This window comes from Ranitomeya imitator, chromosome 1, assembly GCF_032444005.1.
Source record: "Ranitomeya imitator isolate aRanImi1 chromosome 1, aRanImi1.pri, whole genome shotgun sequence".
NCBI lineage: Eukaryota > Metazoa > Chordata > Amphibia > Anura > Dendrobatidae > Ranitomeya > Ranitomeya imitator.
Genome location: NC_091282.1, coordinates 665424872 through 665569050, shown reverse-complemented (window position 1 = coordinate 665569050; position 144179 = coordinate 665424872). Strand labels below are relative to the sequence as shown.

The following is a 144179-nucleotide window of genomic DNA, read 5'->3' as shown; positions in this document are numbered from 1 at the left end:
GGTGCTACAACCTTAAGGGACGTTTGGTAGTGAGTCCAGGCTTGCAAATGCATGGTGGTTTAATATCTACGCATGCAACTTGTATTTAGACTTTTAAGATTCTGACCTCTGCTTAAGGTAGTTGAACATTTTTGACAGATGACTTTGCACTGATCATTTGGATGTTGTTTAAAAAAATGCCAGACTGCACTCTTTCTACTATCGGATACCTTTTCAGGCATTGCAGACTGAGCTTCTTTAACCGGATGTCCACGCTGTCCTACAACTGGTTTTGGTTTTGCCACGCATTTTTGGCCAGATACGGGCCTGGCAGATGGAACCTGTTGCGATGTTGATGCCTTCTGCAGCTCCTCCTCCTCCGCTTCAGAGCTACTGCCGCCTGCACCCTGATCCCCCAATGGCTGCCAATCGGGGTCAACAACTGGGTCATCTATGACTTCCTCTTCTATCTCGTGTGCAACTTCGTCTGTGTCACTGTGTAAGCCGGTGGTATAGCGTTCGTGACGGGGCACCATAGTCTCATCAGGGTCTGATTCTGGATCAGTACACTGCGAGGGCAATGTTCTGGTCAAAGGAACAGCATAGTAATCTGGCTGTGCATCTGTGCACTCCATGTCCGATTCAACTTGTAATGGGCATGGCCTGTTAACTGTTTCACTTTCTAACCCAGGAACGGTATGTGTAAAGAGCTCCATGGAGTAACACGTTGTGTCGCCTGACGCATCCTTCTCTGTTGTTCTTGGTGAAGAAGACAAGGAAGCGACTTGTCCCTGACCGTGAACATCCACTAACGACGCGCTGCTTTTACATTTAGCAGTTTCAGAAGAGGAGACGAAAGAGCTAGAGGCTGAGTCAGCAAGGAAAGCCAAAACTTGTTCTTGCTGCTCCGGCTTTAAAAGCGGTTTTCCTACTCCCAGAAAAGGGAGCGTTCGAGGCCTTGTGTAGCCAGACGACGAACCTGGCTCAACAACTCAAGACTTAGGTGCTATATTGCTTTTCCCACGACCACCTGATGCTCCACCACCACTACCATCATTACCAGCTGGCAATGACCGCCCACGACCACGACCTCTTCCACCAGACTTCCTCATTGTTTGAAAAACGTAACCAAACTAACGGTATTTGTTACTGTAAAACCAGTTACAAGGCGAACTCAAACTTCTGTTGGATTTATATAGCCCTTTATAGGTAGGTGAGACTGCAGGGAAAATCAGGCCCAATGTATAACAGTACACAGCTTCAGTGGCAGACAGATATGCCACTAACAGGACTGACGCTGATGCAGACACTAACAATTAAAATCTCCCCCTTTTTATTTTTTCTGGGAGAATATTGAAGAAATGTGGCCCACTCTTATACAGTATATGTTCTGTGGCACAAAATTAGAGACAGATGCCACACACAGCACTGGCACTGAGGCAGAATTGCCAATCTTAATCTCCCACTATTTGTTTTTTTTTTTCCAGGGAGAATTTAAAAGAAATCTGGCCCAGTGTTACACACTAGGTTTTCTGTGGCATAAAATTAGAGACAGGTGGCACACACGGGACTGGCACCGAAGCAGAAATGCCAATCTTAATCTCCCACTATTTTTTTTTTCAGGGAGAATTTAAAAGAAATCTGGCCCAGTGTTACACACTAGGTTTAATGTGGCACAAAATTAGAGGCAGGTGGCACACACAGGACTGGCACCGAAACAGAAATGCCAATCTTAATCTCCCACTATTTTTTTTCCAGGGAGAATTTGAAAAAAATCTGGCCCAGTGTTACACACTAGGTTTAATGTGGCACAAAATTAGAGACAGGTGGCACACACAGGACTGGCACCGAAGCAGAAATGCCAATCTTAATTTCCCACTATTTTTTTTTTCAGGGAGAATTTAAAAGAAATCTGGCCTAGTGTTACACACTAGGTTTAATGTGGCACAAAATTTGAGACAGGTGGCACACACAGGACTGGCACCGAAGCAGAAAAGCCAATCTTAATCTCCCACTATTTTTTTTTTTCAGGGAGAATTTAAAAGAAATCTGGCCCAGTGTTACACACTAGGTTTAATGTGGCACAAAATTAGAGACAGGTGGCATACACAGGACTGGCACCGAAGCAGAAATGCCAATCTTAGTCTCCCACTATTTTTTTTTTCAGGGAGAATTTAAAAGAAATCTGGCCCAGTGTTACACACTAGGCTTAATGTGGCACAAAATTAGAGACCGGTGGCACACACAGGACTGGCACTGAAGCAGAAATGCCAATCTTAATCTACCACTATTATTTTTTTCAGGGAGAATTAAAAAAAAATCTGGCCCAGTATTACACACTAGGGTTTCTGTGGCACAAAATTAGAGACAGATGCCACACACAGCACTGGCACCGAAGCAGAAATGCCAATCTTAATCTCCCACTATTTTTTTTTTCCTGGGAGAATTAAAAAAAAATCTGGCCCAGTATTACACACTAGGGTTTCTGTGGCACAAAATTAGAGACAGATGCCACACACTGCACTGGCACCGAAGCAGAAATGCCAATCTTAATCTCCCACTAATTTTTTTTTTATTTATGTGAGAATTGGCAAGAAATCAGGCCCACTGTTAGACTGTATGTTTTCTGTGCCAGAAAATGAGACACAGATGCCACACACAGGACTGCCACTGATGCAGATTTGTCAATTTTAATCTGCACCCTTTATTTTTATTTTTTCCTTCAGGGAGACTAGTGAATAAATCTGGGCCACTGTATTAGAGTATATTTTCTGTGGCAGAAAGTGGCTTGAAGAGATATAACGAAAAAAAAAAAAAGGGACTGTCCTTCAATTACTATCTCCCTGCAGTAATCTCAGCAAAGTATGGCAGGCAGCAATAACAAGGAGTGGACTGCTGCACAAAAAAGTCAAAAGTGTGGACAAACAAACAAGAAAGCTGTGCAGAAAGGAAGGAGCAACAGGATTTGTGCTTTGAAAAAAGCAGTTGGTTTGCACAGCGGCGTACAAACAGCAATGCAGCTATCAGGGAGCCTTCTAGGGCAGCCCAATGAGCTACAGCGCTGAGGAAAAAAAAAATTAGCCTCCACTGTCCCTGCAAACAAAAGGTGGTGTTGGACAGTGGAAATCGCTACAGCACAAGCGGTTTGGGGGTTAATGTACCCTGCCTAACGCTATCCCTGCTTCTGACGAAGCGGCAGCAACCTCTCCCTATGCTCAGATCAGCAGCAGTAAGATGGCGGTCGGCGGGAACGCCCCTTTATAGCCCCTGTGACGCCGCAGAAAGCAAGCCAATCACTGTAATGCCCTTCTCTAAGAAGGTGGGGACTGAGACCTATGTCATCACGCTGCCCACACTCTGCGTCCACCTTCATTGGCTGAGAAATGGCGCTTTTCGTGTCATTGAAACGCGAGTTTGGCGCGAAAGTCGCATACCGCATGGCCGACCCCACACAGGGATCGGGTCGGGTTTCATGAAACCCGACTTTGCCAAAAGTCGGCGACTTATGAAAATGAACGATCCGTTTCGCTCAACCCTACTGGCAGGTTTAATGGTGCGGGATTGAGCGTTGGCTAACAAGTTCTTTTGCTCCATGACCTCCTATTTAATTTGGCGTTGTCTTTCTTCAGATGCTAACTTAAGGATCTGCTGTTTACAATAGTCCTCCTTGTCAGTTAGTTGTACACCATTAGCTGCTGATAGGGTCTCCATTGGGAATCCCAATGCTGGGATGGGATGGGATGGGATGCTGGGATGTTTCCGGTGTACTGTCTCTTTACCTCTGTTACAACTCACACTATATCCAACTCTGCAGCCCCAATTATTGATAGGAAGTTTAAATATAACTCCGGATATACAGTACAGACCAAGTTTGGACACACCTTCTCATTTAAAGATTTTTCTGTATTTTCATGACCATGAAAAGTGTACATTCACACTGAAGCCATCAAAACTATGAATTAACACATGTGGAATTATATACTTAACAAAAAAGTGTGAAACAACTGAAATTATGTCTTATATTCTAGGTTCTTCAAAGTAGCCACCTTTTGCTTTGATGACTGCTTTGCACACTCTTGGCATTCTCTTGATGAGCTTCAAGAGGTAGTCACCAGGAATGGTCTTCCAACAATCTTGAAGGAGTTCCCAGAGATGCTTAGCACTTGTTGGCCCTTTTGCCTTCACTCTGCGGTCCAGCTCACCCCAAACCATCTCGATTGGGTTCAGGTCTGGTGACTGTGGAGGCAAGGTCATCTGGCGTAGCACCCCATCACTCTTCTTCTTGGTCAAATAGCCATTACACAGCCTGGAGGTGTGTTTGGGGTCATTGCCCTGTTGAAAAATAAATGATGGTCCAACTAAACGCAAACCGGATGGAATAGCATGCCGCTGCAAGATGCTGTGGTAGCCATGCTGGTTCAGTATTCCTTCAATTTTGAATAAATCCCCAACAGTGTCACCAGCAGAGCACTCCCACACCATCACACCTTCTCCTCCATGCTTCACAGTGGGAACCAGGCATGTAGAGTCCATCCGTTCACCTTTTCTGCATCGCACAAAGACATGGTGGTTGGAACCAAAGATCTCAAATTTGTACTCATCAGACCAAAGCACAGATTTCCACGGGTCTAATGTCCAGCCCTTGTGTTCTTTAGCTCAAACCAGTCTCTTCTGCTTGTTGCCTGTCCTTAGCAGTGGTTTCCTAGCAGCTATTTTACCATGAAGGCCTGCTGCACCCATTCATTCACCCGGAAAGTCCTGCATTTCCTTTGCTCGAGGACCTCGATCATCATGTTCTGGACTAATTACTTAGGTTTCTGGTGTACCAGCCCCATCGTGGATCTTAAGGACTTCACCAATATATCTGTCTTATCTAATGGGAAAAAATGATGACCCTTTGAGTCACTGTCTGATGAGGTGGAACTTGGATCAGACTCACACAGGCCCTCCTCCTCTGATTTTGAGGAATCATCTGACGACGGAGTGGACATCCTAGATTTCTTTCTAATGGCTATGAGAAATAAGTGTGTAAAGCACCCCCAGCGTTGGAAATTCTCCGGGGTCTCGTCTACAGGGTGTAGCCAAGACCCCAGAGAACATGATTCGGGTTGGTTGTTACCGTCCCCAGTCACGTGATCACTGTTATTCACTGAATAACAGCGATCACAAAAAAGTCAGAGTTTACATTAATTTCTCTCTCCTTTGATATGATCTAGCAAACCAGATGAGAAATGGGGTCCCCCGAGCCCCCCTGTATCTCCGCCATCCCAGGACCCTCCTGCTCTGTCCCTTGGCCCTCCGCATCTTCGTTCTGGAAGAAAATGGCAGATGCATGCGCAGTGCGCCTGCCGAGTTCTGCCGGCTGGTACCCGGCAACAATAGTAGATTTTTCCTATTGGTTAATTTTGATCATTGTGATAGGGTCTATCACAGTGACCAAATAAAAAAATAGTATATCAAACCACCTTGTCACCCCTTTAGTTAGATAAAAATAATAATTTTTAAAAAATATTTTTCCATTCTTTGCGGTTAGGGTTGGTGATGGGGTTAGGGTTATGTTAGGGGTTGGGGTTAGGATTGTGTTGGGGATAGGGCTGTGGTGTTGGGGTTATGGCTGTGTTATGGTTAGGGTTGGGGTTAGGGCTGTGTTAGGACTGGAGTTAGAATTGGGTGGTTTCCACTGTTTAGGCACATTAGGAGGTCTGCAAACGTGCCATGGTGCCCGCCATTGATTCCAGCCAATTTTGCGCTCACATAGTCAAACGTGCCATCTCCCTTCTAAGCCCTGCTATGCCCCCAAACAGTGGCTTTCCCACACACATGGGGTATCAGCGTACTCAGAAGAAATTGCACAAATGTTGTGGTCCATTTTCTGCTGATACCCTTGTGAAAATAAAAAAAGTTTGGGTCTAAAGTACATTTTTTTGCATGTAGAGGAGCTGCGGAGACACCATCACGTGTTTCTCAACGCAGTCAGTGAATAGCCAGGCCTTTCCCCGGGAAGGAACAACCAAGGGAAGGGCAGCATCCAATAAAGGAAAACATCCAATAAAGGAAAACCACCTATGCCAAGCATGGTATCCATCCACAGACAGCTGTTTCGGGGTTTTTGCCCCTCATCAGTGTGAAGTAGGAAACTGGCTATCAGGAGCAGTACCTAGTAGAAAGTCTATAAAGGCACGGATGATTCACCTCGTGGAGAACAAAACACCCAACACCGCAGAGACACCATTACGTGTTTCTCAACTCAGTGATCCAGAACATTGCCCCCAAATATGCAAATGCATGTAGAGGAGCTGCGGAGACACCATCACGTGTTTCTCAACGCAGGCAGTGAATAGCCAGGCCTTTCCCCGGGAAGGAACAACCAAGGGAAGGGAGCATCCAATAGCCATCCACAGACAGCTGTTTCCTACTCCACACTGATGAGGGGCAAATACCCCGAAACAGCTGTCAGGAGTGAGGTCTTCTGGAGGAATCCAGACTCTTTTGCAGAGAATTCTGTTTTTTTTCTGTGGTAGTTTGTACCGACAGCTTTAAAGATGAGTTACGTGAAGAACACCATCCGAGTGACGTTGGAGCCATCTATCCGGGCAAGGAACAGCGTGGTCTTTATTGTTCGTGACCTTATTGAGGAAAAGGCTGGAGGAAAACGGGAGAACATCTATAGTATCAATGAGTTCCCTAATCAAGGTAACTACAACGTTACTTTTATGTCGGAGCATTATTGCCTGAATGCCTATGAGTGGTTTCGGAATCATGCCGGAGATCCCTGTTTGAAGGGAGTCAAATGTGAACCACTGTTTGGTCTTCAGGAAAGACAGGTGACTATTACTGTCAATAACCCCTTTACTGAGCCTGCATTGTTGGAGAGCTTCCTCTCACAGTACTGTGACTTTGTTTCAAAGGGAGAGAAGCAAGTGAACTGCTTAGGAATCTTCAATTGTCGATACAAGTGTCGTGTAAGGTTCAGAAGAGATCCTGGCAGTGTGGGTGGGTACAGACACCCTCCGGCGAACTTTTTTGTGGCAGGGCATAGGGGTTTCCTCACGTACCCTGGGCAGCCTCTGTTTTGCAGATGTTTCTCTTTTGGACATGTCCAGGCAGACTGCCAGAAGGGGCAGTGTTGCCGAAACTGCAAGAAGGAGGGGCATATGGCTGGTGATTGCCCGATGGCTAAGACCTGTGACGTGTGTGGTAGTGGTGACCACATGTATAAGGATTGTCCGAGGAGGGCGCCTAGACGCTCAGAGAGTGAATGGAGAGAGGAGGAGGAGAGAAGGAGGAGGTTGGCGACTATCAGGAAGGAATCTGAAAGAATGGAGAGAGAGGAAAGGAGGGAGAGGGAGAGGGAAAGACGCTCTGTGGCTCCAGAGGACATTGTATTAGCACCCCGTGGTTCTATGAGTGATGTCCAAAAACAACAGAAGGAAGATGAGGAGTTTTGGTTGGCGGCAAAAAAAGGAGAGAAGGGGTTTAATAAGGAAGAAGATCAGGAAGAAGATGAGGAAGAAGATGATGACTCTACTGTGCCTGAAATGTTTTCTATTGAGGACGCAAGGGATGCAACGGAGGAAGACGTGCGCATTTCTGAAGCTGAGAGCCCTGTGCACCCCTCAGATCCTCAGAATATTGGAGGGTTTTCTTCAGATGAGGACAGGGGTGGGAATAAGTGTCAGAGGGAGGAGGATGGGGAAAGTGATGAGGCATGCAGTAGTATGCCTCAGAGGAAAATTGGGCCAGCTAAAAAAAAATGGAGTGTGCACGAAGGGGTTAGTGGTTCAGAGACTAGTTGTTCAGTCCGAATGGCGGAGGAGGACAATGGTGATACTGGGTAAAATGAAAGCTCAGTGGATATGTTGTTTTTTTTTTTCTCTCTCCTTTCTGTGAGTCTTGACCTTTGTCAAGGGCTTTTTGCGTAATGTGTGTGTTTTTGTGGTAATTTTTGCATTGTGTTTTTTGTTTTTACAGTATGGGTTTTTCTATACTTTCTCAAAATGTGAGAGTTTTAAGAAAGCGAGGAGGAGAGCAGCAATTTTGGATTTTTTATCTATGCAGAGTGCATCTATTTTTTGTTTGCAAGAATGTGGGATTGTGAATGGTGTGAAAGGGGATGAGTGGTCTAAGGCCATGTTCACACGTTCCTGATTTCCCTGCTGTTTTTTCTGCACTAAAAACCGCAGCTCTTTGCAGAAAACGCAGGTGCGTTTTTTGGTGCTTTTTGGTGCATTTTTTTATGCGGTTTTTAGTGCAGTTTTATCTGCAGAGTCTGTGTGTTTTCTAGGAAGTTTTTTTAGGGTTAAAATGGCTGAAAATACCCTAACCCTACCCCTAACCCTACCCCTAACCCTAGTTCTAACTGTAGTGGGGAAAAAAAAAATTCTTTATTTTATTATTGTTACTACCTATGGGGGTGATAAAGGAAGGGGGGGGGTGGCATTTACCTTTTTTTTATTTTGATCACTGTGAGGTTATCACAGTGATCAAAATGTGCCTGGAACGAATCTGCCGGCCGGCAGATTCGGCGGGCGCAGTGCGCATGCGCCCGCCATTTTGGAAGATGGCGGCACCCAGGGAGAAGACGGCCGGACGGACACCGGGAGGCCCGGTAAGTATAAGGGGGGTAGATTAGGGCACGGGGGGGGGGGTCGTCGGAGCACGGGGGGTGGCATCGGAGCATGGGGGGGTGGGATTGGGGCACGGGGGGGCAGCCACACTCCGCCAACGCACTTCCTGCTGCAGCGGTTCTGCACCACAAACCGCAGAAAACCCGCAGATATTTTTTTCGTCTGCGGGTTTTACTGCGGGTTTGACCTCACAATGGAGGTAAATGGGTGCAGAACCGCTGCAGTTCCGCAAAAAGAAGTGACATGGTACTTCTTTTTTACCGCAGCTATTCAGCGCGGCTTTTTTCGGGATTTTCCGCAATGTGGGCACAGCAGTTCCTGTTTTCCATTGTAATGTACCCTGCATGGAAAACAGCTGCGGACCCGCAGCGGCAAAATCGCGGTGGTTCCGCATTAAAAAAAGGATTGTGTGAACATGGCCTTATGGTGCGTCTGTATGGTCTGGTAGTGCAAATATAATAGAAATGATGGTGTGGGTATTTTAGTTAAGGGGCAGGAAGTTGTTTTGAATAATTATTTGGTGGTGGAGGTGTATCTTAGCAAATTTTGAATATAAAAATGTTAAGTTTTGTGTTACCAATATTTATGCGCCAGTAGAAAAAAATGAGCGTAATTTATTATTTGAAAAAGTGAAGCTTTTTGTTCCAGGAAGAGTGCCTGTGGTGATTGTGGGTGATATGAATTGTGATGTGGGGGGAGTGAATGTGGATGTGTCTGGAAAAGTTCTGCTGGACTAATGGTACCTTCACACATAACGATATTGTTAACGATATCGTTGCTTTTTGTGATGTAGCAACGATATCGTTAATAAAATCGTTATGTGTGACAGCGACCAACGATCAGGCCCCTGCTGGGAGATCGTTGGTCGCTGAAGAAAGTCCAGAACTTTATTTCGTCGCTGGATCTCCCGTGGAAATCGCTGTATCGGCGTGTGTGACACCGATCCAGCGATGTCTTCACTGGTAACCAGGGTAAACATCGGGTAACTAAGCGCAGGGCCGCGCTTAGTAACCCGATGTTTACCCTGGTTACCATCCTAAAAGTAAAAAAAACAAACAGTACATACTTACCTACCGCTGTCTGTCCTCCAGCGCTGTGCTCTGCACTCCTCCTGCACTGGCTGTGAGCGTCGGTCAGCCGGAAAGCAGAGCGGTGACGTCACCGCTCTGCTTTCCGGCCGCTGTGCTCACACAGACAGTACAGGAGGAGTGCAGAGCACAGCGCTGGAGGACAGACAGCGGTAGGTAAGTATGTACTGTTTGTTTTTTTTACTTTTAGGATGGTAACCAGGGTAAACATCGGGTTACTAAGCGCGGCCCTGCGCTTAGTTACCCGATGTTTACCCTGGTTACCGGCATCGTTGGTCGCTGGAGAGCTGTCTGTGTGACAGCTCTCCAGCGACCAAACAGCGACGCTGCAGCGATCCGGATCGTTGTCGGTATCGCTGCAGCGTCGCTTAATGTGAAGGGGCCTTTAGTTACTGACTTTGATTTGAGTGATATGCAGCGTGTGTGTAAGGTTAACCCTTTGTTAGATACCTTTTTTTCTGATAGTGGAAGAGCACAGTCCAGGTTGGATTATTGTTTTATTTCTAAAAATATTATTCCTGTTGGATATAAGCAGGATAGGGTCATTTTTTCGGACCATGTTTGTGTGTTGTGCGAGTTAGATATTAATGTTAGTGGTGTGTTTGGAAAGGGTTTGTGGAAATTAAATGTGAAATTGTAGGAAAATGAAGCTGTGAGGAAGGAGTATGTGAGAAAGTATGAACAGTGGTGTAAAAGTAAGGAAAATGTTGGGAATGTTTGTGAGTGGTGGGATTGGGATAAGAGGCAGACAAAAAAGTTTTTTAAAAGTGTGGGGTATGAATTTGCGGCAATTAAGAGGGAAAAGTTTGTTAAGTTGAATGCCCGTTTATGTTTATTGTATAAATTGAGGGAAGGAGGAATGGAGGTGGAGGAGGGGATAGAAAAGGTTAAAAAAGAAATTAATGAGTTTTTGGAGGAGAAAGGGAAGAGTATTATTTTTAGGGCAAAAATTGATAGAATGGAGCAAGATGAAAGGTGTTCAAGGTTTTTCTTTAAAAAGGTTTTTGGGAAAAAGCAGAGTATGGGTGTTTTGAATGCAGTGGGTGGAAGAGAGTTAAGTGGGGAGGATATGTGTGAACATGTGGCTAAGTTTTATGAGGAGCTGTATGCAGTGAAGTGGAGGGATGAGGCTTTGGAGGAGGATGTACTAAGTGTATTAGAAAATAAATTGAGTGAGATGGAGAGAGAGAGAGAGTGATGGGTGAGGTGACAGGTGATGAGGTATGGAAGGTAATGAATAGCATGGCATTAAATAAGACTCCAGGAGAGGATGGTCTTCCTATAGAGTTTTATAGGGTGATGTGTCATGTGATTGGTAAGGATTTTGTGCATGTGTTTAAGTATATGTGGTCTAGTATGGAGGTGGCTGAGAGTATGCGTGCAGGGATGGTTGTGTAAATACCTAAAAAAGGAGATTTGAAGAGTTTAAAAAATTGGAGACCGATAACGTTGTTGAATTGCGATTATAAGATCTATGCGAAAGTAATGGCGAATAGGATGCGTGATGTGATAGAGAGTGTGATTGTGGATGAACAGTGTTGTGCGGTGCCTGGGAGATGTATACATGAGTGTTTGTGTATGTTGAGAGATTGTTTGTGGGACTGTATGAGTCGGAAGAAGAGTGTATTTGTTTTCAGTTTGGACTTTGAAAAGGCGTATGATCGGTTAGCACATAGTTTTTTGTTCCGGTTATTATTGAGAATGGGGTTTCCGCCTGATTTTGTTTGGAGGGTGAGGAGCTTATATAAAGACATTTATAGTTGTGTTTTGATGAATGGTTATGTGGGTAGAAGAGTGAATGTTTTTTCAGGTGTGCGACAAGGTTGTCCTTTGTCTCCTGTGGTTTTTATTTGTGAGATTGAACCATTGCTTTGTATGTTGAGGAAAGATAAAGTGATTAGAGGTGTACAAGTGCCAGGAGGTGGGGGGAGTGTTATGACCTGGTGGTTAAGAGGCCACACTGAAATTACCTGGTGGCTAAAACGCAACATGGAACGAGCTCTGAGAAGGTGGTATCTCTACTGACCGCAGTCCCTAATCCTAACAACACAACTAGAAATAGCCGTGGGATGTTCCTGACACTCCCTAGACACCTCGTCACAGCCTAAGATATAACTACCCCTAAAGAAGGAAATAGAAAGCTATCTTGCCTCAGAGAAACCCCCAAAAGGAAAGACACCCCCCCACAAATATTGACTGTGAAAGGAGAGGGAAATGACAAACACAGAAATTAAATTAGAATTCAGCAAAGGGGAGGCCAATACTAAACTAGATAGACAGAGAGCAAAGGATACTGTGCGGTCAGTATTAAAAACTACAAAATCCACGCAGAGTTTACAAAAATGAACTCCACACCGACTCACGGTGTGGAGGGGCAAATCTGCTTTCCCAGAGCTTCCAGCTAGCCTAAATAAGTCATAGTGACAAGCTGGACAAAGAGACAAAATGCAAGCAATAGAGTCCAAACAAATGGACAAACAAACTAGCAAAACTTATCTTTTGCAGACAAGGACTGGCCATATGAGAAATCCAAGGGAAGAATCAAATCCAACCAAGAACATTGACAGCAGGCATGGACTAAAGCCCAGAGCAGGTTTAAATAACAAACCCAGGCAAGGCGATTAGTGAAGGCAGCTGCTACAGCTACCTAACGGAGCAGCAGTTCCACTCGAAACCACCAGAGGGAGCCCAAGGGCAGAACTCGCAAACATACCATTAGCAACCACAGGAGGGAGCTCCAGAACGGAACTCACAACAGGGGAGGGAATGGAAGGTTAGTGGTAATATGGATGACATGTGTGTGTTGTGTGATTCAGAGTATTCTGTGAGGCGGGTGAAGTTATTAGTGTCTATTTTTTGTGGTGCGTCAGCATTTAAGGTGAATTGGGAGAAGAGTGAGTGTAAGGTTTTTGGGGGAGGGGCTTTAAGTAAGGATGTAGGAGTCAATGAGGTGACTGGGTCTATTAAGGTTTTGGGGGTGAAATTTTCAGAGAGTTTGGATGGGAAAGAAAGTTGGGATGATGCGAAAGGAAAGGTTGAGTGGAAGTTATATTTTTGGAAGATGAGAAGTCTTTAGTTTTTTGGAAAAATCTTAGTTATTAAAAGTGTGATTTTGCCTATTTTCTTATATATTGCAGTAGTCTTTCCGCTGGGGTATATGTGTATGAGGGGGTTAAATAGGATTCTGTTTGTGTTTTTGTGGAATTCTAGAATGGAGAGGGCTAGGAGGGAGGTTTTGGTGAAACGTTTAGAAAAAGGTGGGTTGGGTTTTCCAAACCTTGAGGTGTTTTTTGGTGTAAATATTGTGTTTTTTGTGTTGAGGGTAATTAGGATGGATGGGAAGTTTTCTTGTCTGTGTAGGTTTTTGTTTGGGGCATATTTATTTCATTTGAGGTGGCGAGAGAGGGATCTGAGGTATCTGGTTGCTTTTAACGTGCCTAGATGGTATGTGTGGGTTTATAAATTTTTGGTGAAGTATGAGTTGTGTAATGTGGATGTTAGGTTGTTGAGTAATAAGAAGGCTGTGTATAGGATGATTGAATGTAGAGAGACAGAGTGTGGAATAAACATGGTTAGAGGGAATGATATAGAAAAAGTAGGGAAGAAACTGCGGTTGGACGGTATGACGAATAGGCAGAGTGAGATTGTGTGGCAGTCTTTGCATGGAGTGTTACCAGTTAGAGAATTTCAGAAGAATCGTGGGTTGGGGAGAAGTGATATGTGTCCAAGAGGTGGGTGTGGTGGAAGGGAGAGTGTAATACATGTGTTTTGGAATTGTCATTATGCTAGGGAGGTGATTGGAAGAATGGGACCGTTGTGTAAAGAATTGTGTGGTGTGAGCTTATCATTATTCGAGTTGTTCATGTTTGGCTTGGGAATGTGTGATGGAGTGAAGGAGAGAGTGTTGTGGTTAATAGGTGCATGTATAAAGGAAGTATTATGGGATGTGACAGCTCTTCCCTCTCCTAGTGTATCCTCACCCACCCCCTGCAGACTGTGAGCCCTCGCGGGCAGGGTCCTCCCTCCTTATGTACTCGTGTGCCTTATCTGCTCATGTTTAATGTAATTGTCTATATTTGCCCCGTATTCACATGTAAAGCGCCATGGAATAAATGGCGCTATAAAAATGTATAATAATAATAATAATGTGAGGAATGTGTATGTTTTTAAGAGAAAGGAAATTCTAGTAAAGAATAGTTTAAAAGTGATTTTGGGGAAGATGTATGTGTGTTTTCTATGGGATAAAAGGAAGGGAGGAGGAAGGTGGATGCCGAAGGGATTTGGAAGGTGAAGAAGTGGAGATACCTTGTAAATATGTCTTGATTTGTTTTTTCTGATGTTGTATAAAACTGAAATTTTCCGATGATGATGGGAACAGCTTTTGTGTTTTGGATTTGACGTAGCTGTTCGGGATTTTTCTTTGGTCTTGGATTTCTGGACGGTGGATTTTCCCATCTGAGGGAAAAAAATAAAAAATTCACTGCCTGCGTTGAGAAACACGTGATGGTGTCTCCGCAGCTCCTCTACATGCATTTGCATATTTGGGGGCAGTGTTCTGGATCACTGCGTTGAGAAACACGTGATGGTGTCTCCGCGGTGTTGAATGTTTTGGTCTCCACGAGGTCAATCATCCATGCCTTTATAAAGTAAATTTTTTGTGAAAAAAGTTAAATGTTAATTTTGTTCTTCCTTTAGTTCTTGTGAAGCACCTGATGAGTTAGCAAACTTATTGAATGTGGTTTTGTGCACCTTGAGGGGTTTAGTTTTTAGAATGTTGTCACTTATGGGTATTTTCTGCCATATTGACCCCACAAGGTCACTTCAATTGTGAGGTGGTCCCTAAAAAAATGGTTTTGTAAATTTTGTTGGAAAAATGAGAAATTGATGGTCAACTTTTAACCCTTATAACGTCCTAACAAAAAAATAATTATGTTTCCAAAATTGTGCTGATGTAACGTAGACATGTGGGAAATGTTATTTATCAACTATTTTGTGTGACATGACTCTCTACTTTAAAAGCAAAAAAATAATTAAAAAAAAATAATATATCAAAGAAATTTTACCAAATACATGAATCACAATATGTCACGAATAAACAATCTGCTATAGGAATTTTGGTAGGTAATCAGATTGGATGCAGGTGGTGAGTTGCAGTGGAACATCTAGAGTGCGACGGTGGGTTATGTCCAGGGGAATTGCATTTAATTAAGAACGTTTTAATATGTATTTAAGCTAGTCTGGAACTAGTAGACTCACGTAACTTAGCCTATGCTAATATGTGAATATATATGTATATGAAAAAGAGGAGCCAAAGAGGAAAACAAGAGGAGCCAAAGGGTCAGATTGACATGTTAGAAATCCGGTCAATTTTTTAGACTGGAAAAAGTATAAGTGGGTGCTATGCTGTATTTCACTTGTACACCTGATGAAGGCTGGAAAGCCAAAACGTGTATTTTTTATCAACTATTTTTAACTGAATAAACCATAGGTATTGTTGAAGTTAAACACATCACTATTTTATCTATGATTCCTTGAATTTTTTTTCATATTTAGATCATTGAAATCCTCATCATACATAGAAATTGCCTAGATCTTGTTTTTTCTCTATGTATCTACCATACGCTGGAACCTTGTGAAGGAATTATCCATGTCCCACCATTGAGGTTTTCCATTAGACTTTCATGAATCTAGAGTTGAGCCTAAATGCACAACTCCGTCAGGTGAGCACCATTTCTTTCTTACCTAAACATTTTTTCCAATACATCTAATATTACACTTAGATAGCACTCCCTGATTTCTCCTCCATTCCAGGTAACACTCATTAGCTATTTCATGCAGGAGTTATCCATTTCCTACCATAGTTCTTTGTACAGCATCTTTGTTACAAGTGAGCACCTTTTTGAAGTAGGCGTAGTCCATCAATGCCCAATAGTGTCCTGGTTCTGAGGCAAGGCTATTGCCAAATTTGTATGCATGTGCCAATTTTCCAATGGGCAAGTGCCAATAGGTACGGCATCTACCAGGCAGTTTCTTGGTTTCATGCCAATGTCTTTATCTAGCTGTGCGTATACGCAGACTTTTCCATACACATGCATCTATTTCTGCTACTATGGAATTATGCAGCTATTTCTGATACTATACTGCTCAAAAAAATAAAGGGAACACTATAATCCCACATCCTAGATATCACTGAATGAAATATTCCAGTTGTAAATCTTTAATTACATAGTGGAATGTGTTGAGAGCAATAAAACCTTAAAATGATCAACGTAAAACACAACTAATATCCCAAGGAGGTCTGGAGTTGGAATGATGCTCAAAATCAAAGTGGAAAATGAAGTTGCATGCTGATCCAACTTCAGTGGAAATGCCGCAAGACAAGGAAATGATGCTCAGTAGTGTGTGTGGCCTCCACATGCCTGTATGATCTCCCTACAATGCCTGGGTGTGCTCCAGATGAGGCGGCAGATGGCCTCCTGTGGGATCTCCTCCCAGACCTGGACAGTCTGTGGTGCAACGTGACGTTGGTGGATAGTGCGAGACATGATGTCCCAGATGTGTTCAATCGGATTCAGGTCTGGGGAACGGGTGGGCCAGTCCATAGCTTCAATGCCTTCATCTTGCAGGAACTGCTGACACACTCCAGCCACATGAGGTCTGGCATTGTCCGAGGAACCCAGGGCCAACCACACCAGCATATGGTCTCACAAGGGGTCTGAGGATCTCATCTCAGTACCTAATGGCAATCAGGCTACCTCTGGCGAGCACATGGAGGACTGTGCGGCCCACCAAAGAAATGCCACCCCACACCATTACTGACCCACTGCCAAACCGGTCATGCTGAAGGATGTTGCAGGCAGATCGCTCTCCACGATGTCCCCAGACTGTCACATGTGCTCAGTGTGCTCCTGCTTTCATCTGTGAAGAGCACAGGGCGCCAGTGGCGAATTTGCCAATTCTGGTGTTCTGTGGCTAATGCCAAGCATCCTGCACGGTGTTGGGCTGTGAGCACAACCCCCATCTGTGGACGTCGGGCACTTAGACCATCCGCATGGAGTCTGTTTCTAACTGTTTGTGCAGACACATGCACATTTGTGGCCTGCTGGAGGTCATTTTGCAGGGCTCTGGCAGAGCTCCTCCTGTTCCTCCTTGCACAAAGGCTGAGGTTGCGGTCCTGCTGCTGGGTTGTTGCCCTCCTACGGCCCCCTCCATGTGCTGGTGTACTTGCCTGTCTCCTGGTAGTGCCTCCAGCCTCTGGACACTACGCTGACACACAGTAAACCTTCTTGCTACAGCTCACATTGATGTGCCATCCTGGATGAGCTGCACTACCTGAGCCACTTGTGTGGGTTGTAGAGTCCGTCTCATGCTACCACGAGTGTGAAAACACAACCAACATTCAAAAGAGACCAAAACATCAGCCAGAAAGCATTGGTATGTGATGTGGTCTGTGGTCCCCACCTGCAGAACCAATCCTTTATTGAGTGTGTCTTGATAATTGCCAATCATTTCCATCTGTTGTCTATTCCATTTGCACAACATGTGAAATTGATTGTCAAACAGTATAGCTTCCTAAGTGGACAGTTTGATTTCACAGGAGTTTGATTTACTTGGAGTTATATTCTGTTGTTTAAGTATTCCCTTTATTTTTTTGAGCAGTGTATAAAGCGCTCGATTACGGCACGAACTGTCCTAGGACTATGAGAACGCAGCTTGTAACCTAACTGAAACGATTTACATATTCTTTCTGATTATTGTCTTGTTCTTTTTATTATTGTTTAAATACAGTAGTGTGCAGAAGTATTAGGTAGGTGTGGAAAAATGCTACAGTAAGAAGGCTTTCATACAGTGGGTATGGAAAGTATTCAAACCACTTTTAATTTTTCACTGTTTCATTGCAGCCATTTGGCAAATTCAAAAAAGTTCATTTTTTTCTCATTAATGTACACTCTGCACCCCATCTTGACTGAAAAAAACAGAAATGTAGATTTTTTGCATATTTATTAAAAAAGAAAAACTGAAATATCACATGGTCATAAGTATTCAGACCCTTTGCTCAGACACTTATATTTAAGTCACATGCTGTCCATTTCCTTGTGATCCTCCTTGAGATGGTTCTACTCCTTCATTGGAGTCCAGCTGTGTTTAATTAAAGTGATAGGACTTGATTTGGAAAGGCACACACCTGTCTATATAAGCCCTCACGGCGCATGTCAGACCAAATGAGAATCAAGAGGTCAAAGGAACTGGCCAAGGAGCTCAAAGACAGAATTGTGGCAAGGCACAGATCTGGTCAAGGTTAAAAATGAATTTCTGCAGTACTCAAGGTTCCGAAGAACACAGTGGCCTCCATAATCCTTAAATGGAAGAAGTTTGGGACCACCAGAAGTCTTCTTAGACCTGGCAGTCCAGCCAAACTGAGCAATCTCGGGAGAAGAGCCTTGGTGAGATAGGTAAAGAAGAACCCCGAGATCACTGTGGCTGAGATTCAGAGATGCAGTAGGGAGATGGGAAAAAGTTCCACAAAATCAACTATCTCTGCAGCCCTCCACCAGTCGGGCCTTTATGGCAGAGTGGCCCGATGGAAGCCTCTCCTCAGTGCAAGACATATGAAAGCCCACATAGAGTTTGCTAAAAAAAAAACACATAAAGGGCTCCCAGACTTTGAGAAATAAGATTCTCTGGTCTGATGAGACGAAGATAGACCTTTTTGGTGATAATTCTAAGCGGTATGTGTGGATAAAACCAAATCCAGGTGTGAAAAACTTGTTGCATCATTCCCAAGACTCAAGGCTTTAACACTCTACTGAAACTGCCCCCACTAAAGTCTCTAATGATCTACTAACAGCTAAATCTAATGGTCACTACTCCATGCTGATTCTCTTGGATCTCTCCAGAGCATTCGATACTGTGGATCATCAGCTCCTCCTCACTATGCTACACTCCATCGGCCTCAAGAACACTGTTCTCTCCTGGTTCTCCTCTTATCTCTCTGACCGCCTTTTCACTGTATCTTTTGCTGGTTCCTCTTCCTCTCACCTTCCCCTTACTGTTGGGGTTCCTCAAGGATCAGTCCTAGGCCCCCTCCTCTTCTCTTTGTATACTGCCCCTATTGGACAAACAATCAGTAGATTTGGTTTCCAGTACCATCTCTATGCTGACAACACCCAATTATACACTTCTTCTCCTGTTATCACGCCTGCCTTTTTAGAAAACACTAGTGATTGTCTTACCACTGTCTCTAACATCACGTCCTCCCTCTACCTTAAACTGAACCTGTCAAAAACTGAACTCCTCTTGTTCTCTCCCTCTACTAACCTACCTTTGCCTGACATTGCCATCTCCGTGTGTGGTTCCACTATTACTCCCAAGCAACATGCCCGCTGCCTTGGGGTTATACTTGATTCCGAGCTTTCATTCTTTCATTCACCCCCCACATCCGATCACTGGCTCGCTCTTCTTATCTGCATCTCAAAAACATTTGTAGAATTTGCCCTTTTCTTACTTTCGACTCTGCAAAAACTCTGTTTCATTTATTCATTCTCGTCTGGACTACTGTAACTCCCCACTAATCGGCCTCCCTCTTACCAAACTCTCCCCTCTCCAATCTGTCCTGAATGCTGCAGCCAGTATCATATTCCTCACTAAATTGTTATACCGATGCCTCTACCTTGTGCCAGTCATTACACTGGTTTACCCATCCACTCCATTATCCTCATCCACAAAGCACTCCATGGCTCAGCACCACCCTACATCTCCTCCCTGGTCTCAGTCTACCACCCTACCCGTGCTCTCCGTTCTAATGACCTGAGGTTAGCATCCTCAATAATCAGAACCTCCCACTCCCGTCTCCAAGACTTCTCACGTGCTGCGCCAATTCTTTGGAATGCACTACCCAGGTTAATACGATTAATCCCCAGTTTTACGCATGCCCTAAAAACGCATTTGTTCAGACTGGCCTACGCCTCAATGCATTAACCTAACTATCCCAGGGTGGCCCATTCAAAAAACTGAAACCCTAATCAGATTTCTCGCATCATGTTCTCATACACTTTATGCAGTTAATTAGTCCTCTATGTCTGTACGGTTACATATTTAGGCTGTTAACTGGTTCATGCAGCTTTACATGAACACCCGATCCTTACACTATGACTGGTCCGAACAACGAAAGCATTTGTTACCATCCACCTCTTGTGTCTCCCCTTTTTCCTCATAGTGTGTAAGCTTGCGAGCTGGGCTCTCATTCCTCTTAGTATCTGTTTTGAACTGTGATTATTGTTATGCTGTAATGTCTATTGTCTGTACAAATCCCCTCTATAATTATAAAGCGCTGCGGAATATGTTGGCGCTATATAAATAAAACTATGATTAAGGCTGTACTAGCTCAAAAGGGTGCTTCTAATCAATACTGAGCAAAGGGTCTGAATACTTATGACCATGTGATATTTCAGTTTTTCTTTTTTAATACATTTGCAAAAATTTCTACATTTCTGTTTTTTTTTCAGTCAAGATGGGGTGCAGAATGTACAAGATGGGGTGCAGAATGTACATTAATGAGAAAAAAGAATTAAAGGGACACTGTCACCTGAATTTGGAGGGAACAATCTTCAGCCATGGAGGCGGGGTTTGGGGTTTTTTGATTCACCCTTTCCTTACCCGCTGGCTGCATGCTGGCTGCAATATTAGATTGAAGTTCATTCTCTATCCTCCGTAGTACATGTCTGCACAAGGCAATCTTGCCTTGCGCAGGCGTGTACTATGGAGGACAGAGAATGAACTTCAATCCAATATTGCAGCCAGCATGCAGCCAGCGGGTAAGGAAAGGGTGAATCAAAAACCCCCCAAACCCCGCCTCCATGGCTGAAGAATGTTCCCTTCAAATTCAGGTGACAGTGTCCCTTTAACTTTTTTGAATTTACCAAATGGCTGCCATGAAACAAAGAGTGACTGCTGCCATTTTTGACAGTTCCTATGTTTTCGTACATAGTTTAGTCACTTGCCTTTGTTTCCATGTAGAAGGTATGGCTTTTTGGGTGCAATTCCATCATAAAGACCTCTTCTAGCCATACTTCTTTGCACAGTAGCTATGTCCCACTGGGCGCTTGCAGTTCTAAGCTGATGGCACTGATGGACATCTTCTGATTTTGAAGGGAAGTAAACACAATTATTCGTTATTCTTCGGCTGCACTAAGTTTCTTGTCGGGCTACTGCGTCTACAGTCCTCAATGTTTTTTTTTTTTAAAGAGCTTGAACATCAGATCTTGAAACCTGTCTGCCCTGAAATCTTTGCCTGAGACAGACCTTGCTGATGCAGTATAACTACCTTGTATCTGGTTGTGCTCAGGCTTGACATGGTGAATGACCTGTGACAGGAAACGGTCCTCCACAACTTCTCCTTTGTACTAAATTTTGCCTGTTCCTCACAGTTGTAATCCTCCTAGACAGCTGTTTCTGGTAATGACAGTTTCAAACCTACATATGAAAAGAATGATCGCTTTCACCTGTTTGGTATAACTGGTTACTCATACACCTGACTATACTATAATCCTTCAAAATCCCTGACTTTGTTCACCTGTACATAAAAAAATAGTTTCTGTTTTGAAGGTAAAGGGTCATCACACCAAATATTGGTGCAATTTAGATTTCTCTTTTTTTCCCACTCAGGTGCAATTTAGATTTCTCTTTTTTTTTTCATTCACTTTGCATTTTGGTAACTGATAAAAATAGACTATTAACATGACTTTTTAAAAGGTATTCTTACTTTGCAGCATTTTTTTTTACATCTGCATAAAATGTGTTCACAGTACTGTATATGTCAGTTATGTATGATTTTTGTATACATTATATATTTTATAATGTCAATATTTTCTAGGCAGTTTTGTATCTCTCTTTGGCGCTCTTTAGGGAGTATTTAAGCTCATTTTTTTTCTGTTCATATATTTGTTACTGGAAAAAGGGGACTCAAACGTGTTATCTATGGAGATTTATGAAACAAAGGATGTTCATTTCCCATGAACCTTGCATTTTTGTACTGGATATCTGAATACGTGTGCTTAAATTTTGGGGTGTATAATTCTACTTTCCCAAACGTTCTCTTTCTTCTTTTCACACACAGCTGAGGAACAAAGACAATGGCAGCATTTACATCCACAGTCTCACGCCAACATTGGAGTTGTGCCCAACCAGATTAGGTGAGCATCTCTAACCTGGATTTGGTTTATGCTCAATTGCCCTTATGTATTAACCCTTTGTGCACCATTTTATTCTATACTTTACATGTTGTCTCAACCTTGTCACTCATGGCTGATGCATAGATAGAGAGGGAAAAGGGTTAGCTAATGAGCAGAACCAAATAACCTTAGGTGCCAACATACATAGATGGAGTGAGACCTCTGAATGAGTTGATTCAAACTATTTTTCAATTACAAAAATACACTAAGAGTATGTGCACATAACACCTTTAAGACATTACAGTAACCACTGAGTTTTTCAAGGCAAAACAGGCACATTTCGGAGATCTTTTTCCTGAAGCATTTTCTCTGGCATCTCTTCAGTCACTTTTGAAGCGGTTTTCCAAAAGAAGCTGCCTAAATAATAAACAGGTTAATTGAGTTAACTCAACTGCTGTCTGGCTTTCAAAGCCGTTTTTACATTGCTGTGCATTTTGTTTATTCTTTTTATTTTTTTCAAAGCTTTTTCAGACGGGTTCCAGGCGAAACCCACCTGAAAAACAAAAAACGACTTGTTCACTTAAACTTAGTGTTTTCATTTTTTTTTTACACATTTTTCTGGTTGTAAAATCCATGTCCAAAAAGCACAAGTTTTTTCTTTACTATTTTTGAGCCTTTTTTTGTCTGCTTCTACTGAAGCAGAAATGCCTCAAAAATTGACATGCACCATTGGGCAAGAGAACCATGGAAGAGCCAGGGGGAGGTGAATAAAGTGTTTTGACTTTAATTTTACAGAGTACAAGTTATCAGGGGAGAAGCGCCTGCCACTGTTCAGTTATCATATTAATGCTGCCCATAAATCAGACACTAGCTGTGAGATCACAGGTTTGTTTTATGTTTAAAGCTATGGCTTTTCAGGGAAAACATACTGTAAAAAGAGAACTGTGTGCCTCAGCTGATAAGTGGGAAGAAGCTGGCTGGGAACCACATCGGAATAGTCAGCCGGGACACATTGAGAAGTTGGCAGGGGTCTATATGTCAAGGTTAACTGGTCCGATTTGATCCCAGACAGCTTCTCCCAACATCCATGGTTTGGGCAGCATAAATCTGATTACAGGTTCCTTTTAAATTTGGTGGAAGTGTTTTTCTTAGGACTTGTTGCGAACTCCACAGTAATAGGGGCTTCTCCACTTGAGTCCAGCCATGATGGTCGTTTGTATGAAGTGCTGGTCTCTATTTGCTGCTCGTCATCCTAGCTTCAGCAACATTTTCCTCTGATAGTTCTAAAATGTTGTTCGTCTTGGCCATCGTTTTGTGAGTTGAGCCATATGGATATGTTTGACATATTTACGCTGGGACCTTCCTTGGATAATTCGGCAACCAAAGGGCTGAAATCCAATGTGAACAGAGCCTGGATCAGTTTGTGTGTATTCTTATGATAGCCGCTTCCTTGGAAGATGGCATCCGTCCATATTTATATAAGGCTTTTATTATTTGGCTATACTCCTCATGACTGTGTGCGAGACAAGTCAGGAAAGCGACAAAAAAATAAGCTTTAAAGCAAGTGTTTTGCATACTAAAATCGACCTCATCACTAAATGTGAATCTTCTGCAACAAATCAAAATGGTCTTCGTTTTGCCAAATGAAAATCAAACCAAAGCAGAATGGCACGTTCAGAAAAGTCCAAGTGGCAGCTTTTAAAATATGCATTATCCATAATTCTTCTTAATGGTCTACACAAGATCTAATGAACGTTATAAAGTTCTTAAAGCCTGTGGATTTTTTCTTATTTCTTCATCAATGCTCATTAGTATCCCGAGTAAATATGGCTTTGTCTTATTGAGTAGGATCCTATTCCAGTAAGTTTCCGAATACATCCTAATGCTACAATAACAAGTCAGTATTTCACATCCGTGTTCCTAATGAATTAACCCATTATATTCTGATCAAAATTTTCTAATAGAACAGACTTGCACAAGTCGATTGCATGCCTCATGCAGAAATGTGAGCACTCGATGAAGTTGTCATAGCCAGAATTAGCATGGAATCAGGTCATCAAATGGCCCTTACAGAGTTTTGCTGGGTAGAGGGTCATGAATTTGAGGTACAGATGGGTACTACACTGTGTTGTAGAAGTTACAGGGATTCTCTGGCACCAAAACTCGTGATAGTCATTAGAATAACATGCATACGATACCTGCCAGTGGTGCACACATCCTGCCAGGCACTTCGCTATTAGTGGGGATAAGCCCTTACTATTAAGGTGCACAACTCTAGGGCTTAGAAAGAGCCATAGAGGAGCAAGAAAGCCCCAGCATGAGAAGCTATGGTGTGATGTTTGTACCAGTTGATAGAGACCAAATCAAAGCAGTGGTGACCAAAGAGACTTACTGCTGTGTTTTCAGAGTGCACTTGTAAGGGGGTGGAGAACAGAGGACATGGTTCATTAACGTTCCATGGCGTTCACTACCGAATGTTGCCATCTGCTGAGCGAACTGAGTAGGCAACTAAATGATGGGCTAAGTATTTCCGGAGGGTAGAATTTGAAGGGAAAACCAGGTCAGGTGATAACTGTGGCACAGTTGTCAAATATAAAAGGCCAGAGTGGTGAGGCGGGAACTCAGTAAGCGACAGCATGTAAAAGAGAGAGCATAACGCTCTAGTGTAACACACTAGTATCCAACCCAGAAGCAGAGCAAAAGAACAGCGGCTTAATACCGGTGCAAACGAGACGTAGCTGGACAAGCACTGAGGCTCAGACTTTGCTGGTCAAGATCCAAAGCCCAGACTTCACCAGCCAAGATCTGACATCCAGAATCTGAAGGTCAAGCCCCAAAGGTTGGACTCTGGTCTTTGGATGATACAGGACGTTTGCCCTGCAGACGAAGAGATTACTTCCAGTGTAGACTTACAGCACTAAGTGTGGGCCGTGGCCATGCTTCAGGGAACGAAGGCGGCCAGTACGATGAACACACTGGATACTAAGTGACCCACATATGATGGACTTGTGGCCTAGCGGAAAGTACTGGTAACTACCGTTAGGGCCAGTATAACAATCAAAGGTGCTTGAAGAGCATACGTCAGCGACAGGCCTATTGTTAAGCCAGAGGCACATTGAGCTAAGACAAAACAACAATATTTGTTAAACTGTTAAATGACCAGACAGTGAATGCAAATAGAACCTAGAATAAGATACTGCATCAACTCCTTAACGACCGCTGATACGCATTAAAACGGCAGCTGCTAAGGGGCTTTATTCCCTCATCACTGTTTTATAACAGCAATCGGGACTAAGGGTAAAGCATCCCCAGAGTCTGAAAATCACCGGGGTCTCGGCTACCAATGAATAACGGCGATCAAGTGAAAAAAAAATGTGCGTCCGCTATAAAAATAACCTCTCTTCTGATATGATATACACATCAGATGAGAAGGAAACTATGTCCTGAAGTCCCCCCATTAACTCCGCCATCCCCTGACTCTCCATCTCCTTTCTGAAAAAAAAAAAAAAAAATTGCAGGCGCCTGCCAGCTTTTTCCTATTGGTTCCCTTTGATCACTGTGATAATGTCTATCACAGTGATCAAGAGCCAATAATTAGTAAATCATCCCCCCCCCCCGTGTCATTCTCTTAGATTTTTTATTTTTTTATTTTATCATTTTTATTTCTTTCATTCTTTGCCTTTAGGGTTATAGTTGGGTTAAGGGTTAGGGTTGTTTTTTATTCTCCAAAAAAAAAAAAAAAGAGTAAAAAACAAACAAAAAAAAGGGATGACGATGTGACAACTAGTGTTAAGCGCAAGTGCTCGCCACTTGAGTTTGCATCGGGTGCACTGATATGCACAGAGTATCGTCTGCCATACACGGGCAATCCCAGAATGTTTCTTGGCTGTCTAACAACGGCAAAACATGCGTGGTGTGGACTCGAGCACCCACGATACTAGGTGCAAACTCGAGTAGTGAGCACTTGCACTCAACACTAATGACGACATAATGTTATCAAATTCTGTATAGTACCTGTGGGTTCAAAATTGTTACTATGCCCCTGGATAAAATCCATGAGTGGGTGTAGTTTCCAAAATGGAGGGGGTTCCAGTTGTGGGGGGGGGGGGGGGGGAATTTTCTGCTGTTTGGGCACCTTAGGGGCCCTGCAGCAAACGTGACATGTCGCCCGCAATCTACTTCAGCAAATTTGTGTTCCAAAATTCAAATATTGCTCCTTCTGCTCTGAGCCCTGCTGTTTGTCCAAACAGAATTTTTAACTGCATGTAGCGTATCGCCGTGCTTGTAAGAAATTGGGTAATAAACTGCAGTGTCCACTTTTTGATGTTACCGCTTACAAAAGTAAGAAACTTGGGGTTAAAGCAAGATTTTAGAGGTACAATTATTTTTTTTCATTCTACTTTGCATTAATTACTGTGTTGCAACTGAAGGGTTAACAAAAATAACCCGAAAACAGTTTTTAAGTATTTGAGAGGTGTGTGTTTTTTTTTTTTTTAAATAGTATCACTTTTGGGGCATTTCCAGTATATAGGCCTCTCAAAGTCCACTTTCCCAGTGGATCATGGCATCCGCAAACCATAACAGTAAAATCTGCACTAAATTTTGGCATACCTTCCCTTCTGAGTCTTGCACTGTGCCTCAAAAGTAGATTACATGTGTGGTATTGGCACACTCAGGAGAAATTGCACAACAAATTGAGAGGTCCTTTTTGTCCTATTAGCCCTTACAAAAAAAAAAAGATGAGGTTAAAACAACATTTTAGCCGTAGAAATGTAATTATTCTTTCTTTACCGCCCAATGGTAAAAAATTCTGTGAAGCACACGTGGTGTCAACATGCTCATTACACCCCTCGATGAATTCATTGAGAGTAGTTTGTAAAATGACACCACTTATGGGGACTTTCTGCTATTCTGGCACTTTAGGGGCTCTGCAATGTCACATGGCACCTTCAAACCATTCCAGCAAAATCTGAACTCCAATATGACCCTTCCACTCTTCTGAGCTCTGAACTGTGCATGAAAAGTAGTTTTCGACAACATATGGAGTATCGGTGTACTCTGGAGAAATTGCACAATGAATTGTATGGTCCATTTTGCTCTGTTACCCTTGTAAAAATGTAAACAATTTGGGGCAAAACCAACATTTGAGGAAAAAAAATAATTTTTTCATCTTTACAGTTCAACATTATAAACTTCTGTGAAGCATCTGTGGGTTCAAGGTGCTCACCACACATCTAGATACATTACTTGAGGGATCTAGTTTGCAAAATGGGGTCACTTGTGGAGTTTCAACTGTTTAGGCACATCTGGGGCTCTCCAAAAGCGACATGGCGTCTGCTCTCTATTCCAGACATTTTTGAGTTTAAAAAGTCAAATGGTGTTGCTTGCCTTCTGAGCCCAGCCGTGTGGTCAAATAGTAGTTTTCTCCCACATATGGGGGGTATCGACGTACTCAGAAGAAATTGCACAACAAATGTTAGTGTTCATTTTCTCCTGCTACCCTTCTGAAAGTAAAAAAATTGGGGCTAAAGTAAACTTTTTGTGAAAAAAAGTAAAATGTTCATTTTTTCCTTCCACATTCCATTAATTCCTTGAAGCACCTGAAGGGTTAGTAAACTTCTTGAATGTGGTTTTTGAGGGGTGCAGTTTTTAGAATGGTGTCACTTTTGGGTATTTTCTGTCATATAAGCCCCCAAAGTCACTTTGTATGTGATGTGGTCCCTAAAAAAACGGCTTTGTAAATTTTGTAGGAAAAATTTGAAATTGCTGATCATCTCTGAACCCTTCTTAACGTCCTAACAAAAAAAAAATCTGCTTAAAAAGTTATGCAGATGTAAAGCAGACATATGGGAAATATTTATTTTTATTAATTATTTTGTGCAGTATAACTATCTGATTTAGGGGCATGCAAATTTGTAGTTTAAAAACAGCAACATTTTTGAATTTGTCAATTTTTTTCCATATTTTCATAAATATATGGAAAGCATATTGACTGACCATAATTTATCACCAACTAAAGGGTAAATGATGATCACTCTGCTTAAATGTAAGTGCAGGCTGAACATGGCCTAAGTCCAGTGACCATAACCAGGAGGAGAAATATCCGCACTCAAAAAATCTTATGGGTGGCAAAAAGGGATTTTTTTGTTTATTAAATATACAAGAAATGTTTACCACAGAGGGAAAAAAAAATATCACTAACATGAAGTACAATATGTCAGGAAAAAAACTCTCTCAGAATCACTGGGATCTGTTGTAGTGTCCCAGAGTTATCACAAAAATTGATGCTGGTCAGATTTCAAAAAGGTTGGCCTGGTCACTAAGGTCAAAATTAGCTCAGTCACTAAGGGTTTAAGTGTCAAAAAGTACTATACAGTTTTCATTATCATTACTTTTAAGATTGTGTTTACTAGTTTCCATATATCTGCATAATCATATGTTCTTATAGTTAGACTTTCTTTCTGTAGTAGCCAAATAAATAGCTTTGGTTAAATAACTCCGCATCCTCATCATCTTGGTTGTTGCATCCTAGTTAGGCCGGGATCAAACATGCGAGAAACACGTCCGTGTCTCGCATGTGAAATTAAAGCTCTGGCGCCGGCACTCCAGGGTGGAGCGTGCGGCAGCATAGCAACACATGGAGCCGCACGCTCCGCTCCCAAGTGCCGGCGCCAGAGCTTGGATTTCTCATGTGAGACACGGACGTGTTTCTCGCATGTGTGATCCCGGCCTAACTCACCAAATAGGGTTAGGAGAGCAACATGCGAGGGGGCTGACAACTGATGCTAAAGTGTGAAGAGAGTCTACTCAAGACCCTCTGCCTTTTCATGTAAGGCTGTTGGAACCTCCAATCGAATTAGCTCATGCAAGATTGTGAAACCATCAAGCTTGTTGCCTCTCGTGAAAAAAGTTCTTCATGTGACCTCTGTGTCTATTATATTTTTGCTCTCATTCATCAATAGGCAAATATTATTATTGGAGTAGCTATCAGAAGTACAGGGTTATTTAATAATAATTTTATAATAAATGTTATTATTTAATCCTTAAAAGGTTTATTCCAGCCTCAACAAAAAACTAAAAAAAAAACAAACAAACAAGCAAAACAAACATGTATAATCACCTGGTTTCACTCCATTGGATCCAGCAGGCCATTCTCGCGTTCATACCCCAGGCCATTTGGAAGCTATTCAAATTTGAGTATACCCCTTAAAGTGCATGGTGCAATCCAAAGAAAGAAAAAAAAACAAAAAAAAACACAAAAACACTAACTTGACAATCCCATTTCTTTGAGAAAAATCATACTTTATCTTAACATCCTGACCTTTATGCATGACAATAAGTTGCCTCACCAAGGAAAATTGGAAGAGTAAATTAGGATGATTGTACTTGATTGCATTTTCTGCCAAGGGGTGGTGGGGGCACGGTGCTATGTTCATGCCACTTTCTTCATAATTTGTTGTCTGCTCATTTCTCAGAAGGAAATCTTGATGCCTTTGACCATCGTAATCATACGCTGAATTTTAATATACATAAAAAAACAGCTCTGCGTTGTAAGTACCCAATTGAAAGGATTTTTTTTCCATCCAAATCACAATTACATTGCAAAATTAACACTTAAGCAAGTTACTAGAGGGCAGAAAGAATACACGTTCTGCAAAAAACAAATACATTGCATATATGTTGCAGATACTTATTAATTATTCATACATGCTAATTTCAAAGCTGAATATTTATGCAATGCGGGGTTGCTGTAGTCTTTTCAGTTTATTTTTTTTTTTTACTTCTTTTGTAAGATCAAAGCCATTCATCGTAAATTATGTAAGACCAGCAGCAATTTATAAAGTCAGAAAACGCTGTTCCCACCGGACACTGTTTTTGAAAACAAGTCTTTTTTCCTTTTGCTAAAATTCTTTATACTCCATAGTTTGGAAAATTCTAAATGCAGCTGAGAATTTGTACAAATTTGCAATAGGTATTAGGCTCCATTTCTCTGTGCAGCATGGATTCTCTAGTGTAAGCTTGAGGAGAAATAAAAGCAGTTTGCTACCACTTCTGGGTAGTAGCATTATATTAATTTTCTAAAATTTCTCTAGTTAGGGTATCCAAGAAGTATAGTTTCTCCTTGCGGAGATTGACATGCTAAGCATACCAAGATGAGGAGACTTAAGGCTGCACTGCTCCTCTGGGAAATATGCTAATTATGCAAATTGTCTCTTCAGGGAGGGAGAGAACTAGAACTCTAGTGCCACTTATTGGAAGGTAGCAATCCTACAAGTCAATGTCGACCCTTTAACGAGCCTTGTCTAGTTAGGGTAAAAAGACATCATAGGTAAATCTAAAACATGCCACCTAGAGGAGGAAGTTGCTTCCATAGTTCTAAAACAACAAAAAAATACAGACCCATGGGTTCTAAAGTTAGAAGCTGTACAGTCCCAGTTTCATGATAGATGCGCACATGCGCCGGAGCCGCTCTGAGTCAGTAGCCACATGACATGCAAGCGCACACACTATGTGCGCCACTGTGTCCCCTTTGACTCTGCATCTGACACAAAGCTGGAGTTGTACAACCAGAGTCAGTGTGCATGCCCGGAGTGAGGATGGACAGTGCGCATGCACGGGATACGTGCTTACCCTAACTTTGGGCCAGTCACCGCAATCAAATGCAATGCTGAGAGCGTGCCTAATTTCAGAAGTACACTGAATGAACCTTGACTGAAAAGATAAAGTCATCACCCCTATGACTGAAAGAAAAGGTCTGTGAGGGAATCCTCTAATGATATAAAGTCTTTTTTTAAACTTAATACTTGGAGCTTTTCTTTGACAAAAACATGTTAGTGATGCACATTGTATCACTAACACCACACTAACAGCTAAAAACGAGGTGACAGGTTTCCTTTAATGTCAGCGGCAATAAAACAGATGACATCAACCCCATAACTATTACTCCACTTGCCACCGCGCCAGAATTGGCGCATCTAATAGATCCTCCTTTTCTGGGGAGGCTGCTATTTTTAGGCTGGGGAAAAACCAATATCCATGGCCCCTTCCCAGTCTGAGAATACCAGCCCCCAACTTTCTGCTTTACCATCGCTGTTTGTTAAACCCCATGCCATTTTTGCAGCTTGAGGACCCCTCTATTATTGATAGCCAGCCAAAATAAACATGACATCTGGGGGTTGCAGCCCACAGCTGTCAGCTTTCATGCGCTGGATATTGAAAATAGAAGGGAACCCACACCATTTAAAAAAAATAAAATTATTATTTATTGCACAGGCGGTGGCTGATGAATACTCTCATCAGCCTCGTCTGCTCTCCCTGCCATCAGTGAGAGCAGGTGTAGTACTCTCATCAGACGATGCCTGTGATTGGCGGTAACCTTTTTACCACGTCACAGCAGCGCACTGACAAGTTGTGACGATCTTACCGCCAATCCGGGAAACAACAGATGTCCGGGCACCCCATCTGAATAGAGTTTGGGTACCGTTCTGGTACCCAAAGCAAATTTTTTTTATTAAATATTCGGACAAAACCCGTCAAGCCCAAACATTCACAGGTTCGCCCATCTCTAGTAGCCATCTTTTTTTTATACCATGAACAGTGCCCAAATGACAAAAAACAAATACAAACACCTAGCGATAAAATAATTCAACATTATTAAATTACATAGAAAAATATCTTTATTCTTATAGTAAAAATAGATCAAACCAGACATTAAAATCATGTTGAAGATTAAATTTTTTTTCTCTTGTGCAAAAAAAAATTAAAAATTGCGCCTTTCTTATATTTTCTTGCTATTTTAACAAAATGGGTTTAATATGCACGTGGGAGGATATGTCAATAACACTAAAGACTTAAAATGTTACAATCTCACTCCAGTAAATTTGCATTTTCTGAGGCTGGTAACTCTGATGAGCTTATCCTCTGCAGCAGAGGTAATTCTTCTTCTTCCATTCCTGGGGTGATAATCATGAGAGCCAGTTTGAGCATATCGATTGATGGTTTTCATGACTTTACTTGAATATATCTTAAAGTTACTAGCATTTTCAGGCTTAATCTTCCTAACTCCAAAAACGTACTGATAGAGAATTTAGATTGTGAGGCCCAATGGGGACAGCGATGCTGATATCTGTAAAGCACTGTGAAATATGATTGCACTGTATAAGTGACTAACATAAATACATCTTAAAGTAATGATGGATTGTCATTCTCTTTACTTAGTTAAGTGGTTCTTGTCATATTCCGGCTTAGAACATTTGTGGAATAGGGTTCAGTACTGTATGGAACTGTGTACCAATCATGCCTGTGAAAAACACACCTGATGGTCACAAACATTCTCTGATCGGGAGACACCTCTACATTGGAAGCCATTCGAGGTGACTACCTGATTAAATTGCTTGAGAGAATGCGTGTAAAGAGGTCAGAGTAAAAGAGGGTTACTTTGAGAAATTTAAGGCACAACACATATGGTTTGCTTCAAATGTGTTGCTTTACTTCTTGTTTCCATATGTGTTCTTTTGTGGCTTTGCTACCTTAAGACTGAATCTACAATGGACACTTTTCTAACATAAACAGGTTTGTCTAAACTTTTGATCAGTAGTGTACTATCTGTAACACTGAATGCGTCCATCAGTCCGAAGCCGGTATAGACTGTGTCTGCGCAGTGTGGACGGAGTCAGAAGGATGCATCCAGAGTTAATAGAGGTGACAGGTAAGAGGATGGAAGAGGTATGTGGTGCCAGAGATCGCGATATGCGTAGACGCTGACTGCATACCGCAAGCTCCAGTGCCATGAGGACATACCGCGATCTCCGGTGAGGCAGGAGGAGTGTGGCGCCGAAATCAGCACCTGTGCACAGTGTGATCTCCAGCGTCATTTTATTGAAGACAAATTTGCACAGTGTCTTCAACAAGATGGCGCCTGATAGCGCGATATGCGCATGCACTGCCTTCGGCGCAATTTTATTTAAATGTTTAATGCAGACAACGTGCTGTTTATTGTTCTGTTTTTTTTCTTGTTAGTATGTATTAAAAAAGAGCAGTGCAGGCAAGATGGAGGAGCAAATAATAGGATGGGATACCAGGCTGAGTGGCGCATACACCAGGACCAGCTATTGAGCCCGTTCTACACCCAGGGGATGGGGGAGGAGCATTTTATTGGTACATTTTTGTGCTACGTTAAAGGGAACCTGTCACCAGAAATAACGCTATTAATCTGCAGATACAGGGTTAATCTCCATGTTAAGAGCCTTATTACGCTTCATGGCGCCGTACGCAACTGAATGCAGAAGGGAGAAAATTAACTTTATTCTCCCCGCCAGCATTCGGCTTGGGTTTAGTCATTGGTCTGAGAATATAGAACTGCGGCTGTTACTGCGCTCCCGACCCTGACTAACAGGGATTGTCAGTCAGGGTTGGGGTTGCGGTAACAGCCGTCACTCTGTATACCCCCGACCATATGACTGAAGCCATATGCTAGTGGGGAAAATAAAGTTAATTTTCTCCCCGCTGCATTCAGTTGCATGCAGACAGCATAATAACCCTGTTAACCTGCAGATTAACCTCATATCAGCAGGGTAACAGTGTTATTTCTGGTGACAGGTTACCTTTAATTTTGCAGTACAATACTTCACTAAGTCAGCGCATACCTTGCTATCTGGCTCCATTTTATTAAAGACACTGTACATGTGAAGGCGCAGAAGTTGTCTTAAAAAAATTTGGTGCCGGAAATGTATCAATAAAACTGCTCGCCAGGCTCACATAGAACGCGTTCAATAGCTAGTTTATTTATATTCACTCCAGATGGGATTACAACGCAGCCATTCAGATGGGACGATAGTGAATGGAATTCATGGACTGCTCAAATCACTCCCCAAAAACAAATAAAAAATACATTTAAAAAATCATGGTAGGAAATCACAAATTCACACAAGTGACTTTGCAATATATGACATAATTTATTATATTATTATATAATTAACCTTTTCCTGGAGGAATACAAATGATACCCTCAAATTCTTCGGTAAGGTCATCCAGCCATTTCCTGCACTGATCTTGTAGTTTGTGATACTCTGCTTCCATTTTACAGATTTCGGCTTGTAAACGTTTCGTCACCTCCGTAACATGGACGTCATTTGTAGAACAATCCTTATTTGTAGAGGTCTTAAGCTTGGCTGCCTTAAGAAGGAGTTGATACGAGCCGTGGATATCTTTGGCTTCGGCACCCCGAGGTTTAATATGTTCCATTTTCATTTTTACCTCTTGCTTTATTTTCACCAGTTCCTTTTCATCAAATTCTGTTTTGTTTTCTTTAATCTGTCAAGTGCAGCATGGAGACAATACAGAAGAGCAAATTAAAAGTAATTATAAAATAAAACATGAAAACTATGGGCTTTATGCCATGAAAACATTGTAAACCTGCCTAAGCCGGCAGCATTGTAAGTACTCGAATGGAATGGAAATGATTAGTAACAGAGATCATCCGTTAGATAAACAAAATGTCATTTACACTTTCTGAATGTAAATCCTCTACACTTTGGGCTGGAGGTGCGCTGGTACAGATATACATTTCCGTTCAGGAAATGTCAAGTCTTTTTATATAGACTGCATTGAAATATGGCATCTTTAATATGGCCTCCTTGCTCTTTTCTAGTCATTGTTTTTAGATGTTCTCATCTAAATCTAATGTTTAATTAATTAAGAGGTGACCTGCTAATAGGGGGATGGCAGGTCCAATGCCTACTGCTGTTCCTCAAAGGTTGTTCCCTTGTTTTTGTGATAGAAAAGCTGCCCATAAGCAAGATAAAGTCCACTATTTTGGCAAGGTTGGCCAGCAATTTTATTCTATGGGGTCCTGCTGCCTCTTCCCGAATGGGAAATGCCAAAGTAGAGGGATCAGGATGTTGACTTTGCCCTAAGCTTGCATGCTTGAGAATGAAAGTCAAGAAAAAATGTTCACCAACTTAACCTTCTTAGATTAAAAGCTCTAGCTTCTTAGAGCCAAGGAAGGTGGACATAGATAGAAAACAAGTAGGTAGGGAAGGTGTACTTAAGTGTTTAGCCACACCGAAGGTATACTGAGCGCCTGCACTTGGTTTAAACAGTCATTGTGTGCTGACCGAGTCAATTAAAAGCGTAGGTAGCTAGTGTTAATCAGTGGATTCAAGGTCCCGAGGAGCACAATGATCACTCAAATCAAAGGGTAGAAGTGCTCAAGAATCTCTGCTGATCTGGCTTCATCAGGGGGTGCAAGGGATTACAGTGTGAAGTTAATATACTACTGATGAAGCCAGACCAGCAGCGAAACATGTCAAGATGCTTGTGAGTTAGGTGGCTGGCACAAGAAAAGTGGTGAGTAGTGCAGACACATAAAACATAACTCTTCAAATTTCTACAATGGTTAAGAAATAGAAATTTCAAATAGACAGCAGACATCCACATTTTTGTGATTGGGTATTGCGTATATCACATTTATTTAAAATAATACCCAGTGTAAATGTGTTTTATAATAGCAGTGGATATGGCGGAAGAAGCATATAACTTGTTCTGTCCATGCATCTCCTATACCCTACCACCATTCTAGGATCTGAACCCTGTCTTTAATGAACAAATGGTGTAAGAGATCAATAAAAAGTTCCCTTCCTTTTAGGGATTCGTGTGAGTCTCAGGATTTGGATCTGCACAATTGAACATTAGTGACTCGGTACTGTAAAATAGCTAAATGTTCTCTACTACATGTCTTGGTATTGGATACAATAGAAGCCCAAGTCTAAGACTAAACACGGCCAAAGACAACATATGCATGTAGTTTGCATGTTCTCCATGTGTTTCTGTGCTTTTTCGTTGGATTCTAAAACATTCTGATAGGTGAATTTTACATTTTTTGTGTCTTTTTATAAATTCATTCTACCTTTTTATTATGCAAGTTCATGCTCAGTGTTGGAAATATCTATTTGTGGATCATGAACATTAATGTGCTAATATTAATATAAATAAGATTAATTTTGCCAATGATTTATAGATGTTATTTTTAGCAGGCACGGTTTTAGAACATTGCAGGTGCCAATCTGATTTTAGCGCAGTCATATTTATCACAGATATGGTAAAGTTAAAAATAAACATATACAAAATTAAACACACATAAAAAGTTAAAACATCTTAAAACAAGTGTCCGTTCTAGAATGGACAGTGATTGTGTGCCATCCTAGGCTCCATTAAACATTAAAAGCATAGTCCAGGAAGAAAATAGTGATTAAGTATCTTTAAGACAATTCATCAATATCAGATCTATGAAGTTCAACATCTGGCAAACTCACCAGAGCACCAAACAATGTTGTTCTTGGGTACTGCAGTTTCGCTTCTATTCATGTAAATGGCACCTTTGCCTTTGTATACTATACACTTCTGCTAACCGCTGATTGGTGGGGGTGTCATAAATATTGTAGTCCTGGACAACCACTTGAAAGGGTACAGTGGATGGACAAAAGACGTTACCAGCTGTGCCCACTCCTTTCACTTAGACGAAGTTGAAAATATCCAATATGACTGTACTAGATTGTGGCCCGATTCTAACGCATCGGGTATTCTAGAATATGCATGTCCCCGTAGTATATGGACAATGATGATTCCAGAATTTGCGGCAGATTGTGCCCATCGCTGATTGGTCGAGGCAACCTTTATGACATCATCGTCGCCATGGCAACCATTATGACATCTACGTCGATACTGTGCTGAATCAGAAACGTGGGATTTCTACGTCCTTTATGACATCATCGTCGCTGTGCCCGTTGCTGATTGGTCGAGGCCTGGCGGCCTCGACCAATCAGAGACGCGGGTTATCTACGTCCTTTATGACATCATCGTCGCTGTGCTCGTCGCTGATTGGTCGAGGCCGCCAATCAGAGACGCGGGATTTCTACGTCGATGCTGGCGGCCTCGACCAATCAGAGAAGTGGGATTTCCAGGACAGACAGACAGACAGACAGACGGAAAAACCCTTAGACAATTATATATATATAGATAACTTGAAGTTGCCTTAAAGGGGTTCTCCAAAAATGTAATAAAATTGCCGTCACATTATTCAAATAACAGCCCGTCCTAGTCATGTGTCAGAACAGGCTGCAATCAAAAGAAACTCCGCTCCCAGCCCTGTCTCAACTGACAGAGGAGCTGTATTGTAAGTGCATGTAGCAGTTAGTTGCTGGAGAAGGGTTGTGACAGGAGAAAAAAAAATTCTCCTCTTTAGCTGACTTCGGCTATAGACAAAAAAATGTATGTGCTAAGTCTTCCATACGCAGTCAGCTGAGAAGAATACGAAGAAAAACGAGGTGCACATAAAAAAGAAACTATCACCCTGGAAGGGAAACACATGGGCAAAAAAGGGGGAGTACAGCTATAGTGTACAGATCATGGTTTAGGGCCAATCATAAGAGGGGATAAATAGTTCAGTATGCCTGATTTACCACTCATGTGAGCTGCATAAATGTATATCAATAAAGTGCATGTGCATACAGAATGAATCTCCAATCATTAGTCCCATAATGTTGTCAATAACAGTATGCCAGCAAAATACATGTACACAAATAAATCAACATTAATGAAACTTACCCATGATAAAGTGAAAAGTGTAAGATCCCAGGGGACCGCCCCTTCAGAAAGATTTAGCAGACTCTGGAGATGTGGTACATTGTTCTACTGTTCAGAGACACCTGCACAAATATGGCCTTTATGGAACAGTCATCAGAAGAAAAACTCTACTGCGTCCTCATCACAAAACTCAGCGTCAGAAGTATGCTAAATAACATTTAAACAACCTGATACATTTTGGAGACAAGTCCTGTGGACTGATGAGGTTAAAATAGAACTCTTTGGCCACAATTATCAAAGGTAAGAGTGGAGAAAAAAGGGCACAGAATTTCAGGAAAAGAAAATCTCGCCAACCATGGGGGTGAATTAATCATTAGTGATGAGCGAATATACTCGTTACTCGAGATTTCTCGAGCACGCTCGGGTGTCCTCCGAGTATTTTTTAGTGCTCGGAGATTTAGTTTTCATCGCCGCAGCGGAATGATTTACATCTGTTATCCAGCATAAGTACATGTGGGGGTTGCCTGGTTGCTGGGGAATCCCCACATATAATCAAGCTGGCTAAGAGATGTAAATCATTCAGCTGAGTTGAGGAAAACTAAACTTCCGAGTACTAAAAAATACTCAGAGGTCACCCGAGCGTGCACAGAAAATCTCGAGTAACGAGTATATTCGCTCATCACTATTAATCATGCTTTAAAGGTTGTGTTGCAGAAAATGGCACTGGGAACATTTCACGTGTAGAAGGAAGGAAGAACGGATTCAATGAAATTTCAACAAATTCTTGATGCAAATATAACACCCTCTGTAAAAACGCTGAAGTTCAAAAGAGGGTGGCTTCTAGAAATGGGTAATGATCCTAAACACACAACAAAATCCAAAATAGACTACCTCAAAAGGCGCAAGCTGAAGAAGTTGAAAGCCTTTGTAAATTGTAAAGGCTACAAAGTGTTTACAAGCTGTGATACTTTCAAAAGGGGGTGCACTAGGTACTAACCATGCAGACTTTTGCATCGGTCCATTTTTTTTTGTAATTATGAAAATGTACAAGATGAAAAAAAATATATATATTTTTGCCTAATATATCAAGAAAATGTGTACTTCAGCTCAAAATACTATTACAGTAAAAATAACTTTATATCATAGCCACTTAGCTCTTAGAATCAAAATATTGGTGTATTTATATTTTCCTGAAGGTCTCTCGAGTATTCATGAGGTTCAGTTAGCCCAAGTGTCCCTTAGCAGTATATTTTCTTTTTATTATTATTGTTATTTTTGTGTGCTTTTTAATATGTCTTAAATGTCTTTTTTTTTTAAATTCATGGATCTCTTAATTTTTGGGGGAAACCATTCACTTCATATGGGACAAACCTGGTAACAGGTGCTCTTTAAAGGGATTGTATCAAGTTTAGAAGTTATCCCACATCCTTAGGATAGGGGAATAACGTCCTGATAGCTGGGGATCTAACTGTTGGGACTATTGCCAATCTTCAAAAAGAGCTCTGGAGAGCTCAGTTGGAATATAACTGAGGCCTGCTCCATTCATTCTTAAAAAGAGTACCAAAGCCCAGTTTAGCACAGCACTCAGCCATTTTTACAAGTTCCATGGAGAATAAATTTAGCAAAGGTGGACATGCGCAACCTCTCTAAGAGCCCCGTTATTAGGAGTGATGTGGATCGTAGCAATTCAAAAGTTATCCACTATCATATGGATAGGGGAGAACTTCTAAACCTGGTACAACTTCTATAAATACACTATAAATACAGCGCTGGAGACCTAGACCCAAATTTGACAAAGGACAACATCTGTCTGGAATTTGTGAGCCCTGCCCACACTCATACTGATAAGGAATTCAGATTGTGAGCCTGAAAGGCGACAGCATGTGATGGACACGTCTTGCGGCAGCTCTAAACTTTGGCAGATAGATGAAGGACCTTTACCAGAGACCCCATCTATTGTGTCAAACATTCTTAACGAGAAAATGTGAATGGGTTTTCTAAACTTGAAAATGTACTTCAAATGGTACCTTAAAATTCACAATAGTACCTTCAGTTTTATGGTTTATTGATCGTGATGATGTGATTAGAAGATTAGAAAGATTTCACAATAACAGTCACAAAAGGCCTTTAGGACGCCAGCCAAAAATGTCACAATGAATTTATCATATTGAATATATTAAGAAGGTAGATCTCGGATGGTATTGTCATCCTGCAACTCAAGCCAGGTTTTAGTTGGATAAATCCAGTGAATGTTGGAGAAGATGTAGAAAAAGACTCAGAATGAACGGAGATTCAATCTTTTCGGGAAGAAATTTTACTTATAGCATTCTAAGTTGTATAAAAAAAAAATAACATTCTATGCCAGAATTGCCATTATTATCATTATAAAATTCCAACAGTAAATTCAATTTTCATCCATCATCACAGTAACACCATGATACAGACTGGACAATTATTTTTCCTACCATACATTTGTTATTGTTCTTTCGATATAGCCGAAAGTGGTATGTAGTTAAAATATACCGTATATACTCGAGTATAAACCGAGATTTTCAGCCCATTTTTTGGGGCTGAAAGTCCCCCTCTCGGCTTATACTCGAATCATACCCAGGTATCGGCGGGGGGGCTGTCTAATAATACTCACCTGCTCCTGGCGCGGTACCTGCAGGTCCCTGGTTCTCCCGGCGCCTCAGCTTCTTCCTGAACTGAACGGTCACATGGTACCGCTCATTACAGTAATGAATATGCGGCTCCACCTCCCACAGGGGTGGAGTTGCATATTCATTACTGTAATGAGCGGTACCATGTGACCGCTCAATACAGGAAGAAGCTGCAGCGCCGGGGAACCAGGGACTGCACCACGCCAGGAGCAGGTGAGTATAATGGGGAGGGGGAGAGCTGCGCGATATTCACCTCTCCTCGTTCCAGCCTCCGCTCCGTCTTCAGCGTCTTCTGCAGTGACGCTCAGGTCAGAGGGCGCGGTGACTTGGTAGTGTGCGTTCCCTCTGCCTGAACGTCAGTGCAGAAGACGATGAAGACGGAGCGGTGGCCGGAAAGAGGAAAGGTGAATATTTAAAGTGCCGGGGGCCTGAGCGACGAGAGGTGAGTATGAGATTTTTTTTTTTTTTTTAATCGCAGCAACAGCATATGGGGCAAGTGTCTGTATGGAGCATCTTATTGGGCCATAACCAACGTTTGTGCAGCACTGTATGGGGAAAATATCTTTATGGAGCATCTTATGGGGCCATAATCAACGTTTGTGCAGCACTATATGGCGCAAATATCTTTATGGCGCATCTTATGGGGCCATAACGTTTGTGCAGCACTATATGGGGTAAATATCTCTATGGAGCATCTTATGGGGCCATAATCAGCATTTGTGCAGCAATATATGGGGCAAATGTGTCTATGGAGCATCTTATGGGGCCATTAGTAACCTTTATGCAGGATTATATGGGGCATATTTTAATATGGAGCATCTTATGGAGCCCATCATAAACTTTATGGAGCATTATATGGGGCGTATTTTGTATGGAGCATCTTATGGGGCCCATCATGAACTGTATGGAGCATTATATGGGGCTCCTGATTCAATATGGATATTCAAAAACACTTAACCTACTGATGTCTCAATTAATTTTACTTTTATTGGTATCTATTTTTACTTTTGAAATTTACCGGTAGCTGCTGCATTTCCCACCCTAGGCTTATACTCGAGTCATTAAGGTTTCCCAGTTTTTTGTGGCAAAATTAGGGGGGGTCGGCTTATACTCGAGTATATACGGTAACTTTTAATATACCGTAATCACTTAAAATAACATATGGATATATACAATTAAAAAACTTAGTTACTTACCGATAAAGGTGTTTCTCAGAGCCCATGACAGCACCACGGAGAGAGGGGATCCGCCCTTCAGGGACAGGAAACCTACAGATAAAAGAGCGGTACCTCTCCTTCGCATAAGTTACTTTACAGAGCACAGGAGGACCTCCAGGTTAGTGATAACAGAAATATATATACATTATAATATTGCTTATCAGAAAAGAAACACCATGTCTATACAACAACATGCTACGATCAGTAAAATGTGCTCACCACACACGTGATGGGAAGGAATAAGCGGGTGCGGTCATGGGCTCTGAGAAACACCGTTACCGGTAAGTAACAACATTTTCCTCTATCCCCCAAGACAGCACCACGGAGAGAATTAAAGAGATTGGTAGCTTAGGGAGGGACCACAACCTGAAGAACCTTTCTTCCGAAGGTTAAGTCAGACGCGGGTTAGGTCTAGTCGATAGTGTTTAAAAAAGGTTGAAGGTGTTGACCATGTGGCCGCCTTACAGATTTGTTCTATCGATACCTCGGACCTCTCTGCCCATGGAGGTCGCCATGGCCCTTGTGGAATGAGCTTTTAACCACTCTGGAACGACGTTCCCACTCAATGAATAGGCCAAGGCTATCACATCTCATCCATCTTGCCAGGGTACTCTTGGACGCTTTGAGTCCCTTTCTCGGCCCCTGGAAACATACAAAGAGAGATTCTTCCTTCCTATACCTCTGGGTGGACTGCACGTACTGAACCAGACATCTTTTAACATCTAGGGTGTGAAATTTTTCCTCTTTCCTATTCATAGGGTTTAAGCAAAAGGAAGGAAGGACTACCTCTTGGGACCTATGGAATCGGGATGCTACCTTTGGTAAGTAGGCTGGGTCAGGCTTTAGGATATCCAGAGTATGAAAGTGTAATTTGTGTATTGTGTTGTGCATGTATATTTTTAATAGTGTGCAGTATAATAATAATAATAATAATAATCTTTATTTTTATAAAGTATAAGTGCTTTAGAAATGCCCAATGAAATCTAATGGGGGCGGATCTGGTATTCATTACCAGGTGGATTAATTAACCATGTAAGAACAGAAGTAACACTGTATACATTTTTAATGGATTAATAAAGAATTGGAAATTTTTAAAGGAGCTGGAACTACAAATTTTCTTTCATACTCTGGATTGAAGACACGTTTGGTCAGAACGAGTTCCGTGCACCTGTGAAGCGAATCGGTGAGCTGGCTGAGGCTTCGCCTCTTCTTTTTATTCACTTTATATCATGCTTTAGGATAACTATCATCTAAAATTTTTGTAAAAGGAGGTCCTGCAGATAGGGCCTGAATATTGCTTACTCTGCGGGCCCAAGTTAGAGCTACCAGGAGAACGGTTTTTAAGGATAAGACCTTGAGAGGGGCTGAATCTATAGGCTCAAATTGGGGACCTGTTAGAGCGGATAGGACCAGATTTAGATCCCAAGATGGTAGCTTTTGACTCATGGCCTAGATCTTGCTGCGGCTTTAATGAACCGTGGTATCCATGGGTTACCTGCAACATCCTGATTATATAGTGCCCCTAAAGCCGCCACCTGTACCTTTAAATTACTGACTGCCAGGCCGTGTTCTAGACTCTTCTGTAGGAATTCAAGGATTTCCATAATTGGGACCCCATCTAGAACTCTTACTCTAGAGGTGGACAGGAATTTTTTCCAGGTTTTACCGTAAGCTTTTGTAGTAACCAGTTTCCTACTTTTTAATAGTGTAGAAACTAGGTTCTCCGAAAACCCCCTTTCTCTCAGCAATGCCCCTTCAAATTCCATGCTGTTAAATGAAGGTTCGCTGTTTGAGGATGTAACACCAGTCCTTGAGATAGAAGGTCAGGGAGATCCGGTAGGATCCAAAGGTCGGTGATATATAGCATCCTCGAACCAAGTTCTTCTTGGCCAGAAAGGGGCTATTAGTATCATTCTTGTTTTGTCTTCCCTGACTTTCCAAGTGACTGCTGGAATAAGGATGATCGGGGGAAAGGCATATGTCAGGCTCGGAGTCCATGGAAGCATAAAGACATCCAGGGCCCGAGGATTCCCCCTGGGGTCCAGAGAGCAAAATGCCTCTACTTTTTTGTTGTTGAAATTGGCAAATAAATCTATTTCCGGGGTTCCCCACATTTTCGCAATCTGTTCGAAAATGGACTGATTTAAAACCCACTCACCCTGCTTAGTTAAGTGCTGCTCAGAAAGTCTGCCTTTTGATTTTCTGCCCCCGAATGTGTAGTGCAGAAAGGGATAGAAGATTTTTCTCTGCGAAGCCGAGGATCCTGGAAAAAGTGTCCATTAGAGCTCGGGACCTGGTTCCCCCTTGATGGTTTATATAAACCACCATTACTTGATTGACCGAGAATATGCGGACATGATGACCCCATAGAAAAGGTAGAAAATTTGAAAGAGCGTGACTCACAGCCCAGAGTTCTTTTTGGTTCGAGGGAGCCTCTAGTTCCTGACTCCCCCATTCGCCCTGAGTAACCTGGTTGTCCATGTGAGCTCCCCATCCCGTGGGACTTGCATCAGTGGTAATTATGTGGGACAATCTTGTCACCCAGGGAATCCCCCTGGATAGGTTGTTGGTATCCTTCCACCAAACTAGGAAATGAATAGCAGAAGAATTTCAAGTTATGTGACCCTCTAAGTGACCCCTTAATACCGACTGGTTCCATAATATATCCCACTGGAGATCCCTTGTGTGCAATTGCGCCCACTAGACTGCCGATAGACAGGCGGAAAGCGAGCCTAGTAGTGACATCGCCTTCCTCAGTGTCATGGAGGGGTTCCGTAAGGCCTTTGCCACTATGCGCATGATTTTTATATTTTTTGTGAATTGGAAGGCGACACACTTGTTTTTGAGAGTCCAACGTTAGCCCTAGGAATTTTTGGATTCTGCTGGGCTCTAACCTTGACTTTTTTAGGTTTAGGAGCCAGCCTAGGTCCACTAGGGTGCCCATTACTCTGTCCCTCTGCTCTCTGCAGCTTTGGGTCGAGACGCTTACTATCAGAAAATTGTCCAAGTAGGGGATTATTAAAATATCTTGCTCCCTCAAATGAGCCATCATTTCCGCTACTAATTTTGTGAATACGTGGGGGGCTATAGATATTCCGAAGGGAAGGGCTTTGTACTTAATTTCTCCTTTTATGGAAACTGCTAGTCTGAGGAATTTCCGGGATTCTTTGTGATGAGATAGTATGTGTCGCTGAGATCCTAGATGGTCATAAAACAGTTCAGGAACAGTATTTTGCTGGTGGGTTTTATTGATTCCATCTTGAATTTTTTTTTATTTAAATAGATTTTTATTAACAATATACAAAAGAAGAACATCATATTACCATTTACATTGCAATATGTTACATACACATTTTCTTTATTTTAATAAACCCCAACATATCCCCAACAACCCCCCCCCCCATGAGACAGCTCATCCCCAATCAATACTCCCCTGAGACCATCCCTGTCTCAAGTAGTTTACCCCTAACCGAGTCTTAAGATTCCCGACTTTAATTATTGCTCAATCCATCTCAAGCCATGGAGACCACATTTTGTTAAACGTTTCTATTTTCCCCCTTTTTTTGTACACCCCTTTTTCCAATTTTAGACCATGTTGTACATATTGGAGAAATTCCCTCCTCCCAGGTGGTTCTGCCTTTATCCAATTCCGTGCTATCACTTTCCTAGCCATATATAGTAATCTAGCGATTGCAATCTTCCAGGAGTTGTCTGCTCCAATTTCCTCCACATATCCCAACAAGCATATTATCGGATCTCTAAGAACTCTGCACTTATACGCTCCTTCTACCCGGCTCAAAACCACCACCCAAAAAGCAGCCAGCCTAGGACACGTCCACATCATGTGATATATTCCTGCATTCTCACTCGCACACCTCGGACACTCAGAGTTAGCATGTAACCCCGCTTTGTGTAGCACTTCCGGAGATTTATATACTCTGTGCAAAATATATAGCTGCGAGAGCCTGTATGGTTCACTCAAAGACAACCGCGGAACCCACTCCATCACCGATTCCCAGGTTTCATTCTCTATCGGCCCCACATCTCTCTCCCATTTAGCTTTTGCCTTTATAGGGAAATCTAGCAGATACGTGTGCATAAGGTCCCTATATAGGGTGGAAATAACTCCCCTTGTAGTCCCGTCTCCACACACATACTCCAATACTATATCCTCTTGAATCGTAATGTCAGCTTTCTTATTTTGGGCTCTAAAGGCATGTCTCATCTGCGCATACTGATATTCCCCTGTGGATCTCAAACCAAACTCTACCTGCAATTGGGAGAAGGGTTTTAATGCTCGTTGTTGGATTATCTGGTGTACAAAGCAGATTCCTTTAGTCTGCCACTCCATCAGACCACCCAGAGCCTCAAATTCCTTTAAATTATTGTTAGACCATATCGGTGTAAATTTAGTCAGCCCTGTAACTCCCCGAATCTGCTTCAATCTGTTCCATAATTTACGAATCAGGAGCAGGGTTGGATATAATTTCCCTGAAGCTCGCAAGGAGCCATCTTCCAAGCATTGAACCACCGGTCTTCGGCCCGTCACCCCTTCCATCAGATGTTGTACTGCACTGGATGACGCCTCTCGCGCCCAGCCCTTCAAATGTTGACTTTGGGCTGCAAGAAAGTATATTTCAGGGTTGGGCAAAGCCAAACCACCATCTTCCTTGGGTCGCTGAAGCGTCTCCAGGCTAATACGTGGATAGTGTCTCCCCCATATCAAACTTCTAAAGAGGGCATTAATCTGCCGGAACCTCCCCCGAGGGATCCAAATTGGCGCATTATGTAGAACATATAGAATTTTAGGCATCAGGACCATTTTAATAAGGTTAACCCTACCGACCACCGAAAGATGTAGCTTATTCCAGGCATCGACCTTTGCCCTGAGTACTCCCATAACAGGAGTCAAATTCCTCTGTAGGAACTCCCCAATTGGCACCGAAATCCATATTCCAAGGTATTTAAATTGAGATACCACCTTAAGCCTCTCATCCCCAACAGTCTCGCTCACATTCTCTCCTACTTCATCCACCCTAAAGAGAACCGATTTACCCCAATTAATTGTTAGTCCCAATACGGTACCAAATCTTTCAACAATTTCAATGGCCCCTCTCAGTGAATCATCCGGATCAGCCAGGAACAGCAAAACATCATCCGCGTATAGCGCTATCTTTTCCTCAACTTCCCCATATCTAAACCCAGGGACCCTATCAGATTGCCGAATCTTTGCAGCAAGAGGTTCTACAGCCAATGCAAACAGGAGAGGTGAAAGCGGCATCCCTGCCTAGTGCCTCTAGCCAGCTCTATAGGTTGAGACAGTTCCCCATTCACTCTAATTCTGGCCGTCGGTAATGAATACAACAGCTGTATCCAGGCCACAAACTGCGGACCAAACCCCATACATTCCAACACCTGCCAAAGATATCCCCACTCAACACTGTCAAACGCCTTATGGGCATCTAACGAAAGAATCACTCTTTGACCACAGTTGTCAGACTCCACCTGTAAATTTACATATAACCTCCGCAAGTTAATCGCCGTTGACCTATCAGGCATAAAGCCAGACTGGTCCGAATGCACCAGACCCGTAATGACACTAGAAAGACGGAGAGCTAACACCTTAGCCAGTAGCTTTACATCAATAGTTAGTAGGGAAATTGGGCGGTATGACTCCGGTTTCCCCAAATCCTTGTCCTCCTTTGGAATAACCACTATTATGGCCTCTCTCATAGAGGCTGGCAAGCGCCCTTGGGACCTAGCTTCCTCCAGTACCATTTTTAATCTAGGAATCAACACTTCTGCCAGACCTTTATAGACCTCAGCGGGTAGCCCATCAACTCCAGGCGCCTTCCCATTAGCCATGGACATCAATGCCCGACTCAGTTCCTCCTCAGTGATAGGGGCCTCAAGGCTCTCCCTATCTGCCTCACTCAGTCTCGGCAAATCCAGACCCTCCAAGAAGATCAGTGTATCCTCGACCGATTCACCAAACCGGGAGGAATATAAGTCTGCATAAAAGTCCGCAAAAGCCCTCAAAATCTCAGGTGTTTCCGTTACTCTACTTCCACTAACAGGTTCCAATGAGTGTATATATGAAGAACCTCTCTGAGCAGCAGCCACCAACGACAGCATATGCCCCACCGTTTCCCCCTCCTGATAAAACAGCACTCTTTGAAACTCCCGCTTCCTCTCAGCTTTATCCAACAGAATTTTTTCCAAATGATTTTGTGCACTTTTCATCCTTTTCCCCTGCTTCAGGAGTACCCAGTGTAGCCATTCCATCCTCTGCCTTCTTCAACTCCTCAACTGCCGCCTTTTCTGCCTCCCTCGTCCTCCGCTTACACCTACTAATGTCCCTAAACAGTAGTCCTCTCAGATACGCCTTCATTGCATCCCAAATCGTAAGAGCGTCTGTGCTTCCATCATTCAAGACAAAGAACTCCGCCACCTCCCGTCCTATACTTTCCAATTCAATACTCTGTAACCAATTAGGATGAATCTTCCATTCTCTCCCGCTTAGCGATCGTGCCCCCTCCAATCTAACCTCCACCTCAATTGGACTGTGGTCCGATAAGGCCCTTGGCAAATATCTCACCTCCCCAACCAGTGTGTCTAAAATCCTGTTACCCAGAGCCATATCAATTCTAGAGAGCAAGGCATGCGCTGGTGAATAACATGAGTACCCTCTCTCCCCAATATGTCTGACCCTCCAAAGATCAATCAAACCTATCTCCTGTATATAGGTGCCAAATGTTGTGATATGCCCCTCCGACCTGTTCTGTTTTTATTTTTGTCCCAATAGTCATCACAGATGTTATTTAGGTCCCCGATAATCATCAACGGTGTCGGCCCCCATCTTTCCACTCGCTCCATTACTTCTCTAATCTTTCTGCTAGAGTAGGGAGGCAGAATATACACCGCAGCCACACACATCATCACTCCATACAATATACACTGTATTAGTACGTACTGCCCATCCACATCCACACATACCTTCACCTCCTCATATTGGACTCCCGCTGGAACCAAAATTGAGACTCCTCTTGCATACGTGGAGAAGGTAGAGTGATATCCCTTCTGAATCCAATGTCTATTTAAGACATCCACCTTTTCCCTTACCAAATGCGTCTCCAGCAAGCATATCTTTGAGGCCCGTTGGTCTCTTGCATATTGCAAGCTCGCGGCTCGTCTGGATTTTTCCCCCAGGCCTCTCACATTCCAGCACAAAATCTTAAAACGGGTCCCCATCAGTTGACTCATCTTCACTAAGAGTATCATCATTCTTGAGCACGAGCTGTCTAACTTCCCTCACCCCCCCTCTCCCAACTCCCCCTCCCCCCCTTACAACTATCCATTCCGCCTCTTTTCAAGAGTGGGGCATCATCGCCCATAGCGAACACTCCGTTTGGCATTACCTTCCCATCCCTCCTCCCACCACTGTACATACCAGGATTCCATACTTTTTGAAAAACAGCATGTCTCAAAGTTTTAAGCATAGAATTATCTACAGACGCAAAGAACCTGCATACACTTATAATATCCCGCTTACCCTTCCTCCCCCTTTCCCAACAGCCATTACAACATCTCTTTAACTATAACTGATTACTGATTACAATCCAGTTCTCTTCTTCACCACCCCATACCCCTTGAGTTGTCAATCACAAGACTCTTTTCCAACTGACAGAGAAGTAAACACATTCAAACTCTTCCCACAGTTTCAGTCTCCTTTTCCTTTAAGCCTTTTAGCATTAATATCGATCCACTGAGTAGCCTCCTCCGGCTTCTGAAAAAAGTGAATTTTGTCAAACGCCACCACCCTCAATCTTGCTGGAAACATCATGGAGTATTGCACTCCCAGCTCCCGCAGCCGTCTCTTGATACCCGTGAACATCATCCGTTGTTTCTGCACCAAAGCAGAATAGTCTGGGTAGATAGCAATCCTTTGGCCTTCAACTGTCAGATCCGTCATGTCTCTAGCCTTCCTCAGGATAATGTCTCTGTCTCTATAATTTTGGCAAGCATGGTACGGGGATTCGCTCCAGGGACAGGTGGTTTCGGCGGGACCCTATGCGCTCTCTCTACCGCGAACACTTTTGTTAGCGCCATATCTCCAAAAGTCTCTAACAGCCAGTTTTCAATATATTCAGTTGGATTCCTCCCTTCAGCTTTTTCAGGGATGCCCACTATGCGAATATTGTTTCTTCTGGACCTGTTCTCAAGGTCCTCATTTTTAGCCGCCAATTCAGCTATTGCTTGAGTGAACTTCTTCTCTGCTTTTTGCAGCTGCACTATATAGTCTTCTGCAGTGCTCACTCTGTCCTCTACCTCCCCCACACGTTTGTCAATCTTCTGCATGGCTGCGTTTATCTGGGCTGTATCCCCCTTAACCTCCTGTATCTGTAAGGTCAGAGACTGTTTACATGAAGAAACCAGCGCAAAAACGTCTCTCAAGGTAGGCTCAGCTTCTGGCGCCATTTCCTCAGGTCCCCCTTCTGCCACCACCATATTGCTCTCCTTTCTCCCCTGTTGTACCTCATGCTTTCCTGCTGGGCTCTCCTCCTCCTCCTCCTCCTCCTCGGTATCAGCTCCGGCTCCCTCCTCTGCGGCCTCCGCTCTCGCAAACTGCTGGAGCTTTGCTGCTACTTCCATGCGCTTCCTACATGCGGCGTTCTCTTTATCCGCCTTCTCCCTTGTGTCGGCGCCATCTTGGATTGCGCCTGCATCTCCGGCACCCGCGTCCTTCTGCCTTCTCCTGGTCATGGTCTCCGGTTCCAGCGCTACCGCTCAGCACCACCGGACTCTCCAAGTCTCCCCACAGCCGGTAAGCCCCCTCAAGAACCGAACAGCAGCGGCTCTGCAGGATTATTGTATGTACAGCAGCGGGAGCTCTCTGCCGCTCGTCCGCTCACATGGACACTCAGGCCTCCATCTTGAATTTTTGATTCCTGACATATCCATTCAAATTCCGCAAGTTTATTATTGTCCGATAGGTGCCATCTGGTTTGGACACTAGAAATAGTGGGAGTAGAACCCGTTCCCCCATTTCTTGAGGGGGAACCTCCTGAAGGACTGATTTTTCTACAAGGTTCATGAGTTCGCACTCTAAGGCTTTTTGTTCCTGTACCGAAGATCTTAGTCGAGGTCACCACGCAGTTTTGAGAGGGGAGAGAAAAAAAAGCCTGTCTTGATTAGATTTAGGATCCAAAGGCTATTCGAGATTCTTTACCCGGCCGGAAGAAAAAAGGTTCATCTTCCCCCCACCCTGGGGAGATTGTCACTTCGAAGGTTTTTTGTCTCGGGAAGAGCTCCCAAAGAGGAAACCTCTATATTGTCTTCTTCCCTCATCCCATCTGTTTTGCTCTCTCTGAGGTTTTTTACGAAAAAAATTTCTGCTCCGAAAGGACCGTTTAAATGATGCAGGCCTCAGGTTCGGGAAATCCCCTTTTCTTGTCCCCTGCCTTTTGGAGGATATCATCTAAAGTCTCTTTGAACAAGAATTGGCCCTTACATGGGATCGAGCATAACTTGAGTTTTGTTTGTAAATCCCCTGGCCAGCATTTAAGCCCTAGAGCTCTCCTAGCTGCATTTGAGAGGGCTGCAGATTTAGATGTTAAGGGGACGGAGTCAGACGATGAGTCTGCCAAAAAAACCACTGAATCACTTATCATGTGGATGGAATCTAAGATCTTATTTTTGGGTGTCCCCTCCCTCAGCTGTTTCTCCAGCTGATCCACCCATATCATTAGGGATCTGGAAGTGCATGTTGCCGCTATGGCTGGCCTAAGGCTTCCCCCTGCTGATTCCCAGGCCCCCTTAAAGAAGGTGTTAGCTTTATTGTCCAAGGGGTCCTTAAGTGAACCCATGTCCTCAAAGGGGAGGGCAAAATTCTTTGAGGCTTTAGCCTCAGCAACGCCAAGCCTAGGGGCTTTGTCCCAAGATATGGATGCTTCCTCTTCAAAGGGGTATTTCCTTTTAAGGGAAGGCACCAAAGTTCTTCCTGTACGGTCTCTCCCATTCTTTTTTAATTAAGGCCTGAATATTTTGATTTCATGGAAACACCTTACGTTTCTTTTGGCCTAACCCTCCAAACATTATGTCCTGAACTGTTTTATCAGGACGAGGGTCCACCACACCCATGGTAGATGTCACCGCTTTTACCAGTGTATCTACCTCGTCTAGGGGAAAACAATGATGCCCCCCGCTTCCTCACCCGAGGATGAGTTTGATATATCTGAGTCAATGCCTCCGGAGGTAGAGGGATCAGATTAGGAGTATACTATAGTATACCTCTTTTTTACTTTGTCCTCCTTTGGACCTCTGATCTGATTGCAGATCTGAGTTCAGAGGCAAAATCTGGGGTTTCCTCACAGAGTACTTGTTGTATACAAGAGTTTCAGATCTTCTTGTTCCAGGATTCCGGTAAGGCCCTGTTACAGGTGGGACAACCCCTGTTTTTCAATTTTCCTGGTCGCTTCTTTCCCTAATAGGGGCAAGAGAAGGGACCTCTATTACAATGGCGAACTTTCTAGACGGTCACTCACCAGTCGGATGTGGTCGCAGGTACCGGTTCTGGAGGAGAGATAGGATCTTGTAAGGGATGATCCAAAGACGGCGACTTGTTCATCACCGCGGGTCTGCTACGCTGCGTCGAGTGGCTGGTGGACCGGCTTCTTCGCTTGTCTCGATCCTTCTGCCCATTTGGCTGCTGCTTGTGGTGGGGCTGCTGCTGCTCCTGGTCCTCCATTTTACAAGAGACTGCATTCAGCCAGGAGCATTTCCTCTGTAGCAATTTTAAATCTCCTGCGCGTGACATCAATCCCTCCTCCTCCCTGCACCGCGTTACCCGGGGAGCATGTCAGCTGCGCATGCGCCGTTCCGGGAATCCGGAAGGAGTATCTATTTCCAGAGCGGCGCCATCTTGCTCCACCTGTATTCTTCCTCAGGGCACCGCTATCCGCCTGTGCACCTGAACGGACCCCGGCAGCCACTGCTTCCCCTACTTACCCTCAACCTTGGTCACAGCGGTGGCGGCTTCGGTTACCGCAGCAGCCGTGGCAGGGGCCTCCTCACTGCCAGTATTCGGACTGGCCGGCCCCGGATCTTCTTTCTTCTATTCAGGTACCGCAAACTGAAGGTTTACCCGTCAGGGACAGGAAACCAACTGATGCGAGGGAGAGGAACCACCCTTTTATCTGTAGGTGTCCTGTCCCTGAAGGGCGGATCCCCTCTCTCCGCGGTGCTGTCATGGGGGATAGAGAAATAGTGTTCTTCGGGACGTAAAGTGCAAAGATAAAATAGTACCTATATAGTGATACCACAGAGGACTAGGGTTTAACGTCCCATATTTTACCCAAGGCAAACAAAACCTACTGTGGCAATTCCCTATAGGAGAAATAAAGATGTGGAGGGGAGCTCATTATTATATAGGGAGAACCATAGGGTAGCCAACAATCAACCATAAAAAAATACCAAAGTTGGAATAGTCTCACTCGTATCTAAAGTAAGGAATCAGCGCCCCAAGCCCGTCATAGTCGAGTAGTGGTCCTGTTGGAACAACACTACACTGTGTTCCAAATTATTATGCAAATTGGATTTAAGTGTCATAAAGATTTAATTGTTTTGTTTTTCAAATAAACTTGTGGATTGTATTGTGTCTCAGGGCTCAATAGATAACTGAAATCAATCTTAAACACATGTGATAATTAGTTTTCCAGGTGATTCTAATTAAAGGAAAACTACTTAAAAATGATGTTCCACATTATTAAGCAGGCCAAAGGTTTCAAGCAATATGAGAAATAAAATGGATCTCTCTGCTGCTGAAAAGCGTTAAATGCCTTGGACAAGGTATGAAAAAATTAGATACTTCACAAAAAATTTGTGATCATCATACTGTGAAGATATTTGTGACTGAAACAGAGCACAGACAGAGTTCATGCAGATAAAGGCATAATGAGGAAGGTTTCTCCCGGACAAATTAATTGGATTAAGAGAGCAGCTGCCAAAATACCACTACAAAGCAGCAAACAGTTATTTCAAGCTGCTGGTGCCTCTGGAGTCCCTCGAACCTCAAGGTGTATGATCCTTCAAAAGGTACCTTCACACATAACGATATTGTTAACGATATCGTTGCTTTTTGTGACGTAGCAACGATATCGTTAATGAAATCGCTATGTGTGACAGCGACCAACGATCAGGCCCCTGCTGGGAGATCGTTGGTCGCTGAATAAAGTCCAGAACTTGATTTCGTCGCTGGACTCCTGCTGACATCGCTGGATCGGCGTGTGTGACACCGATCCAGCGATGTCTTCACTGGTAACCAGGGTAAACATCGGGTAACTAAGCGCAGGGCCGCGCTTAGTAACCCGATGTTTACCCTGGTTACCATCCTAAAAGTAAAAAAAACAAACACTACATACTTACCTACAGCCGTCTGTCCTCCAGCGCTGTGCTCTGCTCTCCTCCTGCTCTGGCTGTGAGCGTCGGTCAGCCGGAAAGCAGAGCGGTGACGTCACCGCTCTGCTTTCCGGCGGCTGTGCTCACAGCCAGTGCAGGAGGAGAGCAGAGCACAGCGCTGGAGGACAGACGGCTGTAGGTAAGTATGTACTGTTTGTTTTTTTTTACTTTTAGGATGGTAACCAGGGTAAACATCGGGTTACTAAGCGTGGCCCTGCGCTTAGTTACCCGATGTTTACCCTGGTTACCGGCATCGTTGGTCGCTGGAGAGCTGTCTGTGTGACAGCTCTCCAGCGACCAAACAGCGACGCTGCAGCGATCCGGATCGTTGTCGGTATCGCTGCAGCGTCGCTTAATGTGAAGGGGCCTAAAGGCTTGCTGTGGTGCATAAACCTACTATTCGGCCACCCCTAAACAGTGTTCATGAGCAGAAACGTTTGCAGTGGGCCCAGACATACATGAAGACTAAGTTTCAAACAGTCTTGTTTACTGATGAGTGTCGAGCAACCCTGGATGGTCCAGATGGATGGAGTAGTGGATGGTTGGTGGATGGCCACCATGTCGCAACAAGGCTGTGACGTCAGCAAGGAGGTGGAGAAATCATGTTTTGGGGCGGAATCATGGGGAAACAGCTGGTGGGGCCCTTTAAGGTTCCTGAAGATGTGAAAATGACCTCTGTAAAGTAAATACCGTTTCTGACTGACAACTTTCTTCCATGGTCTAAAAGCAGAAATGTGCCTTCAGGAGCAAAATCATCTTCATGCATGACAATGCCCCATCTCATGCTGCAAATAATACCTCTGAGTCATTGGCTGCTATGGGCATAAAAGGAGATAAACTCATGGTGTGGCCACCATCTTCCCCTGACCTCAACCCTATAGAAAACCTTTGGAGTATCATCCAGCACAAGATCTATGAGGGTGGGAGGCAGTTCACATCAAAACAGCGGCCCTGGGAGGCTATTCTGACTTCATGCAAAGACATACAAGCAGAAACTCTCCAAAAACTCAAGAATGCAAGAATTGTGAAGGTGATATCAAAGAAGGGGTCCTATGTTAACATGTAACTTGGCCTGTTAGGAGGTTTTGGAGTTAAATAGCTGCTTTGTTCAGTGAATGTGACCTCCTAATGCTGCAAATTCCACAAATGAGCATTTTCAGTTCTTTAAAACATCAAATGTGTAGAAATTCTACTGTGCCTAATAATTTGGAACAGTGCATTTTGAGTTTATATTCATTTTGGAGATTATACTGTTATCATTGGGAGGTTTCTTCAATAAAATTCGATGTATACTCTAACGGGTGATGACATTTTATTAGACTGACTGTCATTTTGTCATTTGCACCGACCATTTAGGAAAATCCGAGAAAAATATCATCTGCATAATAATTTGAAACACAGTGTATTTCCGGGACTGCTAAATATCTGAGGTGCGCAGCTTCCATGTTTGTTTTCTTTACGATGGATGAGTTACAGTTTTCAATGACACCATTCTCTCATAAAATGACATAAAAACTGGACAAAAATTCCAAGTGGTGAAAAGAATAATAAAAAAGGGGAAAAAAAAAAAAGGTAATACCGACATGGGTTCTTTTTACAGTGTTCATTGTGCAGTAAAAATAAGGTGGCAACATAATTTCCCAGAGCAGTGCGATTGCATGGTATCATACTGGTACATTATTTTATATTTGAGAAGTAAAAATAAATTGCATATTTGTACAAAAAAAAAAAAAACACAAAAAATCCTTGGTTTGTGTCGCTTTTTTTGATACGTGTACCATATGCTGAGCTGTACTTTTTATTGCTACCGGTTATGGAGTAGAAAAAACATAAAAATTGAGCTTCACTCGAGTTGGTACACATGCAGCTCATAAGCGCATGTTCGGCTACTCGGTTATGGAGTAGGTGAATAAAAATCTAAAAACACTGCACAACTGTAAGCCTTATCATCAATGTAGAAATAATCACATTAGCCAAAAGTGAACTTCTACAGGGAAACAAAAGGATTTCTCTGTGCGCTTCCTCAATATAAAAAAAGAAAAGATATTTTCCCTTAAGCAGACTGGACGTCTCCAGCCCACACCAGGAACATCACAATCCACAGATACAATGTGAACCCTTGGGCTATGTGCACATGTTGCGGATTGGGGTGCAGAATTTTCCGCACAAAATCCGCATCTCCTGGCAGAAAACGCAGGTGCAGATTTGCCACGGATTTTCTGCGTTTTTGATGCGGAATTTGTGCGGATTTTCTGCGTTTTTTACCCCTGCGGATTTCTATAATAGAAGGGGTCAGAAACGCTGCAGTTCCGCACAAAAGAAGTGACATGCTACTTCTTTTGTTCCGCAGCGGTTTTCATGTGTATTTTTCCGCACCATTAGCACAGCATTTTTTCTTCTATTGATTTACATTGTACTGTAAATCACTGTGTGGAACTGCAGCGTTTCTGCGCGGAAAAATCAGCTGCGAATCCGCACCAATTCCGCATCGTGTGCACACAGCCTTGCTGTTCCAAACATACCCGCAACCTCGAATGACAGTAAAACCTGGTTGTTCTACCTTGTGTATGGGTGTGTGTGTGCACTAGAGTGATACAGGTGAGTAGTGGCAGCAAGAAGTGTGGTGTGGATGTGTGAAGAAGGCCTTCAAGGTGCCATTGTGGGCCATTCACACCTCTTGATAAAACTGAGGTGCTGTTGGGTGCTGGAACAGGTGAGTAAAATAATCGCTCCACTCAAATGCCGATGTGAGAGGCTGACAGCAGTACTAAGTGGTTAAACAACAGAGACTGGAACTAGCCATTACAAGTTGGTGCTGGCTGTATTAACACAGCCGACACCTGCTGCGACTGAATCGAGAATGGTTTAAAAGCAGCTTTTTATTTTAGCAATGTCTTGAAAAAAATCATTAAAACCTTTAATACCTGAAAATCCAAGCTAAAAACTGGAAAAAAAACACACAACCACTATCTTTCAATAGAAACACAAGTAAAAATGTATCAGCTGGATTCGGAACATTTGCTATATGAGGTCATACCTGTTCTTGTAATGATTTCCAGAGTGAGGCGCGCTTATGGAGCTGATCTTGTGTGTCACGTAAACGCTTGCCTAACACTTTTATATCGGTGGGTATATATGGTTGTACAGCACTACTTGTGACAAATGTGCACACGGTGCTTGGAATACAGATGCCATGTCCATCTTCACTTGTGGACTCCAAGACAGTGTCCTAGTTAGTGATAAAAATAATAATGTCACTGACATTTGTGGTACATTAACATAAAAATAATAAAAATATGTGCCTAATCATATTTTATATTTTGACAGTTTTTTTTCCATTTTTTAATTTTTATGATTTTTTGTGTTTTTTAGGTTTACCAAATGATCTCAGACGTACAGGATTCTAAATAAGTAGTGATTTAGTGTGCAAGAACGCTGAGGAAGTGGTATTAGCGGCTGTTTCATAGGCCACGAGTCCCGACCTTTCAGCCGAGTCCCACCCCTCAGCCATTCAAAAACATTGTGTGTCCTAGTGCAGAAAGCAGAAGGGGGAGGCTCCTGCTGCAGGTAGCTGCATTACAGCTAGACACAGGATTGTCTACTACAGATAGTTCAAGTTGACCAGGTACAACGCTTTGGCAGTAATCTGCGATCATTGGATCAGAGCCCTGCTGCCATCTACGGCTCTGCTTTTGATTACCTGGCCAGGCCAAATAAAAAAGCTGTGGATGATGGCAGGTAAGAGGCGGTTCTGGGTGCTCCTATGCAGCGGCCACAGATTACGTATGCGGCTGCTGGCCGTGTTCCTGGGAATTTATTTCAGTTTTATAGTTTTAAATTATTTAGAAAGCCATGGATCATTTCCTTTACACTTCACAAACACTTGCTACTTTGTGTTGGTATATCACATAAAAGACCAATAAAGTACATTTACGTTTGTGGATGTAACAGGAAAAAAATAAAGAAAAGTTCACGGGGTATGAATACTTTTTCGAGGCACTGTATGTAAGGTCTGCTTGTGGTTCACACACAAAAAAAAGGGGGTTCCCTAAAATTTGACTTTAAGTAAATGTCATTCCCATCTTGAAAGCATCAAGGAGTAGTCGTGTCATGCTCAGACATATAAAAAAAAAGTATGTATCCCAAAAGAGGACTATGAAGGTACAATATGTTGAAATATGTAAATTTATTAAATTACAAAACACTCATAAAATACAAAGAGATATCATTATATAGAAGAATTATTGTGCAAAAAAATTACATACAACTATATCACCTACAAAGAGGGAGAAGAACTGGCTGTGAATCTGGGAAGAAACCTGATAGTATTAAAGTGGAAGAAAATAATAATTTACACGCCTTGGGAATTCATCTATGGGTGTAGTGACAATTTTGACTCTATGGGTATTTTCCAGAAATAAGCAGCAGTGGAAGTTGCAGAGAGAAAATTGAAAATATGCCATTATAGTGCCCAGTACGTTGTAGTGACCGTACATTGTGCCCAGCTTGTAATTCTGGAGACTCGTACACATAAATTAAGCTGGTTCTCATCACTACATTAATAGCAATTATTTGCTATTACTGTAGTGGTTTAGGCACACTGTGGGGCTCAGGAAGATGGGAAACAGATTTCTCTGGATTTCTTTTGGGGTATGGGGAGCTAAAGCACTTTTCCAGAGCCTTTGTGTTATCAGTATCATGGAAGCCACCTATATTTTCTTTGACAGATGAAGGACCTGAGTGGAGACTTGTTTTTTTGTGGGTTGAGTAGAAGCTTTTATTAGTGGCTTTAGGGTGGGGTGGGGGACAGAACATTTATCCTGCGCTCTATGCTGAGCACTTACATCAGGATTTCCATCTAAATCTCTGAATGACATGATTCAGATGAAACCCCCGAGGGATTCACGCACTATAATGAGGCAGCACAATTACTCTGGACTCCGCCTGGTCTCTGTTCAGCGTTATCCTTCTTTTCAGAAGTGCACAAAACTGTGGCGGACTGCGCTTTGTTACACTCCTAAAAAAAAACTGACACCACCGGATCATAGGCGGCTAGACGGCGTCCACAGTACCTCCAACTGCCTCATCTACAGGAATTTTTTGTTTGCGATTTGTCAATTATGTATTTCAGAGATTTACACGGAAACACCAGTGTAAGCAGAATGAACAAATCAGCAGCAGGTGAAGAATTGGTTTTATTTTTTACACCGTTCTTCTTGCGATATAAGTGATTATGTGTACTTATTTGTCGGGTTGGTGCAATTACAGCAGTATCAGATTTATACTGAGTTTTTCAACATTTTGCTACTTCCACACTAAAAACGCTTAAAAAAAAAAAATTTTTTAGTATCACAATATTTTGATAGCTATATTTTTTCTTTATTTCTGCTGACAGTCTTGTGAGGGCTTGGTTTCTGCAGGATGAGTTGGAGTTTTTATTGGTATCATTTTTCAGCACATACCATTTTTTTGATCGCTTTGCATTCTGATTTTTGGGAGGCAGAATTAGCGAAAAAAACAACAGCAATTAGGAATAGTGTTTCTGTTTTTTATGTCATTCACGATGTGGTAAAGTTGATAAAGCAGCTTTATTCTTCTGGTCAGTAGGATTACAGCGATAACACATTTATAAAATTTGTTGATGTTTCGATGCTTTTACACAATAAAAACAATGTAATAGGAAAACCGGTAATTAGACCTACCGGTAATTGTATTTCCAGGAATCCATCCTGACAGCACCATTGGAGGATGTCCTTCTTACATTCAGTGGGACAGGAACAACAAGCGGTTAAAAGGACCCTCCCCACTCCACCCACCAGTGATTTTCTAAGTACCACATCTGAATGGATGCAAAAAGAGAGTTTATTAACAATTTTACACCAATGTTACATCACATTAGTCCATATAAAGAGTTTACAGTGGGAGGAAACTAGAAGTGCTGTCAGAATGGATTCCTGGAAATACAATTACCGGTAGGTCTAATTAAAGTTTTCCAGTTCACCACCTGACAGCACCATTGGAGGAATACCAAAAGGATGGTAATCTAGGGTGGGACTACTGCATGCATTACTTTTCTACCAAAAGCTAACTGTTCTGATGAGACATCTAATTTATAGTGTCTGGCAAAGATAGAATGACTGGTCCAAGTCGCAGCCCTACAGATCTGCTCTGCTGAAGCTCCCCCCTCTCTCTGCCCATGATGTAGAGATAGCTCGGGTTGAGTGGGCTCTAAGGGTATCCGGGGGATCTTTCCCTTGGGCTGTATACGCTAGGTTTACCGTAGTGTTAATCCACATAGCAATGGTTGATTTTGCTGCCTTACAACCTCTATTTGGTCCCCCGTACTGTATGAACAAGTTAGTGCCCTGTCTCCAACCTTTCGTCGCCCCCAGGTATTTTAGAACCGTCTCTCTAACGTCAAGGTTAGGATAGACCCCTTCCTTCGTGTTTCTAGGGTGTTGGCAGAACGAGGGAAGAATTACCTCTTGATTTATGTTCGTGGAGGAAACTACTTTGGGGAGGAAGGCTGGGTTAAGTCTCAAGACTATTCTATCGTCAAAGATCTGAAGGTATGGATCCTGTATGGATAGAGCCTGCATTTCCCCTAACCTTTTAGCTGACGTAATGGCAATTAGGAAGGCTGTTTTAAAGGCGAGATTGGCTATGTCCATGTCTTCTGATAACAAGTACGGGGTTCTACACAGGGCATTAAGGACCAAGTTTAGGTTAGGTCCCAAGGAGGAGTTGATCTCCTCAAAAGAGGTCTCATTCTCTGTGTGGCTCTAGAGAATCTTGCTATCCAAGGATGGGAAGCTAGTGATAAATCAAAAAAGACACTAAGCGCTGCAATTTGTACTTTTAAAGTACTAGGCCGGAGGCCTTTTTGAAAACCGATTTGTAGAAAGTCGAGGATTCTAGGAATGTCGGGATTTGAAGTATCCACAGGAACTTCACCTAAGAAAGAACAATACCGCTTCCAGATTTTGTTATAGATTGCTGAGGTCACCAGCTTCCTGCTTGCCTAGAGTGTGGTAGTCACACCCTCTGACAAGCCTCTGGATCTTAGGGTCCGCCGTTCAGAATCCAAGCAGATAGCTGTAGTGAGTCTGGATTGCTGTGGAACACCGGACCTTGGAGTAGAAGGTTCTGCCTTTTCGGTATTAGGATCGGTCTCTCTGTTGACATTCTAGATAGTAGAGAGAACCAGCTCCTTTTCGGCCAAAAGGGGACCACCAGGATTACTGTTGCTCCTTTGTCTCGTATCTTCCTGAGTGTCTTCGGGATTAGTGGAAGAGGCGGAAACGCGTACAGGAGAACTTCTCCCCAATGCTGAGACAAAGCGTTGACTCCTATGGCACCATCTAGGGGATTGAGAGAAAAAAATGCTCTGGTCTTTGCATTTGACCTTGTGGCAAAAAGATCTACCTGAGGTGTTCCCCACTGCTGGCACAGACTGCTGAATATTTCTGGATTTAATTCCCATTCTCCGGGATCTACAGGCGTTCTGTTCAACAAATCTGCCACCTGATTTTTGGTACCTTCCAGGTGAACTGCCGTGATGGATCTGACAGATTTCTCTGCCCATCTGAAAATCTGGTCTGCTAGGTGCTGCAGAGGCGGATGTCTCGGGCCCCCTTGGTGTCTTAGGAATGCCACTGCTGTCATATTGTCAGACAGTATCCTTACGTGTCTGTCTCTAACTAGTGACTGGGCCTGGTATAGCAACTTCTAGATCGCATATAGCTCCCTTAAATTCGATGACTTTGCGGAGATCTGTGGACTCCACTCCCCCTGGTAGTATATCCTTCCTATATGTCCGACCCATCTGAACTGACTGCCGTCTGTGGCAACGGTGACACAGGGATAGAGGACCCATGGAGCCCCCACCTTCAGGTTTTCCGGTGTGGTCCACCAGGCTAGGGATTTCTTTCCTGACGGAGAAATAATCATCTTCTTCTCCAGTGAATCCTGCCTTCTGTTCCAAGATCTCAAGATCTCTTTCTGTAACCCCCACGAGTGGAACTGGCTCCACTTCACACAGGGTATACATGCCGTCATTAAGCCTAGAATCCTCATTGCTTCTCTTATGGAGGAAGTGCTTTTCCTGAATTGGTGTATGCTCTTGATCAACACCTTTTGTCTGTCTTCCGGCAAAAAAGATGTTCTGGCGTTGGAATCTAATATGACCCCCAAACAATTAATTCTGGAATTTGGGACTAGGCATGATTTTCCCAATTCACAATCCACCCCAGATCCTGTATAATGGAGAGTGTGAAGTTGCAGTCTATTTTGAGAAGTTTCTCTGATTTCGCCATTATCAGAAAGTCGTCCAGATATGGCACTATGGCAATATTCTGGTTCCTTAGATAGGCTACTACCTCTGACATTAGTTTGGTAAATATCCTGGGCGCTGAAGCAAGGCCAAAGGGGAGACACGTGAACTGGAAGTGATACATTACTCCCTTGTTCATCAGGGCGAATCTCAGAAACTTCTGGTAGGAAGCGTGTATTGGGACATGGTAGTATGCATTGCTTAGATCCAAGGTGCACATCACCATGTCTTTGTCTATGAGGTGTTGTGGACCTTATAGATTCCATCTTGAATCTTTTGTACCTAATCCACCTGTTCAGGGATTTTAAATTTATAATCTTTCGAGAGTCCCCCGATGGCTTTTTTTATTGAGAACAGTTGCGAATAATGGCCCTTTCCTCTCTCTGAGATGGGTACCGGGATGATTGCGTCTGACTTCAACAACTCTTGGATGTTTGTCGACATAGGGGAGTTTAAAAGAGGACAGGGTCTGGTTACTATGAACCTTTCTGGGGGAAGGCTGGAGAGCTCTAGTTTGTACCCCTGAGCAATAACCTGCAGAATCCATGGATTTTTGGATATTTTCTGCCAACCCCCTAGAAATTTCTGTAACCGACCTCCCTCCTTGATGTCATTTATTTGGCTTTCCCGTACCTGTACCCGGGAAGATGGAGTCTCTACCTTTTCCACCCTTGGGATAGGACCACCTCCCAGACTTCCCTTTCCCCTTGTAATCTGTCTTCTGACTAGGTCGGGATCTACGAAAGGGCTGGTACTTTTTTGTATTTTCCTCAGGGAACCCTTTCTTTTTGTCTGAGGCGTTTTCTAATATGTCATCTAGAGTAGGCCCAAATAATTTACTCCCTGAGAATGGGATTCCACACAGTTTATTTTTTGATTGGATATCCCCTGACCAAGTCTTTAGCCAGATAGCTCTTCGGACCACATTGGACAAAGACTCGCTTCTGGCGGCGAAGCGTACAGATTCTGCTGAAGCGTCAGCAATAAAGCCTGTTGCGAGTTTTAGCAATGGAAGGGTTTGAGAATAACATCTCTGGAAGTTTTAGCTTTGAGATGTTCCTCCAAATCGTCCATCCATAAATGCATGGACCGGGCTACCGATATTGCTGCTATATTGGCCAGTATTATTGCTGCCGAGGATTCCCAAGTTTTCCTGAGCAGTCCATCTGCTTTGCGATCCATTGGATCCTTTAAGGTGGAGGAGTCTTCAAACGGGATTGACATCTTCTTTGCAACTTTTGCTAATGGCACATCAATCTTGGGAACTTCATCTCAAACTTTAAAGGGAACCGGTCACCCACCCCCTAGGCGTTTGTAACTAAAAGAGCCACTAATGCTGCATTTGGACAAGGTGGCTCTTTTAGTTATGCTCCTTGCACACGCTGAAATAAACACTTAAAAAATGTGCCCCTTATACTGTGAAATCGCCAGGGAGGCGGGACTTTCCTTCCTAATCAGACGCAGCACAGCCGTCATTCATACCCCCTTGGCGCCGGGCGCCGCCTCCTCAGCGTTGCTTGAATCTGTCCCGGAGCCTGCGCTGTTATGTTATCCCTTGGGCATGCGCTGTTAGCGCTGCCCGTCTTCTGACATCATTTGATGTCGGGCTGACTGCGCCTGTGCGGCCGCGCTGCCCGAGATCCCGCCCCACAGTGTCTTCTGATTTATTCATACTGCGGGGCATAGCCGTGGCATGCGATTAGGGATCAGCTGACGCCGCTCAGTCTGAAGAAGGCGGAGGGAGATGAGTGAGAGGCGAAGATATGCACTGCGCATGCCCATGAATCCCAGCCCCGCAGTATAATGGACCCGTAGAAGCGCTACTCACAGCGCAAAACGGCCGTCGTCGATCCCGGCACACTCCCGTCATTATCGCACACCCCCGAGCCGTGAAGAGGTCTTCTCACATGCTTGAATAAAGGACCATCTAACTCCAGGATCGGTGAGTGCTGCCGCATTTGTTCTGTGATCTACATGCCATTCAACTCTATGTTTCATGCGAGCACCTCTGATCAGCTATCGGGCAATCAGCTGTTGAAGTACACATCCAGTTCTCCCTGGCTACTTGGGCTGTGCTGCTCAGCATTTTCTTATTTTTGTTATATTCATTACTGCAATGAGCGGTAACGGTGACCGCTCAGTACAGGATGAAGCTGCGGCGCCGGGGAAGCAGGGACTGCACAGCGCCAGGAGCAGGTGAGTATAACGGGGAGGGGAGCGCTGCGCGATATTCACCTGCTCCCCGTTCCGGGCGCCGCTGTCTCCAGCAGTGATGCTCAGGTCAGAGGGCGCGGTGACGTGGTTAGTGCGCGCCCTCTGTCTGAACGTCAGTGCAGAAGATGGAGCGGCGCCGGAACAAGGAGCAGGTAACTATTGAAAGTGCCGGGGGCCTGAGCGACGGAGAGGTGAGTATGTGATATATTTTTTTTTATCGCAGCAACAGGAAATGGGGCAAGTGTCTGTATGGAGCATCTATAGGGCCATAATGTTTGTGCAGCACTATACGGGGCCATAACATTTGTGCAACACTATATGGGGCAAGTGTTTGTATGGAGCATCTATGGGGCCATAACGTTTGTGCAGCACTATATGGGGCCATAACGTTTGTGCAGCACTATATGGGGCAAGTGTTTGTATGGAGCATCTATAGGGCCATAACGTTTGTGCAGCACAATATGCGGCCATAACGTTTGTGAAGCATTATATGGAGCAAGTGTCTGTATGGGGCATCTTATAGAGCCATAATCAAGGTTTGTGCAGCGCTATATGGGGCAAATATCTTTATGGAGCATCTTATGGGGCCATAATCAGTATTTGTGCAGCATTATATTGGGCAAATGTGTCTATGGAGCATCTTATGGGGCCATTATTAACCTTTATGCAGGATTATATGGGGCATATTTTAATATGGAGCATCTTATGGGGCCCATCATAAACTTTATGGAGCATTATATGGGGCTCCTGATTCAATATGGATATTCAAAAACACAACCTACTGATGTCTCAATTAATTTTACTTTTATTGGTATCTATTTTTACTTTTGACATTTACCGGTAGCTGCTGCATTTCCCACCCTAGGCTTATACTCGAGTCATTAAGTTTTCCCAGTTTTTTGTGCAAAATTAGGGGGGGGTCGGCTTATACTTGGGTTGGCTTATACTCGAGTATATACGGTAAGTCAACCATTGAAAGAGAAACAAGGGCATCATGTTGTGCCATCTGAAAAAAGCTGAATTGCGGTCTGATTCCTTACCATCCATTGCCAGTACACGGATTCTACGTGCTTCCACTCAATATAAGCCTCCAAGTAGGAGATCTCAGACGCCATCTCGTGCAGTAACTAAAGAAGGGAGATAGTTTATTTATAGGATCAGTAATCACACGTGTTAGTCCAACACTTAAAACAATATAACAAGAAAAAATTATATGGAGCGCGAAAATTAGAATCCAGTCATTCTCACACTTGTCAATGGGGCTATTTTAGACTCATAATTCCTGCTCTTTCATGATTAGTTTTCATCAGACTCTATCACCATAGGCAGGGTTACAGTGACAGGTAATACCTCTATACGCAGCTGATAACACAAGATCCATCAATCACAATAGGTGATACCACAGCTGACCCTGCGCACACCTTTTACAATCACCTCTGCACACGCTTGTTACACTTCAATCATACCTCCCAACTTTTGAAGCTGGGAAAGAGGGACAAAGTTTGCGACGCGCCTCTGACCACACCCATTCACTAGTCACACCCATATCCACGTCCCAACCATACCCATTTAGCACTGCTGATCACACTGTTCATAAAGAATAATTATAAACTAAAAAATATGGCCACACAGTGCTCCATACTGTATAATGGCCACAGATGATGCTCCATACTGTATAATGGCCACAGATGATGCTCAATACTGTATAATGGCCACAGATGATGCTCAATACTGTATAATGACTGCACATGATGCTCCATACTGTATAATGGCCGCACATGATGCTCCATACTGTATAATAGCCGCACATGATGCTCCATACTGTATAATGGCCACACATGATGCTCCATACTGTATAATGGCCACACATGATGCTCCATACTGTATAATGGCCACAGATGATGCTCAATACTGTATAATGGCCACAGATAATGCTCAATACTGTATAATGACTGCACATGATGCTCCATACTGTATAATGGCCGCACATGATGCTCCATACTGTATAATGGCCACACATGATGCTCCATACTGTATAATGGCCACACATGATGCTCCATACTGTATAATGGCCGCACATGATGCTCCATACTGTATAATGGCCGCACATGATGCTCCATATTGTATATTGGCCACACATGATGCTCCATACTGTATATTGGCCACACATGATGCTCCATACTGTATATTGGCCGCACATGATGCTCCATACTGTATATTGGCCGCACATGATGCTCCATACGGTATATTGGCCGCACATGATGCTCCATACGGTATATTGGCCGCACATGATGCTCCATACTGTATAATGACCGCACATCATGGTCCATACTGTATAATGACCGCACATGATGCTCCATATTGTATAATGACTGCACACGGCTCCTCTCCATACATCTCGTACACACGGCACTACTCCGTACACCTCGTACACACACCGCTCCGCTCCATACACATTGCACACGCTGCTCCGCTCTGTATACCTTGCACACACACGGCTCCGCTGCGTACACCTCATACACATATGGCTCCTCTCCATACACCTCGTACACACACGGCTCTGCTCTATACACATTGCACACGCTGCTCCGCTCCGTATACCTTGTACACGCATGGCTCTGCTCCGCACACCTCGTACACATGTGGCTCTGCTCTGTACACCTCGTACACTTGTGGCTCCGCTCCGTACACCTCGTACACACACGACTCTGCTCCATACACCTTTCACACTCTGCTCTGATCCGCACACCTCTTACACACATGGCTCCGCTCCGTACACCTCGTACACACGCGGCTGTGCTCCGTACACCTCGTACACATGGCTCCGTACACCTCTTACACACGACTCCGCTCCGTACACTTTTCACATGCTGCTCCGCTCCGTACACCTCGTACACACACAGCTGCGCTCCGTACACCTCATGCACATGGCTCCGCTCCGTACACACGGCTCCGTACACCTCTTACACACGACTCCGCTTTATACACCTTTCACACGCTGCTCCGATCCATACACCTCGTACACACATGGCTCTGCTACATCCACACTGTAAACACCTCCTGGCCTCACACATACACTTACCCTCCTCTGGCGCCATGGCAACCAGCAGAGTCCTGTACACGGAGGTCCTCCCGATCTATCATGTGATCCCTGATTCCTCCCATCCTGTGACCTCATCACAGGTCCTGTTCGCACAGAGCAGCCATTACGTGGTGTGCTGCTCTGTGGGTGCAGCCTGTGCAGGGACTCAGGGAGCTCTCAGCTGACCGGGTGACTGATATCACATACCTCCCAACCAGTGCGGGACAATTAATGTCCTGCCCGGGATCACGGGGCTGACTGTCAAAATCAGGACAGTCCCGCTGGATCCGGGACGGTTGGGAGGTATGCTTCAATTGTGGCTAATATACATATGTATTTCTAGACGCAACAGGAAGTTAAAGTCTAAAAAAGCCCCAGTGGCTGGTGTGAAAATTGCAAGTTTTTTAATGTAATAAACTTTACGGTGTGATGTGGAAATAAAACATTGTTGAAAATGTGTAAAAAATAAATTTAACACAAAAACCTGATTTAAACCATAGGTGATTTTCTGATAACATTCTCTTTAAGGTGATTATTACTCCTTATGTTATTTTAGAACATTCTAAATGGCTTGCAAAAATATCATAACATTGGACAAGCGCTGTAATTACCTTTGGTTTACTTATCTGATACAGTGCATTACTTTACTTCTCTTACAGTGATACTAAGCTACAGCCTACATAGTCCAATGCTGAATTCACAGTTCTGCTGGTTACCATAAGAAACAGTTCATACCCTTGTTACCAGACACTTTATTAACAGCTTACTTAACCAGATAAAAACAAGTGCCTACATTTAGGAGGAGCAGGTCAGGTACCTGACTTTCAGACACAGCCGGAAACCCTGGAGAGAAGGCAGAAGCAGTTCATTACAACTTCTGTCTTTTCTTTTGTTGGCTTCATAGCGATCAGTGAGTGCTATGCAGAAAAAAGGTGACTTATCCCTGCTGAACCTGGTGATCACACGACTTCTAGGTCTTTGACGCCAAAGCAGAGCTGCTAGGTCCAAATAAACTTATATCAGCTCTGTCACTGACACAGCAGGGGGTTGACTTACCCCGAAACACCAGACGTAAATTCCATAGACTCAGAATCATAGACTATTGTCTGAATTATTGATTCTTCATGTAGGCTGAATGGATATTTGTAAATTGATGAATGGTTGTTACTTACCTCTTACATCAGTTCCTAAAGTTTATAATACTGTTATCTTTGCAAAACCGGGACGCAAGGTCACTGAACAATGATGTTTGCGAATATTTTGATTACACATTATACCAGGCCATGCAATTTGTTGACTTGCAAACATTGAACAATAAACTATAAATAAACAATGTGGGTTAACCTCATCACCCCTTCCCTTTGACCCACAGGTGAATCATGGCTTGAAGGACAGTTGTGAACAATATAAAGAGACTTTGCCTATGTTCCAGGTGACTCTACAGGATGTCAGGTTAGGGGACCACGGCCCCAGCTGGAAGAGCACACATCTGTTCCATCGCTGAACCCTCAGAGACGTCTTGAAGAATCCAGGTTGGGACGATCAAGTCACTTGGCCACATACCTCAATGCTCTCGATTTGCTTCCTAAGTTCGCTGTTACCAACTCTTTGTGGGTGCCCGCCAAAAGCAGGGTGCTACTAGTGGGGGTAGTATGCCCTGGAAGAGGCTCTAATCCCAGTGAGTCAGCGGAAGGGCGAGATTATAATTTGCACCTTCTTGGGTATTTCCTGGGTCTGTTCTATATGTTATTGTTTGTTGGTATTTCAATAAATTAGTGCCACACTGTTTTACTCGCACCCTGTTTTGTCTGAGTAGTATTATGCCCACGGTAAAAGGAGAGCTGGGGTAAAATGGGATGATCCCTGGTCCATGCGGTCTCGAACCAGTGGACTAGAGCAACAACTGAACCCCGTGTTTCCACAATCATACAATTTGGCCCACATAAAACATAGCCTCATACAAGTACATCAATGAAAAAATAAAAAGATTATTGCTGCAAAGAGGAGAAGCAAAAAACAAAAAAATAATAGGCCAGTCATTAAAGCCTTCTCAGGTCTGGTGACTAAGGGGTTAAAGTAACACTCCAGTGGGATTTCTTTTGCTTTTTTTCATTCATCCTTCCAATAATCCTCTATTACATATAATTCAGCTAGTATATGTAATTTTCATATACAAGATACTTTTCCCCAGTTAGTTAATGTGATCACACTAGGACTCTATAGGAATTACGAGGCTTTATGTTCGGTGAAGTGGGTCATTATGACAGTCATTAAGATGTGTTATATGATGCAATTGCATGTACTGTACCACTGAAGATCTCCACAGGGGTAAAATAGAAACATCTATCACAGATAATGATCATGATTGCACAGTGCCGGTCACACAGTTATAATGTAGCAGATCACAGTTCAATCTTCCTGAATATAATAAAGGATGATCACAGGGTCATGTGATGCTCTACAGATGCATCATGGAACTTACAGAGTATAACAGAGAGGGCTAGTAACCAAGGTTGAAGAGGACAGGAAGAGAGAACAGGAGCCTGAACAGGGAAAGAACTACACTACACAGAGTATAAGACGTGCAGAGTGTGTCAGACAATCGGGTGAGGGTGCAGCTATAGAAATTAAAACCCTGGGAGTGTTTCTTTAACATAATGAAGGTCTTGTCTTTCCTACATCGGATTACTGTATATTTTAAGATGAAATTGCAACACGAGTGTCATTTGGTATCTGATATAAATAATATTGCCTGATTGGCGAGGGCTCAACTGTGTTGACTTTTTACCGATAGCTAGAATGAAGGAAGTGGCAATGGCATTGGAGAGTTTGTGCCACTGTGTTATGGCTTTTTCCAGAAGCATTGGTGGCCACTATCTGTAATGGGCCACCCATAACTCCTGAGGAAGCTGGGCAAAACTATCAGGAGTAAAGTGGCAGAGCAGATTTTGGTGATTGTTAGTGGTCACAAGGTTTGCGGTCGTCGGGCGCGTCAAAACAACGCATCCGCATACATCCGCATGTCCTATGTACCCAATGTTAAAGATAGGTACTAAGGGAGGCATGCAGAAGTAGGCGGAAGTAAGCGGGGCTTAGCGGAGGACGTACTCAGCCCCCCGCAAAGCCCCCGAACGCTAGTGTGAACTTAGCGTTACACAGTCGGCATCCCCCTAATACAGCAGTGACTGGAGTTAGTTCTGATAGCTGATGTTGCTGTCAATCACTGCAGTATTTAAATAATGCAACTGCTGGTGTGCACATGCACCAGCTCGCATTGGTTCCCCTTCCAAGCTTTTCATGCCATTTTGACTATATACTGAAATACTGCAGTATGTAGAAAAATAACTTAAATCAAATTATATATATATATATATATATATATATATATATATATATATATATATATATATATATATATATATATATATATATATACAGTACAGACCAAAAGTTTGGACACACTTTCTCATTTAAAGATTTTTCCATATTTTCATGACTATGAAAATTGTAAATTCACACTGAAGGCATCAAAACTATGAATTAACACATGTGGAATTATATACTTAGCAAAAAAGTGTGAAACAAGTGAAAATATGTCTTATATTCTAAGTTCTTCAAAGTAGACACCTTTTGCTTTGATGACTGCTTTGCACACTCTTGGCATTCTCTTGATGAGCTTCAAGAGGTAGTCACCGGGAATGGTTTTCACTTCACAGGTGTGCCCTGTCATGTTTAATAAGTGGGATTTCTTGCCTTATAAATGGGGTTGGGACCATCAGTTGTGTTGAGCAGAAGTCTGGTGGATACACAGCTGATGGTCCTACTGAATAAACTGTTAGAATTTATATTATGGCAAGAAAAAAGCAGCTAAGTAAAGAAAAATGAGTGGCCATCATTACTTTTAAGAAATGAAGGTCAGTCAGTCCAAAAAATTGGGAAAACTTTGAAAGTGTCCCCAAGCGCAGTGGCAAAAATCATCAAGTGCTATAAAGAACCTGGCTCACATGAGGACCGCCCCAGGAAAGGAAGACCAAGAGTCACCTCTGCTTCTGAGGATAAGTTTATCTGAGTCACCAGCCTCAGAAATCGCAGGTTAACAGCAGCTCAGATTAGAGACCAGGTCAATGCCACACAGAGTTCTAGCAGCAGACACATCTCTACAACAACTGTTAAGAGGAGACTTTGTGCAGCAGACCTTCATGGTAAAATAGCTGCTAGGAAACAACTGCTAAGGACAGGCAACAAGCAGAAGAGACTTGTTTGGGCTAAAGAACACAAGGAATGGACAATAGACCAGTGGAAATCTGTGCTTTGGTCTGATGAGTCCAAATTTGGATCCAACCACCGTGTCTTTGTGCGACGCAGAAACAGTGAACGGATGGACTCTACATGCCTGGTTCCCACCGTGAAGCTTGTAGGAGGAGGTGTGATGGTGTGGGGGTGCTTTGGTCGTGACACTGTTGGGGATTTATTCAAAATTGAAGGCATACTGAACCAGCATGGCTACCACAGCATCTTGCAGCGGCATGCTATTCCATTCAGTTGGCGTTTAGTTGGACCATCATTTATTTTTCAACAGGACAATGACCCCAAACACACCTCCAGGCTGTGTAAGGGCTATTTGACCAAGAAGGAGAGTGATGGGGTGCTACGCCAGATGACCTGATGGTTTGGGGTGAGCTGGACCGCAGAGTGAAGGCAAACGGGCCAACAAGTGCTAAGCATCTCTGGGAACTCCTTCAATATTGTTGGAAGACCATTCCCGGTGACTACCTCTTGAAGCTCATCAAGAGAATGCCAAGAGTGTGCAAAGCAGTTATCAAAGCAAAAGGTGGCTACAATGAAGAGCCTAGAATATAAGACATATTTTCAGTTGTTTCACACTTTTTTGTTAAGTATATAATTCCACATGTGTTAATTCATAGTTTTGATGCCTTCAGAGTGAATTTACCAATTTTCAGTCATGAAAAAACATATATATATAGTATATACACACACACACACACTAGATGGTGGCCCGATTCTAATGCATCGGGTATTCTAGAATATGCATGTCCACGTAGTATATTGCCCAGCGACGTAGTATATTGCCCAGTCACGTAGTATATTACCCAACCACGTAGTATATTGCCCAGCCACGTAGTATATTGCACAGCCACGTAGTATATTGCCCAGCCACGTAGTATATTGCACAGCCACGTAGTATATTGCACAGCCCACGTAGTATATTGCCCAGCGATGTAGTATATTGCCCAGTCACATAGTATATTGCCCAGCCACGTAGTATATTGCCCAGCGACGGAGTATATTGTCCAGCCACATAGTATATTGCCCAGTCACGTAGTATATTGCCGAGGCACGTAGTATATTGCCCAGCCACATAGTATATTGCACAGCGACGGAGTATACAGCACAGAGCCACGTAGTATAGAGACTATAAAAAAAAAACAAAAAAAAAAAACATATACTCACCTTCAGAAGGCCCGTTGAAGTCCTGCTATACTCACCATCCGCCGCCTTTCCCGCTCCTCAGGACGCTCCCGGGACCGCTCCATTGCAAGTTTCCGTTCCCACCGTCCCAGGGCTGGTATGACCAGGACCTATGATTACGTCGCGGTCACATGACCGCTTGCAATGGAGCGATCCCGGGAGCATCCCGAGGAGCGGGAAAGGCGGCGGATGGTGAGTATAGCAGTTTTTTTTTTTAACATGACATATTTTTACTATTGATGCTGCATAGGCAGCATCAATAGTAAATGGTTGGGGACACACAGGGTTAATAGCAGCGGTAACGGAGTGCGTTACACCGCGGGCCGTTACCGCTGCCATTAACCCTGTGTGAGCTGTGAGTGGAGGGGATTACGGAGCGAGCGCCGGGCAGTGAGTGCAGGGGAGTAGGGGAGGGACTAATCGGACTGTGGCCGTCGCTGATTGGTCGCGGCAGCCATGACAGGCAGCTGCCGAGACCAATCAGCGAATGAATAACCGTGACAGAAGGACAGACAGACAGACGGAAGTGACCCTTAGACCCTTGCAGGTGGCGGTAATCAATACAATCTCTACTTGCCCATAAATTGTAGGTTTAGCCCAGAGTGACATGTTTGTCCTAAGTTGTAGGCTGGTGGCCCAAGAGTGGCATGTACAGTAGAGTAGGACCCATCAGAGGGAGATCACCTTGCCGCGGTTGATGGGCACACATGAATTGGCCAATTTATGCGCTAAGAATCTTCATTTTATCTATAACTGTAAGTTTTATGAAAAAAATTTTTTTGAAAAAATTTTTTATGAAAAAATATTTTTGAGTAGTATGATCCATATCGAATATTTGTCTGTGTTTTCACATGGCCTAGATTCATATACATGTGCTGCTGTGTTTCTTTATATCTATATGATACAGCTTGCAGCTTGCATGTGTTCACATTGGGAGTGCTGGTTGTTTTTTTTTTCTTTTTTCTTTTTTTCTTTATATATATATATATATATATACATACATACATATACACACACATACATACATACATACACACTGCTCAAAAAAATAGAAGGAACACTAAAATCCTACATCTTAGATATCACTGAATGAAATATCTGAGTTGTAAATGTTTAGTCATTACATAGTGGTATGTGTTGAGAACAATAAAACCTAAAAATTATCAATGTAAATCACAACTAATATCCCATGGAGGACTGGAGTTGGAATTATGCTCGAAATCAAAGAGGAAAATGAAGTAACAGGCTGATCCAACTTCAGTTGAAATGCCTCAAGACAAGGAATTGATGCACAGTATTGTGTGTGGCCTCCACATGCCTGTATGATCTCCCTACAACGCCTGGGCAAGCTCCTGATGAGGCAGTGGATGATCTCCTGAGGGATCTCCTTCCAGACCTGGACTATAGCATCTACCAACTCCTGGACAGTCTGTGGTGCAATGTGATGTTGGTGGATAGAGCAAGACATGATGTCCCAGATGTGTTCAATCGAATTCAGGTCTGGGGAACGGCGGGCCAGTCCATAGCTTCAATGCCTTCATCTTGCAGGAACTGCTGACACACTCCAACCACATGAGGTCTGGCATTAGGAGGAACCCAGGGCCAACCGCACCAGCATATGGGCTCACAAGGGGGCTGAGGATCTCATCTCGGTATCTAATGGCAGTCAGGCTGCCTCTGGCGAGCACATGGAGGGCTGTGCGGCCCCCCAAAGAAATGCCATCCCACACTATTACTGACCCACTGCCAAACAGGGCATGCTGAAGGATGTTGCAGGCAGCAGATGGCTCTCCACGGCGTCTCCAGACTCTGTCACATGTGCTCAGTGTGAACCTGCTTTCATCTGTGAAGAGCACAGGGCGACAGTGGCAAATCCTGGTGTTGGGCTGTGAGCACAACCCCCATCTGTGGACGTCGGGCACTCAGACCATCCTCATGGAGTCGGTTTCTAACTGTTTGTGCAGAAACGTTCACATTTGTGGAGGTCATTTTGCAGGGCTCTGGCAGTGTTCCTCCTGTTCCTCCTTGCACAAAGGCTGAGGTAGCAGTCCTGCTGCTGGGTTGTTGCACTTCCTACGGCCCCCTCCACGTCTCCTGGTGTACTGGCCTGTCTCCTGGTAGCGCCTCAGCCTCTGGACACTACGCTGACAGATACAGCATACTTTCTTGCCACAGCTCGCATTGATATGCCATCCTGGATGAGCTGCACTACCTGAGCCACTTGTGTGGGTTGTAGAGTCCGTCTCATGCTACCACGAGTGTGAAAGCACAACCAACATTCAAAAGTGACCAAAACATCAGCCATAAAGCATTGGTACTGAGATATTTTCTGTGGTCCCCACCTGCAGAACCACTCCTTTATTCAGTGTGTCTTGATAATTGCCAATAATTTCCATCTGATGTCTATTCCATTTTCACAACAGCATGTGAAATTGATTGTCAAACAGTGTTACTTCCTAAGTGGATAGATTGATTTCACAGAAGGCTGATTTACTTGGGAGTTATATTCTGTTGTTTAAGTGTTCCCTTTATTTTTTTTGAGCAGTGTATATAATTTTTTTAAAATATTACAATTTCCCCATTTATACCCCTTCAAAATAAAGAAAAAAAAGGAACACATTTGGTATTGCCACATCAATAAAAGTCTGATCAAGACATTAAACAAAAATGGCAGAATTGCAGTTTTTTTCATAGAATAAAATGCAGTAACAAGTGATGGAAACTCTAAAAATGATATCAATAAAAACCTCGGCTCGACCACCAAAAAAAACAAGCCCTGACACAGCTCCATCGGCGGAAAAAAAATATTAAGCTACGGTACGTCTCAAAAATGGCAACATAGACCAAATTTTAATTACATTTTTTTTTTAAATTGCCATAAAAAAAAGAAAAAAAAGGTAATCTATACAAGTGTGAGATCGTCGTAGTCGTGCTGACCTGTAAGATCATGTCACCATTTTTTTTTTCTTTTTTTGTCACACTATGAACATTGTAAACATAGAATCCATGTTGGAATTGCTCCTTTTTTTCCTTTCACTATTTCCCTAAAAGACAAGCCCTCGTATGGCTATGCTGATACAAAAAAAAAAAAAGTTACGGCTCTTGGAAAAAAGATAGAAAAAAAAGGAAAGTGCAAAGACAAAAAGACTGCCTAAGGATATGTGCACACGTTGCGGATTGGGGTGCAGAATTTTCCGCACAAAATCCGCATCACCTGGATGAAAACGCAGGTGCGGGTTTGCCGTGGATTTTATGCAGATTATGTGCATTTTTTAGGCGGATTTTGTGCGGATTTTCTGTGTTTTTTTAGCACTGCGGATTTCTATAATGGAAGGGGTCAGAAACGCTGCACTTCCGCACAAAAGAAGTAGCATGCTACTTCTTTTGTTCTGCAGCGGTTTTCATGCGGATTTTTCCGCACCATTAGCACAGCCTTTTTTTTCGAGGGTAATAATGGACAGAAGATCGATTGTTCTTCAGAAAGTAGGTGGCATAAGACTATGTATGAGAAGAGTCCTGGGGCATGCATTAGAAACACAGCCTTTTATTTCTGTCCCATTAGAGAGGGGCAATGCAGGGTTACGTATTCTCCTAATGTTTCTTTTTGCTCCTGGCAACACTTAGAAATCCATTATGTCTCCTCCCTTACATAATCATTTTTTGTATTGGCTTGGTTGGTCATTAAAGGGAAAATTTTAGCCGGTTTTACAGTGCCTTACGAAAGTATTTGGCTCCCTGGAACTTTTCAACCTTTTCCCACATATCATGCTTCAAATATAAAGATACCAAATGTGAATTTTTTGGTGAAGAATCAACAAGTGGAGCACAATTGTGAAGTTGAACGAAATTTATTGGTTATTTTACATTTTTGTGGAAATTCAAAAACTGAAAAGTGGGGCGTACAATATTATTCGGCCCCTTTACTTTCATTGCAGCAAACTCACTCCAGAAGTTCATTGTGGATCTCTGAATGATCCAATGTTGTCCTAAATGCCTAATGATGATAAATATAATCCACCTGTGTGTAATCAAGTCTCAGTATAAATGCCCCTGCTCTGTGATAGTCTAACGGTTCTGTTTGAAGCACAGAGAACATCATGAAGACCAAGGAACACAACAGGCAGGTCCGTGATACTGTTGTGGAGAAGTTTAAAGCCGGATTTGGATACAAAATGATTTCCAAAACTTTAAACATCCCAAGGAGCACTGTGCAAGCGATCATATTGAAATGGAAGGAGTATCATACCACTGCAAATCTACTAAGACCCGGCCGTCCCTCTACACTTTCATCTCAAACAAGGAGAAGACTGATCAGAGATGCAGCCAAGAGGCCCATGATCACTCTGGATGAACTGCAGAGATCTACAGCTGAGGTTGGACAGTCTGTCCATAGGACAACAATCAGTCGTACACTGCACAAATCTGGCCTTTATGGAAGAGTGAGAAGAAGAAAGCCATTTCTCAAAGATATCCATAAAAAGTGTCGTTTAAAGTTTGCAACAAGCCACCTGGGAGACACACCAGATATGTGGAAGAAGGTTCTCTGGTCATATGAAATTAAAATCGAACTTTTTGGCAACAATGCCAAACGATATGTTTGGCGTTAAGGCAACACAGCTCATCACCCTGAACACACCATCCTCACTGTCAAACATGGTGGTGGCAGCATCATGGTTTGGGCCTGCTTTTCTTCAGCAGGGACAGGGAAGATGGTTAAAATTGATGGAAAGATGGATGGAGCCAAATACAGGACCATTCTTGAAGAAAACCTGTTGGAGGCTGCAAAAGACCTGAGACTGGGACGGAGATTTGTCTTCCAAAAAGACAATGATCCCAAACATAAAGCAAAATCTACAATGGAATGGTTCACAAATAAACGTATCCAGGTGTTAGAATGGACAAGTCAAAGTCCAGACCTCAATCCAATCGAGAATCTGTGGAAAGAGCTGAAAACTGCTGTTCACAAACGATCTCCATCAAACCTCACTGAGCTCGAGCTGTTTGCCAAGGAAGAATTGGCAAGAATTTCAGTCTCTCGATGTACAAAACTGATAGAGACATACCCCAAGCGACTTGCAGCTGTAATCGCAGTAAAAGGTGCGCAACAAAGTATTAAGTAAAGGGGCCGAATAATATTGTACGCCCCACTTTTCAGTTTTTAAATTTCCACAAAAATGTAAAATAACCAATAAATTTCGTTCAACTTCACAATTGTGTTCCACTTGTTGCTGATTCTTCACCAAAAATTTACATTTGGTATCTTTATGTTTGAAGCATAATATGTGGGAAAAAGTTGAAAAGTTCCAGGGGGCCGAATACTTTCGCAAGGCGCTGTATGCTATGGAATCTGCGAGCTGCATGATGTAGCCGCAGATACCTTGATTCCAGCGACATGTCACTTACTGTGCGGCTTGCTTCAGTCTTGATGGCATCCCTGTTTTCTCTGCAGTGCTCAAAATGCTGAGCTGCGTATGACCCCGCCCACACTCCTGATTGGCAGCTTCCTGATTACACTGTGCATTGTGATGGAGGCAGGGTTACACAGATTAACCTGACTGCTGTGCAAGTGAGTCCTGCAGTGATAATCTCCTAGTTATAAAACCTTGATTGTACTGAAACTGCAGCAAACTGCTGTCAGGTTACATAGCAAAAACCTGCTGGCAGTTTCCCTTCTACATTGTTAGTCAGAATCTTACCTTATCACAGCTATTAGGATGTCTAATAAGCTCTACTTCCATGAGAGACAAGTGACCAGTGGTTTTGTCAATGTGGCAACCTTGAGTATATGAATGAATCTAAAACACAAAATAAAAAAGGTTACAGATATTCTGCAAACTCCATACCATAAATATGCACTAAATGTATTCCTAGGGTCACTCTTAGATGCATGTGATGGGATGCCGGTATGGGATCTATACCTGGCATAGTATTTGGTATGCGTAGTATATTTTTTGGTCACAAGGTTGAGGGTTATAGTACTGTTTTACAAGTGTCGTCGCTGATATAACCTGGCATGTAAAGGAACTTCAATACTTTATATTCAGCTGAACAATGAATAGTCAAAATGATCAGATAGCTCCGCAGGATGGGGAAAGCTATCATAATTTGGAGCTCTGCATACAAAAAAAAAATATCCTTTTACATACGAGTTTTGACTCTCCCCAGATGCCGCAAGCCAGCGTTTATAGCTGCTCCAGTGCTCCCGCGGCTTATATGCCACTTCAAAGCACTTCTCCATTTATAAGCATGAGCATCTGTGTGCAGCTGATAGTCTGCCACGAATATAGGTTAAAATCGCCATCACTGGAGCGGCATTAATGAGCATATTAGGGAGCGACGTTACTAGTCCTTCCCTAATAAAATTACTATTAGCAGAGCTCCCTCAGCAGTCGGAGCAGAAACACCCCAGGAACTGCGGGGATTTCTACTTGATAGAATTTTCGACATGTCAGACCCTTTGATAGGCAGAGGTCTGGTTGCGGAGATCTCCGCTAATCACTAAAACCAAGGGGCAGACGCTCTCGGCTGCATGCTGTGGCCCTATGCTTTCTGTAGCTCTCTGAAGGGCTTTACGTAACTTCCTTGATTTAGTGATTGGTCACTGATGACTTTTTTTTTACAAAACCTGAGAATTATTTATTATCATTATTAAAGGGAATCTGTCAGAAGTTTTTTTTTCCTATGGAATCTGAGAACAGCATGATGTAGGGGCACAGGACCAGATTCCAGTGATGTGTCACTTACTGGGCTGCTTGATGCATTTTTGATACAATCCTTTCTGCTGCAGATGTAGCAGAGCAGAGAATGCTGAGCGGTGTATAATCCTGCCCACACCAGTGATTGGCAGCTTCCTGTGTACACTGTAAGCAAGCTGCCAATCAATGGTAGGGGCGGGGTTACACAGATTAGCCTAGTTGGCCTGCACAAGAGACTTAGTCCTGCAGTGATAATCTCCTGTTGATAAAACACTGATTGTATTAAAACTACAACAAGCTGCTAAGCAAGTGACACATTCTTGGAATCAGTGTCTTTGTACCTACAATATGCTGCTTTAAGAATAAAAAAGGCAAAAACCTGGTGACAGATTTCATTTAGAGGGGATGTCCAGTGAAAACACGTTATTACCTATATTTGTTGATCAACCGAGCACGGCTCCATTTATTCTCTATAGGGCTGCAGCAAAACGTGGGACGCAATGTTCGTCCACCCTTCAGGGAATGAATGGAGCAGCCGTCAAGCATGCACACTGCCGCTCTATTCTAACAGGGATAAAAAGACCCCATTCTGCCGATCGGTGCGGGTCCCCGCCGATCGACAAGGTATCACAATTTGGTGCATATTGGATTATGGTCTAGAAGTTCCTTCACTCCTTCTATCTTGTGCTGTCCCTTTAGGCTTTACAATATGAATTACATAGGATATCAATGTTCCCTAAAGAGCCCCTTTAAAGCCAAGGCAATTGCAGACATTGCATATTTCCCGCACAGATCTGTGACATAATGCAGTAACATAACAGCAACAGACAACAAATCTTGTCTACTCGCCGTGGACACTTTCTGCCCATTTATGCACATTTTTAATTTACATACATTTTCAGGAACTAATTATTGTTTGTGATAATTCCCTGTGATGCAGTGACCCCTGTTACACCTAGGGGGCACTGCAGTTTGCTCCTCAGGATATGCATGGAGGCATATCTGTAGTTGTAATGGTTGACCTAGCCACCTCCCACCTATGGGAGTGGCTACAAGTATATAATGTGACCATGGGGAAAAATGGATGGACCCGAGTGGTTTGTGTGCCAGGTACTGGAGAGCCTCTGTGTTGGGAGGTCCTGGGAGTAGGACTAGATTCCTGAAGAGAACATGGGGGAGGCCTTGGACCTGGGGGCCTGTGTGTTGGATGGTCCTGAATAGCGCACAGAGAGGACGCGTGTGCAGAGTCCGTGATGGCACTGCGTTTGGGGAAGCTACAGCCCGTCTGAGGATCTGGACTATCAGGTGGCCTGGTGAGCAAGGCATTGCCCGGGACGGTGCTCCCAGTTCGGCAGCTTCCCTGAGAGAGAGAGTACTGACAGGAGTCAGCGTGTGGAGCAGGAGCTCCTGGAAGGTAACCCAGCGTATGGGGAACCATGCAGTCGCCCATGGTAACTGGACAGAGTAAGGTCCAGTATGATTAGAGACTGCAACCGTAATGTCGTATGTTGGTGCCTGTTGTGCTGTATGGACATTAATGAACTGTATGGCGTGCGGTCACCCATGATAACTGGACACAGAGGTTCGACGTGTTTAGTGACCGCGTTTCAAAGCCGTATACTATGATGTGAAGATAGATGTAAAGACTGTTTGCTTGTTGTTCATATTTCTGTGGCTTATGACTCCATAATAAACCACATGGACTGTTAAAGTGAAAACCCGTGCCTGACTACGTTAATCCACTGCCAAATGAGTGTCCCTCAATACACTCAGTAAGTGCAATTTTACAACCCTCATAATGAACGTGACATTTGCAGAAATTCTGCAACAAATTCCAAGGCAAAACCAGCATGTCACTTTTTTTTTCTTATTATTCTATTGCTACAATACGTTTGTCAATTTCATTTTGGTCACTTAGGCTACTTTCACACTTGCGTTGTTTTCAATATGTCGCAATGCGTCGTTTAGGGGAAAAAACGCATCCTGCAAAGTTGTTTGCAGGATGCGTTTTTGCCCCATAGAGTAACATTACCGACGCATTGCGACGTATTGACACATGTCGCAACCGTCGTGCGACGGTTGCGCCGTGTTGTGGCGGACCGCCGGGAGCAAAAAACGTTAAATGTAACGTTTTTTGCTGCCGACGGACCGCTTTTACCGACCGCGCATGCGCGGCCGGAACTCCTCCCCCACCTCCCCGCACCTCACAATGGGGCAGCGGATGCGCCGGAGAAATGCATCCGCTGCACCCGTTGTGCAGCGCATCAAACCCTAGCCGAATCCGACGTTAGTGTGAAAGTAGCCTTACTGGGCTACTCGCTGTAGTTTTGACAAATAGTTTTTTTGTTGTTGCAGTTCTGCTAGTCTTCTCAGTGTTAAACTCCTGCTATGGTAGTCCTCTATAATCATAAAGTAATTAGGAAAACACGACACTTCTGGAATTCTGGTGGTGAACAAGTAGGATAACCAAATCAGTAATCTGCTATGTAGAAATACTTGGCACTCATATAGGTGTATTCAAGAATTTATTTATTGAATGAAGAAATTCCAGAAAATTAAGAGACGTTTCGGTCAATACCGGACCTTCATCAGTCACTGGATAGAGGAGATCTGTGTGGAAGCGCTTCCTGTATTAGCAGTGGACACTGCAGACTCTCACACAGCACACAGATCTCCTCTATCCAGTGACTGATGAAGGTCCGGTATAGACCAAAACGTCTCTTAATTTTCTGGAATTCCTTCATTCAATAAATAAGCTCTTGAATACACCTATATGAGTGCCAAGTATTTCTACATCGCTCCATAATTATGAGTCTGGCTATCCCCGCCCATTACCACTGATAAGCAGGAAGCTACGACTCAATGGCAGGGGTGAGGTTATACAGCGTTCATCACCGAGAAGACTAGCAGAGCTGTAGTGAGTTTTGTGAAAACTACAGTAAGAAGCCTAGTAAGTGACCAAGTGTTAGAATCTGGGTCTATGCCCCTACTTTATACTTCCCTCATAGTGAATAACTGGTAAAAGACTCCCTTTAAAAATGAAGGCACATTACAAATGGTCTTTTTAAAACAGATTCTATTTCTTTATGGCACCATCTCCGATGCAGGGTCATGTATACCTATGGATACACACTACAAACTCTACATAGCTTTAAGATAGACAAAAAAGTCAGCTTACCGTATTAGGCCAGTTTCACACAACCTGATATTACTGCTACCGGGAAAAACGGTACCAGAGATGTCAGTGTCCATGCGTGTAATACTTTTGGCACACGTGTGGCAAGCGTCTGCTGCCCGTTTGCTGCATGAGTACCACATGCACGGGTGCCTGGGAAACAGCAGTACAGTAAGCGCTGTTCCCCGTTGTTGGGTGCTGAAGACGGCTCTCAAGATTCTCCCCAGCTCTGCCGGCGATCAGCGTGAGCAAGGGAGAATAGTGAGCGTTATATTCAAGTGGTAACAATGACAGCAGGCGGCGGCAGCTGATGGGATTATTACTCCAGCAGGAGTGGCTGATGGGAGTATTCCTCAACCACCACCTGTGCTATAAATCAATAAAATAAAATAAAAAAAAAGGCGTGGGTTCCACTGCATTTTCTATAACCAGAAATACATTTTTCAGATCCAGCCTTGTTAAAGCTGACAGCTGGGGGCTGGTATTCTTAGGCCGGTAAGGGGCCATGGATATTGACCCCCCACCAAACCTAAAAATAGCAGCCCGCTGCCGCCCAGAAAAGGAACATCTATTAGATGCACCAATTCTGGCGACTTGCAGGACTCTTCCCACTTGCCCTGTAGCGGTGGCAAGTGGGGTTCATATTTGTGGGGTTGATGTCACCTTTATATTGTCAGGTGACATCAAGGCCACAGCTTAATAATGGAGAGGAGTGTATAAGACACCTATCCATTACTAACCCTATAGTTACATGGTAAATAAAGACACAGCAAGAATAAAGCCCTTTATTAGAAATAAAACAAAACATACTTCACCAATTTTATTTAAAAATAACAAACATAGTCATACTCACCTAATGCCTAATTCCATTGAATCCCTCGTCTCCTGTAATAAAACAAAAATAAAAAACAACAATATCCCTCACCTGTCTGTCGTTCTGTCCCATGACGTAATCCATGTCTGGGGGATAAATAATTTTCAACCTGGATGGTGCTGTGACCGTCGAGGCTGAGAACCACTGATGAATGAGCTACTGCGAGTATATGGAGGGAGCCTAGAAAGAGCGTGGATATCGCTCACCCTCCAGGCTGAGAGCCTTTATAGGAGAGCACCTTTATAGGGGCTGACTCAACGAGTTCAAACGGGGGATCTGTCATAGCTGTGAGAATCAAGTTCAGGTCCCACGGCCTAATCCTCACCTTAAAAATGGGTCCAGATCTAATTGACACTTTAATAAACCTAGCAACCCAATAATTACCAACAATATCACAGCTAAACAAGGCCACCAGGGCTGATACCTGGACCTTAACGGTACTTGTGGAAAAACCAGTCTCCAGTCCTTTCTGAAGGAATTCCAGGACCTGCACTCTCCCTGAGTCTAAAATCTGAGGTAGCTAAAAACTTCTTCCAGGTTCTGGCATAGATCTTGATCGGGACCATCTCCCTACTCTTTAGGAGAGTGGCTATCAAATTGGGAGAAAATCCCTTATCCCTCAGTAAGGACCTCTTAAATTCCACGCTGTCAGGTGAGGCCCCGCCACTCGTGGATGGAAGACCAGCCTCTGGGAGAGGAGATCTGGGAGCTCCTGTAGTACACATGGCTCGGTGACTGACATGGTCCTTAGCCACGAAAACCATGCCCTTCTGGGCCAAAAGGGGACAATCTCGATAATTCTTGCCCTGTCTTCCCTGATCTTTCTCACCACTAGAGGTAAAAGGGCTAAATGGGGAAAGGTATACCCCAAGTTTAAGTCCCACCTTATTAAGAAGGCATCTACCACCAGTGGTTTTTCTACGGGGTTGAGAGAACAGAACTGCCTCACTTTTCTGTTCTTCCTGGTGGCAAAGAGGTCTATGTCTGGGTGACCCTACATCCGCACAATCTGGTCGAAGATGGAGCATTTCAGTGTCCATTCTCCTTGTCTGAGTAGGCTGCGGCTTAAAAAGTGTGCTCTGATGTTGTCTCTTCTTATGTACAGAGCCATCAGTGACAGAAAATGTTCCTCTGCTACTTGGAATAGCCGCTCTGCCACTTCCATTAGGGGTCTGGACCGAGTTCCCCCCTGGTGGTTGATATAGGCCACTGCACCTGATTGTCGGAGAAGATCCTGACATGATGACCCTGTAGGGATATTAGGAGCTTTCTTAGAGCTAGCTCCACTGCCATAAGCTCCTTCGGGATAGAAAAACTACCTAACTGTTCACTTTCATGGCTACTTCCCACATTCTCAAGGGGTTTTTTCGCAGGGCTGCATGGGCTTCTGACCAAGCTGCTCATGTTGCTGCTGTTCAGGGTGTAACTGCTCCCGCTGCTCGCATGACTTCATCCTCTTGAATCAGGATTAGGCCCGGAAGCAATGGGCGACACCCCCTCCCGGATATCCGGGTCAGCAGGTTCCTGGTGCCATCTTCCTCCCCCAGAGATTGCCACCACTCCCCTGAATGTGAAGCGACCGCACAAGCGCCCCGCCCTTCTTGCAGGCCCATGACCACACCACTGGCCCACAAATGGACCCGGGTGCTCCCCAGACACTAGCTGTGTCCCCAGTTTCTGCAGGCCGTGTCATAGGGCCTGCCCAGGATACGTCACCAGCCAAGCCCCCGGTCATGTCACGCAGCACGAACGCTTCAGGGGTATACTTACTTGTCTTCCGGTACTGGTAATCTTCCTCGGAGACTGCTTCACCTGCTCCACTCACTGTGGTGCAGTCCCATCCTGGACCCACCATGGCGCTTCCAGGGACCCCGCACCGGCCAAGGCAGGGGACCTCTGCTGCCTGAACCGACTGGCCGTGCCTGGGGTCCGTTGAATCTTCATACAGGTATGTGTGATAAGGTTCCCCACAGGGAGAGGAAGCCAACTGATGCGTGAGAGAGGTGCCGCCCTTTTATGTCTGTAGGTTTCCTGTCCCTGAAGGGCGGATCCCCTCTCTCGTGGTGCTCTCATGGGAGACCGAATAAATTAAAATTCAATACAGATAAGGTGGGGAGCAGGAGAGCACATGGTGACGCGTCTCGAATGCGGGATGCCGTTCTCCTTCAAGGCCTGATGGGAAAGATTTCCCATGGACCCTATAAACAGGTGGGGGCAACTCCAACAGGATAACAGTCACGTGATATTTAAAACCAATACAAAACAAGCACTTTCAAACAAATAAATGAATATACAAAAACATGTTAACACAATCAGAATAAAATATTTATGATACAACAAACATAATGACAATGAAGAAATAGAAAACCTAATAGTGACACATATCTCTACGCAGATTCAGACCTTCGGGAAACCTTGTTTCCAAACTGAATGTCCAAAAGGCCTCCTAATTAATTAGGTTACTCCAAGTGGATTTTAAACTGTGCCCACAATACTACAACAGCCAAAAACAGGAGTGAATTAATTGATTATAATACAAATTAAAAAAAACTTTCTACCAATATTTCTAGTAAAAACGCCAAAACCTGTCTCATCTATACAGTATGGCTCACAATGTTATAGTATAAAGGAGATCATTAAAACATTTTTTGTCAGTACTTTATGAGGATAAAATTGCGGCTTCTATTTTGATGCGAGGGTGCAATATAATAGATAAGAAAGCTCCATCCCTAGGTAATGTTCTATCACCAAGATTTTTAAGGTCTGACAGATCCAGCAAAACATGGATTAATTATAAAGGCTTCTTCAGATGTGGAGCGTTTGTTGCGTTTGTGTCATTTACTTTATGTTGAATGTACTATCTGCAAAATAAAAATGCGTGTTAATGAACACTTAAATTATATTTATAATACCAATAACATTAATAGTAGGAACACTTCATGTACTGTCACCATAGACAATTATCGTGTTTCCAGGTCTTTGGTCTGGAAAGAGTGAGGTTATCATCACGGTTTCCCGTAGGTCTGAATCTGCGCCGAGATATTATGGGTCTCTATGAAGTTTTCTATTTCTTCATTGTCATTATGTTTGTTGTATCTTGTACCTTTTATTCTGATTGTGTTAACATGTTTTTGTAGATTTCTTCATTTGTGTGTTTGTAAGTGATTGTTTTGTATTGGCTTTAAATGTCACACGATTGTTATCCTATTGGAGATGCTCACACCTATTGATAGGATCCATGGGAAATCTTTCCCATAAAGCTTTGAAGACGAACGCCGTCCCGCATTCGAAACGCGTCACCATGTGCTCTCCTGCTCCCCACCTTCGCTGTATGGAATTTTAATATTTTGACTAAACGAGGATTTTATTATTCTCCCAGCAGCTGGACTCCCTACCTTTGCCCTACATAGTTTTAGCCTGCATTCACACACCTTAGTGTCTGAACCCAATGACTTTCTAATATTAGGGCGAGAATGAAATAAGAGACAGAAGGAAGTACTGTAGGTAAGTGTAAAAATCCCATTCTTTATTTTATAGGCAAAGATCCGAGGCCAACATTGGAATTTCTTCTACAGAGGCATCGCAGATGGGCATTGGGACATGATTCAGAATAGGGTAAATCTGTACAGATGTACCCCAGATAGGCATTGGGCCTTGATTCAGAATAGGGTTAATCTGTGATTATCTGTGTGGAATCCCAATTTTTTTCTTTAAATTTTCCGCTCTGGAGATATATTCAGCATAAAACACCTTATTCATGCATATTGTGTGATGAACAGTGAATTTGATGATAATATAAAGTGTTTGCACCACTTGTGCCGCCTACACTGCCAGAGCCACTGAGCTCAATGGCTTTCTGTACAATCCCTGTTTTTGTTTCATTTTCCCATGTGCTAATTTATCTAGTATACCTTATTCATTAATATTGTGCACTAAACAGTGGATTTGATGAAAATAAAAAAAAGTGTTTGCACCACTTGTGCCGCCTACACTGCCAGAGCCACTAAACTCAGTGGCTTTCTGTGCGAACACCGTTAATTTGTTTAATTTTCCCATGTACAGATTTATCTAGTATACCTTATTTAGTCACATTGCTTGCTGAAAAGTGGATTTGATGAAAACTTTGTGTTTGTACCCTTTTCAAAAAAACTTTTTCCCATAGGCTCAGTTTGTTGACAGCACTGCAGCCAATCACTGCACTCGGCAGCTTGTGCCATCAACATCGGCAGAGCCACTGGTTGGCTGGAGCAACATGACGTTACCACTGCAGCCAAACAAAGATCGGGGCAGCAGTGGAGACTCCGCGTTGAGCTCAGGGAGGGCAAGTAAAGCATAGTTTATTATTTCACAACAAACTGATCTAATGGAGAAAACTATTTTGAAAGGTGACAACCCCTTTAAGCACGGAATCTGCTCTAAAATCATCACCAAAAATCTAAATGTGTGAACACACACTTATACTGCCTAGGGTTAGTGTGTACTGTTTAGCCATGGAAACACATGTCGGAATAGTAGCGGTACACACAAATGGCAATTTTTTTTTATAACAATACTAATTGAAAAATAGTTTAATGTTTTGGGATGAGCTTAAGCAAGAATAAAAAAAAAAACTAAAAAAAAAAAAAAAGAGGTCATGACCTTCAAAAAGAGGCACCTTAAAAATTAAAGACAAACAATGTGTGTACCTGATGTAAAACCGCGCATTCCTCTAGATGTGCCGCATACAACGCTCTCCAGGAAAATCGCAGCTTGCCATTCATCCACTGGAGGAATCGGACATCGACATCTTGCTTAGAGGAAGTAGAAATGTCTTTAGGCTTTTGGATTGACACATCAACGGGACACTAGGAGACATAAGGTGTAATTTATACATACTACAAGTTATTGGTAGCGCAGCAAAATGATCATTCCCTTTAGGCTGTGTGCACACGTTGCAGATTTTTCACGTTTTTTCGCTATAAAAAAAAGAAACATTATGCATCCCATCATTTAGAAAGCATTCCGCATTTTTTGTGCACATGATGCGTTTTTTTCCGTGAAAAAAACGCATCGCGGTAAAAAACGCAGCATGTTCATTAATTTTGCGGATTTCCCACTATATTATTGCATTGGGAACCTCCGGAAAAATCCGCAAAAAAAAAAAAAAAACGCACTAAAAACGCATGCGAATTTCTTGCAGAAAATGTCCGGTTTTGCTCAGGAAATTTCTGCAAGAAATCCTGAACGTGTGCACAAAGCGTTACTGTGTCACATTGGAGAAGTAGAAAATGTCAAATTTTATTATATACTTAACATTTTTGAAAGATAAACAAAAACACAAATAGGACACTGAAGTCTGCATCTTGTGCACTTTGTTGGTCAGACAACATAAGAAGTCAATTTAATTCATACAATATATACTAACCAGCATCCTGTCACTATACAGAGAGCTACAGGCCTTGTACATGCTGATCTGCTGGATTGGACAAAAGATAGAGGAACCTTCTGAAGATAGAAGACCAGATGGCTAAGTACCCAAGAAATCAACCATCTCTGACAACAGTACAGTGGTGGCCGGTAACTAGGCAACAAGCAGGAAATTATAGAATTAAAAATCCCTCTGTTCTTGAGAGCAGAGAGGATTTATTAAAAAATGGTATGTGCAATTTTACTCATTTTTGATCATGACTGAGACAACTCCTGTAGAAGAAGAGGTGACAGGTGTTCCTCTGTTTTTTTTCTCTCCACTCTTTTCGCTCAGTTATCTGATCTTTCTCCTTCAAAATTAAAGAGCATATGGGACTATCGGAAGACTATTTAAAGAGGGGCAGGGCCAAGATCTTTTATTAGCTTCGAGCACACTTCAATTAATAAAAGAGGTCTAGTCAGACAAATTCCATCAATGAAATCATCTGTAATAAACTAGAAATTCACAGCATAAATAGAGCGCTTATTCCAATCTGTAAAATGTGTGCAGGCCAACTTATGTGAGGTGCTTCTACTTATAATAACTAAAAAAACAAAATACGTATAATATCCCAATTTGGTTTATATAGCTTTATCTTTTTTTGCGAGTTTGAAAGACAATGAATGGAGTGTAGGATGAGCTCGGCGTAGAGCGCAGGATAAATGTGAGCAGAGCCTTACTGCGATCTTTGGGAGGCAGAATGAACAAATCAACAACAGGTGAAGAATCAGTTTTATTTATTTTTTATGTCATTCCTCTTGGGGTATAAGTGATTAGACGACTTTATTCTACGGGTCAGTGCGATTACAGCGATAATAGAGTTATATTATTTTTTATTTTAGGCTGCTGTCACACACACAAAAAACTAGTTTTTGCATTCTGATTTTTGGGAGGCAGAATGAACAACAACCAGCAATTCAGGAATTGTTTTCAGTGCTTTTTTATGCCGCTCCGCATGTCGTAAACTTGATAAGACAGCTTTATTTTTTGGCTCAGTATGATTACAGTGATACCTCATTTATATATTGTTTCAATGTTTTGGCACTTACACAAAAACTATTTTTTAGAAAACTATTTCTGCATCGCTTTATTCTGAGAGATATAACTTTTTTTTACTTTTTCGCTGAATGAGTTGTATGGTGGCTTGTTTTTTAAGATGATAAAGCATAGTTTCTTGAGATTATATATATATATATATATATATATATATATATATAGTGTTTTGTTTTGTTTACGGTCATGACGACATCTGGTCACCATGGCAATGATCGTCCCCTATCACGTCACAGGGGCGTGGATCAGAGAACAGAGGGAGTTCCCTCCCTCTGCATGCCTGCTAAATGTGTTAGCTTTCAAATGCGATATTTAACAGGCTAAAGTGCTGGGAGTGGTGCGGGTACCGATCCTAGCACTGAGAGACAGGTGTCAGCTATCAGAATCAGCTGACATCCAGTGGCGATTGCACGCGCACAGCCTGCTGTGCGCAGGATATAGTAATGATGTATATATACTGAATCAGTCGGGAAGTACTTTCCGACCATGATGTACTTATTATACTAAAGATGTCGGGAAGTAGTTAAAGCAAAAGTAGGCAATTAATATTCCCAAGGGGCCACATGAGAGAGTGTGACTGTTGTGGAGGGTCAAACCCATAGGATGAAATTAATTCTGCTCAATAGTAATATTACCACATTAATTATAATTATTTATATTAATTGCATCTCCTTAACCCCTTAACGACCGCCGATACGCCTTTTAACGGCGGCAGTTAAGGGTACTTAAACCACAGCGCCGTTAATTAACGGCGCTGTGGAAAAAGTGAATAGTGCCCCCAGAGTCAGATTTTCTCTGGGGTCTCGGTTGCCGAGGGTAGCCGAGACCCCAGAGAACATGATTCGGGTTTTTTTTTACCGACCCCCGAGTTGCGATCGCCGGTAATTAACCGTTTACCGGCGATCGTAAAAAAAACAACAAAACGCGATTTCCTTTTTAATTTCTCTGTCCTCTGATCTGATCGCACATCAGAGGACAGAAAATTGGGGTCCCAGATAGCCCCCCGATACTCACCTGTCTCCCCCGGTGCTCCTCGTGGCTCCCGATGGGCGCCGCCATCTTTTTCCGGCAAAAAAATGGCGGACTCATGCGCAGTGCGCCCGCCGGCCGGCATCGGGAGGATCTTTGGGGTCTCGACTGCCGGGGGGTAGCCAAGACCCCAAAGAACATGATCGGGGTCGGTTTTACCGACCCCTGTTTTGCGATCGCCGGTAATTAACTGTTTACCGGCGATCGCAAAAAAAAAATGCGATGTGTAATTCTCTGTCCTCTGATGTGTTCGCACATCAGAGGACAGAGAAATAGGGGGATTAGGGGACCCTATTATACTTACCGGTGTCCCTGGGTCCTCCTGCGTCCTCTCCTGCCCGCCGGCGTCTTCATCTGGAAAGAAAAAGGCGGGCGCATGCGCCATCTGCCGGCCGGCAGGAGAAGAGCAGTTGGGGCTAAAATTAGGGTTAGGGTTGGGGCTAAAATTAGGGTTAGGGTTGGGGCTAAAATTAGGGTTAGGGTTGGGGCTAAATTTAGGGTTAGGGTTGGGGCTAAATATAGGGTTAGGGTTGGGGCTAAATATAGGGTTAGGCTTCTTTCACACTTGCGTCGGTACGGGGCCATCGCAATGCGTCGGCCCGACATACCGATGCACGTTGTGAAAATTGTGCACAACGTGGGCAGCGGATACAGTTTTTCAACGCATCCGCTGCCCAGTCTATGTCCTGGGGAGGAGGGGGCTGAATTACGGCCACGCATGCGCGGTCAGAAATGGCAGACGCGACGTACAAAAAAATCGTTATATTGAACACTTTTTTGTGCCGACGGTCCGCCAAAACACAACTGATCCAGTGCATGATGGACGCAACGTGCGGCCATCCGTCGCGATCCGTCGGCAATTCAAGTCTATGGGCAAAAAACGCATCCTGCGGGCACATTTGCAGGATCTGTTTTTGTCCAAAATGACGGATTGCGACGAATGCCAAACAACGCAAGTGTGAAAGTAGCCTTAGGGCTAGGGTTAGGGTCTGAGCTAAAGTTAGGGCTAGGGTTAGGGTTGGGGCTAAATTTAGGGTTAGGGTTGCGGATAAAGTTAGGGTTAGAGTTGGGATTAGGGTTGGCATAAGGGTTACGCTTGGGATTAGGGTTAGATTTGGGATTAGGGTTAAGGTTAGGGTTGGGATTAGGGGTGTATCGGGATTAGGGTTAGGATTGAGGTTAGGGTTGAGAATAGGATTAGGGGTGTGTTGGATTTAGGGTTTTGATTAGGGTTATGGTTAGGGTTGACATTAGGGTTGTTTTGGGGTTAGGGTTGTGATTATCGTTAGGGTTAGTGATTAGGATTATGGATCGGGTTGGGATTAGGGTTAGGGGTGTGTTGGGGTCAGGGTTGGAGTAAGAATTGGGGGGTGTCCACTGTTTAGGTACATCAGGGGGTCTCCAAACACGACAGCCAATTTTGCGCTCAAAAAGTCAAATGGTGCTCCCTTCCTTCTGAGCTCTGCCGTGCGCCCAAACAGTGGGTTACCCCCACATATGGGGCATCAGCATACTCGGGATAAATTGGACAACAACTTTTGGTGTCCAATTTCTCCTGTTACCCTTGTGAAAATAAAAACTTGGGGGCTACAAAAGCTTTTTTGTGGAAAAAAATATATTTTTTATTTTCACGACTCTGCATTATAAACTTCTGTGAAGCACTTGGGCATTCAAAGTTCTCACCACACATCTATATAAGTTCCTTGGGGGTCTAGTTTCCAAAATGGGGTCACTTGTGGGGGGTTTCTACTGTTTAGGTACATCAGGGGCTCTGCAAACGCAACATAACGCCCACAGACCATTCTATCAAAGTCTGCATTCCAAAACGGCGCTCCTTCCCTTCCGAGCTCTGCCGTGCGCCCAAACAGTGGGTTACCCCCACATATGGGGCTTCAGCGTACTCGGGATAAATTGGACAACAACTTTCGTGGTCCAATTTCTCCTGTTACCCTTGTGAAAATAAAAACTTGGGGGGCTACAAAATCTTTTTTGTGGAAAATTTTTATTTTTTTATTTTCACGACTCTACATTCTAAACTTCTGTGAAGCACTTGGGCATTCAAAGTTCTCACCACACATCTAGATAAGTTCCGTGGGGAGTCTAGTTTCCAAAATGGGGTGACTTTTAGGGGGTTTCTTCTGTTTAGGTGCAAACGCACCATGGTGTCCAATCTCAATTCCAGCCAATTCTACATTGAAAAAGTAGAACGGCACTCCTTCTCTTCCAAGCTCTGCGGTGCGCCCAAACAGTGGTTTACCCCCACATATGGGGTATCGACGTACTCAGGAGAAATTGCACAACAACTTTTGTGGTCTAATTTCTCCTGTTACCCTTGTGGAAATAAGAATTTGTGGGTGAAAATATCATTTTTGTGTAAACAAATGCGATTTTTATTTTCACGGCTCTACGTTATAAACTTCTGTGAAGCACTTGGGGGCTCAAAGTGCTCACCACACATCTAAATAAGTTCCTTAAGGGGTCTAGTTTCCAAAATGGTGCCACGTGTGGGGGGGGGGTTCCACTGTTTAGGCACATCAGGGGCTCTCTAACGTGACATGGCAACCAATCTCAATTCCAGCCAATTCTGCATTGAAAAAGTCAAACGGCGCTCCTTCACTTCCAAGCTCTGCGGTGCGCCGAAACAGTGGTTTACCCCCACATATGTGTTATCGGCGTATTCAGGAGAAATTGCACAACAAAATTTATGGTTTAATTTCTGTTTTTACACTTGTGAAAATAAAAAAAAATGGTTCTGAAGTAAAATGTTTGCAAAAAAAAGTTAAATGTTCATTTTTTCCTTCCACATTGTTTCAGTTCCTGTGAAGCACGTAAAGGGTTAATAAACTTCTTGAATGTGGTTTTGAGAACCTTGAGGGGAGCAGTTTTTAGAATGGTGTCACACTTGGTTATTTTCTATCATATAGACCCCTCAAAATGACTTCAAATGTGATGTGGTCCCTAAAAAAAAATTGCTGGTCAAATTTTAACCCTTATAACTCCCTACCAAAAAAAAATTTTGTTTCCAAAATTGTGCTGATGTAAAGTAGACATGTGGGAAATGTTATTTATTAACTATTTTGTGTGACATATCTCTGATTTAAGGGCATAAAAATACAAAATTTGAAAATTGCAAAATTTTAAAACTTTTCGCCATATTTCCGTTTTTTTCAGAAATAATCGCAAGTAATATCGAAGAAATGTTACCACTATCATGAAGTACAATATGTCACGAAAAAAACTCCAAATCAGCGGGATCCGTTAAAGCGTTCCAGAGTTATAACCTCATAAAGTGACAGTGGTCAGAATTGTAAAAATTGGCTCGGTCATTAAGTACCAAATTGACTCTGTCACTAAGGGGTTAATATTGAGCAGAATTAAGTATGCTGACATCCCCCATATGCCATGAGTCCCCATACAGCCTCACTATATACATAAGCCCCATATAGCCACTTATATACAGCACTAGATGGTGGCCCGATTCTAACGCATCGGGTATTCTAGAATATGCATGTCCACGTAGTATATTGCCCAGACACGTAGCATATTGCCCAGCCACGTAGTATATTGCCCAACCACGTAGTATATTGCCCAGTGATGTAGCAGACAGCACAGAGCCACGTAGTATATTGCCCAGCTACGTAGTATATTGCCCAGTGATGTAGTATACAGCACAGAGCCACGTAGTATATTGCCCAGTGATATAGTATAATGCCTGGTGACGTAGTATATTGCCCAGTCACGTAGTATATTGCACAGCCACGAAGTATATTGCACAGCCACGTAGTATATTGCACAGCCACGTAGTATATTGCACAGCCACGTAGTATATTGCACAGCCACGTAGTATACAGCACAGAGCCACGTAGTATATTGCCCAGCTATGTAGTATATTGCCCAGTGACGTAGTATACAGCACAGAACCACGTAGTATATTGCCCAGTGACGTAGTATATTGCCCAGTGACGTAGTATACAGCACAGAGCCACATAGTATATTGTCCAGCCACGTAGTATATTGCACAGCCATGTGGTATATTGCACAGCCACGTAGTATATTGCACAGCCACGTAGTATACAGCACAGAGCCACGTAGTATATTGGTAAGTCACGTAGTATATTGCCCAGCTACGTAATATATTGCCCAGCCAGGTTTGTCACAGGTTAAAAAATAAAAATATACTCACCTTTCCGAGGGCCCTTTGTAGTCCACGGCAGCTTCCGGTCCCAGGGTTGGTATGAGCGCAGGACCTGTGATGACCAAACAAATGAGTTTTATTGAGCCATCAACCAGCAACGTTTCGACCCAGAGGGTCTTTGTCAAGCATGCTTGACAAAGACCCTCTGGGTCGAAACGTTGCTGGTTGATGGCTCAATAAAACTCATTTGTTTGGACTTTACACCCGGATGGAGCGCTGTCTTTCTATTGCTTGAATCTTCTGTGGTCCTGGTGGGTTCCCTGGACCTGGACGGGCGCTCCGGACTGTGAGTGCTGTCGGCCATTTTTCTTTTCTATTGGACCTGTGATGACGTCGCGGTCACATGACCGTGACGTCATGGCAGGTCCTTCTCCCATACCATCTTTGCCACCGGAACCTGCAACGGAAGATGGCGGCCGGCGCGAGCAACTACAGAGGGTGAGTATAGCAGTTTTTTTTTTTATTATTATTATTTTTAACATTACATTTTTTACTATTGATGCCGCATAGGCAGCGTCAATAGTAAAAGGTTTGGGACACACAGGGTTAATAGCGGCGGTAACGGAGTGCGTTACCCGCGGCATAACGCGGTCCGTTACCGCCGGCATTAACCCTGTGTTAGCGGTGACCGGAGGGGAGTATGCGGGCGACACGCACTGACTGCGGGGAGTAAGGAGCGGCCATTTTCTTCTGGACTGTGCCCGCTGCTGATTGGTCGCGGCAGCCATGACAGGCAGCTGGCGAGACCAATCAGCGAATGAATAACCGTGACAGAAGGACAGACAGACGGAGGTGACCCTTAGACAATTATATAGTAGACACATAACTTTCATATATACACTGTGAGCCCCACATATATTAGTAAATATGTAAAAATATAGATAGAGAGAGCAAGAGAGAGCCCCCACAAAGCCTCCTTATATACACTGTGAGCTACACATAGCCTCATATATATATACAAATATCCCATACACATGAAAAACCCAAACACCTCATACTAACCTCGCTCCCATTCCCCGGGGTGCTTTGCTCCCGTCTCCTGTGCTCAGTCTCGGCAGCAGCGCGATGAAATGATGTCATCGCGTCAGGTGTCACATGCTGATTGGTGCCCCCTCCTCCATCAATGTAGGCACCAACCTGAGGATGCAGATAGGGGAGGGTATGGTGCGGCCAATGGGCTATTGTTTCAGCCATTTGGCTGTCTTGGTCGGTGGGTCGGCATGGTCAAAGCAAGTCATCACCTACCTAATGTCATGTCCAGTTCAGTCACCTTTCCCCCTCAGTATTTGTAAATTAACTGATCAAAAACATAAGGCTATGTGCACACAATGCGGATTTTGCTGCGGATCTGCAGCGTTTCCGCAGCTGCAGGTCCGCAGCAGTTTCCCATGAGTTTACATTACAATGTAAACCTATGGGAAACAGAAAACGCTGTGCACATGCTGAGGAAAAAAACGCACAGAAACGCAGCAGTTTACATTCCGCAACATGTCACTTTTTTCTGCGGATTCCGCAGCGGTTTAACACCTGTTCCAATAGAAAACCGCAGGTGTAAAACCGCAGTGAAATCCACAAAAATACGCGGGAAATCCGCAATAAATCTGCAGCAAAAACCCAGCGTTTTTGCCCTGCAGATTTATCAAATCCGCTGCGGAAAAATCCGCAGAGGACCATTATACGTGTGCACATACCTTAAAACAGTGTGCATTCACAAAAATGTGGCTATATATGTGACAGTGCAGCTTGCAGTGCATGGAAAAATAAATTTGCATAAATTGGAGAAATGCTTTAAGACAATACATACATAGAATGGCCAAAAAACCTTATATCCCTTATATAGAGAGAATATAGAACAAAATTTTACTGCCCCATCTGAGAGCACGGATGTTAATTCCAGCGCAGGGTCACTTACTGGGCTTCTTGCTGTGGTTTTTGCACTCTAGCTGTCCCCACCGCCACCAATAACTGGCAGCTTTCTGTCTACGTACAGTGCAGACAGAAAAGTGTCAATCAGTGGTGAGTGCAGGGTTATATAGAGCTCATTATTGAGAGAACTAGCAGAGCTGCAGCAGATAAAACTGTTATTTTTATTAGAACTGCAGCAGACAGCTCAGTAAGTGAACATCACTGGAATCAGTGTCTCTTTTCGTGTTTTATGCTACCTCGGAGGTTGAGAATCTTATACCTGGTGACATATTCCTTATAAGGAGCCGGTTCTAAGAAAACGGTGAGCTTTGCTGTGATATTGAAGTGTGTGTTGCTAAGAAACTAGGATGGAGTGATATTATAGTCAGTTTAGAGTAGCTAGAAAACAAGCAATAGCAATACGGATAAATAGACAGCGCTCAGCTTTATATATGGATATATGCGAGGTTAGGAATACAGAACAAGTAAAGCCTCGAGTCATTAATGGAGTGTCACGGTTGGGTGAATGGATGCGGTGTACTGTAATCTCACTACAGGGAAGGAGCGTAATAACAAGATAATTTATTATGCTCATACTTTGTATGTACGTGGCCAGGCATTCTGACAGCACCAACAAGCATGCTGCAAGAGCAGCTTTCTCAGATCAGTTCTTGGCCTTCCTTAGGCTACATTAACTCCTGATCTAATATTAGTGGCGCTTTCCTCCTTTGGCCAACATGGCCACCGCATTGGCAAATGGACCACAGCTGTGAGGGTGGACCATGCCTGACCTATGCATCGCAGGATGACCGCCACGGTGTGCATCCCGCATTGCTCAAGTCTCAGCAGAAGCTATTCTGGCCATAAACACCCCCCATAAAAAGTTTTGCAGAAAAAAAAAGTATATTTAGAGGGCGAAAAGTATTGAACATGTCACCATATATATATTTCTAGAGATGCTAATGACAAGAAATTCTCACAGGATGTTGGTAACAACCATCCAATCTACACAGGAAAAGAAATCAAACTGTAGGTGTCCATAAATTAAGTTACCGTAAATACTTGAGTATAAGCAGAACCGAGTATAAGCCGAGGCACCTAATTTTGCCACGAAAAACTGGGTAAGATTATTGACTAGAGTATAAGCCAGGTATGTATTGTCCCCTCATCCCTGTCCTTGTATGCATGTCTCCCCAGTCCATGTCTTTGTATGCATGGCGCCTTATCCCCTGTCCTTGTATGCATGTCTCCCCAGTCCATGTCTTTGTATGCATAGCTCCTTATCCCCTGTCCTTGTATGCATGGCTCCCCAGTCCATGTCTTTGTATGCATAGCTCCTTATCCCCTGTCCTTGTATGCATGGCTCCCCAGTCCATGTCTTTGTATGCATAGCTCCTTATCCCCTGTCCTTGTATGCATGGCTCCCCAGTCCATGTCTTTGTATGCATAGCTCCTTATCCCCTGTCCTTGTATGCATGGCTCCCCAGTCCATGTCTTTGTATGCATAGCTCCTTATCCCCTGTCCTTGTATGCATGTCTCCCCAGTCCATGTCTTTGTATGCATGGCGCCTTATCCCCTGTCCTTGTATGCATGTCTCCCCAGTCCATGTCTTTGTATGCATAGCTCCTTATCCCCTGTCCTTGTATGCATGGCTCCCCAGTCCATGTCTTTGTATATATGGCTCCTTATTCCCTGCCCTTGTATGCATGGCTCCCCAGTCCATGTCTTTGTATGCATGGCGCCTTATTCCCTGCCCTTGTATGCATGGCTCCCCATGCCGTCTTTGTATCCATGGCTCCTTATCCCCTGTCCTTGTATGCATGGCTCCCCAGTCCCTGTCTTTGTATGCATGGCCCCCTATCCTTGTATGCATGTTTCCTATTAAAAAACAAACATCTTACTCAACTTCCTGTGCGCCCTGATGCATCTCGTTCCGGCGCCAGCAGCTCTTTCTGCCGAGCGGTCACGTAGTCCCCCTCATTAAGGTAATGAATATTCACTCCACGCCTATGGGAGTGGAGAGGCGTGCATATTCATATGCAGCTCAATATGCAACCTCCATTGCCTGTATGCAGCTAACTACGCAACCTCCACTGCCTGTATACAGCCAACTACGCGACCTCCATAGCCTGTATGTAGCTAACTACACAACCTCCATGGCCTGTATACAGCCAACTACGCGACCTCCATGGCCTGTATGTAGCTAACTACACAACCTCCATGGTCTGTATACAGCTAACTACGCGACCTCCATGGCCTGTATGCAGCTAACCACACAACCTCCATGGCCTGTATGCAGCTACTACGCGACCTCCATGGCCTGTATACAGCTAACTACACAACCTCCATGGTCTGTATACAGCTAACTACGCGACCTCCATGGCCTGTATGCAGCTAACCACACAACCTCCATGGCCTGTATGCAGCTATTACGCGACCTCCATGGCCTGTATACAGGTAACTACACAACCTCCATGGCCTGTATACAGCTAACTAAGCGACCTCCATGGCCTGTATACAGCCAACTACGCGACCTCCATGGCCTGTATGCAGCTAACTATGCGACCTCCATGGCCTGTATGAACCCAACTATGTGACCTCAATGGCCTGTATACAGCCAACTACACGACCCCAATGGCTTGTAAGCAGCTAACTATGCGACCTCCATGGCCTGTATGCAGCTCACCATGCAACCTCCATGGCCTGTATGCAGCTCACCATGCAACCTCCATGCTCTGTATGCAGCTCACCACGCAACCTCCATGGTCTGTATGCAGCTCACTACGCGACCTCCATGGTCTGTATGCAGCTCACCATGCAACCTCCATGGTCTGTATGCAGCTCACCACGCGACCTCCATGGTCTGTATGCAGCTCACCACGCGACCTCCATGGTCTGTATACAGCTCACCATGCAACCTCCATGGCCTGTATGAAGCTCACCCCGCGACCTCCATGGCCTGTATGCAGCTAATTACGCAACCTCCATTGCCTGTATACAGCCAACTACACAACCTCCATGGCCTGTATGCAGCTAACTACACAACCTCCATTGCCTGTATACAGCCAACTACGCGACCTCCACAGCCTGTATGCAGCTACCAACGCAACCTCTATTGCCTGCATACAGCTAACTACGTGACCTCCATGGCCTGTATGCACGCTTACCAGGCAAGACTCCACTGCTGAACAAAAAGCATGTTCAAATGTGTTTAAAGTTTGCTCAACAACACTTAGAGAAGCCTGTGAAATAGTGGGAGAATATGGAAAATTGAACTCTTTCAATGCAATACACACCATGATTGGAGGCGAAAGGCTCTGCATATCACCCCAAAAACAGTGAAGCTTGGGGTTGGGATCATCATGGTGTGGGGCTGTTACTCAGCATATGACACTGGCAAACTTTATATAATTGAAGGAAGGATGAATGGCCAAAATGTACAGAGACATTCTTGATATAAATCTGTTGCCATCTACCAGGACAATGATGTAATGAGGAGGAACATTTCAACAAAAAAATGATCCCAAACACACAGCTAAGGGGACTCTCAATTGGTTTCAGAGAAAGAAAATAAAGCTGCTGGAATGACCGAGCCGATCACGGACCTGAATCCAATAGAAAATTTATGGAAGGAAATAAACCTCAGAATTCATAGAAGGAGGCCATGGGATCTTCAGGATGTGATGAGTGTTTGTGCAGAAGAATGGGACAAAAATCACACCTGAGCAATGTCTGTGACTAGTTTCTCCATACAGGGGGCATCTTGAAATCATCATCACCATCAAATGCTTTTGTACAAAATATTAATTACATTTCAGTAAGCGTGTTCAATACTTTTTCTCTGATTACTCATAATTTATGGACATCTTTGGTGTGATTTATTTGCCTGTGTGGATCAGACAGGTTGTTGCCTACATCTGGTGAGAATTTCATGTCAATAGCACATTTACAAACATATTTACTTAGAAAACTGGTGACCTGTTTCTCTAAGAAGCTGGACGTAGATTAATTGTGGGAACAGCCAAGATTTGAATCCCTACAAAATACTGTGGAGACAAGGGGGTCAGTGGGTTGTCTCGTTCGCTGGCTCGAGACCGCATGGACCAAGGATCATCCCACTGAACGCCTGATCTCCTTTCCCGTGGGCATAATACTACTCAGACAGCACAGGATGAGGACAACCAACAGACAATAACATATAGAACCAGTCCTAGGAAATACCCAAGATGAAGCAAATTACAGAGTCTCCACAGAGCCAGGTAACCGGATGGTCCCAACCTGGTTTCTCCAAACCCAAACCTATCCATGGAGATCAGGTGACTGGATTGTCCAAACTTGATTTCCTCAAACGTCTCCATGGGGTCAGGTGACCAGAGGGTCACAATCCTAGCTTCCCCAAACGTATCCATGGGTTCAGTGTAATCAAACGTATCCATGGGTTCAGTGTAATTCAATGGAGAAGATATGTGTTCTTCCAGCTGGTGCCCTGGTCCCCTAAGCGGGCATTCTGTAGAAAGTCAAATCTGTGTCCTCTTGATGGAGCCATGTTGTCCTGGCTGTTGCTCTTGCAAGTCCCTTGATTTTTCTTGTAGAACGATAACAATCCCTTTTTATACCACATCTGTGGCTCAGGTCATCATCCATAGGTCAGGGAAGAGGTGGGGTGAGTTTAACCCTCATTGTTTGAATATTTAATTAATCTGCATAGTTCGTCTTTCTGTTTTGAAGGGCAAAAACTAGCTAGCTTTGTGCAATGTGTAATCAACATATTAACAAACATCTATTGTTCAATCACCATGCATCCCTGGAGGACGAACTACTTTTTTAACCCCTTAAGGACTGGGCAATCTTTTATTCCCCTGTAACAACTCTACTGGCATCACGGCATGGCCACTCATCTCTCACACTAACTTACCCACTTGCTCCAGGCCATGATGTGGTTTCTGTTTCTTGCCAGCTCCATATTTTGTTCCTCTGCTCTCTGCATGCTTCCTGGCTGTGTGCATAGGGGGGCGGCACCTGAACTCTCTGGTTCTTATAGAAATCAGGTGCACCTGTCTAATCTGTTCCTGACCAATTACAAAGAGGCCTCCAGTATTTAGTGCAGCTCCACCCAGTGGACTGGGCCTGTGCAATGTGTTAGCTCAGTTTGTGTTTAGCTTCTGAGTTTGCCAGGCCTTGCTCTGTGTTATTCCCTCTCTAGATGCTTTTCTCAGTGTTCTTGCCTTGATCTTGTTGTCCGCCCTCCAGGAAACAGAATATCATGGTCCCTGCTGTGTCATTCCTTCCCTGCTGTGTCATTCCTTGTGTTCTCAGTCTGCTTATGCTCCGCACTCTTGCGGCTCTGCCTGCTCTGTACCTTTGTAGCTTTGCCTCTGCTCCGCACTCCTGCGGTTCTGCTCCGTTCGACTGCTGCTGCAGTAATTTCTTGCTGCAGCTCCTGTCCGCATTCCTTGCGGTTCTGCTCTGCTCTGCTGCTGCAGTAATCTCTTGCTGTAGCTCCTGTCCACATTCCTTTTGGGTCCGCTCTGCTTAGCTTCTGCAGAAATCTCTTGCTGCAGCTCCTCTCCGCATTCCTTGCGGTTCTGCTCTGCTTAGCTTTTGTTGCTACACTATCTCTTGCTGCCCTTCCGCTCCTATCTGCAGCCTTGCACTTCTTTTCCTGTGTGAACAGGTCCCAACCTGTTCCTTCATTCTCATTTCCTTTCTGCTTGTTTCCTTACCTGCACTTCCAGTGTGAACAGGTCCCTACCTGTTCCTTCATACACCACACCTTCATACACCGTACCTGCCAGCTCTGTGTTCTCTGCCGTGCCTGCCAGCCCTGTGTTCTCTGCCGTGCCTGCCAGCCCTGTGTTCTCTGCCGTGCCTGCCAGCCCTGTGTTCTCTGCCGTGCCTGCCAGCCCTGTGTTCTCTGCCGTGCCTGCCAGCCCTGTGTTCTCTGCTGTGCCTGCCAGCCCTGTGTTCCCTTCCGTGCCTGCCAGCCCTGTGTTCTCTGCTGTGCCTGCCAGCCCTGTGTTCTCTGCTGTGCCTGCCAGCCCTGTGTTCTCTGCTGTGCCTGCCAGCCCTGTGTTTTCTGCTGTGCCTGCCTGCCTACTCGTCCAAGTTTCAGCAGTGCTCATCTGCCAGTCACCCGCACTTGTCCTAGTGTTCCTGTCTCCCAAGTGGGATCAGCAGCCACAGCCAGACACCACCCTGGAGTAGCACCTGGCAGCTGCCTGCTGCACAAGCCTGACCACCTCATCATCAGAGGCTCCAGCGAAAACCCAGACAGCTGTCATAGTCACGCCCCTTCCAGGGTAGTCTGGTTTGTGGCACAGTGGGGCCACAAATCCCCCGAGCTCACTCCCACCAGTCAGGGCGTGAGCGTGACATCCCCCTTCTTCCAGACGTGAAAATATTTTTTTTTCTGCCTTTCATATACCATGTAATGTACTGAAAAATGGAGGGAAAAAAGCAAGCAAATTTTGGTGAACTGGGGAATAAATTGCAATTCTATTTTAGTTTTTTTTTTTGAGGTTTGACACTTTGGCCTTTAATGTGTGGTAAAAATAACCTGCTAACAGGATTCTCCAGGTGAGTACAATCATAACAATACAATGGAAGGTAAAAAGATTCTGCAAGAACTAATCCAAGATGGCCGCTGTCACACATTTAAGGTTGCAACTACAGCCGGATAGATGGATTAGTGGGACGTTGGTCCATCAGGCAGGTCAGTAGTCTCTGGCCACTGAAAGGGAGGCTCACAATCGATTGATTATTCGGGCTGGTACGAAGGACATCATCATTGCAATGAAATTGTATTTTTTTGGAAGCGTAGTGATGAAGAGACATTGATTCTTCCTACTTAAATGTATGGCAGCCGTCACTAACGGCTTAAACACTTATTTTTTGTATTCTTTTTTATAAAATGTATTAACCCCGAAACAAGACTTGAACATGAAATCATTTGATTGCTTAGCTTATACACTGCACTACTTGTGTAGTGCCCAGTATTTCCATGTTAGACAGTACAGTACAGAACGCCATGTCTGGCCCAGGTGCAGGTCTCATGACCAAATTCAACAGCCTCAGATATGCCTGTGAGGCTTGCAAGCTCTGGTCAGTAGAGAGAGGGATGGTCTTGAAATCACAATCCATACACTAATAGTGAAATGCAGACCTCATAGATACAGGCCACCTGTTAGAATTTGCTTCTGCCAGTTTTAACAGACATCAACAGGCCATTGCAAGATCTATGTTTGCACTGCATAGTGGCAATGACAGAAGGAGCCCTCTCCCTCTGTCCTACTCTTCGGATGCTATAGTAGTAATTGATCAGTGTTCTCACCAGTCCCCACATTTTCAGCAGGAGCCAGGCCTTGATTATGAGCCAACTGTACCTGTGTAATCACCATGATGCAAATATCCGTCTTGGAGCACTAATTGACAGATCCTCTTGATTGATATACATGGCATAAGCCAAATAAATTCCATTGACCATAACAGTGGTCGCTAAACTGGAGCAGGAGTGCTGCCTCTGACCTGCCAGCATCCGCGGCTCTTCTTTTGATTGGACGGTCTGGTGTGATGTCACATGTGCTTCATGCAGTAACGATGATGTTGCACCAGGACAGCTAATCAAAAAGTAGAGCTGCGGATGCTGACAGGTAAGGCTACTTTCACACTAGCGTTAACTGCAATCCGCCGCAATGCGTCGTTTTGCAGAAAAAACGCATCCTGCAAAAATGCTTGCAGGATGCGTTTTTTCCCCATAGACTTGTATTGACGACGCATTTGCGACGGATTGCCACACGTCGCATCCGTCGAGCGACGGATGCGTTGTGCTTTGGCGGACCGTCGGGGGCAAAAAACGCTACATGTAACGTTTTTTGCTCCTGACGGACCGCTTTTTCCGACCGCGCATGCGCGGCCGGAACTCCGCCCCCACCTCCCGCACCTTACAATGGGGCAGCGGATGCGCCAGAAAAATGCATCCGCTGCACCCATTGTGCAATGCAGCAAACGCTAGCGTCGGAATCTCTCCCCGACGCATTGCGACGGGGAGATTTCGACGCTAGTGTGAAAGAAGCCTAAAACATGATACTCCCAATCTCGGCCACAGACCAGTCATAGTTGACGAAATGGTGGAATTGGACATGGGAACCAATTGTCATTGATTCCAGTTATTGTCAACATTGAAAATGCAAATTGGTGGGCATCCGACCACTGCTATTCCAACCGATTTTGAAAACAGGGCTTTGGAATGGTGATCTCCACATTTCTGCGAGACTGCTGGAAAAAGCCGGAGGGAATGAATGAAGTGACGGCATTCCAACAGGACATTGATCAATAAACTACTCCCTAATCCAGAACCTTTAATTTAGAGAAGCCTCCTTTAAATAGTCAAAAGAGAAGACGGATCTGGTTTCCCAAAACGAAACTTCCAGTTGCGGTCACGTTTACCACGCCACAGATGGCAATGTGCATCCCAGCCCCGTGATAGATGGCTAAAACAGTAGGAACTAAATTCTTGGAGATGTACGAATACCTTTCAGAAAGCCGTGCAGATGCCTTTTTTCTTCCAGCCTCTGATTACCATTTTTCAGCTCTACTCACTCGCACACATATGCACTTAAAGCCGCATGGAGTCATTTATATAAAGCGGGACTTTATACGCGAACAATGTCGCCAGTGGCGAAAAACAGCGAGTAGCGAAAAATAGAATGGCAGCCGTATAATTATGTCAAATCACTTATGTACAGCATGTACATTTTATAATACGGCCCCTGTGCCAGCAAAAATCCGGAGAAAACAACCTTTTTGAGCACCCACTCTCTCGGCACAGCATGAGCAGGCATGAACCTTTAGTGGTTTCTATAGAAATGCTTCATAATGACGATCAACAGGGAGTTTTGTCACAAAAAAGAAAGGCTGCTCTAAATGCTGCAGCGACGACATCTGACAATCCCAAATCCTGCTAATAACCTTACAGACCAATTATCTGCATTACAGACGAATATTCAGCGCAGTCGTCAGGAAAAACTCTTTTTAATTATTTCTAGTTACATGGAATGGAGATAAAAACACACAGAATTAAAGGGGTATTCTTATTCAATATGATAAGCCTGTGGGTTCAGGCCGCTGGGAACTCCGCTGATCTGAAAGTGGGGGTGTAAAATCCCTTATGTGAATGACACAGTAGTGTGCATGTGCTGCAGTCCCATTGGTCACTATCTATGTCAGCCCCATAGAAGAGAATGGCGTAGTAGTGACTGATGGACTGACACTCCGTTCACACCGGGGTCTTTGCAACTCCTGTTCCAATGTTATATCTGTTCCCATAGACTGAAGAAATTGGCACGGCGCATGCACAACATCCACCCCGTTCAGAGGTCTCGTGCGCAATATCCACCCCATTCAGATGTCTCATGCGCAACATCCATCCCATGCAGATGTCTCATGCGCAACATCCACCCCATTCAGAGGTCTCATGCGCAACATCCACTCCGTTCAAAGGTCTCATGCGCAACATCCACCCCATTGAGAGGTCTCATGCACAATATCCACCCGGGTTAAGATGTCTCCTGCGCAACATCCACCCCATTCAGATGTCTCATGCGCAACATCCACCCCATTCAGAGGTCTCATGCGCAACATCTACCCCGTTCAGATGTTTCATACGCAACATCCACCCCATTCAGAGGTCTTATGCGCAATATCCACCCCGTTCAGATGTCTCCTGCGCAACATCCACCCCATTCAGATGTCTCATGCGCAACATCCACCCCATTCAGAGGTCTCATGCGCAACATCCACTCCGTTCAAAGGTCTCATGCGTAACATACACCCCATTCAGAGGTCTCATGCACAATATCCACCCCATTCAGAGGTCTCATGCGCAACATCCACCCCATTCAGAGGTCTCATGCGCAACATCCACCCCGTTCAAATGTTTCATACGCAACATCCACCCCGTTCAGAGGTCTCAATGCTACAATCAGTCCTGAGCATTGATCTCACGGCTGCAGAGGTGGGGGTACAATTTTCCTAAAATATCTAGGCTGCTATATAGACATGAAATATCCATTAAGCGCGGCAAACTCATGTACATGTACATACGGCAGTCTCCCTGGACTAAGACGAGTGTCTTTGGTGGCGTTTCCCATAATCAGGTCACTGATTATATTTTCCAAGCTGCTGCTGTAATCTGAATGGTCGTTTGGGGCTACACCACATCTTTTTAAAAGCTCCCAAATCTGAGGGGAATAGCATTCGGAGACTTGTGCGTAGGTCTGAAAAGGACAGGCGGTAAGAGAGAAACATTAGGGATCTGAGAATAGAGTGCCTGCACAGAGATCAACCAGGGATATCTGCCACTGGAAATCTCCCATGGGTGGGACGACCATTAAGCTGATCTGGGGCGGCAATTATTCTACGCAGAGGGCACAAGGCAATCAATCATTGCCACAATGCATACTGGCTACCGTAAATGTAGAGGCTTTAAGGGAGCATTCCCATCTCAAACAGTTATGGAATAGCCACAGTATAGAAATGGATCCAACTGTGGAACCCAACATACAGTTATATGAAAAAGTTTCGGCACCCCTATTAATCTTAAGCTAAATGTTTTATAAAAATTGTTTTTTTGCAACAGCTATTTCAGTTTCATATATCTAATAACTGTTGGACACAGTAATGTTTCTGCCTTGAAATGAGGTTTATTGTACTAACAGAAAATGTGCAATCTGCATTCATACAAAATTTGACAGGTGCATAAGTATGGGCATCCTTATCATTTTCTTGTTTTAAATACTCCTACCTACTTTTTACTGACTTACTAAAGCACTTTTTTGGGTTTTCTAACCTAATTGAGCTTTGAACTTCATAGCCAGATGTATGCAATCATGAGAAAAGCTACTTAAAGTGGCCACTTGCAAGTTGTTCTCCTGTTTGAATCTCCTCTGAAGAGTGGCATCATGGGCTCCTCAAAACAACTGTCTAATGATCTGAAAACAAAGATTATTCAACATAGTTGTTCAGGGGAAGGATACAAAAAGCTGTCTCAGAGATTTAACCTGTCAATTTCCATTGTGAGGAACATAGTAAGGAAATGGAAGAACACAGGTACAGTTCTTGTTAAGGCCAGAAGTGGCAGGCCAAGAAAAATATCAGAAAGGCAGAGAAGAAGAATGGTGAGATCAGTCAAGGACAATCCTCAGACCACCTACAGAGACCTGCAGCATCAACTTGCTGCCGATGGTGTCACTGTGCATCGGTCAACTATACAACGCACTTTGCACAAGGAGAAGCTGTATGGGAGAGTGATGCGAAAGAAGCCGTTTCTGCGAGCACGCCACAAACAGAGTCGGCTGAGGTATGCAAAAGCACATTTGGAGAAGCCAATTTCTTTTTGGAAGAAGGTCCTGTGGACTGATGAAACCAAGATTGAGTTGTTTGGTCATACAAAAAGGCGTTATGCATGGCGGCCAAAAAACACAGCATTCCAAGAAAAACACTTGCTACCCACAGTAAAATTTGGTGGAGGTTCCATCATGCTTTGGGGGGGTGTGGCCAATGCCGGCATCGGGAATCTTGTTAAAGTTGAGGGACGCATGGATTCCTCTCAGTATCAGCAGATTCTTGACAATAATGTTCATGAATCAGTGACAAAGTTGAAGTTACGCAGGGGATGGATCTTTCAGCAAGACAATGATCCAAAACACAGCTCCAAAGCTACTCAGGCATTCATGCAGAGGAACAATTACACTGTTCTGGAATGGCCATCCCAGTCCCCAGACCTGAATATCATTGAACATCTGTGGGATCATTTGAAGAGGGCTGTCCATGCTCGGCGACCATCAAACTTAACTGAACTGGAATTGATTTGTAAAGAGGAATGGTCAAAAATACCTTCATCCAGGATCTCATTAAAAGCTACAGGAAGCGACTAGAGGCTGTTATTTTTGCAAAAGGAGGATCCACTAAATATTAATGTAACTTTTCTGGTGGGGTGCCCATACTTATGCACCTTTCAAATTTTGTTTGAATGCAGATTGCACATTTTCTGTTAGTACAATAAACCTCATTTCAAGGCAGAAACATTACTGTGTCCAACAGTTATTAGATATATGAAACTGAAATAGCTGTTGCAAAAAAACAATTTTTATAAAACATTTAGCTTAAGATTAATAGATAGAACGCATGCATTTCACAAGAGAAAAACATGTCTAGACACTGATAAGCCACCCCCCACATAGTAGGTGATAAAGGGAGGTAGTGGATATTTGCAGGTCACTACTCAGCAGACACTGAATCAGATGAGACACAGGCTACATCTTGGAGGAAAACAAGACACTGAACAATGTGAGTATATCCTAGCCAATGCCTTTATTTTCTATTTTCTGTCTCTACATGCCCTAATTTCTTGCATTTCTTTCTTTCTACATGCATCAGAATGTCTTCTTCTTCTGATGAGGAGCAACGTCCTGGGCCGTCGGAAGTTGAACATGTCAGTGAGGTGAGTACTTGCCTCCTCAGATTGGTAAGTATTCACTGTCACATCCACACGTGACAATTTGTGTTTTTCATTTTTTTAGAGCTCTTCTTTATCTGCGGCAGAGACTGGGCAGGAGCAGCGGAGTCAAGGTCGGGTGGAAAGACGGCAGCGGGTAGGTATACAAGGCTGACTGTTTACTGTATCCTCAGTGTAATATTCTTGAATCTTCCTTTCTTTCCATTTCTTTACTTTTTTCTTCTGGAATCCTTTTGTATGTTGACTTTCCTATTCATGCCATTTCTCAGCATCTTTTTTCTTTCTCTTCCTTATGTTAATTGACCAAACTTTAATGACTTTATTTAATTTTTAGGTTCCACAATGGGAGGATGACCTAATTGAAAATGACCTACTCATCTCCCTGGTCCAGGAGCGAGTCCCGTTGTGGGACACCCGGGATCCACTGCACTAAAACAACGTCACGATGCGGCGCCTATGGAATGAGGTGGCCAAAGAGATGTGAGATGGCTGGGACAACGCCCAGACTCGGGTCCGAAATGCATGTGGTAAGTATTACACTGCAGTGTGAAGTAGCAGAGACCTTGGCCGTGCTCACTCGACTGTGTGTGATGAAAGAAACTCTCAGGAGTTTCTCTCATCACACACAGTTGTGGGAGTACGGCCAAAAGTCCTTTTTCTGACCATAATGTTTTTTTGTTTTTTTAACAGTGGCCAAAGTCAAAACACGTTGGCGTTCGATGAAGGACCGCTTCAACAAGGACCTGCGTCAAGAGCCGTGTTCCCAGTGGTTCAGGAGCAAGGATCAGAAGATAAAAATCCCAGAACTCGATAGTATTTGTAAGACCGGTCCTTGCCCAGAGAACGTAAGTATTTATCACGTGCATTAGGTTGTATTGTATTGCCATAATCTGTATTTTTCTATTCCACAGGATTTTGCGTCTGGTTAATTTTTGGTATTAATTTTCTTTTTCCTTTTTTCACAGCACATGGAGCACTACTGTTGGCCCAGGTTCTGGAGCGGTCCTTCATCCGACAGCTACGGACCCGTCCCAGCCATCCAGCAGCGCTGCAACTGGAGACCAGAGAGTTGGTCCATCAGGTGTTCCCCTTTTGCAGTCCTCTTCCACTGCCCCTTTTTTTGGGGGCTCCTCCCTACAGCGGCAGAGGGCATCGGACAGGTCACTCATGCCCGAGTTTTTGCACTTGAGCTCGATTTTACAAGAAGCAATCAAGGCTTTGGGTGACCGAATGGATGTTTCACATAGCCTCGTGAATGCACGTATCCAGGAGGCCACAAAAAGCCTAAACCAAGTGAAAGCCAACCTCCAGAGGCCAGCACATCATTTTTTTAACCAAACTGAGCAGGGCATGTCGGAACACCTTACTCCTGATCTCCAGCTGAGTGTCATGCAGGCCTGCAATGCTGCTTACGTGCAGGCTATGCAGCAGAGTCGGTATTTCCAGCAGACAGTGTCGGCATATCCACCTGTGCCTTCACTGTCACGATTAACCTCAATGCCGACCTCTGCTGCCCCACTAGAGCACCACCACCATGCCGAATGCAGTTGGACATCCCACCGCCACCACCATGACAACCGCTGCTCCTGCTTGGACCTCCTCCACTGACACTACAATGCAGCAGGACCCTAGCATGGCCATCCGTACCGCCACCACCACGATGCAGCAGGACCCTGGCATGGCCTTCCGTACCGCCACCACCACGATGCAGCAGGACCCTGGCATGGCCTTACGCTCTACAAGCGCTATGGACTCTGGCATGACTGCACGCTCTACGAGCACTATGGACTCTGGCATGGCTGCACGCTCTACGAGCACTATGGACTCTGGCATGGCTGCACGCTCTACGAGCACTATGGACTCTGGCATGGCTGCATGCTCTACGAGCACTATGGACTCTGGCATGGCTGCATGCTCTACGAGCACTATGGACTCTGGCATGGCTGCATGCTCTACGAGCACTATGGACTCTGACACAGTGCAGCCGGACCCTGACAGGTCACCCACCACCACGCCACACCATATGAGCCCACCAAGGCTTCCCAGAACCCGGCAAACCCCCCAAAAAAACAAACAAAAAAAAAACAGAGGACTCTTTTTCCAGACCCCACTAGTTTAATTCTCCTGCCACCTCTGCGTTGTCCACGGTTAGCCAGGCCTCAGTGCTTCACACCCCCCGTTTACATCACTCTACCCCAAGGCGGCGCAGTTAAATAAATTTTTTGGTTGCTAAAAAATAAATACAATTTGATTTGCCCCAATTATGTTTGGTTTATTGTATCTTTTGCCGCCGGCAACACACACCGTGCACCAAATAAGAAACTTCGCCACACACTTAATTTTTGGGCCACATCATATCTCCAGTAGTTATAAAAAAAAAAGACTGCAGCTTTGTGTGTCTTTAGTACAAAGATACGAGGTGGGCCAAAAAATAATAGATGTATTATCTCCATAATCTCTTCTTTCTGCTTAGTCTGTGACTAGTGTTGCAGTCTGAAGAGAAAATGGCGGAAATACAGTGCAGAACTCTACTGAACAGGTCAGGTGTCAAAAAACTCATTAGTTAGGACACCTGACCTGGTGAGTAGAGAACTGCCTTGTATAACCTCCATTTTCTCTTCTGTGTACATAATCTATTACACACAAATTGAAGGGACGATGGTGGTCACACAGCTCTCCATGCGAAGATCCATCATGACACAGGATACAGGAGCAAAATCTGAAGATTACAGCTGTTCAGGGGTCTATATAAGGAAATCCCATAATACACACCCTCTGTGGTCCCATTGCGGTGTCTGGTTATCTAGATTTTTCTCTTGTGAAATTTCTCATCATGCGCACCAAAAACGCAAACGCATGAAAAAACGCATATAAACGCGTACAAACGCGGCTTTTTTTTTTAACCGCATGCGTTCCCGCATGCGTCTAAAAATGCTGCGTTTGTACGCGTTTATATGCGTTTTTTCCACCACTTGCGGATGCGGATTAAACGCTGCAGATTTAAACGCAAATGTGAAACTAGCCAGCCTCCTATTGGCAGCAGCATACACCCACGGTCTGTGTCCCCCAATGAGGTGAAGGAGAAAAAGAAGAATTAAAGGGATCGCCCACCTTTTGGAACTTTTTTTTTTTTAAATAAAATGCATTGGATTAAAACTAATTTTTGCAATTGCTGTTCATTCAAGATTTTGCACCTTTTGGCTTTTATACACTATAAAAATGTCACCCCAAAGGTGGACAACACCGTTAAGTGGCTGAGCAGGCATGGCTTGCTCCATTCACTTCTATAGGAGTGCGATTGATCGGCTATTGTCGGAACTCCCAGTGAAGTGATCTGAGAGCACGGCACACAAGTAGCCATCTCTCCATTGACAGCTAAGCTCTACTCTCGAGAGAGGTGCGAATCCCAGAGACATTCATAGGGACTGTCCATATTAAAAGACATTCTTTTTTACATAAATGCATGTACCGTATATACTCGAGTATAAGCCGACCCCCCTAATTTTGCCACAAAAAACTGGGAAAACTTATTGACTCGAGTATAAGCCTAGGGTGGAAAAAGCAGCAGCTACCGGTGAATTTAAAAAAAAAATAGATGCTCTATACTGTTCATTATGGCCCCATAGCTGTGCCATATAGTGCTCTGCACCATTCATTATTTCCCCATAGATGTACCATAGAAAGCTGTGCCATATAGTGCTCTGCACCGTTCATTATTGCCCCATAGCTGTGCCATATAGTGCTCTGCACCGTTCATTATTGCCCCATAGCTGTGCCATATAGTGCTCTGCACCGTTCATTGTTGCCCCATAGCTGTGCCATATAGTGCTCTGCGCCGTTAATTATTGCCCCATAGCTGTACCATATAGTGCTCTGCACCGTTCATTATTGCCCCATAGATGTGCCATATAGTGCTCTGCACCGTTCATTATTGTCCCATAGCTGTGCCATATAGTGCTCTGCACCGTTCATTATTGCCCCATAGCTGTGCCATATAGTGCTCTGCACTCTTCATTGTTGCCCCATAGCAGCGTCGCCGCAAGGTAAACGGACATGCTGCGATCTAAAAAGACGCGCCGCATGTCCGGAATCGCAGGGCTGCCGGATGCATGTTACCACGCATAGTGGAGACGGGATTTCATGAAATCCCCTCCACTATGCTGTAACATCTGGATGCTGCGTGTTTGACGCTGCGTCTCTATGCAGCATCAAACACGCAGCGTTTCCTGAACGTGGAAACATACCTAGGGACTACGGATGTCAGAGGCATCTAGTAGCCCTGCTCCACAATCACTCTGGGAGCATGGAGGAGCTGTCCTGTCAGGAGGTGAATTTACTATGGTGTCATGAAGTTGTGTGTAGGAGAACCAGGGTCCCCAATGTCGGGATCGAGGTTCATATAGCATCTCGGTACAGAGAGATGGTGGGACTGACCAAGTCCCAAAACTAGTGAAGTGCAGCGCCGGCCGGCACAACTCCTACTCCTCATGCAGTTCTGGTCCTCATCCTAGAGAAGGACCTCGGGAGAGCCAGGTGACTGCGAACGGTGTCCAAGTGGAACTGTGGAGCTCAGGGAGTCTGGTGACCCTGGAAAGGGCCACACTTCCATATCTGCTAGTCCCTGGGGTGGAGGTAAGGTGAAATCATGGAGACGCCAAGAACTATCCCACAGCCCATGTGAACATACGCACAGACGGTGGTTTCGTGTCCCACCAAGTAGGGCTTGTGAGGACTTGTAGCAAGCTATTGTTATTGGATGACCTCTCCCGTTCTTCTGGGCTAAAGCTGTAGCACCCTGTAGTCCGTTATGCTACCAGGAGTCTGCTATGGTAATATGGTCACATAATGTAAATGGTGAATTTCCATTCACTGTACTGGCTAGGAAGGAGGATGTAGTGTGCGGAGCACAGACCAGCATCAGTGCATGTGGAGCAGGGCTGTGTGCCTGCAGAGCAGTAAGGTGCTAGTGCAAGTGTTGGGTGTGTTGTACGATTGTTTGTAGTACTGGACTGACCGCATGCTGTAGGCAGCGAGTGTCTCTGTAATATGTAAATAGCAGAGCCTGTGCGTGTGACGTCCAAGCCGCGGAGCCTGGGGGCGTGAAGTGCAGGCTGCAGAACATTGCATATAATCTGTAGGTAGCAGAGCCCTGCAGGCTCTGTGTGTTCGCAGGTGGTAGACAGCCTTGGTTTTGGGCAGAGTTTGCATCTCGGCTTCAGGAAAATGGCCGCCGCGATCTCCATCTGCGCACGCGAGGCATCCCGCGGCCATTTTCCTGAAGCCCCGTGCAGCGGAGCACTCCATCTGCGCACGCGCGGCCTCAGGAAGATGGCCGCCCCCACCGATGACAAGGATAATAGCGCAGATCGCGCGCTTTTTCTTCACCTGCGCGCAGTGGATTCGGCACTTGGACATGCGCACACCACTACGCCACCAACGGAAAGCTGGGGAAGAAACAGCGATGTCACCATGCCCACCCGACCTGACCAGCCTGATTGACAGGCGAAAACGGCGACTTTGGTAATGTATTTCGCAGCATAGGTGGGGAATCAGGGTACACTACATACACTATTGTAACGCACAGCGCAGGCCCTATTTAACAGTATTTTTATCTCAATCTGAAAAAACGGGGTGACAGGTTCCCTTTAATTAAGGACAAGGGCCCGTGACCACTAGGTGTCAGGCTGCTGCATGAAGCACAATTTAGTGTGCTGAAGCTGGTAAGAGACCAGTCAAAATGTGAGCTGTAGCTGGGAGACATGCCACAGTTTCTCTGAATGGAGACTGCACGGGTGAGCTAGGAAAGCCGAGCAGTCTGTGTGTTGGAGCTGCAAAGAAACGTGTGGAGGCTCCAGCCTGTTCAGTGTGAACTATGCCGGAGATGAATACTTCTGTTTGGAGCTGGAAGCTGCTAGACCTCAGGCTGAAGGTGATACCGAGACTAGTGGGATTGGGCGTCAGCTGAGTATGAAGTTTGGAGAATGGACTAATCTGTTTGTATGAGCCACACTGACATATATATGCCTGATAAATAAACTGGGTTTTTTTTGCTGTGACACCTTCGGGCTCAGAAGAGGCTGTTTTGGTTTTGAATCCCTTGGAGTTTTATGAAAGCAATAAAACTGATTGTTTGGACCAAAAAGAATTCCTACTATCTTTCTATACATACAGTGAAGGAAATAAGTATTTGATCCCTTGCTGATTTTGTAAGTTTGCCCACTGACAAAGACATGAACAGTCTACAATTTTAAGGGTAGGTTAATTTTTAATATTGAGAGAAAGAATATCAAAAATAATATCCAGAAAATTACAATGTATAAATTATACAAATGTATCTGCATTTTGCAGTGAGAAATAAGTATGTGATCCCTCTGGCAAACAAGACTTAATACTTTGTGGCAAAACCCTTGTTGGCAAGCACAGCAGTCAGACGTTTTTTGTAGTTGATGATGAGGTTTGCACACATGTCAGGAGGAATTTTGATCCACTCCTCTTTACAGATCATCTCTAAATCATCACGATTTTGAGGCTGTCGCTTGGCAACTCGGAGCTTCAACTCCCTCCATAAGTTTTCTATGGGATTAAGGTCTGGAGACTGGCTAGGCCACTTCATGACCTTAATGTTGTTCTTTTTGAGCCACTCCTTTGTTTCCTTGGCTGTATGTTTTGGGTCATTGTCTTGCTGGAATACCCAGCCACGACCCATTGTTAATGTCCTGGCAGAGGGAAGGAGGTTGTCACTCAGGATTTTACAGTACATGGCTCCATCCATTCTCCCATTGATGTGGTGAAGTAGTCATGTGTCCTTAGCAGAGAAACACCCCCAAAGCATAATGTTTCCACCTCCATGCTTGACAGTGGGGACAGTGTTCTTTGGGTCATAGGCAGCCTTTCTCTGCCTTCATACACGGCGAGTTGAGTTAATGCCAAAGAGCTCAATTTTTGTCTCATCTGACCTTCTCCCAGTCACTCACAGAATCATCCAGGTGTTCATTGGCAAACTTCAGACGGTCCTGCACATGGCATGTGTCTTCTTGAGCAGGGGACCTTGGGGGCACTGCAGGATTTTAAACCTTTACGGCATAATGTGTTACCAATGGTTTTCTTGGTGACTATGGTCCCAGCTGCCCTGAGATCATTAAAAAGTCACCCTCGTGTAGCTTTAGGCTGATCTCTCACCTTCCTCATGATCAAGGATACCCCACGAGGTGAGATTTTGCATGGTGCCCCAGATCGATGTCGAATGAGTCATTTTGCATTTCTTCCATTTTCTTACTATTGCACCAACAGTTGTCTCCTTCTCAGAGTCTTGCTTATGGTTTTGTAGCCCATTCCAGCTTTGTGCAGGTCTATGATCTTGTCCCTGACATCCTTATAAAGCTCTTTGATCTAGCCCATGTTGTAGAGGTTAGAGTCTGACAGATTAATTGAGTCTGTGGACAGGAGCCTTTTATAAAGGTGACTATGTAAAACAGCTGTCTCTAATGCAGGTGACGAGTTGATTAGGATCGTCTAACTGGTCTCTAGGAGACAGAACGCTTAATGGTTGGTAGGGGATCAAATACTTATTTCTCACTGCAAAATGCAAATAAATTTATATAATTTATACAATGAGATTTTCTGGATTTTATTTTTGATATTCTATCTCTCAATGTTAAAATTAACCTGCCCTTAAAATGATAGACTGTTCATGTCTTTGTCAGTGGGCAAACTTACAAAATCAGCAAGGGATCAAATACTTATTTCCTTCACTGTACATACACACATATAGCTATTGGGGTTTCTTGAGCAGTAATATCTACCTTTGTTTGCCAAGGGTATCTAAAGAGTATCTGTTGTGAAGAGACAGAACCTATTTAAGGTGGGGTGTTCCCTGTAAATCATACATGCACATAAACTGAAAGATTTTCTCCAGTACCGTTCACTTTTGCAATGGGAAGTGAGCAATGCTGATGACCATGTGTCAGAAGATGCCTGCCAGGATGCGTGCCCGGTCGGCAGGTGTCATGCACTTGTCCTTTTCATTAGACTCATGTGTATATACATCCTAACAGGCATCTGCAGATGCTTCAACATCGGTGCCACTCATCGCCTTATGTGGAAATGAGAGGCGTCGGAGAGCCCTTTCAAGGGGTGTCAAAATATTTTATCACCTAATGCAGATACAGCAGATTAATGAGCATCTACATACCTGGCATATTGTAATGTGATCTCCCACTTTAATGCTTTTCTTTTTCAACAGGATTTCAAGTATCTTCACTCTATGCAAAAGCCACGAAAAAGCCAGGAGTATTTCCCTGCTGCCATCTTCCCCGTCATCAGGGAGGTTGTAAAATGCCGGCCTTCCGTATCCTTGAATCTGAAGTACACTCTTCACATATTTTACACGGTCAGCTGTAAAACAGAAGAGAATTACAAGCCTCTACATAAGTGAGCAGCCTTCATCTACATAATCCCTACAGGATTAAGTGTCTCCTGGTCCAAGCCTGCCCCCACCAATGATTGGAAGTTTTCTGCCTATGCACAGGGTACACAGAGAGCTGCCAATCAGTGGTGTGGGTGGAGTTATGCAGAGCTCAGCATTCAGAGCTCTGCTACATCTGCAGCAGAGAAACACCGGATTACGTACCGGTAATGCTCTTTTATAGAGCCACGACAGCAACCACTGAGAGAGGGGATCCGCCCCTAGGAACAGGAAACCCTACAGAGAGATAAAAGGGGCGGTCCCCCTCGCTCCCACAGTTTGGGTTACAGAGATTGCGAGGAACCGCCCACCAGTTTTAGTAGACAATTCTTTATCATCATTCATTATAATTTAACTATGTATAAGTACAAGAATCCACCACCCTTAACAGTGCTCATATGTACACTAATATATGTAAATGGGAGGGAAGTGAAGGGGTGCTGTCGTGGCTCTATAAAAGAGCATTACCGGTACATAATCCGGTGTTTTCTCTTCGCCACGACAGCACCCACTGAGAGACTTTCAGAGATAGTTATTTGGGGGGGATTATCGTATTAAGGACTGATCTACCGAAACACAAGTCAGTGGAGGCAGATAGATCTAATCTATAGTGACTATAGAAGGTAGAAGGAGAAGACCAGGTTGCGGCCTTACATATGAGTTCTATAGGAACCTCCGCTCGTTCAGCCCAGGATGATGCTATCGCCCGGGTGGAATGTGCCTTCACAGTCTCAGGTGGATTCTCCCCTTTAGATGAATAGGCCAGGTATATCGCCTCCCGAATCCATCGGGATAGTGTGCCTTTTGTAACACCAGATCCTTTCCTTTGACCCTGGAAAGAAACAAAGAGAGCCCTGCTCTTCCTCCAGGCGCTAGTCCTATCCAGATAAGTTATTATAGCCCTTCTCACATCTAAAGTATGGTACTTCTCTTCCTCCTGGTCTGTAGGATTATTATAGAAAGGAAGATGAAGGATCTCTTGAGATCTATGGAATTTTGTACACATTTTAGGTAGGTAGGAAGGGTCTGTTTTCAGGACAATTCTATCAGGAAATATTGACATAAAGGGAGGATCTACTGATAGCGCCTGTATGTCACCTACTCTTCTTGCCGATACTAACGCGACAAGAAGAACGGTCTTAAGTGAAATATATTTAATGTGAGCTAAGTCTAGAGGCTCAAATGGATGACCTGTTAAGGCTTCCAGGACCAAATTAATATCCCAAGGAGGCATCTGCGGAATCTGAACTGGCTCTGATCTCTGGCAAGCTGAAATAAATCTAGCTATCCATCTATTACCCGCAACATTGTGACTATACAAGGCCCCTAGAGCAGAAACTTGTACTTTCAGAGTATTAACTGAAAGGCCTAGGTCACGTCCTTTTTGAAGAAATTCTAGAATAGTGGAGACGGGAATTTCACTAGATAACGCCGATGGATAGAGATTTAGAAATTTCTTCCACACTCTCACATATATGTCAGTAGTGGATCTTTTTCTACTTGTTAACAAGGTATTAATTACACTATCGGAGAAGCCTCTTAGTTTTAACAGCTGCCTCTCAAATTCCAGGCTGTCAACCTTAGTCCCTTCACATGAGGGTGGTTGAAGGGCCCCTGGGAAAGAAGATCCTGATCCTCCGGGAGGATCCACGGATCCGAGATGGACATGGCTCTGAGCAGGGAAACCATGGTCTTTTTGGCCAAAATGGGGCAATCAGGATTATATTTGCCCGGTCCTCCCTTATCTTCCTGATTACTGTTGGTAGAAGAATCAGAGGAGGAAAAGCGTATGCTTTCTGAAATGTCCAAGGAGTCTGAAGGGCATCGAGAATGTCGGGATTGTCGGCCCGGAACATTGAAGCGAATCTTTTTAGTTGTCGGTTTTGTCTTGTGGCGAAGAGATCTCTCTCGGGTGTACCCCATTTCATGGTTATCATTTTGAAAATTTGATGATTTAGGACCCACTCTCCTTGGTGGAGGGTATGACGACTGAGGAAGTCTGCCCTTGAGTTGTCCACTCCTCTGACATGTAGCGCTGACAGGGACAGAAGATGTTCTTCGGCTATAGTTAGGATGTCATCGGTTATAGACATGAGCGTTCCTGACCTTGTTCCTCCTTGATGATTGATATAGGCGACTGAGGTCATGTTGTCGGACAGAATTCTGGTATGTGTCCCGTGTAGCTGCGGAAGGAATTCACATAGAGCATGATAGATAGCTTTTAGCTCTCTTATATTAGAAGAGTCGTCTGACTCCGTGACTGACCATAATCCTTGGACTAAATGGTCTTTTAAATGTGCGCCCTAGCCAGTAGGACTGGCATCAGTATATATTATATTTGAGGGTTTAACTACCCAGGGGACTCCACTAACCAGGTTTTTTGGATCTAGCCACCATATCAGAGATTGGATTACATTATTAGAAAGGGAAATTTTAATATTTAAATGACCATGAGATTTTTCTTCTTCATGTAAAATTGCATACTGTAAATGCCTCGAGTGAAATTGGGCCCATGGAACCGCTGGAATACATGACGTGAAGGAGCCAAGAAGGGACATGCCTTCTCTCAAAGAAATTAGGGGTTTATCTATTACCGACTGAACTTTATTCCTAACCGTTATCTGTTTATTTTCCGGAAGGAAACATTTCTGGCTTGTAGAATCTAATATAATCCCCAGGAAAATTTGCCGAGTTGTTGGGATAAGTCTAGATTTCTCCCAGTTTATTATCCAACCCAATTTTTGCAGAGATGCTATCATATCACACAACCGTTGTTGACATTGCGAAGGAGAATTTCCTACTACTAAGATGTCATCTAAGTAGGGAATTACGAGTGTGTCTTTTAGTCTTAGATATGACATTACCTCCGCCATTAGTTTAGTGAATACTCTTGGGGCTATAGATAGCCCAAAAGGCATTGCAGTATACTGAAAGTGTCGGACACACCCATTCAATACAATCGCTACCCGTAGATATTGTTGATGCTCTGCATAAATAGGTAGATTGTAATACGCATCTTTAAGGTCGAGAACTGTCATAAAGCAATAGGGAAACAGGAGTTTAATGGTGGACCGGATAGATTCCATCTTAAAGGTTTGATTTTCTAGGTAGATGTTTAATTTTTTAAGATTAATAATAGTTCTGAATGTTCCATCTGGTTTTGGAATCAAAAATAACGGGGAATAGAATCCCATTCCCTCCTGTAGGAATGGAACCTCCACCAAGACTCCCTTAGCTAGGAGATTTATTACCTCCTGCTCCAATGCCTCTTGTTGTAACTGAGACTTTAATGAAGTCAATAGAAATGAGTCCGGAGGGACTCGGGAAAATTTTAATTGTAACCCAGAGGCAATAAGGTTATTTGCCCAAATATTTGCTGTTATGGCCCGCCATTCATTAGCGAAGGAGGACAATCTGCCTCCCACAGGTAGATCTGTCCTAACGGGGTTTTTCTTCAAACTTGAAAGGGCGCTTCCCAAAGAACGCACCCTTTTGTTTTGTGTCTCTTGTGGCCCAGCGATCCTGGTTCTTAAACTCCTTCCTTTTATTAAATGCGGGCTTTCGGAACGCTCTCCTATAAAATGGAACGTAATTATTACTATTTGGAAAGCCTTTCTTCCTTTCCCCTGCTTTAGTTAAGATCTCATCCAGTTTGGTACCAAACAGGTAATCACCCTGACATGGGAGGCTGCATAACTTAGACTTGGTCTGAGGGTCACCTTTCCAGCCCTTAAGCCATAGGGCCCTACGTGCTGCATTGGTTAATCCTGCCGACTTGGCTGCCAGGCGTATAGAGTCGGCAGATGAGTCCGCTAGAAAGGCTGTGGCACCTCTAATTAGGGGTATAGAGGACAATAATTTCTCTCGAGAGAGACCTCCTTTCAGCCCTTCTTCCAAGTCACTCAGCCAAACAAGCATGGATCTTGCGGTGCATGTGGCTGAGATTGCCGGTTTAAAGGCCCCTGCCGAAGTCTCCCATGCTCTTTTAAGGAGCGAATCGGCTTTGCGATCTAGAGGATCTTGTAACGAGCCTGAATCCTCTACAGGCAGTAAGGATTTCTTTGATGTAGACGCCACAGCTGCGTCTACTTTTGGGGCTTTTGACCATGTTGTGAATTCTTCATCATTAACCCCTTCACCCCCGGAGCTTTTTCATTTTCGTTTTTTGCTCCCCTCCTTCCCAGAGCCATAACTTTTTTGTTTTTTCCGTCAATATGGCCATGTGAGGGCTTATTTTTTGCGGGACGAGATGTACTTTTGAAAGATACCATTGATTTTACCATGCCATGTAACAGAAAACGGGAAAAAAATTCCAAGTGTGATGAAATTGCAAAAAAAGTGCAATCTCACACTTGTTTTTTGTTTGGCTTTTTTGCTAGGTTCACTAAATGCTAAAACTAACCTGCCATTATGATTCTCCATTACGAGTCATAGACACCAAACATGTCTAGGTTATTTTTTATCTAAGTGGTGAATTCCAAATTTTGCTAAAAAAAAAAAAAAAAATGCGCGATTTTCCGATACCCGTAGCGTCTCCAAATTTCGTGATCTGGGGTCAGGTGAGGGCTTATTTTTTGGGTGCCGAGCTGGCGTTTTTAATGATACCATTTTGGTGTAGATACGTTCTTTTGATCGCCCGTTATTGCATTTTAATGCAATGTCGCGGCGACCAAAAAAACGTTATTTTGGCGTTTTGATTTTTTTTTTCGCTACGTCATTTAGCGGTCAGGTTAATCCTTTGTTTTTATTGATAGATCGGGCGATTCTGAACGCGGCGATACCAAATATGTGTATGTTTGATTTTTTTTTAATTGTTTTATTTTGATTGGGGCGAAAGGGGGGTGATTTGAACTTTTATATATTTTTTATTTTTTTAATATTTTTAATCACTTTTTTTTTTTAATTTTGGCATGCTTCAATAGCCTCCATAGGAGGCTAGAAGCATGCATAACTCGATCGGCTCTGCTACATAGAGGTGAAGTACAGATCACCTCTATGTAGCAGAAATGCAAGGTTGCTTTGAACGCCGACCACAGGGTGGCGCTCAAAGCAATTGGCCATCAACAACCATAGAGGTCTCAAGGAGACCTCTGGTTGTTATGGCGATGCACTGCTGACCCCCGATCATGTGACGGGGGTCCGCAGTGCGAGCACTTCCGGCCGCGCGGCCGGGAGCGCTAGTTAAATGCCGCTGTCAGCGCTTGACGGCGGCATTTAACTAGTTAATGGGCGCGGGCGGATCGCGATTCCGCTCGCGCTCATTGCGCGCACATGTCAGCTGTACAAAACAGCTGACAGGTCGCGGCTTTGAGGTGGGCTCACCGCCGGAGCCCACCTCAAAGCAGGGGATCTGCCAGCTGACGTACTATTCCGTCAGCTGGCAGAAAGGGGTTAAAGGGGTAGCGTCTCTTTGAGGATGGTGGTAACCCCCTCTGCCCCTGGCTTTCCCACTCTTTTTTGATCAAACTTTTTACTGCCGTTATTACCGGAAAAGAGGGTCTCTTCTTTTCGGATAGGCCAGCAAACATAATGTCTTGCTGTGTTTTAGGGACTTTAAGATCTTCTATGCCCATGGTATTGCAAACTGATCTCACCAGATTGTCAATGCTATCTGTGGGGAAGCACGTATCCTAATCCTCATCTGAGGATATCTCCTGCTGCGATCTATCTGAGTTTGCTTCCTCTAACTCAGACGGCTGATCGGATACAGGTGAAACGTATCCTCTTTTCTCCTTAATACGTGGCTCTCTGTCAACGCTTTGTAGGGCTCGTAATTCTTCCCTAATCATGGCCCTTATATCCTCTGATTTAATTGAGGCTTCCTCACGTAACGTTGATTTTATACATGAATCACATAGCCTTTTAGTGTAACTATCCGGAAGGGGCTGGATACATAACGCACACTGCTTGTGTTTCGCTTTTTCCTTCCTTTTTGCCTATTATAAAGGGAGAGGGACAATAATCAGACTAGTGGGGTAGATGCACACTCACCCAGAAGCTGACCGATCAGGTACCGGCTGAGGAGGAGACACAGATGCAGGTGGCTTCCTTTTGGACGATCCGCTCTGCCTAGAGCGGCTGCTGCTGCTGGCATGGCTGCGAGGGGTGACGGTGGTAACCTCTAGAGAAGGTACCGCAGGCTCTCTTGCAGAATCCATTCTGGACGCCGGGATGCAGCGCCGGCGTCCTTTTCACATGGGTGCCGCCATGTTCTTCCTGTTGAACCCGGAAGTGCTAACCACTTCCGGGTCGCGGCCATATTGGATACTCCGGCGCTGTTACCGGCTTCAGCGCCGGCGTCTTCTCACTTCTCCGCACCCCGGAAGCTTACCAGCACTTCCGGGGGCATACACTGGGCTCCACACCGCACAGGCGTCCGCCGAGGACGGCGCAACGCTACCACCTGGTGCTTGCCCCGCAGACCGCCGGACATCTGCCGCGAACCGGCCCCCCACGACCCGGTCTCGCGACGTCTGCCAGCAGAGGGGGGAAAACTGAATCAGCACCCCCGACGCTGCATCCAGTCCTGGAGCCCTTGCCGTCCTCACAGGTAAACTGCGCAAGTGGCGTCCAGGCTGGGAATCCTCTTCTCCGTGGATCTTCCCGTAGGAACAGGAAACCAAACTGTGGGAGCGAGGGGGACCGCCCCTTTTATCTCTCCGTAGGGTTTCCTGTTCCTAGGGGCGGATCCCCTCTCTCAGTGGGTGCTGTCGTGGCGAAGAGAAAAACAGGGATTTTATCTAAACTACTGAACCCAGTAAAGTGATATATTGATTGAATCAGGGTCTCTGCCCCTGCATCATAGTAGACAGAGAAACATTTTTGACAGATTCCACTTAAAGGGACTGTCACCTGAATTTGGAGGGAACAATTTTCAGCCATAGGGGTGGGGTTTTCGGGTGTTTGATTCACCCTTTCCTTACCCGCTGGCTGCAATATTGGATTGAAGTTCATTCTCTGTCCTCCATAGTACACGCCTGCGCAAGGCAAGATTGCCTTGCGCAGGCGTGTACTATGGAGGACAGAGAATGAACTTCAATCCAATATTGCAGCCAGCATGCAGGCAGCGGGTAAGGAAAGGGTGAATCAAACACCCGAAAACCCCGCCCCTATGGCTGAAAATTGTTCCCTCCAAATTCAGGTGACAGAGTCCCTTTAAGCTCAAGTTTGAAGAGCTGGGGCGAACTGTGCACAGTTTACATTTCAAAAACATGGGAAATCAACCTATACGGGAGGTCCAAGTGTTGACGTACCCATTTCTATCTTCTCATGTCTTTGGTGTGATGAATCTGGGTTGCCTGGAAAGATTTGCCGCAGCAAGGAGAACAGCAGGCTCCAGAACTCTGAGGCCTACAAAACAAAAGCACGACTCAAGTAACAATCATTTATTCACAGAAACTCAATACTATATGTAACCTAAAAGTCCCACTCTCAGATCTGTTTGGTGGGCTTCTAGCCAACAACGAATGAAGCATGCGCACCTCTGCTCGATTCAGGACTGTGCTGCACAGCCAGATTCCTGGGATGCAGAGCACAGTCTCATGATCTCTGGGGGTCCCCATGGTCAATACTGCAACAATCAGTAAGTTATTTCCTGTTCATAAGAGATAACTTACAAAACTAGGCCACATACCCCTGCTCCTGTCCAGGGACATTTTCGGGGGGGTTTATTTTTTTTTGCACATGCACTTTAAACGACATGTCATTGTTTTTCTAGTTGGGCTATGCAGAAGGACAATGATCCAAAAGACAAAGAAAAACAAAATTAAGACTTTGAAGTAGCCTAGTCATAGTCCTGACCTTAATCTTATGAGATGCTGTGGCATGACCTTTAAAAGGCGGTTCATGCTCGGAAACCCTCCAATGTGGCTGAATTACAATAATTCTGCAAAGATGAGTGGCCAAAATTCCTCAGTTATCGCAAATGCTTGATTGCAGTTGTTGCTGCTACGGCCAGGTATTAGGTTTAGGGGGCAATCACCTTTTCACACAGGGCACTGTAGTTTTTGATATATTTGTCCCTTAATAATAAAGACCTTTATTTATAAACTGTATTCTGTTTCCTTGTGTTATCTTTGTCTAATATTTACATTTGTTTGGTGATCTGAAACATTTAACCCTTCTAGGAAAGCATCTTGTGGACAGATGAGACCAAGGTGTACCCAACTGGGACAGTACCTTTCTCTTGTAGTTCACCTCACTATATGTCAGCAGACGTCCAAATAGAAAAGGGTAGAGCAGGAGGGGTCCTGACCATGCAGCTACTCGTCTGTGGAAAGTTACATACAGCGCCCCAGGGTCCTGGTCATTGCAGTAATATCATTCTCCTCTAGGGGGAAGTGGTATTACGTTTGGAGGCAATGAAGGAGAACTCTTTGTCAGGTAACACAATGCATGCAACATGTTCACACTCCAGATCAAAAGGGGGAGCTCTAACCCTGTTTAAGGTGAACTCCCCTATAAGAACATCCTGATCTGGAGGGAAAGGGTTCAGTTCCTGTCAGGAAGACAGAGGGAGAGGAAGCAGAGGAGCCCTGTGGCCTGAAGTGCTGCAGCTCCTAGGAAACAGACAGATAGAAAGCAGAACATATTGCAGCAAGCGTGAAGGAAGTCAGAGCAAAGGAGTGGATATCAGAGGAGTTCTGCCTTGCACAGGCTGCCTCCTTCTAGCCGGAATACCGAGGGAGCAACAGTCCTTTATGCCTTTCTCCAGAGACTGGCAGGACAGCTAATTTCACGTTACCTGTCCGCCCCTACACCCAGGAGGCAAAGTGGCACCGCTTAGAGGCTGGGGCGTGCTAGAGTCCCTGTAAAACGCCTCAAGCCACCAGTCATACGGGTTTGTCCTATCTATTTGGGGGACAGAGAGAGACATAACATCTGTAACATCTTCAACAGTTGTGAGGACGTTATGAGAGGCTCAGCAGTAAGGTACTACAACACCCAGGCGCTAGAGGAGGCTACTGATTTCCACCTGGATAAGGGGACTCTGGATTTGCCTCCAAACCGGCCGGACTCTGCCTGCCCCGAGATCCGGTGCTCTGGACGCTGAAGTCTTCAGTAAAGGTAAAGAGACTGCACCCTTGTGTCCTCATTCTTCACTGCGCCTTACATCATCCACCATCCACACTCTGGGAAGCCCTGTGGATATACTTCACCTGAGGGAAGGTATACCATCTAGCTGCCATAACATCACCCCAGCAGACCCCTTAAAGCAGCGTTGGTCACCCTGACCGAATACCACAGGTGGCGTCACGAACGTAAACGTTATCCCTTTAAAAGACCTTTCCCTTTAACACAGACGTCACAAGGGCCACGGACCGGGTCAGCCACCATGACATCCCCCTGTGAACCGAAGGACCCGGTACCGAGTAACTCGCTGCCCTGGGGGGGCGATCCATATATAAACAAAATGAACAGCCCAAAAAGGGGGTGCCATGTCCTGTGACATTCCTAATGTTGACAGATCAGTACTTCCTTTCCCACTCTGTCGACGGGAGGGATCACTGCCAATGTCATGCTGATTGACAGCTGGCTACCTGCAGCATATGGCTGAGGCGGCCATTAATCAATCGGATGTCGGCAGTGATGCCTCATCTACAGAGCAGAAGAGAAGGAACTGTTCTGTTGTCTTGACGTCACAGAAAGAAGGAGAATGGCCACCTGTGCCAGGAGAGATAGTCGCAGGGCAGGGCAGGCAGGGAACTACCTGCCAATAAGCACTTAGCCCCAGAAAAGTCCTGCATAACCCATTGGAACAAGAAATATAGTAGCCCTCGCTATTTAGCAGTCTGCAGCATCTAGACTCTGATAGTCTTAAACAAATCCATCAGTTAAAGGGGTTTCCACCACTGGGAATAATTGACTTACAGAAACACGTGCATTTGGGTCTAGGAATTATTTTTGCTATTGGGTGTCATTAAAACTTTTGCACCGATTGCTTCTATAGCTTCTGCGGCGGCGCACAGTCTATAGCTGGCTGCAGAATGAGGTAACTGGGATCCATCAGTGAGCTCTGAAGAGGAGATTGTAAAGCAAAGTGCTGGGTAATAAAGCTCCTGTGAAAGCAAAACTGTATAAAATTGTTAATGAAACCGAGGTGCAAAAATCATTTAGACAGAAAAGACCCCATTAATATCCTGCCGATTTGTCTGCTGACCAGGTGAATGGAGAGGGCTGAGCCAGCTTTGGCCTAATGCACAGAAGCAGTGGGGGGAGGCTCCTGCTGCAGACAGGTGTCATGAAGCACATTGAGGAGGAGGCCATGGCTGAGCCCCTGGGGCACACACAGATTTCCTCAGGGTAATGTTAGACTATACGGGTGGCTGGCGACTCCAGCTCTCCCTCGGGTGCTGAGGCGGGTCACTGTGTTAGGAGCCTACGGCCTAAAAATCCCAGAGCAGCCAATCAGATAACACTACTCATTTTTTTTTCTGTCGCACAATGAAAGGAGTGAGCTGATTGGTTGCTTGCTCTATACCTGCCTCCCATAGTGAATAACCACACGTCTCTTACCGCCTCTGGTCGGTCAAACTTTGATTTCCGTAACGTTTCAGGATCCCACCGTGACCCAGAAGAGGATAAGACCCTGCACAAGGCGCACAGAGCCTCCTTCAGATTGTTCGCCCGCTTCATCTTCTTGTTGAATTGAACGCCCGCCACTGTCAGGGGTTGCCGGGCAACGCAGGCGAAGGCGGAAAGACGCCGAAAGTGAACGTAATGGCACGTGACTCGCTGTGCGGAGATAGAGGCGGCCATATTTGTTTCTGGCAGGTGTGCTGCACATAATAGAGCGGGTAAAATGACCACACTACTGCTGGTATGACATAGGAATGGATGTCTGTCAGGAATGTGGAAAAATATTTAGAATTGAGAGTCCTCAGTGTCAGGAATGTAATAATACACACTACATAGTGCCCGATAGTGCACCCCAGTGCCCCATACTGCACAGTGCCCCATACTACACACTACACAGTGCCCCATACTACACACTACACAGTGCCCCATAATACACCCCAGTGCCTCATAATACACCCCAGTGCCCCATAATACACATTACACAGTGCCCCATAATAAACCCCAGTGCCCCATAATACACACTACACAGTGCCCCATAATAAACCCCAGTGCCCCATAATACACATTACACAGTGCCCCATAATAAACCCCAGTGCCCCATAATACACACTACACAGTGCCCCATAATAAACCCCAGTGCCCCATAATACACACTACACAGTGCCCCATAATAAACCCCAGTGCCCCATAATACACACTACACAGTGCCCCATAATAAACCCCAGTGCCCCATAATACACATTACACAGTGCCCCATAATAAACCCCAGTGCCCCATAATACACACTACACAGTGCCCCATAATAAACCCCAGTGCCCCATAATACACACTACACAGTGCCCCATAATAAACCCCAGTGCCCCATAATACACACTACACAGTGCCCCATAATAAACCCCAGTGCCCCATAATACACATTACACAGTGCCCCATAATAAACCCCAGTGCCCCATAATACACATTACACAGTGCCCCATAATAAACCCCAGTGCCCCATAATACACACTACACAGTGCCCCATAATAAACCCCAGTGCCCCATAATACACATTACACAGTGCCCCATAATAAACCCCAGTGCCCCATAATACACACTACACAGTGCCCCATAATAAACCCCAGTGCCCCATAATACACATTACACAGTGCCCCATAATAAACCCCAGTGCCCCATAATACACACTACACAGTGCCCCATAATAAACCCCAGTGCCCCATAATACACATTACACAGTGCCCCATAATAAACCCCAGTGCCCCATAATACACACTACACAGTGCCCCATAATAAACCCCAGTGCCCCATAATACACATTACACAGTGCCCCATAATAAACCCCAGTGCCCCATAATACACAGTTCCCCATAATACACCCCAGTGCCCCATATTACACACTACACTGTGTGCCATAATACACCCCAGTGCCCCATAATACACCCCAGTGCCCCATAATACACCCCAGTACCCCATAATAAACACTACACAGTGCCCCATAATGCACATTATACAGTGCCCCATAATACACCCCAGTGCCTCATAATACACACTACACAGTGCCCCATAATACACCCCAGTGCCCCATAATACACATTACACAGTTCCCCATAATACACATTACACAGTTCCCCATAATACACATTACACAGTGCCCCATAATACACATTACACAGTGCCCCATAATACACATTACACAGTGCCCCATAATACACATTACACAGTGCCCCATAATACACACTACACAGTGCCCCATAATACACACTACACAGTGCCCCATAATACACATTACACAGTGCCCCATAATACACACTACACAGTGCCCCATAATACACACTACACAGTGCCCCATAATACACATTACACAGTGCCCCATAATACACATTACACAGTGCCCCATAATACACACTACACAGTGCCCCATAATACACACTACACAGTGCCCCATAATACACACTACACAGTGCCCCATAATACACATTACACAGTGCCCCATAATACACATTACACAGTGCCCCATAATACACATTACACAGTGCCCCATAATACACACTACACAGTGCCCCATAATACACATTACACAGTTCCCCATAATACACATTACACAGTGCCCCATAATACACACTACACAGTGCCCCATAATACACACTACACAGTGCCCCATAATACACATTACACAGTTCCCCATAATACACATTACACAGTGCCCCATAACACACAGTGCCCCATAATGCACATTACACAGTGCCCCATAATACACATTAGGCTACGTTCACATTAGCGTTGTACGGGGCAACGTCGGGCACAGCCGCGGCGACTCATGCGCCCCTATATTTAACATGGGGGGCGCATGGACATGCGTTGTCTTGCGTTTTGTGACGCATGCGTCATTTTGGCGCAACTGTCAGGGCGCAGAGGACGCTGAATGATGCAGTTTTTTCTGCGCCAAAAATCATGCAAAAATGAACGCATGCGTCACAAAAAGCTGCGTTGTGCATGCGTCGCCGACGCTGCCCCGCACAACGCTAATGTGAACGTAGCCTTACACAGTGCCCCATAACACACACTACACAGTGCCCCATAATACACATTACACAGTGCCCCAAAATACACCCCAGTGCCCCATAATACACATTACACAGTGCCCCATAATACACCCAAGTGCCCCATAATACACACTACACAGTGCCCCATAATACACAATACAGAGTGCCCCATAATACACCCCAGTGCCCCCATAATTCACATTACACAGTGCCCCATAATACACATTACACAGTGCCTCATAATACACATTACACAGAGCCCCATAATACACATTACACAGTGCCCCAGAATACAACCCAGTGCCCCATAATACACATTACACAGTGCCCTATAATACACATTACACAGTGCCCCGTAATGCACATTACACCGAGCCCCATAATACACATTACACAGAGCCCCATAATACACATTACACAGTGCCCCATAATACACACTATAGTGCCCATAATACACACTACACAGTGCCTCATAATACACACTGCACAGTGCCCCATAATACACACTACACAGTGCCCCATAATACACACTACACAGTGTCCCATAATACACACTACATAGTACCCCATAATACACACTACACAGTGCCTCATAATACACACTACACAGTGCCTCATAATACACACTACACTGTACCCCATAGTACACACTACACAGTGCCCCATAATACACACTACACAGTGCCCCATAATACACATTACACAGTGACCCATAATACACATTACACAGAGCCCAATAATACACATTACACAGTGCCCCATTACATAGTGCCCCATAATACACATTACACAGTGCCCCGCAATGCACGTTACACAGAGCCCCATAATACACATTACACAGTGGCCCATTACACAGTGCCCCATAATACACACTACACAGAGCCCCATAATACACATTACACAGTGCCCCATTACACAGTACACCATAATACACATTACACAGTGAGCCGCAATGCACATTACACAGAGCCCCATAATACACATTACACAGTGGCCCATTACACATTACACAGTGCCCCATAATACACATTACACAGAGCCCCGTAATGCACATTACACAGAGCCCCATAATACACACTACACAGAGCCCCATAATACACACTACACAGTGGCCCATAATACACATTACACAGTGCCCCGTAATGCACATTACACAGAGCCCCATAATACACACTACACAGAACCCCATAATGCACATTACACAGTGCCCCATTACACAGTACCCCATAATACACATTACACCGTGCCCCGCAATGCACATTACACAGTGCCCCATAATGCACATTACACAGTGCCCCATAATGCACATTACACAGTGCCCCATAATGCACATTACACAGTGCCCTTATAATGCACATTACACAGTGCCCCATAATGCACATTACACAGTGCCCCATAATACACATTACACAGTGCCCCATAATACACACTACACAGTGCCCCATAATACACATTACACAGTGCCCCATAATGCACATTACACAGTGCCCCATAATGCACATTACACAGTGCCCCATAATGCACATTACACAGTGCCCCATAATGCACATTACACAGTGCCCCATAATACACATTACACAGTGCCCCATAATACACACTACACAGTGCCCCATAATACACATTACACAGTGCCCCATAATACACATTACACAGTGCCCCATAATACACATTACACAGTGCCCCATAATGCACAGTACACAGTGCCTCATAATACACACTACACAGTGCCCCATAATACACACTACACAGTGCCCCATAATACACATTACACAATGCCCCATAATGCACATTACACAGTGCCCCATAATACACATTACACAGTGCCCCATAATACACACTACACAGTGCCCCATATTACACATTACACAGTGCCCCATAATACACATTACACAGTGCCCCATAATCCACACTACACAGTGCCCCATTACATAGTGCCCCATAATACACATTACACAGTGCCCCATAATACACATTACACAGTGCCCCATAATACACATTACACAGTGCCCCATAATCCACACTACACAGTGCCCCATAATACACATTACACAGTGCCCCATAATCCACACTACACAGTGCCCCATAATACACATTACACAGTGCCCCATAATACACGGTGCCCCATAATACACACTACACAGTGCCCCATAATACACATTACACAGTGCCCCATAATACACACTACACAGTGCCCCATAATACACATTACACAGTGCCCCATAATACACATTACACAGTGCCCCATAATACACATTACACAGTGCCCCATAATACACATTACACAGTGCCCCATAATGCACATTACACAGTGCCCCATAATGCACATTACACAGTGCCCCATAATGCACATTACACAGTGCCCCATAATGCACATTACACAGTGCCCCATAATGCACATTACACAGTGCCCCGTAATGCACATTACACAGTGCCCCATAATGCACATTACACAGTGCCCCATAATACACATTACACAGTGCCCCATAATACACACTACACAGTGCCCCATAATACACATTACACAGTGCCCCATAATACACATTACACAGTGCCCCATAATGCACATTACACAGTGCCCCATAATGCACATTACACAGTGCCTCATAATACACATTACACAGTGCCCCATAATACACACTACACAGTGCCCCATAATACACATTACACAGTGCCCCATAATACACATTACACAGTGCCCCATAATGCACAGTACACAGTGCCCCATAATACACACCACACAGTGCCCCATAATACACACTACACAGTGCCCCATAATACACACTACACAGTGCCCCATAATACACACTACACAGTGCCCCATAATACACACTACACAGTGCCCCATAATGCACATTACACAGTGCCCCATAATACACACTACACAGTGCCCCATAATACACATTACACAGTGCCCCATAATCCACACTACACAGTGCCCCATTACATAGTGCCCCATAATACACATTACACAGTGCCCCATAATGCACACTACACAGTGCCCCATAATCCACACTACACAGTGCCCCATTACATAGTGCCCCATAATACACATTACACAGTGCCCCATAATACACACTACACAGTGCCCCATAATACACATTACACAGTGCCCCATAATACACATTACACAGTGCCCCATAATCCACACTACACAGTGCCCCATTACATAGTGCCCCATAATACACATTACACAGTGCCCCATAATACACACTACACAGTGCCCCATAATACACATTACACAGTGCCCCATAATACACATTACACAGTGCCCCATAATCCACACTACACAGTGCCCCATTACATAGTGCCCCATAATACACATTACACAGTGCCCCATAATACACATTACACAGTGCCCCATAATACACATTACACAGTGCCCCATAATCCACACTACACAGTGCCCCATAATACACATTACACAGTGCCCCATAATACACAGTGCCCCATAATACACATTACACAGTGCCCCATAATACACATTACACAGTGCCCCATAATACACATTACACAGTGCCCCATAATCCACACTACACAGTGCCCCATAATACACATTACACAGTGCCCCATAATCCACATTACACAGTGCCCCATAATACACATTACACAGTGCCCCATAATCCACACTACACAGTGCCCCATAATACACAGTGCCCCATAATACACACTACACAGTGCCCCATAATACACACTACACAGTGCCCCATAATCCACATTACACAGTGCCCCATAATCCACACTACACAGTGCCCCATAATACACATTACACAGTGCCCCATAATACACAGTGCCCCATAATACACATTACACAGTGCCCCATAATACACATTACACAGTGCCCCATAATACACATTACACAGTGCCCCATAATCCACACTACACAGTGCCCCATAATACACATTACACAGTGCCCCATAATCCACATTACACAGTGCCCCATAATACACATTACACAGTGCCCCATAATCCACACTACACAGTGCCCCATAATACACAGTGCCCCATAATACACACTACACAGTGCCCCATAATACACACTACACAGTGCCCCATAATCCACATTACACAGTGCCCCATAATCCACATTACACAGTGCCCCATAATCCACACTACACAGTGCCCCATAATCCACACTACACAGTGCCCCATAATACACAGTGCCCCATAATACACACTACACAGTGCCCCATAATACACACTACACAGTGCCCCATAATACACACTACACAGTGCCCCATAATACACACTACACAGTGCCCCATAATACACACTACACAGTGCCCCATAATACACACTACACAGTGCCCCATAATACACACTACACAGTGCCCCATAATACAGCACATGCTTTGACAACCTAAGTATTCACTATGGCTGTCCATCATTCCAGCTAGATTTTATGACAACTGATGCTTACAAGTGTCAGACTTTTCTTATGCTCCAGTTGGGGAGCACGGGCCTGTTAGCCTAAGTATTTGCTATGAGTACCTGTTTTTTCTGGCTGGTTATATTTACTTGAAATGGATAATTAATCTGTGTACGTTATCGGTGCTGGCTACACATCTTGGTGCATGTATCCTTTCTATTTATTATCTGTACACCCGGTTATTGCATTCTTTATTGGGCTTTATAAAATCACTAAGTAGGATTACCCATAGCCCATTCCCGCATGATGATTTTTGACTGTCTGCTTTATTGATAAAAGTTAACATTCTTCACACAGTGTCTACCTGTTTTTGCACATATTGTTGTATATCTTCATATTATGTGTTAAATAGGTTTTTTCCTTTGGACATCTTGCTCTGACTAGGGTATTTAGAGCTGCTGACATTGATCGAGGGCGCCATACCGTTTCACAGAAGGGTGCCAACCTCCGCAGTCAGACATGGAAAGACGATAGGGCGTACTCGGGTGAGACCCCACCTGTGATATTGCCTTACTTTTCCCACTTGAGTCTGTTAGCTATCCATATTTTATTATGTATCCAAACAGTGTATCCACATGTTCACTCAGTAACCCAAGCAGTTTACCTTTGCATTATTTGTGCACTCTATTCACTAATTGTATGTCTGTTTAATATGTAGGATTTACATTCATTTACCCCTTGAGGTATTTTTTCTTATCTTAAGGATATAGTGCTGTTTATTTGATATTTTCTGACCTATGAAATATATCCATACCTACCGTATATACTCGTGCATAAGCCAAGTTTTACAGCACATTTTTTTTTTTGTGCTGAATACGCCCCCTCGGCTTATACACGAGTCATTATCCAGAAAGGGGGAGCGGCGGAGCAGCGGCAGGAGTCGGTGGCTGTGGCTGTAACTGTGCAGCTGCTAAAGAGAAATAAATATTAATTTCTCTTATAGCGCACAGTGACAGTTTCAGCTGCCGGTGATGAATATGTACATATCTCCACTCCCATAGGCGGGGAGCGCATATTCATTACCTTAATGAGTGGTACCACGTGATCACTCAGCACATGAAGAGCTGCAGGCGCCGGGACCAACGAGATTCTGCGATGGCGCAGAGGAGGGTGAGTATGATGTGTTTTTTTGTTTTTTTTTTGGGGGGGGAGATAGGAAGCATGCATACCGGGACGGGGGGGGGGAGCCACGCATACAACGATGGGAACGGGTGAGCCACGCATACCAGAACAGGACGGTGGTGAGCCACGCATACCAGGGCAGGAAGGGGGAGCCACATGTACCAGGACAGCGACGGGGGAGCCACCTACCAGGACGGGACGGGGGTGCACACATACCTGGACGGGACGGGGGAGCACACATACCAGGACAGCGACGGGGGGAGCCACATACCATGACAGGACGGGGGAGTCACACATACCAGAACAGCGACTGGGGAGTCACACATGCCAGGACAGGACGGGGGAGCCACGCATAGCAGGACAGGATCAGGGGAGCCACATACCAGGACGGAACGGGGGAGCCACACATACCAGAACAGCAACGGGGGAGACAAACATACCAGGGCAGGACGGGGGTGCCATGCATAGCAGGACAGCGACGGGGGAGCCATGCATAGCAGGACAGGGGGAGCCACACATACCCAAACAGGGACAGGGGGAGCCACACATACCATGACAGGTTGGGGGAGCCACGCATAGAAGGACAGCGACGGGGGGAGCCATGCTTAGCAGATAGCGACGGGGGAGCCATGCATAGCAGGACAGCGACGGGGTGAGTCATGCATACCAGGACAGGACAGGGGGAGCCACATACCAGGACAGGACGGGGGAGCCACACATAACAGGACAGCGACGGGGTGAGCCACATACCATGACAGGACGGGGGAGTCACACATACCAGAACAGCGACTGGGGAGTCACACATGCCAGGACAGGACGGGGGAGCCACGCATAGCAGGACAGGATCAGGGGAGCCACATACCAGGACGGAACGGGGGAGCCACACATACCAGAACAGCAACGGGGGAGACAAACATACCAGGGCAGGACGGGGGTGCCACACATAGCAGGACAGTGACGGGAGGGAGCCACGCATACCAGGACGGAGGGTCACTCATACCAGAACAGCGACGGGGGGGCCACACATACCAGAACAGCGACGGGGGAGCCACGCGTACCAGGGCATGACTGGGGGACCCACACATACCAGGACAGCGACGGGGGGGGGGTCACACATACCAGAACAGCGACGGGGGGAGCCACATAGCAGGACAGGACGGGGGTGCCATGCATAGCAGGACAGCGACGGGGGTGCCATGCATAGCAGGACAGCGACGGGGGAGCCATGCATAGCAGGACAGGGGGAGCCACACATACCCAAACAGGGACGGGGGGAGCCACACATACCATGACAGGTTGGGGGAGCCACGCATAGAAGGACAGCGACGGGGGGAGCCACGCTTAGCAGATAGCGACGGGGGAGCCATGCATAGCAGGACAGCGACGGGGTGAGTCATGCATACCAGGACAGGACGGGGGGAGCCACATACCAGGACAGGACGGGGGTGCCACGCATAGCAGGACAGCGACGGGGGAGCCATGCATAGCAGGACAGGGGGAGCCACACATACCCAAACAGGGACGGGGGGAGCCACACATACCATGACAGGTTGGGGGAGCCACGCATAGAAGGACAGCGACGGGGGGAGCCACGCTTAGCAGATAGCGACGGGGGAGCCATGCATAGCAGGACAGCGACGGGGTGAGTCATGCATACCAGGACAGGACAGGGGGAGCCACATACCAGGACAGGACGGGGGAGCCACACTTAACAGGACAGCGACGGGGTGAGCCACATACCATGACAGGACGGGGGAGTCACACATACCAGAACAGCGACTGGGGAGTCACACATGCCAGGACAGGACAGGACGGGGGAGCCACGCATAGCAGGACAGGATCAGGGGAGCCACATACCAGGACGGAACGGGGGAGCCACACATACCAGAACAGCAACGGGGGAGACAAACATACCAGGGCAGGACGGGGGTGCCACACATAGCAGGACAGTGACGGGAGGGAGCCACGCATACCAGGACGGAGGGTCACTCATACCAGAACAGCGACGGGGGGGCCACACATACCAGAACAGCGACGGGGGAGCCACGCGTACCAGGGCATGACTGGGGGGCCCACACATACCAGGACAGCGACGGGGGGGGGGGGGGGGGTCACACATACCAGAACAGCGACGGGGGGAGCCACATACCAGGACAGGACGGGGGTGCCACGCATAGCAGATAGCGACGGGGGAGCCATGCATAGCAGTACAGCGACGGGGTGAGTCATGCATACCAGGACAGGACAGGGGGAGCCACATACCAGGACAGGATGGGGGAGCCACGCATAGCAGGACAGCGACGGGAGGAGCCACGCATAGCAGGACAGTGACGGGAGGAGCCACGCATAGCAGGACAGCAACGGGGGGAGCACGCATAGCAGGACAGGGATGAGGATTGGTAGTCATTTTGCCTCTGCGGTATTTGTATAAGATATGGTGTTTCTTATTTGATACGACTACTTTTGGACTTACTATTTTTGAATATACTTAGTTGTAGTTGACATTTGTGGGTATTTTTTGTTGTGTCCCTTTAAAATCATTAATAAAATTTAATTTTTAGGGTCTTTTCCTCTGTTTTTCCAGTTATGTGACCCTTTTTTTCTACTTTATAAGGTTTTGCGTGATCATTGTATTACCTGTGCACTGACACTGTATACAGAGCTCCTGGGTATAATGTCACCACTAACCACTGTGTTACCTGTACACTGACTCTATATACAGATCTCCAGTGTATAATGTCACTGGTGATCACTGTATTACCTGTACACTGACACTATATACAGATCTCCTGTGCATAATGTCACTGAACACTGTTATCTGTACACTGACACTATATAGAGAGCTCCTGTGTATAATGTCACTAGTGATCTCTTTATTACCTGTACACTATACACTATATACAGAGCTCCTGGTAATATTATTAGTATTGTTGTTGTTTTTGTATTAATGATCAGTATTGTAGTATTCGGTCAGTATGTGATGTTAATATGTGTTCTGGTCATGGTGTGGTGGTATTTGTTCCTTGTATGTGGTTTTAATTGGTAACAAGATTTCCCTTCACTTGGACTAAGAGGCAAAGGCCGACCACAGAAAAATAAGCCCATAGAATTACCCTTGCTCCACTAAACTGTACAGCGGACACAATGCAGTCAGGGGATAAGGTTCTCCTGGCATTCACCAAATCCAGACTTCTCCATCAGATGCCAGATAGAGAAATGTGATCCATCACTGCACAGAACACACATCCTCCAGAGTCCAGTGGTGGTGGCTTTACACCACTCCATCCGACGCTTGGAATTGTGCTTGGTGATGTAAGGCTGCATGCAGCTACCCGGCAATGGAGCTCCCGGCAGAGGCGTGGTGTTTGTGCTGATGTGAATACCAGAGGAGGCTTGGACTCTTCAGTTATGGAGCTAACAGAGCATTTGTGACTTTTCTGCCCTTTGCTGCTCCGCACACGGTGACCCTGCTCCGTAAGGTTGGGGGATGGGGAAGACTTAGGAGGAAGAGATGTCATTAATGGACTTGTTACACCTGGGGCTTCTATTACAGGACCGGGCTGGTATCAGCCACTGTCACACATTAGTAAAGTAGACAGCATGGCGGAGGCCGTAGGTTACACCTGAAACGGATGTTATACACATAGGGTGGGGGGCCGGATATTATCCACTGTGGCAAGCAACTGGATGTTGTACTCTGGGGCAAGGGGCTAAATGTTTTATACTGGGAACAAAGGGCCAGATATTGTGCAACAGGGGCAATGGGACCAGATGTTAAATACTGGGGTGAGAGGCCAGATTTGATACATTAGGGGCAATAGGGCCTGATGTTATACACCAGAGGCAATGGTGCCAAATGGTATACACTGGGGGAGCGAGTAGCTTGATGCTGTACACCGGGGGCGAGGGGTTGGATGTTATATACTGGTGATGAGGGGGTTATACATTGTGTGACGATGGGGCCAGATGTTATACACCGGGGAAGATGGGTGGGATGTTACACACCAGAGGTGAGGGGCCATATATTATACACTGGGGTGATGGGCCAGATGTTATACACCGGGGAGTAAGGGGGCTGGAAGTTATACACTAGGGGGCAAGGGGCCAGATCTTATACATTGGGGGTAATGGGACTGGATGTTATTCACTGGGGCGAGGGTCAAAATGTTAGATACCAGGGTTGAGGAGACAGATATTATACACCGGAGGTGATGGGCCAGTTATTATATACCGGGGGGTTGGATGTTATACACCAGGGGCGAGGAGCAGGAGGTTATATACTGAGGGTGAGGAAAGTACATGGTGGGCGAGGGGCCAGATGTTATACACCGAGGGTGAAGGGTTGGATGCCATACAATGGGGGCGAGGAGCCAAATGTTATACACCGGGTGGGGGGGACGGATGTTATACACTGGGGACAAGGGGCTGGATATTAAACACCAGGGACAAGAGGAAAGATGTTATACACTGGAGGCTGGATATTTTACACCAGCGTCAATGGAGCTGGATGTCATACACCATTGTGAGGGGTTGAATGTTATACACCTGGGGCAATGGGGCCAGATGTTATACACTGGGGGTGAGCAACCAGATGTTATACCCCAGGGCGGCGAGGGGCCGGATGCTATACACCAGGGGTGGGGATCCGAATGTTATACACGAGGAGTAATAGGACTGGATGTAATACACTAGGGCGAGGGGCAAAAATTTAGGTACCAGGGGCCAGATATTATCCATCGGAGGTGAGGTACTGGTTATTATTTACCGGGGCTGTCTACCTTACATCACCTAAGCAGACATAGGGGGCAAAGTTGGAGAGGGGCGTCTCTAGGGTCCCAGAGTAGCTCCGAGCCTACCCGTCATACCGGTGCGTTCTAGCCAGATGAACTTGGGGGACGGAGAAGAGAAAGAACGAATACGAAAGTTGTGAGGACTATCCCGAATGCTCAGCAGGGAAGGACTACAACACACAGGCGCTAGTTGGTAGGCACTGATTTCCACCTGCAAAGGGAACTCTGGATGTGGCTTCGGACCGGCCGGACTCCCAGCCCTGTTAGCAGTGCTCTGGATTGCGGATCCCGAAGTCTTCAGTAAAAAGGTAAAGAGACTGCAACCCTGTGTCCTCGTTATTAACGGCGCCTCACATCATCGCCACCTGCACTACTGGGAAGCCCTGGGGATATACTTCACCTGTGGGAAGGTATACCATCTAGCTGCCATTCCATCACCCCAGCGGACCCCTAAGCAGCGTCGGTCACCCTGACCGAATACCACAGGTGGCGTCACGAACCCTTGACAAACTTTCATCACCCCTTTCATTGGACGCCCCTTAGCAGGGTCATGGACCGGGTCCAGCCACCGTGACAACCCCAGCACCGAGACAGGACCGGTATCGAGTACCCCGCGGCCCTGCGTCTGGAGGCGCTCCATTATACACTGGGGGAAAGGGGCCAGATGTTATACACTGGGGTCGAGATGTTATACACCGAGAGTGAGGGGCCTTATGTTATAAACCAAGGCGAGGGGCTGGATGTTATGCACCAAGAGTGAGGGGTCAAATGTTATACACCGAGGGCGAGGGCCCGGATGTTTTACATCGAGGGTGAGGGGTCGAATGTTATACACTTAGGGCGAAGGGCCGGATGTTATACACCAAGGGTGAGTGGCTGGATTTTATACACCAAGGGTGAGGGGTTGGATGTTATACACAGAAGGCGAGGGGCTGGATGTTATACACCAAGGGTGAGGGGTTAAATATTATACACCATGGGTGAGGGGCCAGATGTTATACATCATGGGTGAGGGGTCGAATGTTATACACTTAGGGTGAAGGGCCGGATGTTATACACCAAGGATGAGGGGTCAAATGTTATATACCGAGGGTGAGGGGCTGGATGTTATACACCGAGGGTGAGGGGTCAAATGTTACATACCAAGGGAGAGGGGTAGGGTATTATATACCGAATTTAATTATTACGACGTGTGTCCCAACACTTTTCGCCATGCAGTGTAAGTAACATTCATTCTTTTACCATTTCATACTATAGAAAATTATTTAGAACTAGATGGTGGCCCGATTCTAACGCATCGGGTATTTTAGAATATCTATGTATATAGCAGCCACATAGTATATAGCACAGGCCACGACATATTCTTGAATACCTGATGCGTTAATACAGGCCACGCAGTATATAACAGTGGCCACGCAGTATATAACACAGCCCAAACAGTATATAACACAGCCCACGCAGTATATAACATTGCCCACATACTATATAACACTGGCCACGTAGTATATAGCAGCCATGCAGTATATAACGCAGCCCACACAGTATATAACACTGCCCACATAGTATATAACACTGCCCACGTAGTATATAGCAGCCATGTAGTATATAACGCAGCCCACACAGTATATAACGCTGCCCACGTAGTTTATAGCAGCCATGTAGTATATAACGCAGCCCACGCAGTATATAACATTGCCCACATAGTATGTAGCAATGTGGGCACTATATGCGTGGTTAAAAAAAGACTTAAAATAAAAAATAAACATATACTCACCGTCCGAAGGGCCCTTGTAGTCCTGGCCCCTGTGTGCGGTGCACGCGGCAGCTTCCGGTCCCAGGGTTGGTATGAGCGCAGGACCTGTGATGACATCGCGGTCACGTGACCGTGACATCATGGAAGGGCCTTCTCGCATAGCATCTTTGGAACCGGAACCTGCCGCTTGCACTGCCGAGGACAGCGCACACGTCAGAGGGTGAGAATAACCTTTTTTTTATTTATTATTAATTTTAACATTAGATCGTTTTACTATTGATGCTGCATACGCAGCATCAATAGTAAAAAGTTGGTCACACAGGGTTAATAGCAGCGTTAACGGCGTGCGTTACACTGCGGCATAATGCGGTCTGTTAACGCTGCCATTAACCCTGTGTGAGGGCTGACTGGAGGGGAGTATGGAGCGGGCACTGACTGTGGGGAGGAAAGAGCGGCCATTTTGCCGCCAGACTGTGCCCGTCGCTGATTGGTCGTGGCAATGGTCGTGGTAGTTTTGCCACGACCAATCAGCGACTTGGATTTCCATGACAGACAGAGGCCGCGACCAATGAATATCCGTGACAGACAGAAGGACAAACAGACGGAAGTGACCCTTAGACAATTATATAGTAGATTGAGAGTCCTCAGTGGTTGATACCTTTTAATGGCTAACTGAAAAGATGGTAACAAATTGCAAGTTTTCGAGACTACACAGGTCTCTT

At 44.6% G+C, this 144179-nt stretch overlaps 1 protein-coding gene across 2 annotated transcripts; it reads right to left on the bottom strand.

The window, feature by feature from the left end:
- Nucleotides 1-33795: 33795 nt before the first annotated feature.
- On the bottom strand, nt 33796-128929 carry TEDC1 (tubulin epsilon and delta complex 1). 2 transcript variants are annotated; one of them, XM_069729067.1, is made up of 8 exons: nt 128764-128929; nt 125502-125598; nt 117976-118178; nt 88327-88485; nt 78594-78692; nt 65366-65452; nt 56817-57008; nt 33796-34176 (listed from the first exon to the last, which is right to left on the bottom strand). In XM_069729067.1, exons 1-8 carry the CDS (start codon nt 128881-128883, stop codon nt 33838-33840), a joined length of 1296 nt encoding a protein of 431 aa, XP_069585168.1. In that variant the 5' UTR covers nt 128884-128929; the 3' UTR covers nt 33796-33837. The 2 variants fall into 2 exon arrangements, with proteins under 2 accessions (XP_069585168.1, XP_069585177.1); XM_069729076.1 differs by lacking the exon at nt 78594-78692 and having other exon boundaries at nt 33808-34176; nt 128764-128919.
- Between the last annotated feature and the right edge of the window lie 15250 nt (nt 128930-144179).

What these genes read in the sequence shown, in the direction of transcription:
- TEDC1 (XM_069729067.1), bottom strand. Translation starts at nt 128,883, where the DNA reads ATGAAGCGGGCGAACAATCTGAAGGAGGCTCTGTGCGCCTTGTGCAGG. An exon ending in AGTTTGACCGACCAGAGGCG is followed by an intron (nt 125,599 to 128,763) that starts GTAAGAGACGTG and finishes TTTGTTTTGTAG; the next exon opens with GCCTCAGAGTTCTGGAGCCT. An exon ending in CCGTGTACTGGCAATGGATG is followed by an intron (nt 57,009 to 65,365) that starts GTAAGGAATCAG and finishes ATCACTAACTAG; the next exon opens with GACACTGTCTTGGAGTCCAC.